The following is a 122,512-nucleotide window of genomic DNA, read 5'->3' as shown; positions in this document are numbered from 1 at the left end:
CGTTAAACCCTTTGGTTCATTGTAGCGCCATCTAAAATTGTGATAGATTTACTAGATGGCGGTATAGTATGAAGGGTTTTCCTTGCGCCGTATAAAATACAACGACAAATATTTTTACTCGTTTCAGCTTAGAATTGACACAGCAATCGTGAGCCGAATACTCAAGGCCGATGAACGATTAGCTTTTATTCTCATAAACAAGAATGAGCCGATGATATTGTGATTCAGGATAGTCTTACCACCTAAGCCATGTCCGCTCCTGAACAACCCCCCGAAACCTAGGAATAGCTCGAACGAACTTATACAAACACTAAATGCCTACTCGCAACTAGTAATCCACGTTCTGTGTGCATTAAATTCCTAGAATTAACAACATTGTTGACTATTGCTAATAGCTTGAGGTTGTTAACGTTTTTAGAAACGGAATGGTGAATTTTTCATGTATTATATACGTATATAAATAAATCTTACACTCTCTAATACCTACGATGTTCGCTAGACCCTTTTGTAAGCTGAATGCCATCTTATCGTGTTGTTACACATAGTCCTCTTTATTAACGTAGTATCAATATTATAATGATGGCTGTGAGGTAAATAATTGTAACAATTTAAATTTATACTGTGTAAAATTAATAAATAGCAACACAAAGGATCGCTCTGTCGCGAGATTGGTCTACAGTTTACTTCTTGCCTTCATTTGGCACTGTTTTGAAAAGTATCTCGAAAACTTAAATTAAATGTGGAAAATTCTTGAGTCTAAGTTCACAGTGCCAAATAGAAACGCATACGATGGCGCGGTACAGCGCTACTTTTCGCAGCGGATTGCCACAATATTAATCTCGACTTGCAAAAGACGAGGATATAAGGAGTTGTATCCAAGATAATTTTGTCGAAGGAATTTCGAGCTTGATAATTGTGGCAACCCCACACTAGAAGCTCACAGCTTTTTCAGCAGTTGCTCAAATTCTCAGCATAACATACCCCATGTTTTCACCGCTTCTAGTCGATCGTTTACAGAATACCACCGTTATTACCCTGGCAACATCACATTGCTCGCTGGCAACACAGTGACGAGTGTAATGTTGCCAGTATGTTCGAATGTATCACACCACAAGGACAAATTATTTAATATTGTTGATGTTGATTGTTAATAAAATGCAAATAATGTAAATATCAAAATAAATTCTGTATTTGTATTTGATATATTGTTTTTGTTCAACACCTACAATATAATATCCCTATCCCAAGATGTATAAATCCCTGACCTGATGCATTTATTTAGTATGACCATTTTATTTTCGACCACCAAAGACGTCAACTGACGCGAGCGACAGCGTAATATCAACCTTCGTGCATTGCGATAAGCTTCACGATAACGCGCCGCACAAGATAGGTGCATCATGGTAAAGTATGGGAAGTATATAAAATTACATCGTTTTTAAATTTAAAAATATATATTTCATTCTGATATGTTCTCCACAAGGAGTCAACAAAACTTTGAGAAACTAAGGCACTCCCTTAGTACACACAAATGAACAACATTATATCAACAGATCAAAGGCACAGTCGCAAACCTTAACAGCAGTAATTGACTAGACACATTTTAATACTAAATTAATAATACTGCTACATTCACTTCCATAGTCAACTAACTTCCAGAGTAAAACTAGACCAAGAGTACATTTCTAAATAATTTTTGTGCTATCCAACCCAAACTGTGAAATTCTACCACGCATCTCAAAATTTAATTCTGATTTTTCAATGAAAATACCTCTGATGGGCATAAAGACCTAAGCTAACATTGGTTATAAAGAATATTATCAAAAAATATGATACCTAATTGAATGATTGCATCAAATACCCCGGCAACTCAAATGTCAAATCTTGGAACATCCTCACGTCCGAATTTCTAACATCCGATATTGGCATTGACAAACCTTGCTTGAAACAGCAACCAACTTCTAGCCAGCAAAATAATAATTTCCCAGCAGTAACCACAGTAAATAAGCTATTTATTAAACACCATAAAAAATTCAATACACTTCTAATTCACTCACCAGAACAGTACACTAACTTAGTTTCACCATTTCCGTCACAGTTTTCCTTTACATTGAGATCATTTGTTACTTAACCCTGTCCAAATTATACACGTGTTTTGATGATTTCCTCGTTTTCATATGTTTTTTCCCTGCACTAACTTTCCGTTTTTCTTCCTCAAGTAATAATGGTGGAAGCGAAACCTTTCTCACATTATTATGCTGGCCAAACGCACTGGGTAACCTGTGAGTGTCATAGTACTCAGGAGTATGTAGCGGCTCCAATTTGGCCAAATCTCTACTTTTCGCCGTGATAACTCTGCCATTTATTATATTTTTGCGCTCCGAAGCGCTCATAGCCGTAACATAATTGGATGGATCCAAAGAAACAAAAGACTTTGCACTGTTCCGATCATAGTTTACCGAGGATTCGGGTCGCGAGTTTCGCATCCAGCGGGACGACGCGATTTCCGATTTTATAAAAGGATTCTGTCGTTTCCTTTGTAATGGACTCCGTATTTGTATCGGTGTAATGTGTAGCAGCGAGCAAAATGAGTCAGGAAGCTCATGCTCTTCTTCAAACATAGAAAATAGATTTACCTTTTCACGGTGCATTTTGGTCTCACTCAGGTTTTCTATGGATATTCTTGGGGAGTTTTGAGGTGTGACGTCGGTGCTGCTCTGGGACAGGCGTTCCTCGCTTTCACTGAATTCTTCATAGTCACTGTAGTGCATAGCTATTACCTCGTCATGTTCGATTCCTCTGAAAGATGGCCGCTTTTCTGGTAACGATATAGCTTTGCCGATGACCCTGAAAATTATGATAAAAAAACAAATTACAGTTTATTCAGATAAGAACAAAATCAGATGGATGCAGCATACCTATACCATGCAGAGGTACTTTGTAACATTAGAAATAACTTTCAGGTCAGTTCAAATATATTTATTACAAAAAAACAAGCAAAATTTTGGTGTCTGTTTGAATTGCGATTTAGTTACCACTAAAGGTAAAGCACAATATTTTTTATCTTGTTAAATGTTTTAGCAGATAAACAATTATCAAAAAAAATACAAATTTTAACACTACTTTAATAGCGTTTTTATGAACAATCCATCCAACCAACCAATCCAACTAACACATTGAAATTATTGGACAATAAACCGTGTTACAATTGTAATAAAGTGCATTGTTACTTTAATTTTTGATAGTACTCAGGGACTTTTGGTTGTCACCCGACGATTTACTCTCATACTAGAAAACACTTTGTACTAAAACTTGCGGCGTCATCCAAAGGATAAAATGACAGCAGGTAAAAAAAATATGATTAAAACCAAAATATTACTTTGCTGATCCGCGTATTTTTACGCGGACTAGCAAAGTAATATTTTGGTTTTAATTAATACGGATTCCCGCAAAGTAACGCCTGATTCTATTCACTATTTAAAAAAATATGAATTGATAAATGACTTTCAAGAGTCGAGAATGCAGATTTATTCACTCAAAATTATGAATGTTTTTCATTTATAATTTTGAGTGAATATTTTCATTCATAATTCTAAGGACTACACTTGTAAGATCGCCTATAACGCCTGTATGTAATTACCTATTCTTTGTAATTTTTGTTTATTAAACAAACGAAGACTGGGTAAAGTGGAGAAGACTGAAAGGAAAGTGGACCCTGGCGCTAGGCCGGGAAAACGCTAGGTTGAAGAAGGAGAAGAAATAAAAATTGTGTCCAAAAATTACTGTTTTTGATTTTTCAATATTTTTCTAATGTTTCATGTCATGCTAACCTGTTAATATACTATTGCTGTTTAAAAAAATCAGTACCTAAGCTGTGGATGCAACTGCCGCCACTGCTTGCACTCCTCAATGATTTGTGGCCGGTTGCTTTTCTCCCCTTCCTCATTGTACAGAGTCCGCTCTATCCTCTCCCACTCTGCCGCCAAGGTCCTCGTGGCTTCCGCTGTGCTTCTTAATAATGCTGAGCCCGCACTGCTGTCACTTTCTTCACTGCGAAAATCTGGGGTTCCTGCAACAAACATTGTTGTGATATTATAATAATGCAGCAGTTTGCAAGCCCAAATCAGGCGTGGCTCACTCCGCGATTTCGTCGCTTTGCTACAGGTAGCTAAAAGTACATCCATTCCACACCAATTTTGGTGGCTAGCCATAAGCCATGCGTGGCGCTGTCGCCACCTAGCGGCCATATCTGTGCTGATCGTAACAGACGCGGTTTGTTAGAGAGTGAATCTTCTGTACCTAGTACTATTATTTATTCAGTGCCCAAATTAAAAATATGTTTGTCTGCACCATTGAACTGTAGGCCAGATATAGAACAGCTGGTTTTTAATTTTTTTCTCGCAGAGCCCCTACAAAGCCTTTGCGGAGCCCTAGGGCCCCTAATGGCTGCACTAATGTCTTTACATGACTACCAGAAAAGGGATAGGTTTGTCTCTGAATTATCCCTACAAAACTTTCAATGTGGTTGATGATACTCAAGGTGGTCTTCACATTCGATGCGAATTTGCACGCTCTGGTGAAACACTATGTATACGCACATAGCACTGTCACTCTCTCATACACGGGAGACATGCACATTTGCATCAATGTGATAACCTTATAATTAATGTAACATTAGGTCTTGTTAATAGGTATCATTTTAAAGGTTTCAGCAGCTGAGCATCCCTCTTTAGATCGGATCGAGATCAGACATGAAAAGCCTCAGAGATTTTTGTCACTTGATGATAGTAACAAGGTGAAACTAGACTAGATGCAAAATTTTATTAATAAGTACAACATACCTGTCTCACTTTCCGAAAAGAAGTCTGAAAATGGAGTAGTAGGCCTCTCAGCACTGCCCAAGCGATAAGGCACTTCGAAAGAATAGTTTAGATTACGATTTACAACATTATTCTTGCTAGCCGATAGGGCAGGCAGCTCAGAACGGTAATTAAACTTCTGCGAATTTATATGCGGCAAGGAATCTATGTATCTGTTGATATTCTTTTCACGGGCCGATAAATAATTACGCGCAGACATAATCACAAATTATTGAGCGCAAACTCCTTATTAGCCATAATTGGTAGACGAATAAAGAATTTCGTAAGGTTGAGAAGCTATATTTCATAAAATAACCGTTCCAATTGTGATTTATAATTCAGTTTCTTTAAAAAATAGAGGAAAAGTTTGGAAAATAAAATCAATCAAAAGGCCCGTCAATTTTGGTTTTTCCTTAACTGACAGCCAAGTCTACCAACATCTTTGCAAGAAAAGTTCTATGTGTCTATGTCATTATGATTGATCTTTATCTGTACAGTGGTAATAATGGCTCATCTCATTTCCCTGGCGTTACTCCGTAAACAGAGGTAGGGATGTATGTAGATTGCACATTTTATGCAACGTGCAATATTAAAAACGGACTTTAAGAATCAATATAGTCTTTTCTTTGAAGTAAAACTTCATTAAAACGTTATCGTTTAAAAAGAATGTACGAACTGTTTTCGAGCAGACCTCATGTTGACATCTGTCAAAATACAGCTGCTCGCCTTGTCCATTGTCTGTCTGACAGACAGACTGTCACTTGGCAAGTTCACATTGGCTTGACTGGGCGGAGTGGGCCACACCGCAGTCCGGTAAAAAATCGATTTATTAAATCAGTCGTGTTATGGAAATAGTTTAATTACTAACAAAACTAGCGAACATGTCTCAAGCATTCACTAAGAGCGGCGACAAAGCTCATGATGAGGTACATAGCATATTTCTTAGCTTTTTATCATAGTTGGTTAATTTTCAATTTGCCGCCTTTGTTTTGTTGAAAATGTGTTATTTTTGGGAGTGTGTGTTTTATTATTTATTTATTATTTTACGACTATGTCCGCAGTGTGTTATTATTATCGTCCAGTTAGGGAAACAGTGTCAGTTTTGCCGCAAAGTGTCGCATTATGCGGTCAGGCGCCGTGAGCTCGCGCGAGCTATCGATGGGACGATAAGGGAACAAATCTGCATTTGAACAGCTTCCTATTTTATGCCGATAAACAAACAATGGTGCCTCTGACCCATATTGTTACCCATTCAATATTAAACGTTGGAATTATTCTTATTGGATTGTTACCCATTGTTGTAATCCATCACATCAGTAATTTAAATTGAAGCTGTGTAGTTTAAATTAAATGTCTGCACTTTTTTGTATGAAATTCTCAAAAGATCTTAATGTTTCCTTGCATGCTAGTTAAGTTAATTTATTACTGTATTATTAAATTTAACACTCAAATGAATAACTGATTACTATTTGAATACAAATATATATGGTGTCCTTCTGTTCATCTGCTGAGTTGTATTAGCTACTATATATTTAAATTTTGTAATAAATGTATAGTTATATACATTTTTTTTCTGGCTTGCTCCCTGCAATTTTGTACAGGGTAAATTTGCCAATGTCAGTGTAGGTATATACATCTATGGGTCTATTTAATTTTGTCACATTAGAAACAACATTTTCAATAGTTTGCTAAAGACTCAGCTCTATTATGAAAACGTTTGGTGATAGAGAGCTATAAAAAAAATCTTAATATTATTTGTAGCTCCTGTATTACACTATACAGTCACCCATTAGGTGATAAGATAATGATGATAATCCCTTAAACTGACCTATTGTTCAGTCGAAGGAATAACGAAACACTAATGACTTTAAAGATAACTATGTCAATATGCAGCTCCTGCTATTGATTTTACTACTAATTGTCACACTGATGTGCATGTATATTTTTGTTATATGAGCTACTTTGCAGTGCGGCGCGTCCATAAAAGCCGATTCCCACCCGCTTGCCTGTTTTTGGACATTTAGTCAGAGTTGTAAAGGACATATGTAAGCCAAATTAGCCCCGGCTTGCCTATGGATATGTTTGACGCGCGGCCACTGCTACTTTGTCCCACTGCTGAACAGTCTTTCATGTATCCCAGTATTGAGCAGACATCCATATACATTTTTATATATCCAATACATTGCAGAAAATCCTCATGCCTTACACATACATCTTGCAAGTGCCGGGCAAGCAGATCCGGACCAAGCTCACCTGTGCATTCAACAACTGGCTCAACATTTCTGATGAGAAGCTTAAGGCTGTCGGAGAAATAGTCCAGATGCTGCACAACTCTAGTTTACTGTAAGTTGTTATTTATTACTAAATTCGGGGGTTGTGCACAAATCACGCGAGGTGTTTTCGGCTACTTTTTGACCCCCCCTCCCCCTTGGTGATATTTGGTGAGGTTTTTATCTACCCCCCTCCCCCCACACAACCTCACGTATATTTTTTTGAAATTTTCTCATTCGACCTAATTTTAAGATAAAATAAATTAGTTTATTCAATAACAAAACTTATACAAACTATTATTAAAATTAAGTATAAACTAAATAAATTAAAACTAAAACTAATAAAATAAATAAATAAAACTTACCCACCTACCTTAAGATAAATAGTATTGTATATATAGAAAATCTTGTTTATTTTTCTATTTTCGTTAAACAGGCTCGTTATTTTGAAGTGCAGAGTGAAGATTTATGTTTAACGAAACCGAGAAAAAGTATCTACTGATGTGGTAGGTATATTTTTTCTTAGTTTTGTTCACTGTAGGAAAATACACGTGAGGTTTTCTTATAACCCCCCTCCCCCAACGTGATCTATCGTGATTTTTTCGTGACCCCCCTCCCCCATCGAACCTCGCGTGATTTGTGCACAAGCCCTTGTTTACAACTTTTTTGCATCAAATGATAATGATGCAATCATAGCAATCAATGCAAGCAGGGAAAGGCATATCGGATAGTTTTTATATTGATAACTATCCTATGTCCTTCCCTGGGCCTCAAACTGTCTCTGTACATAATTTTATCTAAATGAATTTAGCGGTGTAAGCGTGAAGAGGCAGAGGGAGACCGAGACAGAGCTTTTATAATATTTACAGTACATATGGTGTTACTTTACCGCCCTGGGGCGGGATTAAGGAACAATACGTGCCTATGTCTAAAATTTAAAGGGCTTTATGTACTCTAAATCATTGTACAATACACGTGCGAAAAGGTAATTTGCAACTGGTGTCGATTTAAAACACTCCCGTCGGTCGTGTTTCAATTTATCGCCACTCGTTGCGAATTTCCTACTTTACGCACTTGTATCGTAATTTTGCTATAGTAGGGATTATTACACAAAACATTGGTAGTCTCTTTGGGAACAGGGTTTCCCAAACCTTTTACTTATGGGCCAAGGCTATAGCTCGTTTTTTTTAGCATTAGAAATAAGGTAAACAATCTTGATCTGTATTTTAATTGCAAAACACACTTTAATAATAAGTTACGGCATATATATGTAACAATTATGAATCTAACATGAACATTTATATCCTTCTGCTTTCAAAAGTAATACTTACTGGTTTTTAAAAAGCGTTTTTCAATTAAAAGACATGTCAAGATCGCTTACCTTCTTGCAAGTTCTTTCTAATGCTAAAAAAACCGGGCAAGTGCGAGTCGGACTCGCGCACGAAGGGTTCCGTACCATAATGCAAAAAAAAATAACGGTCACCCATCCAAGTACTGACCACTCCCGACGTTGCTTAACTTTGGTCAAAAATCACGTTTGTTGTATGGGAGCCCCATTTAAATCTTTATTTTATTCTGTTTTTAGTATTTGTTTTGTCTAGCTATCACGGTTCGTGAGATACAGCCTGGTGACAGACGGACGGACGGACGAACGGATGGACGGACGGACAGCGAAGTCTTAGTAATAGGGTCCCGTTTTACCCTTTGGGTACGGAACCCTAAAAAACGAACTATACCAGGCTTCTGCTTCTTGGAAACCCCTGTTTCAGTACAGTCAGCATCAGAAAGACAGTGTCAGCAAATTTGGTCAAATAGATTGGAATTGGAACATACGCAAAAAATTATGGTAGAACAAAGGTGTGTTATTAGGTATAAAACTACCCCCCACTCTGAAATTCACCCGGGCCAAATGTGCCAAAAATACTGGCGGCATTCCCTCGCTGAATGGCCAGTGATATTTATTGGACCAGAAAAACCAGAGCGAGGGTCGCACGACACGGCACGGGACACGGTATTTTAAATAAATTTATCACAATATAGGTACCTACAGTCGCCATTAGACATATCGGAGCGGCCGAGGCGCTCACAAATATCTAAACACGCCTCTATTGTCAGGGCGTTAAAGGAGCATTCCATAAAATTGTCTACCGTTGTCCCGTACAAACGCGAAGTTTCTGAAGATTTAAAGGTATAAGAGTTTCCTTTTCTATGACAAATGGTCAAAAATATGCACAGAAAAATAATCGCCTGCTTTAAATGCCGAGAAAAAAGTCGCAAGACAGGAAATAAAATGCGTTTGTACGGGACAGCCCGTGGAATGCTCCTAAAGTGCGTGTTCAAATATTGTGAGCACCTTAGCCGCTCCGATTTATCTGATGGCGACTGTAAAATACGTATATTCGCAGAATCTTTGTTTTATCTTTATTTTTTGGAGCTTTCGTATTCGTCATACTGTTAAACCGTTAGTTCTCTCCTCAGAATCTTATTTTTGTTCATGGTTTTCCTCGTCATAGTTACGCGCACTCGCTGCGCACGCACCAATACTCGAAATTTTGGTATATGTAATCGATAAACATCTTGAATGGCCTTACTCATCAAGTAAAACAGGCAGAGTGCCGTACAACCACCCAATTATCGTCCAGTACTTGAACGAGTTCACAAGTTCAATACAATAACCAATCAAATCAATATGGTCCGCCGACGCAAGCTCCTGACAACACTCCTCGTTACGGAGTGAAACATGTCGAGCGTCCTTCGATACTTGTGTATTAAATATAGGTACCTACTTGTGTATATTTCTATTTATATCAAAAATAGGCCAAATATGATCACATGATTTCTGGACTACCCCTTACAGGTAGGTTCATTAAGTAGGCTTTAGGCTTATATGAACTATTAGTTAAATTCGTAATACCTTATAAAATAGTCGCGTAATATACACCGTGTTTTATTAACATCCATAATTTCCAGTTTGCATTTCCAAACTTAAATTAAGCCGATTTCTTAAAGACACCTAATAGTTACCTACTCGGTTTACGCGTCTTAACATTAAGGCCACTGCGAGATGGACGGATAGAGTCTGATGTCGGAGGGATAGTACCTAATAGGGTCCCGTCACCCTCACCCGTACGATATCTTAAAAGATACTTGATTTGCTTTAATTTACTAAACAACTGAATCCAGTTGCTTTGATTTATTTACCTCTAAGAACAAACGTTCTATACGGTCAGACTACATTCGCTAGTAAATTAATCGAATAGTTTCCCCTCCGTTAATAAAAGTCCTTCAATTTAACAGTATTTACGATCATTCAGATTAATCGATTCGCTCCATTACACCATGACTCACGCGGAATACCCATGCCACAATGTGTGGTACATGTCTATTCAAAAAAAGCTCTAAACAGTACGATATTCACGGGTTTTAGGATCTTTTGGTTTCAACACCTATTGGTTGACGTAACTATTCCAGAGACTAGTTAATGGTGCCATTCCAGAGTATTCACGTGATGCGACTGTTTGGAGTACAACGTAGCTTATAGTCTGTTTCTTTAGATATTTAAATAAAAGTAAACAAAACCTACCCTCAAATGGCTCCTTATGCCAGTTGAGGGCAGATCAAAACCGTTCACGATCAAATAATGTAGGTTAAAGTCTGGTCGTTCAGTGACTGATCCAGGCGGTTTTGTAATTGGTTGACCAATAAATGTTATAACTACCCTAAAATATACAAATTGTTTGTTTACTTTTATTTAAATACCTAAAGATACAGACTATAGGTACATGTAAGTCTACACGTGGGTGACCGATACTAGGTTGTTTAGTCGATTTGGTAAATTGATTGGAAAGTATTAACAGTCTAATGGTTGGTCTTATACAAAAGCTTTACGCTTTTACACAGTTTTATTTAGCTTCACTGCGCATACTTGTTTGTATCTATTTTTGCGTCAAATGTTCACTGATAATTATTACTGGAGCATTCCATGAAATTGTCTACCGTTGTCCCGTACAAACGCGAAGTTTCTGAAGATTTAAAGGTATAAGAGATTCCTTTTCTATGACAAATGGTCAAAAATATGCACAGAAAAATAATCGCCTGCTTTAAATGCCGGGAAAAAAGTCGCAACACAGGAAATAAAATGCGTTTGTACGGGACAGCCCGTGGAATGCTCCTACTGATTCACATGAAATTTAGAGGGTGACTGCCATAGTTATTCGCCACTACATATTAAGTGCCTTTCCTATCAAATCAGAAAGAAAGAAGCCATTTGAAAGCTTATTGTTCAGAGCGGTCAATTACTATGTAGTGGCCGATACGAGTAACGATAGCAGTAAGTCAATTGAGTTGCACTAATATGCTAACATGAAGCTGATCTGATGATGCAATCGGAAGGTAGCCAAAGGAACTCCTCGAAGGAAGAACAGAAACATGAGACTCATTATTAGGAAGACCCAAATAAGTCTAGTGAGAAGTACAGTCCAGTCAGCATAAAAAGTGTGTACCTACTGTCACAATTTATTTTTGACAGTAAATTTTTCATGGTAGTTTACCTGAAAACCATTATTTAAAAAACCGCAATATAAGAAAACCATATTTAGTAAAAAAATCCTTTATGAACTTTACGCCTGACTTCCAACAAAGGATAAAGTTCTCTGATAATACTTTACAAGTTGTTCTTAGATAGTAAAGAATCTTTAGTAAAGATACTTTCCTCGTATCGTCATGTCCTAAGTCCATTAGTTACGAACATAGGTATTGATGTTGTCATACCCCGTGTCCTAAAACGTATCGTGGACGTGACAAGATAGTAAATGAGCCTACGTCATTGTCATTACCTACCAAGAAACGCTGTTTACTTGTAATTTCGTTATCGGACATATGGTAATTCTCACGCTTTGTTTATGTTCTATCTTATTTGATATCTTTGTTGTTTGGGTAATAGGTATTCCTATATGAGTAATGGCGTAAAGTAGACAATTAAGGTGACCTCTCGTTGTTTGTTTGGTTGTTTTAAAACGAGAAAACGTAATCAATTCAGAAGATGGCCAGCTCTTTATCATTTGTCACCATGCCTGTCGCGTTCTAACAATTATGCAAGTGGGAAAGTGACGCATGACATGATAGGTGATAAAACGCGACCATGATTCCGCTGCAGAGCACCAACACCCTCATCAAAATATATCAACGCGATTCAATTTCGTTATTCTACAATTTAGGCAACATAAACATATTTAGGTGCATCAAAAATAATCACAAAATACATTAAATCGATGATGAATATCTATGATGATAATAGAACTTTTGTAAACGGTAAACTTTTTTATTGCCTGAGAGAAATCACTACACCTTATTAAAACAAAGTCCCCCGCCGCGTCTGTCAGTTTGTGTGTTTTTATGTTCGCGATAAACTCAAAAACTACTGAACGGATTTAATAGAGTGATTCTTAACCCGTGCGAAGCCGCCGGGGTCGCTAGTTAAGTATAACTGCTGATCAAATTTTATCGTTAGTGTACATTTGGATTGCGATTGTTAATATTTATTATAGTATTCTCTCGCATTTATGTATGTATCTATTCGCTATTGATTTTATATTTTAACTTTAAAAATATGAAGAAATAATATCGAGTTATTTATTGTATAACTAAATACCTTAACGTAGACAAAGGACGTATCACGTAAGTTGATAAGATAAATACTAATGTTCATATTTTGTTACAGGGTAGACGACATTCAAGACAACTCAATACTTCGTCGAGGTATCCCCGTAGCACATTCCATCTACGGCGTGGCTAGCACGATCAATGCGGCCAACTACGTCATGATAATAGCGCTAGAGAAGACTTTGGAATTAGGGCATCCGATGGTAAGTAGGCCTCGCTAGGCCTCGGCAACTCGATACTTCGTCGTGGGATCCTTGTAGCGCACTACGGCGTGGCTAGCACGATCAATGCGGCCAACTAGGTCATGATCATAGCGCTAGAGAAGACTTTGGAATTAGGGCATCCGATGGTAAGTAGGCCTCGCTAGGCCTCGACAACTCGATACTTCGCCGTGGAATCCTTGTAGCGCACTACTACGGCGTGGCTAGCACGATCTATGCGGCCAACTACGTCATGATCATAGCGCTAGAGGAGACTTTGGAATAAGGCCATCCGATGGTAAGTAGGCCTCGCTAGGCCTCGACAACTCGATGCTTCGTCGTGGGATCCTTGTAGCGCACTACTACGGCGTGGCTAGCACGATTAATGCGGCAAACTACGTCATGATCATAGCGCTAGAGAAGACTTTACAATTAGGGCATCCGATGGTAAGTAGGCCTCGTTAGGCCTCGACAACTCGATACTTTGTCGTGGGATCCTTGTAGCGCACTACAAGGGCTGCTACTTATGTATCCGGAATGGGCCACTTACTGGAACTATATTAAAAATATATATATAACATATAAAAATGGAACTCTTTGGAAGCAAAATACAGTTTGTTTCACATGTCTATCAATTGGTTTTACATTGTAGCATTATTTAAAAAAATTCTTTGTTGCACCTTCAACGGATTTACTTGTGAAAATTTTCGAGCAGATGTTTTTTTTTACGATGTTCGGAGTGGATAAACTCAAAAATAGTGCATGGATCGACTTTTTTCGACTTTTGGGGAGTAAGTTCCATCGAAGGTCAATGTTTTAGTGAATAAATTGTGGTCGTAGTATATTACGGTATTTACAGTAGGTAGAATTTAAAAAAAAAACGCTCTAAATCGGCTGTTATCCCACAAAATATAGATGCTGTAAACGAGCTCATAATGCAAGATGGTAATAGTATATATCGCAAGATAGAGGCATCTCATGGCAATAGTATGACGAGCATTTGTAAGATATTACATGAACATTTGATTAAAAAAAAAAAACTCGTGAAAGAGTCGTTCTTGCCTACAAAATGCACGTCTTGAATACCAACATCAGAATGGAAAAAGTGCTATGAAAAGTCGTTTCAACATTTTCAAAAGTGCATTCATCTTGGTGGACAAATACAAAGGCAATAAAACCATTTATAATTATAGATATTTGTTATTTTTTGTGTTTCCGGATACATAAGTAGCAGCCCTCGTACTACGGCGTGGCTAGCACGATCAATGCGGCCAACTACGTCATGATCATAGCGCTAGAGGAGACTTTGGAATTAGGGCATCCGATGGTAAGTAGGCCTCGCTAGGCCTCGACAACTCGATACTTCGTCGTAGGATCCTTATAGCGCACTACTACGGCGTGGCTAGTACGATCAATGCGGCAAACTACGTCATGATCATAGCGCTAGAGAAGACTTTGGAATTAGGGCATCCGATGGTAAGTAGGCCTCGCTAGGCCTCGACAACTCGATACTTCGTCGTGGGATCCTTGTAGCGCACTATCACGGCGTAGCTAGCACGATCAATGCGGCCAACTACGACTTGATTATTGTAGTTCTTAATCTGTATTTTTCATTCAGCGCCCAGAGATCATAAGGGCCGCCCCACACTAGCGTCCTTTGATCGCCGGCGCTATGGAAAATGACGTCGCTGCGTAGGCGCAAACGTTGCGTCGAGCAGAAGCCATAGAGTTGACTAGACGCCGACGCTCGGGAGACGCTAGTGTGGGGTGGCTCTGGCAGTAGTCCGAATATACTAGATGAGCATACATCGGGGTTTCCGGATCGGGAATGATTTCTTGTATTTATAACTTTGTTTATTGTAAATAATTACCAAACTATGAATTAAACGTACGTAGTAAGATCCAAATGTGCTTAGGAATGTTAAATTAGTATAGTTGTTTACAGTTTTTACCTGTTATTTGGCTAGTGTAAATCATTCCCGACCCGAAAACCCCGATGTATGTAGATAAGTAGATGGACTTCTTGTTCCATAGACATCACAAAGCCTTTTATTCTTTCAGGCTACAGCAGTGTACACAGAGCAGCTTCTGGAACTACACAGAGGGCAGGGCATGGAGATCTACTGGAGAGACAACTTCCGCTGTCCATCGGAGGAGGAATACAAGGAGATGACTGTTAAAAGTAAGTTAATTTATGTGTAGTGTTTTCATTTGGTGGCATTATTATGTGACATTTTTATCTAACACATCCACTACACAGGAATAAAATGTGTGCGCTCATGACACAAATAAATTGCTTTATCCTGAATCTAACACAGGACCAACGCTTTCGTAGGTCAAAGTCACCAACCGACCAACCAGGCCAAACAACCGTCAATTTGTGGAAAAACTTAAAGGATTTGCCAACCAAATAGTTAAGAGTACAGATACGTAAAAAAATTACAAAACAAAAAAGCACTCACTCTCTCTTTTCACTCTCTCCTCTCATCTACTCAAAGGTTAACTGGAAGAGATCCCTCAAAGGGATAAGTTCGCCTTTGTACGTCTTGCTAATTGTATGTTATTTTTAATATGTCTTTTTGTACAATAAAGAGTTTACTACTACTACTAAAAAGTTATGAATTTAAATACATGTTTGAATTGAAATGAATTTTGTCTGAAAATATTATTAAATAGCTCAAACATAAATACCAATGCTTATGGAACGTAACTTGAACTAAAGATTGGTAGAACATTTATTAATTACCAACACGAATCTTTACGTGCAAAATCCAAGAATCATTTTGGTTAGAGCTTTTTAGCAAATACGCCAAATGCCTAGCAAAACTGGTTAAGACTGAACTCCGGGTATTTCCATGTTGTGTTGTAATTTATTTCTACGGTTTCAGGATCATGACTTCATGGTAGTATTTTTGGGATTTCGCCCCACATGTGTATTACTCATCAGATGTCTAGATTGCGCGTAGTCACTGCTAAAAATAAATCGTCTCGCGTTCCCATCGCAAATTGTATCTAAAATGCATTTATCAGATCACATTGCATTCATCACGACCTTGAAGAAACCTTGAAGAATAATTAACAGACTGCAGATTGTTAACGTACTATGTATTAGATTCATCATCATCATTCATCATTTCAGCCTATACACGTCCCACTGCTGAGCACAGGCCTCCTCTCATGCGCGACAGGGTTTGGGCTATAGTCCCCACGCTAGCCCAATGCGGATTGGGGACTTGTATTATATTATATGTATTAGATTGCAAAGCATTATTATTATGCACTAGCCCCCACCCGCGAATTTGCCCGCGTAGAAGAAGACTTTGCTAAATACCAAACCTTCCTTCCGTCTTACAACTCTGGCATTGTACCTACAGCAACTTGAACGTATTATGTCACGCATAATATATATTTTTAAAATATATACCTACGTTTCGCTCTACTCTACGTTTTGCCAGTCTACCCGTAACTACGAGCGATGGCTAAGGGTTCGAATCGTCTGGTTAAATCTAAAAATCACTACAAATTGTGGCAACCGAACAGTGTATTTTGTCATTATGCCACCATAGTCTGGCAAGCCAATTATGGCAAAAGAAAAGAACGTCAAACTTTAAGAAATATAGGCACAAAGGGCATTAGGCCTTGTTCATTTTGAATTTCAAAAATAATAGTACCTATTAGTTACAGAACGTTCACTCTCAACAAAACGCATCTATTTCGACAGATATGACCGCAAGGTAACGCAAGCGCGAGCAGGAGTTCGTTCCATAGCGGTGCGCGGCAACTATTACTGCTAGACACCAAAATTGATGTGGGCCACATGTACTTGTAGCGACGCGACGAAATCGAGGAGTGGGCCACGCCTGACACTGTTTATTTTTGCACAGAAACCGGCGGGTTGTTCATGCTGGCCATCCGGCTCATGCAGCTGTTTAGTGAGAACAAGGCGGACTTCAGCAAATTGTCCGCCATCTTGGGTCTGTACTTCCAGATCAGGGACGACTACTGCAATCTGTGTCTACAGGAGGTAAGCCTTCGACAAATCGAGTTAATCTAATGAAATTCATGACTGATAGGTATTTTTATATTGTCTTCGGTCACCGCGATAATTATTCATGAAATAAAACGAATTGGACGGATTATTTCGCGGCTAATGAATTTAAAATACACCCGGAATTCCCAACGTTGCGAACCCCTTACAGTGTTCGTGGTTTCCTCAGTCACGTTGACTATAAACGCTGTAAATGGTTCGAAACATCGGCATGAACTTTCAATTGATTATACGCGATGTAATCCGTTTAAATAGTAAAATAAAAACCTTTAACCCGAGAAGATAGTTACGTAAAGCAACGAAATCTTCGACCAATAAACTACTCGACTATTTATTTTACTGCTACCTAAAGCCTACCGCAATTATATATAACTTGATCATCATCTCTTGTAATCATACGTCATTCGGCGACGATACAAAAAACAACAAAAAACGTAGAAAATAAACGCACTTATCCTTAAAATCACCTATATTTCTGACATTAACCGCATGACTAATGACATGCGAAATTAATTATCTTGTGGGTGTCACATTGGTGCCAAACGAGGTCTACTTCACAGAAGTAATCCTAATAAATAAAACATGATATGGTAATGCTGCGGTTATATTAATATACATATCTACCGCTTCTGAGTTAGTGTTGGTATCACTGGTATCAATGCATTCTGCATAAAATGATGGGTTTGTACGCTATTAATCAAGCCGTCTTGCCAATTTAAGATTTTCCTTCCTCGAAGTGATATATTGTCATTTTTTACTGTCACGGAGGTCTGTTATTATGTTGAGCCATATACTACTTTACTTAAAAGGTAATCTCGTTTCTCAGAAATGAATTAATCGATTCTAAGCTGCATCGAAATTGTATTCGTATTCGTTGAACCAGAATCGTTAAACGTCAATTTTTCACAACCAGAGATACCGCATAATGTAACATCACGCTCCGCGATTGTTGAGCTATAGTCCGTTTTTTTTAGCATTAGAAAGAACTTCGCAGAAGTTCGCTTGTGGTTCTAAATCTGGCACTTTTAGCGGTAACAATTTGAAGTAAATTATATGTATTGACCATGCTACATTAGATAATTCAATAATTATTAACAATTAACGAGCCTGATAAAAACTGCACGCTTGCTTCTGCGGACTTCTTTCTAATGCTAAAAAAAACGAACTATATTTAGGGTCCTAGGTAAACTGGTTGTTCAATGCTTGTACTATAGAAGTCCAATTTAGCTAGAACCCTAAATGACATAACAATCACGGAGCGTCACTGTATAACGACATCTTCTTCAGTTGTCCAATTCCAGGCACGATTTTTTCATATTACCAATTATCAATCACTCTTTAGGGCTAATTTAGACGGCGCGCGAACTCGCATGCGAGTTTAGTTACATTGCGGACTTGGTTGGTTAAGTCCAATTCAACCGACCGACGAAAACCCGCAATGTAATGAAACTCGCATGCGAGTTCTCGCGTCATCTAAATGAGCCCTAAAAGTCTTTAATAAGGCAAGACCGCCTACACGGTCTTTGGTTCATTTTAACTCTTGTGTTTGTACACATACTCCATTCACAGAAGGTCGGTAGAACAGAAGGACTGTAGGGCTACCGCCAATACCGAAAATCGTCAATTGCGGGGATTTTTCTCTGTCACTCTAATTACGCCTTCATTGGAGTAAAAGAGAAAGGTCCCCACAATTTGCGAATTTCGGTATTCGCGGTAGCCGCTCTGAAGCTCATGTATTGTGCAATACGAGCCTCGATGCATATGTTTTCGTCTAGTCAGACCATTTTTTGAGGTTCTCGCGTTTGTACAAAAATAATGTTTTAGTTTAAGAATCACTAATATTTAATGCTTATACTGATGTAGTTTAATTTTATTCGGCAATATTCTACAATAACTAAATCCAAATACAAGAAATACAGTTTGTACTGAAAGAATAAAAAAATATTTGAGAATAAACAAAATAGTTGTGTGAACTAGACGAACTATTTTGCATCGGGGCTTGTATAATGTGTATAATTTACTTATTATGACGTGTTCCAGTACTCAGAGAACAAGAGTTTCTGCGAGGACCTGACGGAAGGCAAGTTCAGCTTCCCAATCATCCACGCCATTCACAATCAAGACGGCGACAACCAAGTGCTTCGTATCCTTTACTAATGTCAATCCGGATCACAGACAAAACATCCTCCAGACTGAGCATAGATTTCGCTCACCTCGTCCCGCGCACCCCCGCATTTTTGGCATCATCGGTTGCATGAAATAATTGCTCAAAACTCGGTCTAGAGGATTCCTAGATCCGAATGGGACGGCAGTTAGATTAGGCTTAACCTCCTAAGGCCCAGCTATACAAATGACAAATCCAAAATTAGCTATTGAAATTTGAACCTATAGTGTAAATAGAATTGATTTTGCGTTGTTGGAAAATTGAACGAAACAAATCCAAAGCGACTCTGTTCCAATTGAATAGGATTTAAATTTCATCGAACTGAAGAGGTACTATAGGTAGGATATAGGCTTGGGCCTTTGAAGGATATATCTTGCCTGGATCTAGATCGATCCCCGCCATTTGCGATACACACAGGGTAAAAAGTAACAGTGGACCGACGCCTCTGGATGTTTGCGTAAATGCGGACACCGCACAAGAAAGTAGGGTTGTTAGACTTTTACACAACTGCCCAAGACTTACACTTGACTTACTATAAGACACGCTAGCCCGTAAGTAGTACCGAGCTACTAACAACGGTGATGTATGCAGCTCGGGTGCGCGCGACCCACCCCTCGCACCCCGCACGATTGCCGTGTCTAGGCGGCTTCGTCGAATGACTGTATTGCTTTATAGACTGTGTTGTATGATGCAATCATTCTCTTTAGATCCAGTCGATAGATCCAAAATGGATCTAGTGAGAAAAGTTTTTCTTCTTAGATCCAACTTCTCACCGATGGATCTATAGAGAAGTTTTTTAGTAATAAATCCAGTTGAAATGATAAATGGATCTAGTGGGATTTTTTTTATCGCAAGATCCAATTTTTACTTACGTTATTGTATCAATCAGAAATTCTCTATCTTGTTAATTCTAATTGAATGGAAGCAATCAATGTATGTGTCGTGTCCAAATCTTAGATATTGATCACTTCATGGTATGGTTAGGTTAGGTTTCTTTTCGGCGTTTAAAGCCGATAAGTTTATTTATTTCTTTGTACCTATATGTCACAATAAAATAAACTTTTATAGTTGCAAATATGCATAAAATTCGCGTTTCCCGGAAACGGGATAACGGTAGACATATGGAATGCTAGGAGCATAAGAGAAATGCTTAAAATTGACATAAGAATATTTAAACTATCTAGCCAATAACACACAAAATCTATTGGTTTTTAACCTTCTTCTTCTTCCTCGCGCTATCCCGGCATTTTGCCACGGCTCATGGGAGCCTGGGGTCCGCTTGACAACTAATCCCATGATTTGACGTAGGCACTAGTTTTTACGAACGCGACTGCCATCTGACCTTCCAACCCAGAGGGGAAACTAGGTCTTATTGGGATTAGTCCGGTTTCCTCACGATGTTTTCCTTCACCGAAAAGCGACTGGCAAATATCAAATGATATTTCGTACATAAGTTCCGAAAAACTCATTGGTACGAGCCGGGGTTTGAACCCGCGACCTCCGGATTGAAAGTTGCACGCTCTTACCACTAGGCCACCAGCGCTTGCGCTCGCTTGGTTTTTAACCTATCGTTTATTTTCCTTAACTAAGTGATTAGATATCCTCCGGCAACGGACCCGAGACGTCGAGGTAAAGCGATACTGCATCGCCTTGCTCGAGCGGCTCGGCAGCTTCCGATACACGCGCGACACACTAGCACGACTCGACGCCGCTGCCAGAGAAGAGGTATGATCCTTCATTGTTTAATATTTTTTTAAAACGACACACTAGACTGCGCCTTGATCGATAAAACTTGAAAAAATGCATATGAAACTTATTCAACTTTTCACTGAAAATTTCACAAGTACCCGAACCATGACTCACTGACGGTATCAAAACTGACATATACGCTAAGAAAGGTACTTATACACCATTGAGCAAGGCAATGAATCTGTACAAAATTATCTCAATACTTTCAGGTGGCCCGCCTAGGTGGTAACCAAGACTTAGAAAACCTTCTCGACGAGCTACTGAGCTGGCAGCGGCCTGAAGACGTCTAAACAAGTAGACCCACCACGATTACCGCTGAATCGGACAATAACACACCTTACGCCAGTGCCGTAAGAACTACGAAGGCAGCAGTTGTCGTGGTTGTTAAATTTGGAGATTTTGACAATCGAAATTTTAATTTATTGCCTTTGGATAAGGTAAAAAATCTAATAGCAAGAGGTCCCCCCCTATTAGAGGTACAGTCCCCGTATTTGGTTCCTAGGGCACTATATAACCTTGTCGTTTTAGCAACTAGATATGACACACATCACTCAATAAGCACTGTCTTAGAAGATATACAAATTGAATAATTATGACATGGTTCTATACTTATAGTGGCCTAGGAATCAAATTGGTTTACTGTACACATTTGAAAGCTTAGCTTTCGAATGAATTGTATAATTCGTTTTCTTTAGCATTAGAAAGAACTCCACAGAAGCAAGCGTGCAGTTTTTATCAGGCTCTTTAATTGTTAATAATTATTGAATTATCTAAAATACATATAATTGGATGGTGTTTAGCAAAAATGAGTCATCCCACAACCATTTTTCAATAAAATGTCAACTTTAAGCGTCAATATTTTGAGTTAACATCTTATTGAAAAAAATATGTGGGTTGACACATTATTGCGCATCAGCATCCAATTTACTTCAAATAATTACCGCTAAAAGTGCCGGATTTGGAACCACAAGCTTACTTCTGCGAAGTTCTTTCTAATGCTAAAAAAAACGGACTATAAAATTATTGATACTTAGGGCTTACTGAAAATTCCTGGACTGGCCACTCAGAAAAAATAAGTCGTCTCATATATCAGAATCCAGAAATTTCAGTATGGCCCACGTAATGGGGAGTTTTGATTGTCAAAATCTTCTGTATTTATGTTTGCGCGCTCACTTAACAAATTCCTGTACTTATAATTTGAATATAGTTATTATATTCTAAGTTGATGCATCAGCCGAGCCGGCTTAATGTTACGAGGTACATTATTTTTATTTTTCGCTTGTAGTTTTCAAAAGCCTAAAATCATTAAGTATTATAATAAGTTTTTAAATTTCCATAGTTAATTAGTGATTGCGTATTATTGTTAATAACTTCGTTCACAAACATGTAAGTTCGGTACTTATCTGAAGTTTTTTCGAAGAATATTTCGTCGGGTGACAAGCAAAAGTCACTAGTACCATTGAAATTATTGGACAATCAACCTTGTTTAAAGTGTCATAAAGTGCATTGTTACTTTAATTTTTTGATAGTACTTAGTGACTTTTGCTTGTCACCCGACGATTTATAAAAAGTTAGGTTGCTAGCTTGTGCATTTTAATGACATATTGGTAGCTTATAAAAAACTTATATGAAACGTATAGTACCTGCAATAATATACTACACAACAAAGGCCGCAAAAGTATCTGCCACGATCTTATTTGTAGAGCCATAAGGGCGTGTCACACATTTTTGTGCCTTAGAAGATTAACATATTATTGCAGGTGACTGTACCTATAAATCCTATAATTACATTGTTGCGAAAAATTTAACGGTAAGAATATTTCGGATCATTCAATTTACGACGAATACTAGAGTTCGAATCTAACTAGTAATTACATTTTGTTCTAGTAGATACCTATATTTCGTCGGGTGACAAGCAAAAGTCGCTTAACTAACACCATTGAAATTATTGGACAATAACCCGTGTTACAAGTGTAATAAATTGCATTGTTACTTTAATTTTTTGATAGTACTTAGTGACTTTTGCTTGTCACCCGACGATTTAGAAATATTACTTAAGTAGAATCGACCAAAAATCGTGCCAGTCATAGTTAGGTACAATCAATATATCTGTCGGCGGCCGATCGTAAGATCAGGCATATCGTGAAATTCCTAGGCATATCGTGAAACCTGAAAATCTTTGACTCGTTCCCGGTGTCGCGTAGCGGGGCTCCTATTTCTGGGTAGTTTTCCCTGCGGGCATCTGAAGCAACCTAACGAACCTATCCTACCTATATATTGGTTTAATGTGACTATCGTATCGTCAAAACATTACACAGGAACATTACGATCTGCCTGATCTTACGACCGGCCGGCCGACATGTCCAAGCGGATTGATGCTGACATACAATAGTTATTACGATACAAGTGCAGAAAGTAGGAAATTGGTATATTTCCGTGTTCTTATAACCCGGCAACCTTCAAATCAAGAGTGAACAGGCACCTTCTGGGGGAGCTCGCTCAGTAAGAGCGCGAGTAAGCCTATTCATAATTTAAAAAAAAAATTGGTAGTGTGCAATTAATTTTTATATATTTCTCAAATGTCTATGTATTGTTATCTGACTTATCTCGCTTGTATCATTAAGATACTATAGTTACGTTTAAAGTACATAATGATTCTTAACAAAAATTAACATCCATTTAACTTATGTTTAACATAATGGATGTATTTATGCGAGATCTCTGCAATCTTAGGTGTAAATATAAATAATATATGATTTTTAAGCCTCATAAAAATCTTGACTACATACTTCCAACCATAGAGTGTTTGTTTGTTTCGGAGCATTTCACGAGATTGGCTACCGTTGTTTCGTACACACGCGAATTTTCTGAAGATAGGAGTTTTTATTTTTCAATATGGATGTCAAAAATGCAAAGAGGTTAAAAGGACTGATGCGCCTAAACTTGACGAAAGGGGAGTAAAATAAAAAAATAGGCTGCCATAGACAGTAAATCGTTCAGTAGCGTTTTTTCGGTGTACTCTCATTAGACCTAACGCGTGTTAATGCACTGTTCATAGATATTATAGACTGCACATTCCACGTTGATTACCATTAGATTATAGGGAGACCTAAACACCGTGTTTTTTTTTTGTTAATTTCAAGGGTGCATTCCTGAGCTTAAATTGGGTAACTTTCTCAAAGACACCGATATTCTAATTAACTCCATTTCGGAGATATTCAATAAAAAAAATTCCTATAAGGCCTCTGCAAGCGTGTACACTTGCCTTAGGGCCGGTTTACATATTGATTAGTGTTTAGAATGAGTTCATATATTTGCTCCTAAACTAAAGTACAATCTCGGTCGATCAATGTTCGAAATGACATTGATATGTTTGGTTGAGTTAAATGTAATACCCGTGTTACAACAACGCTATATGCTACATTTAATAACTTTTTAATCTTTTTTTTATAGGCAAAAATATTTCTTTTTTGAAAATTAACTATGCCAATTCGTTCTCTTAAACGTACTTAATCATACCCCGAAGTTAACGGAATTCAATAAAAACACGGTGTATATGTCGACGCGGAATCGGAAAAAGCCGATAGAAAAAACCTTTATGTCTGCGCAATGTAAGAGCGAAAGAGGCGTCGGCCGATGCGAGCTAAGCCAAATGACGACTTCTTTTATTGCGAGATATAAAGGCTTTTTCTATCGGCTTTTTCCGATTCCGCGTCGGCATGTATAGGGAAACCTTATAGCTCTAGCTTAGAGGTAGACGCTTGTATGTAGTTGAAATTTAGTGGTTTCCTTTCGTATGCAGATAAAGGGAGAAAAACTAAGCTGCTCAACAAAACGTGGTAGTGTAAACTGACCGAGATGGCTTTCTGCGTCTCTATCGCTCTTATATGCAAGAGTGATAAAGAGGCAGATAACGAAATTTTGATATTTGATTGTTCGCGATAGGCTAATCGTCAAGCGGTGAATGATAAAATTATTGAGCATAGGTTTTTCAATTGTTTAATTTATGGAATATGATGATACATGAAAAGTGGATAAGTAATGATCGATCGTCATAAAGTCAAATAGTTATTTATTGTAGAAGATAGTGTGTAGTGAGGTTTAAACTAGCAAGAACTTGCGTGCAATTTTAATTACATTGCGGTATCTGATCAAACTTTTGCAGTTTTCCTTAGTGGTCGGCAATGTAACGTAAATTGCATGCAATTATACTTCCTAGTCTAAGCCTCGCTTAAGGCTTAATTTAAAAAAAAATTATCGGCCATCTGAACTAAATGGACACACACATGCAACACTGTACTGAATTGTCAAACTGCAGCATTTGACAAGAGTAGCCGCATAATGTACTGGGTTGTACTACAGCACCATCCATTTTAGCTGTTTTGACCTAATCAAATTTTTTCTGAGACTTTTCCACAGATAATATTAATAATACTTTGATAAAGGCAACGTTTGCCATTTTTCTTGTCAAGCCATTATATTACGCGGTATGTCGCACTCCATTGCCGGTCCGTTTAATTTTGCACCAACCAATAGGCTTTTTGTGTTTGTTAAAATATTGACCTGTCACAAATTAGATATTATCATAATTTTAGCCCGACTTAAATTAAAATAGAGCTTCTTGAAAACACACCAAAATGTATTCATATTTCATATTCTGAGACAATATATGTGTTAGAGGGAGCAAGTGATATTGCTATCTCATTCTACCGCATGGCTGCGTCCCTTAGACTGGCCGGCGCTGGCCCATTGTGTAGAGGAGCCATACCATTTAGGTCGTTTTCTCAATTTTGTGAGATATTTTTCACCTTGCAGTTGTTTGTAGTGCAAACGGCCGAAGTGATATTGTAATAAATAGGTACTAATTGGTGTGTGCTTATATTTAGAACTTAACATACTTAGTCAAGTTTTATTTTTATATTTTAATGTTTAAATAAATCGAATGTTTTGTTATTAAGTTTTTTTACAAAATATCTTTTATTTCAAAATACAGTTTTTTACGCTTATTTTGTTTTTTATTTTATTTTCACAGTACCTTAGATCGGGTGAGTAAGGAACCTGAAGCGACTGTACGCATTTTTAGCAATACACCCTGTGGCTAATATTCCACTGCATTCTCCATACTTTACTAGGTAAATTAAGCGAAGGCGTGTCTTTACCTCCAATATTTTAACATAGAAAACATTGTTGACATCGCTAACGTAAAGGTAAAACGACGAAAATCATGTAGGCATTTTGCGTTCTGGACCGTTCGCGATGTAAACTTTAATGTCTAGCGATATAGGCAAAATATTACACTAGTCATTTTACATTCTAGACTGTCGGCGAATAACCCATAATAAGATTTACATCTTGTAAGACCCACCAAAGGCCAGTTAAGAATGTTTTCGGTATAAGCATGTTTAATTTGAAATACCTACTCAATATGTATCATTCATTTACTAAAAATATATGAACACGTTAGCGCTCGTTAGGGTGGTATACCATCTGTCCAATATATTGATCCAATGTTATAAGTAAAATCATCATCTTCCTCGCGTTATCCCGGCATTTTGCCACGGCTCATGGGAGCCTGGGGTCCGCTTGGCAATTAAGCCCAAGAATTGGCACAGGCACTAGTTAAGCAAAATCTCTCTCTTATTAAGTAAAATGTGAGATAAAATACACATTGGACAAATTGGACAGGTGGAATACCACGCTTATACAATTAGGCAAGGAGGCATAACGGATGTTTTGGGCTTCTAACTGCTAATGCAACCCTGTCTTCCATAATGACAATAACAATGTAGCTGTAAGAGAAATATCAATTTTAACTTTCAAAGTGTATCTTGTCATATCCCTTAGCAATAAAAGCTTTGAGTGAAATTAATGTTTTATTGATACAAAGAAACCTCCCAGGAACGATTTAAATAGCTATAAGTAACAAATGTATTGCTTAAACAAACTCCGGTAAATCCATTCGACCCTCTCAGCAGATATCTACCCTAAGGATTTACCCGGATTTGAAGCTAAGCTAAACGACTCAAATCTAAACCGGCGAAATACTCGAACTACACGTTCTCTCATCAGTGGGTATGTTCGTGTCAATAATTTGATACCGATTTAAATTGTAAAAATAAAAACCTAATCCATCATAAAATCATAATTCTTGAAAATATTTCTAAATTCTATATGTAGTGAATTTCAGTGATTTTTAGTTTTGCTACTCAACACTAGATGGCGCTCTTAGCTATAAATTGATACGCGTGTTCGTGCAATCACTTGTCGGTTTGTTTATCATGTATCAAATCAAATTACTTATGCTCATCTATTAGGTGTTCTCTTTATATGTAGAGAATATCGAGCCTGTTAGTGTCTTAGGGTTAAAATGTTTATAATTATAATTCCTATTCAACGCTAGATGGCGGTACTGGTAGTTGGCGAATCATGAAAATTAGACGTTTTAATTCTTTTGAAGACCTCACGCCAAATGACCATCACCTGCTAAGTAAATAATACTTTCCTATTTATAGCAAATGCACTACATAGAATCACGCCTGCAAGCATCATGTGTTTCTCTGTCATGGTGGTATTCCATCTGTCCAGTGTAATTTGCGTCTCACTCTGCAAACAAAATGTGAGACGCAATACAGATTGGACAAAGATATATTGGACAGGTGAAATATCAGCTATCAGTTATATATCTATCTCATCTCAATGTGTGTGCTAATGTTGACGTTAAAACAATTCAAAATTCTTTTCTATGTTAAAATCTGGTGTAATTTGTCCCCGGAGGGCACAGGGCGCCGATTTTTTCAATTTCGACCGCCCGATTTTATGTATTTCGTTCAATAATATCTCCACTACTAGGCATTTAAATTCTACTAATAGAATTGAAAACGAGTGGACAATACAACTCGATTCCCATTTTCTATCGCTCTTCTTCTTCTTCTTGGTCCTGGCTTTTGTCCCATTTTACTTGGGGTCAGCCCTCCTAGTAGTTCTGCGCCACATCACACGGTTGTGGGTTGTCTCCGGTACTGCATTGCTAGCTTTTAGGTCGTTTTTAATAGTTTGTGTCCAGGTTGCTTGTCGTCGTCCTGGGCCTTGTTTACCCTCTTCTATGGCAAGTACTCTTTTGGTCACGTGGTCATCCTCACGCCTCATAACATGGCCATACCAACGCAGGCGGGCTTCTCTCATTTTGTCTGGAATACTAGCAACCTTGAAGGTTCCGCGTATGTATTCGTTCCTTATTTTATCTAAACGCGTGACTCCTCCAGACCAGCGAAGCATTCTCATTTCCGTAACGTGCATTTTCTGTTCGTCCACTTTTCGTGTCGGCCAGCATTCGGAGCCATAAAGAAGAGCGGGTCTCACTGCTCTCTTATACACATTTCCCTTTATTTTTACAGGTACACGTGGGTCACATAAAACACCAGTGAGTGATCTCCATTTAAGCCAACCTGTCTTGATCCTGTTTTGAATATCTTTCTCGGTGCTGGCTGTTGGTGCAATTATTATTATCCCATTTTCTATCGCTCGTATTTCAAAAATTAGCATTTCGCCGTTTTCCACCGATTTTCGAGTGACGAAATCGAGCGATCGAATTTCAAAAATCGCCCCCCTTGTCATACAGGAATAAATAAATTGGTTTAAATAATCGAATTCGCAATATCATAATTATTGCTGTATTTGAGAAATGCCCAGGAAGTATCTATTCATAGACCTATTTGGAATAGAGGTAGTTGAATGTGAGTGGGTATAAGGAAAACGCCGAGTTGCGATATTTATGTGCTTTATTGGACTTTTTACACGTCTAAAAAACTACAGAACTGCGACTCTACTAGTCAAGGTTTTCGTTGGACCAAAATGCTCCTGAACTGAATCAACAAATATCTCTAAAATTACAATAAAAATACAATTTATATTAATTATAATTTCATGACGTTTTTAATAAAAGAATATTTAAATATCTAAATTCATATACAAATAATCTCTCTTACATAACTTTAGGTAGGAACAAGAAATCAGATGTTATACATAAGGTACATTTTCATAGAAAACGCCTTGTACGAACACTTCAAGATTTTAAGTAAGTTTAGAGAGCCATTAAAATCAAGGAGAATTAGTAAAAGGGATATACAAGTCTTAATAATTGTACCTAAAGTCGTTATATAATGATTTGTTTACACATCAGCACCAAAACCGACGTACAATCAGCAACACTCATAACTGTACATCGGTGGTCCTTATTACAAAAGGCATAAGGTCCACCGATGAACAGTTAACAGTGTAAGGTGTAAGCGATTGTACTAGGAATCAATTTAATATGCTATCGAGTTGCCGTCAACCTGATGATATAAATATTATATCATAATTTTAAATCTAAGCGAACTTTGAGGCTCGATTTCTTAAAGATATATTAGATATTTACGTCGTATAGTTAAAATGTACTTGTAAATGTTGTTGTTGTTGTTTGTTGTTGTTGTTTATGTACTTGTTGTTGGTTAGGTACTTATAAATAGACATAAATTCTAACACATCTTTAAAACCGAGATACCGACATTGCAGTCAAAACTCGTAGCGAATTAAAAAGAGCGTAGAATGAATAATATCATTCGCCCATATTCCTTCCCACTGATCTTAAGTTGTTCCTACCTTAAACTAAAAGACGAAGCAGTATTTCAAAATGGAAAAACATGATGTTTATCACAATGTTATGGACACTTAGTTCCCCCAGTAGATTCACTATTCAAATATACATAAAGTTACATTTTAAATAAGCAAACTGTTTATTCAAAAAAGCAGTTGGTATGAAAGCTACTCAGTACGGCGGAGGCTTATCGTTGGTGTTTGTCTATTATATAATGAAGAGAGAAAAGTAGATCGTTCTGTTTTATGTATACTCCAAAAGTTTGCCATTGGCACCCAGTTAGACGCAGGCATATTGTTAAACCTAGTCCTTAATGGACACAATAAAAAGATTTATTTAACACATTCATTGCCACCCAGCCAAACAAGATATCCGCGCCAGGCCATAACAATTTGGTCATATAAAGCTGTAGTACCACGATCCCGACTTTCGGATCGTCCGGCCTGGGAACGACATCATAAAATACCCGATAGTCGGGTTTTCGGCACTGAATGTGTTAAGAGTTAAGAGTATTCAATACTCAAGTAAATTTTGGGCTACATGCAAAGTCTATACAAAAGTATTGTATTGGCTATGTGTAATTTTCTGGTATGTTTTATCCTCTTGGGGTTCAATGTCATAAAACTAGTACAAATTACCTCCAATGAAATTTAAATCTTAATTAAAAGGAACAGAGTTGCTTTTCCTTTATTTCGGGGACACAAAAGTTACTGAAATACTTTTCTCGTTTCATTATGCGCATACGAAAGCCTCAGCGAAGGCACTACAACAATACGAACCGCGTGCTCTTTTGTAACACCTCCACACACGCAGAACATTGTTCAAGAGAAATATTTGAAATAAAATAGATTTTTAATAATAGTACTTGGTATTCCATACCGTTATTAAAATTGCACTCGTCAGTCAATTAAAATTCTAAGATTAGAAGGTAGAACTTAGCTTAATTTTAGCACATGGTTTTTTATAAATAATTTAAAAAAGGTAATAATTTAAATGTGTAAAAACAATGTCCTGCGTGAATGGAATGTCGGTACATCTAGATATATTACATTTTATGATAAAATTAATACAATTTATTAGCACACTAGAGTAAGAATTAATATTAAAACGTACGCTACTTCACCCACACATCGACGAGTGTTACGATCTTTATTCGGAATTTAGAAAAGTTAATTATTTTATTCGGAATTTAGAAAAGTTAATTATTTTATTCGGAATTTAGAAAAGTTAATTATTTTATTCGGAATTTAGAAAAGTTAATTAAGAGTAACATTCTTCTTATTCTTCAAGGAGTTCTTTAAGGTCATTATGAGGTTTAATCGAGATACAGATGTAGTACATAATTATTTTCCATCGTATTTCCACGGAAATGTACGAACGTGTCTTGCTATTTCAGTCCGGTACAAATAGTACTGCGGTTGACTGAAGTAGCATGACAAATACGAAAGTTTCCGAGAAAATACGATGGAAAACAATTATGCACTACATTTGTACTTTAAAACTGTAATATTGTAAAAATTGTGCATTGATGAACAACAACTTTTGCATTTGCACTTCAAAGTGTCCATTATGAATTTATAAGCACGCCATTCGGTCTAAACGATGGGCCAGCCATCGTTTCCGTAATAACATCTCATCACTTTCTATTTGACCAAATAAGAATGTAACAGCAAGACTTTCCTGGCTTTAGCGCTTCTAGATATGATGATAGGTTTAGGTCTAACCGTAACGCTCGTCCGCTCACATTCGGTCGTCAATCGCACAGTTACTCAATCTGATGGATCGTTGTGATTGTGCGAAACAATTATATTATCTTCTATGAGTTAATAAAGGTATGTTCAAATTCTCATTTCATTATTCAAATTCTGCAGTATTCAAGAAAATTTAAAAGTAATTAATTTTATTTTGATAGAAATCAACGTTCAACATGAACGTAATTATCTTTCGCCATAATTTTCTCATTTCATTGGTAGATTTATTTTTTGCGAGACAGTTACTTGGAATACGATGCCTTAAAAAGCATTAGGGAAGTAACTTCTTCTGTACGCAGTGTTACCCTAGTAAGGTCAGGCCAGAGGGTCCAGCCAAGATGCCAAACGTTTGCGCCGTAGCGAATGAAACGGTAATGTCTCTCTACTCTTCCATATAAGTGACAGAGAGACATTAGCGTTTCTTTCGCTACGGCTCAATCGATTGGCATCTTGGCAAGGCCTCCAGAGCTCACGATAGTGCGTAGTGTGACGGTAATTATTCGCACAGCTTACAACAAAGCGAGCATTCAATTCAACTCTTAAAGAGTCAGTGAGAAATGTAATCCTTCAAGGATTTTAGTGAAGTGGTTTAAAATGTAATATCTCAAGATCCGTGCCAAAGCATACGAATCATACGCGTTAATACATTTTTCTCAATATTTAAGTAGATAACAGTTGTTTCGCACAAGCACCCGGTTCCTAGTAGCCAGCGAGCGCAGGTAGGCAGTGGTAGCAAGCTCAGGGGATCCAGCCCACCACGTAGCTGCGGCTCCGTGTGAACTGGGACACGCGGCGGATGCGCCCACCTGTGGGCAGATGTGGGGTTAGAATAGATGCAAGAATGTGGGCGATTGCCAGTTGTCATTTAGGTTTTAACTTTTAAAACTTTCTTTTTTAAGAAAAAAATACAAAGCCGGTAGCTGAGCCTGCATTAGAACCAGCTTTTCACATTTCGCGGAAAAAATAAATAAAGAACAATATCTGTAATCGTAATTTTATCCAGGTAAAATTTACATGGTTTACCTAATACGAAAATACTGAATGATGGCATTGGACAACTGCAAAAAATATAAAGAAAGCGAATGATACCTGTAAATGCCAATATACTTAGTAAGAACATTTAAATGCGAGTTTTAAACATTTTTTTACTCTTCGAGCCGAATGGTTACATGATCGAACTGATTCACTAAATCTATGATAAAATGCTACTTAATACTGTAGGATTCTCAAATTGACAACTGGCAGTAACCCGACAATAAGTCGCTAACTTTACTGTATTCAAAAAACACCGAAGACTCCCGTGGCAGATGTATGAGCTATTAGAATATATCAAAATCCAGAGAAACATGGAAATGAAATGTCTTACCAACCTAAAAATTAAATTCTTGCTAAAAATAATATAACTCCTGCTAATATTATTTGACTAAAATAACTGCATCATATTAGGCGAATAGAAATATAATGATGTCGTTGAAACCCGTTAAATTATGTAAGTATCGAGTTAAAATATCGTGTGAAAATACGTAAATTGACTTACAAGGCTAAAATTCAAAGAGTAAGCCACTTTTTTGGCCCTTTCATTACCCATCGGACCTGCTAGCATGAGTTGCGTTCTCGCGCGCGACTCCATACATCTAACGCGACTTCAAGTATGGACTCATGCTAGCTGTGCCCTGTTTATCAAAAGCTTGCAACTTGTAATACCCGTGGAAGTCCCTTTCTAACAAAAGCTGCCAAAAAGGGACACTTGTATTGCAAGTTACAAGCTTTTGGTAAACAGGGCACTGGTCTGATGAGGTTAGGGTCTATAATAAGGTCAATTATTAATACGTTCCTTAATATTTGTAAGGTAATCTTGGGTCATATTTACAAAGGAACAGTAACCATGCATAGATGCAAGATTTAGCAACAAAGCATAATGCGGGGACGTTTATCACGGTGCATATTCACATGGGATAATATATTTTGTCCAATATATAAAATTTACATACTTTGAGACATTTCTCCCGGTAGTTTGGCTAAAAACTTATAAAACAAATAATATTAATACAATGGTTTTTTTTACTGTAGGTACATATATGTATAAAACTATACATAAATGGTATTCATCATTTTCAAAGTATAAAACTGGCCAGGATTTTTTTAAGCAAATAGCAAATAAAGCTTGATTTGACCAATGAAAATGGTATGTTAGAAAATGATTTCGAAGGAAAGATAATCTGTGAAATATAGAAATTTGGAAGTGATTATTATTATTCCTACAAAGCTTGTCTTAATAGACATTGCCAAGTGGAAACCTAGAAAAATATAATATTTTCTTTATTAAAATGAACTCGCAAAGTTAAAAAGAAAAGTAGGTCAACTTCGCAAAGTTTTAACGTCAAATTTTTTAAGTCAGCCTATTTTCTGTTTAGCTATGCGTAGTTCTGTTTTTTTTTTGTGCCAGAGCCATCCTAACAATATAATGCACCTTATCTGCTATCCATCACAGTCACATAATGTGCAAGTGAGATGGATAGAGTAATTGCGTATTATAGTTAGGTATAACTGGTGCAATGTACTCACCAAAAAGGGTCGATCAAGGTTCTAGTTGCTGGTCTTGCTCCGTCGCTGCTGGCGTACTGAAATGCATACACACCGACAAACGTAAGGGGATTTATTTACAATAAACATACGGGTACTGACTTTCACTTCACTACAAAACAGCAGATTTTTTTTAAAATCGTTTTTCATCAAATTTTTCAACAAAAGATCTACTTTAAACTACTTAAAGTGTATTTATTTTTATTTGTATTATTAATAAAACTAAATAATTGATAAAACTGTTGACTCCAAAAACTACTGAGGAAAAAACGAACATAATCCATAAAAAAAAATACTTTTATAAAATTTAGGGGCTAATGAGATAAACCAATTCGATGTAGTGAAAGTCAGTACGAGAATTCAGGTTCAATCATAAATAAATTCAACACATATAGGATTTCGTAACAAACTCGAAGGAAATGCGGATAGTTTAATATTTTATACATGCGTCTTGTAAATAGAGTACGGCGTTTAGTATCACTGCATTCTGCATTCAGTTAGATCACACTCATGCTGAAAACGGTCGCTACCGTCCTTACCTTAGTAGAAAAAAAAGGTTTAACTACCTATAAAACTGACAGCGTCTTTGTTTCCGACTGTAAAAGCGCAAAGATACACTCAACATGTTTATACGCCAAGGTATCCTACTTTTCTTTTTCTACTATGGTTTTATGCATCTGAATTAGATTTTTTATTTAATAAATTATCTCCTTCAGATGGTAATTCGGACTTAGTAGCGAGCCTTAGTTAGTTAAATCTATCTTTTATAAAACTCGAATATCTCGTCAACGACCACAGTGACTTCACTAATGTTCGGTTAATTTAGGCATTCGGGACAACAATGATCGTCTATCCACAATGGAATCCCTCAGCTTTCCAGGCCTATTAAGCGGTACTGTAGATTAGCAGAAGCTTTGCGCTGTAAAAACCGTTATTTCCCGAAAAAACAGCCTTTACAACATTCGCGCAAAGTACACTGGGATTTTACCGATTTTTGTGGCCTTTTCTCTAAAAATTATCATTCGGTTTTACGCTCCCCTCGCGGCTAAAAATCAAATGTTAACGGTTAGATCGTTGAAAAACAAATCACGACATTAGTTGCAAATTATAATATCAGTGTTTCATTTGGAAATATAGAGTTTAAAAGATATAAATTTAATATTTAAGAAAGAGGGTTTATAGAGTAAAACGTGTTAAATAGAAAATATGCAACTCTATTGTGTAAAAGTGACATATTTCTATAAAATTTTAAGTTGATGCAGTTTTATAAGATACAAAACGTACATTTATGTTGCATGTAGTCTGACAAAAAAGAGAAGAAATTAAAAAGTGGCAACACTGTAGTGTCGTCCCGTTTTCTTTTATAGATTGGTTTGAAAGGTACGACACTACAGTATTGCCACTTTTTAATTTCTACTCTTTTTTTATCAGACTATACGTCTATGAAAATATCAATAACATTTTACTTTGTACGGCTTGCATAAACAAAGAATGATAATCTATTACATATATAATAAACAGTAGAGATATTTTTATGGGGATAATTGTATCGATTTAAATCAAAAGGAATCAATGAAATAATGGTTGGTTATCGATAAAGACTAGTAAGACAATTCTTTTGATGTTACAGATATAAAAAAAGATATACAGTGTGTGTCTGACCATGGGGCTTTAAATCCAGGGCTCGATTCTACTCGCTAATCTGAGCTACTTTTACTATGGCACCAACCCCGATATCCCGATTTTTTTTTTGGCTTTTTCATACATTTTGGCTGATCAGATGTCGACGTTTTCTATGGAAAAGCCAAAAATTTTTGCTCGATTTGAGCGTTGGTCCCATAGTAAAAGTAGCTTAGTTTAGCGAGTAAAATCAAGCCCTGGATTTAAGCCCCATGGTCAGACACACCATGTATTATTGGTCAGATGTGTTTCAAAATAGTTCAGTAATTGCAAAACTTACACATTCTATTTTATTGTTGAAATACTAGCCGTACAAAGGATTTACAGATGTAGTGCATAATTGTTTTCCGTCGTATTTTCTCGGAAACCTTCGACTGTCATGCTACTTCAATCAACCTCAATACTTTTTGTACCGAGACTGACTGAAATAGCAAGACACGTTCGAACGTTTCCGTGAAAAGACGAAGGAACATAATTATGCGCTACATCTGTAGATCACATTATTTTTAGTAGTATTTTATAAAACTGCACAGCGAGTAAGTGTCGACACTCAAATAAGCTGCTCATAAGCGAAGTATGTTATTGGCCGCCGTGCGAACATGGTACCCGGTCGGGCCTGACCTTTTAACTTCTATTGGCTACGCGCGCCCTTTTGCAGTTGGTTAAAGAACCTGAACTGGAGTCGCAGCGTTAGATCTTTCCGTACTGGAATGGAAACATATTGTGACTATGTGTGTGTGTGTAGGGCATCTAAAGTACTAGGTGAAACAGTTGGGGGGGCACGCGGGTGTGTGTGACGCGTTACTCACGAGTGGGGATTGGGGTTAAAGTCGGGTCGTTCCGCCTTCACAAATCTGTCTTCTGACTCCAAATCGACGGGTACAGTTCGCTCTGAGGTGTCGAATTCGGGCGGTTTCGCTTCGACAGTGACGGAGCCCTCTACGGTTTCGGTGATGACTTGTGGGTCTGTGGGCGTGACGGCCTCGGCGCTGGGCGGGGTCATGTTGAAGAAGCTGGAGTCGACGCCCACGCCGGGCGGCGGGCCGCGCGGCAGGCGGAGGCTTAGGGATGCGCTCGCGCGCTTTTGTAATCGGCAATCTGAACGGATAGCGGTTGTTTGATATTTGTCGATGCGAAGCGCATGCTATGGTCGCCGCTACTCACACTAGGGATGGGGTGCGTTGTGGTTTTTAGTCGATTTTTCGGAGATGTGATTACGGTGAGTAACATAAAAGTTTAGATTAATATTTATTCGAATTATGTTGAGCGTGCCTATTTTCGAATAGTCGATTTCTTACGACAGTATTATTGTGCTATATAGGAAACTGGCGTAATTACGTACTTTAACTTCGGAAACTAGAGGACCTATTGCGAACATTGCAATTCTAAATTTCTTCGTTGTATTTGTATCGTTCTTGCATATTCGAGCGATAAAGAGGCAGATAACAAAAATTCACTCGATCCTTAACAAAGAAAGCAAATTATATATTTTTCTCTTTTCCTGATTTGTATTCGTTACTCATCGTAATGTCAGCTACTTGTGGTTAATGCTATGGGGTGAACACGGTACTACCGCCGGCGCCAAGTCGCCCGCTCGCGACCGCCATCTGCACCGCAAGTTTACTATTAATGACGTATGGAGCTTATAACTTTCGAGGAAATGGGTCCAAAATTAAAATAAAAGTCGTGATAGTACAAGAAACAAGTAGCAGACTTAATCTATCCTCTAGCCGCCCATACGTCAAACCTTGCCAAGCAAAATGAAGCTTTGATTTAGTCAACACAAAGTTTAAATTAGAATGGAACAGGAGACCTTTTTATAGGTCTCTGAGCGGCTAGCGGTTATGGCATTATCTACTAGACAACCATGGTATTATACTGATACCTATCTCGCTATATTTCAATTATATATGTTTTTGGTGGAAAACGTTTCTATGATTTCCGCATTTCTCATATTTAACTCCAGCAATAAAAATACTTCTACACATTCTTTTTTTTTTTCACCTGCAATAATGATACGCCCGCCTTGGAGGCATTAGGTACATTTCATTCTCAAATAGGTACTTGTTTCTTAAAGAACAACCTACCTTAAGACTTTTTAGAATCTTTCAAGTCTTGGACCTGTATTATCTAAATTATTTTTGACAAAATGTAGCATGTAGCATGTTTTTAAATTTCAATAGAATTATATCTTATCTAATGGTTGACCATTTTTATTGAAGCTTTTACTAAACATACTTAATGTGTTTTTAGATATGCAGATATATGATGAAATGTTTATTCACAGTGTATGCTTCATGATACCAGCTTGATGTAAGCCATAATGGTGAACACAAACAAATGAGTCACTCGATCATGATACACATATGAAGAGAATTTATGAAGAGCAAAACATCATTCATATAAAATAAATAATAGAAATATAACATAATTTGATAAAACATAGGAACAGCGTGTTAAAAGAACTGACAAATAAAGATGTTGAGTTAAAATATTTTACCATCGCAAAACTTAAAACCAAATTATTCTATATGGAAAAGAAAGAAAATCATATAAAACATTGTGACTCAAAACTTCTCGTTTCCAAATAGTTTCGCGAAACGGAATAAAAAGTAGATTAGGAATGTCTTTCTTAAGAGCTCATTTAGACGATACGAGTTCGCATGCGAGTTTTATTACATTCCAATCGGACGTAACCAACAGTCCGCAATGTAATTAAATTCGCATGCGAGTTCTCCCGCCGTCTAAATCGGCCCTAACTTATCCAAAACGCCTTTTAGGGCTGTTATAAAAATAAACTCATACATGTCGTGGCATTCTTAAGGATCTTCGAAAGGCCCACTCTCTCTGACCCTACCACATTTCTAGCAAATAAATTTCTATTTCTATATTTCTATTTCTGTTCTTAGAATAATAATCCTCGTGAAGTATTTCCAACGTATATCTAAGATATTCATCAGATTTGTATTGTTATTATTTCGACATGCGCCCATTTTGGGTTGCATTGTCTATAGTTCGTTTTTTTTAGCATTAGAAAGAACTCCACAGAAGCAAGCGTGCAGTTTTTATCAGGCTCTTTAATTGTTAATAATTATTGAATTATCTAATGTAGCATGGTCAATACATATAATTTACTTCAAATTATTACCGCTAAAAGTGCCGGATTTGAAACCACAAGCTTACTTCTGCGAAGTTCTTTCTAATGCTAAAAAAAACGGACTATAGTTAGGGTGGTATTCCGTCTGTCCAATATCTTTGTACAATGTGTATTGTCTCACAATTTTGCTTAATGAGAGAGTGAGACGCAATGACATTGGACAAAGAAATTGGACAGGTAGAATACCACCCTTACTCAAATTTTAAGATTTGACTGGTTTAAAACTTATCTCTGTCGTTCATACTTAATATCGAAGCCAAACATCAAGTGTTTACGTCACGTTATTTTCATAAACTCGTGACGCGTGTTTACGATAATACGTTTTTGTTCGTCACGTCAAGGAATTCAGACGATGCGAAGGTGGTGGTGGGCGTCACAAATGTGTTGTTATCGATTTGTAAATGAACATTACTCATTTTCAAAACGGCAACCATTTTTTGGATGCCTCTTTATTGATCAGTTCTGACTTCTGACGTTAATAAGTTCATCCATGGAGTATAGAGTAAGGAGTGAAATCTCTTATGGTAGAACAGTTGTAAAAGTATAGCAGTCAGCTGTGAATTATAGTTCCGAATCTCTCCAGAGCAGCGCTAGTGTAGCTAAGAACGAAGGCGTTATTGACGGAGTGAAGTGCGCTGTCCATGATTAAATTTTTTTAAATAAAATATTCTAAGTATTGTGGCGCCACTTATTTAAGGTTTTTTGACGGAGACTTTTTGATTCATGAAGATTGATTTCCTTAACTTTCCTAAGTTCATCGCTGCACCTTGTTGTCATTATTAGTCTGTATAAAATTAGCTTAATAACAATAGTAATGACTATTCTGTCTTTGCTAATATATAATATACATTATTATATATCTATGCTATGGTTTAATGGGTCTGCCAAATACCTCAGTCGGTCGGTATAGACGTAGAAAGTAGAAGGTAGTCTAGTTGCAGAATGAAATTTAGTTGCAGTATTTGATTTCAACCACCACACTTCCAGGGGTTAAAATTTGCCAGCCAAAAAACGACCTTGAGGTTTTCAATTTAGAATTGAATTTTTATAGTCATTTCCGACACTATATTGCGACCATAAAGGCTGATTGAGACGGTTCGAAAACTGGCATGCGAGTTTCATTACATTAGGGTATTTGATTGGTCCTCAATGTAACTAAAATCGTATACGAGTTCACGCGCCATCTAAATCAGCCCTAAGACTTGAAGGTTAAGTGGTAGACCACATAACCAAAATGAGTGATTCGCATCGTCTGATCCCTCCATATTCGTCGTGTAGTATGTAAATGTATGTGTGGTGACTCACTCCGGTCGATGTTGCGCTGCAGATGCGAGGCGACGCGGTGGCGCGCGTCGCTGTACTCGAGGTGGAGGCCGAGCCGCAGCAGCGTGGGGTTCTGCTCCACCAGCGCCGTGATCTCCATCTCGATCTTGTTGCCCAGAACTTGCGACCGCTGGAAACAATATATAGAACAAGTTAGAACCTGTATTAATCGAACAGGTTTTAGGCTAACCGCAACAACGCACGACCCCAGTGGGGCTGATGACGTTGACGACTCGCAGTGCGATGTTGGCCTCTAGGCTGCGGCCAATAGCGCAGCGGAGCGGTCCGTGAGGCCGACGATCACGAGGCTTAGGGCCTCAAGGTTCATTTTGATCTTCGATACCCTAAAAGTGTACATTTAGTACTGACCTGGTTGGAAGCACGGAACTCCTCAACAGTATTATTAGTCAGCAACGCTTTGACCAGCTGCACGACCCCAGCGGGGCTGATGAAGTTGGTCTCCACGTTGACGATTCGCAGCGCGGTGTTGGCCTCTAAGGCTGCGGCCAATAGCGCAGCGGAGCGGTCCGTGAGGCCGACGTTCACGAGGTTTAGGGCCTCGAGGTTCATTTTGATCTTTGATACCCTAAAAGTGTACATTTAGAACTGACCTGGTTGGAAGCACGGAACTCCTCAACAGTATTATTAGTCAGCAACGCTTTGACCAGCTGCACGACCCCAGCGGGGCTGATGAAGTTGGTCTCCACGTTGACGACTCGCAGCGCGGTGTTGGCCTCTAAGGCTGCGGCCAATAGCGCAGCGGAGCGGTCCGTGAGGCCGACGTTCACGAGGCTTAGGACCTCGAGGTGTGTGTTGGTCTTTAGGCCTTCGAATAGCTTATCGAATTTCTCGTCGCTTATATTCTGAAAGGAAACATCAAAGTTCAATAGTTAATAATTAACTAAGTAGATACATTATGCTTAGCCCTCTAGCTAGTGCACGTCATAAAAAATATTTGTTTAAATTTGAACTTTAATAGATGCCAATAGAGTTCAATATTATAACTTCCAAAATGTCTTCGTATGAACTAGACGGTTAAAAACATGTGAGACGCAATGCACATTGGACAAAGATCTCTAAATAAAAAAGAAAAGTAAACACATACACATAACAAAATAGAACTGTAGAAAATACTTGCAACGTTATCTACCGTTGCCAAACGTCATTACATGCAATACGTAATACAACACTAGGTTTACGTTTGACTCGTCGCAAGACAAACGTCAACACAACCAATATGTATTCATTGATTGCCAAATGACGTCAGCAAAAGGCGGGTAGGCGTTTGGGCGAATAGTTCTTAAGCTACCGAACGATACCTCTTATACACATGTGTGACCGACATTAGGACAGATAATAGGGTATTTTCCTACTAGTCAAATTAGTTACTTTTTTAGAACTGTCAGAATGATTTGCTAATATGGAATTTATATGAAACATTACATCGTGACGTCACGGTCAACTTACAAACTTTTTATATTTCTATCCGATTTATGAAATAGAACTTAACTCATATCTGTGTTTTTCTAATAATTATCTGGTGCTTTATTTCTATCTATCTAATACAACCAACCGCCATCAGATATATCGGAGCGGTCAAGGCGCTCATATATATCTGAACACGCCTCTGTTGTCAAGGCGCTAGAGTGCGTGTACAGATATTGTGAACACCTTGGCCGCTCCGATATATCTGATGGCGACTGTACTATGGGAGCGAAGTTGATAAAATGTATTGTAAGTACAGCTTGGCAAAAAAGAGTAGAAATTAAAAAGTGACAACACTATAGTGTCCTCCCTTTCAAACCAATATATATAAGAAAACGGGACGACGCTACAGTGTTGCCACTTTTTAATTTCTACTCTTTTGCCAAGCTGTACTCTGTGTGGTTATGAAAATCAATACAAGTTCCCCGCCGCGTCTGTATATATGTATGTTCGCGATAAACTCCAAAACTACTAAATGGATTTTTATGCCGTTTTCACCTTGAGTTATTCTTGAGTAAGGTTTAGGTGTAAGTATGATTTGTTAAGGTTTTGTGTAAATTAGTTGAACTGCCACTGCGAAGCCGGGGCCGGTCGTTAGTACCTTAATATTTAATTACACAAACCTACCGCGATATAATTTCATTGTTTTTACCTTTAATTCCTTTAAACTTTAACGTTTAGTTGCAATTTCTTTTTCTACCCCAATCATTTTTAAAAACTAATTTCGGGTAGTTTAGTGGTGTTTTTATTAATATCTCCGTTTGATCCGTCCCAACAAATGGGACGTCAGCATGCGTGGCTCACTCCGCGATTTCGTCGCTTTGCTACAGGTAGCTAAAAGTACATCCGTTCGACCCCAATTTTGGGGTTTGCCATAAGCCGCGCGTGGCGCTCTCGCCACCTAGCGGCCATATCTGTGCTGATCGTGACAGACGCATTTTGTTAGAGAGTGAGTCTTCTGTACCTAGTACTATTATTTATTCTGTGACGTCAGTCTTTCCGTGACCACAGCTGGTGCAACTCAGCTGTAACGTCGGAATTAAAGATAGACCCGTTTGTGTAATTAAATATGTGTACAAAACGCGACAGTTTAAAGTGTTTTACCTTAATATTATTCCAATTGAGATCAGTGAGCTTCTGGTCGTTGTCCTGCACGCTCTTGATGGTCGAGTCCGGGTCCGTGTCGTTGGGGGGGTCCATGGGGTACACCTGAAACGTGACATATAAACAATTGAATAGTGAACATTATTGTCACAAAGCTTTGTTCACAACAAATACACATTAGGGTAGGTAATTCGGCAGTAACGGTCCGCCCTAAACTAAAAAAGAATTCTATTCACTTATAAATAGAATTCATTTTAGTATACGGTGGCCAGTTATTGAAAGCTGGCCAGTTACTGAAAACTTATACTAAAATGAATTCTGTTTATATGTCAATAGAATTCACATTTAGTTTAGGGCGGCCAGTTACTGGCGAATGAACATATTTAAGTCATGTAAAATTATACTAGGTTTGCAAAGGCTACTGAACTATAATCGCGCTTAGTATCGCTGCCCTTAGGATGTACAGTGAGCTGCGAAATTGCATTGAGAAATTATGAATGAATTCATTGATAAAGTCGCCATGCACTGTTGCGACTGATGGTACCTTGGGCCTGCTTAGCGAGAAGTCTGATCAAGGCATCCCGCTCTTGGCGTAGTTATTCGGATGACATACCTTTTGCTTGGTAGCTTTGGTGATGCCATCCCAGCCGAGGCCGACGGGCTGGCCCTTGTTGAGTAGTGACGCGTGGTACTGGTCCTGGTTCATCATCGAATGGAAGCCGAGGATGGCTGTAAACGAGAAAATATGTATATTAAACACACACACATAAAGGGTCAGCCATTAATTACATAACACGATTTTCTAGGTTTTTGATACGCTTTCTCTTTCAAATATATGGCACTACCCCTTTCGGCTATTTATGGTTGTAAAAATTCAAGCCATTATCTTATATGTGGTTGTGCACACAAAGGGACGTCAAGTTGTATCAATCCTAATAATTGCTCGGAGCAATGCTGTTGCTGAGCCGAACGGAGCCGAGTTTGCCCGAAGGGAGGAGTTTCGCACCCCTGCCGAAATATAAAGTGTAACAAGTTTGAACAAGATCGACTCACTTTATATTTCGACAACTTTACAATGGTGTATCTTTTTGTTACTGTTTCTCAAATAGTTTGTTGTTTTCTTGGCTGCCAACAGTGCTCTTTAAAAACAAACATAATACAGACGTGGACTTTATACTCTGTTGTTTCGTCTTATTTAAAACGACGACACTGAACGCTCCGGTATGTCAATAAAACATAAATAATTGCCATATTTAACCAAAATAAGTAATCTGTCACTGAGGCCATAAAAATAACTTGCACACTGCCAACGGAGCAATTAATGAATTTCGAATATTCTCGAAAATATATAGGAAACTGAGTAATAACTACTCAAACAAACAGCTATAAAGTTAAACTAGTCAATAAGGTCACAAGTTCAATGTTCTCATTATTGGAAAGTGAACCTTATCTTTCAACACTCTGTGTTGATAATTGGTTAACGCAGATTGGTGCTAAATGTAAAATAATGTGTAATGTATGTGTGGCTTGCGGGCAAAGACAAGACGACATTAGATTCGGTATGCCACTGGAAGTTTGCCAGAGAGTTATAAAGAGCGTTTTTGCAATTATATTAGATTGGACATTTTTGTTGAAGAGATCAAGACCGCGACATTGTCACTACTGGTATGCTGGAGATTCGTAATTGGGAGTAACAGGTCGTACTGGTATGTAAAGGGAGTTATTAAAAAAACAACTAGACCACCACCTTTTCTAGAAAATTGAAAATTATTTGCGATAGGTTTTGTAAATACAAGCACAGATGTAGTGCATAGGTAAGCGTCGGCAAGAGGCTGCCGCGACCCGGCAGCGGCTGCCCGGCAGTCGCCGCACTGCTTTATAGGGATTAGTATGACACACCGTCCGGGGGGCGTGGCCTGCGCCGAGCCGCTCCCGTAGCGGTATGGCAGCGCTGCCCAACTCGTGTCGGTCGCAAAAATGGCGGCTTGCGAAGAAAACGACGAGTATTTAGTGAAGCTGCCTTCATCAGCTCTGGACGTATACAATGAATCGATTCTACTCCTCTTTGACGAAATTAAAATCATCATTATTTCATTATCTTCTTCGTCTTGAAGCAGTTGCTCCACAAGTTTTCGCTTTCGTATATTTAATTTGTCAGACATCGTTATTTTAAATAATACGCAACTGAATCCCACAACTGTTAGCGCTGACTCCTGTGTGACTACTGCACGTGGCAGTCGGCAGTCGCCGCCCGGTCGCGCCTATCCGAATGCTTACGGCAGCGCCGCCCAGCTGTCACGTTCGGCGGCGGCGGTCGGTCGCGGCTGCCGGGCTGCGGCAGCGTCTTGCCGAATGCTATCTTAATTATTTTCCATCGTATTTTCACGGAAACGTACAAACGTGTCTTTGCTGTTTCAGTTAGTCTCGGTACTAATAAAAGTACTGAGGTTGACTGAAGTAGCATGAATTGAGAAATACCAACGTTTCTGAGAAAATACGATAGAAAACAATTATGCACTACATCTGTTTTAATTTTTTAACTATACATAGAGACTACCCAACTTGATAAACCATCCATTTTAATCTTTATTTATTGTAGGATCGATAAATTATCTTACACTGAGAGAAAAGGATAACAAAAACACACTTAGAATTACAAAAATAAACTTAATCCGGGGACAAGGAGAGTCAACTAATAGGAACAAATTGACTTTTGCAATTTCTATTATCTGTTTGTTGAAATTAGATTTAGGATTACTGAGCTGTTTGTAGAAATAAATAAACTTTACAGAAATAGTGAAACGTCTATAATTATTACTAAACTTCATTTTTTCCCCCAGTACAGAACTGTTTTTTAATTCCTGGTTTAGTTTACTAATGATTTTTTGTAGAATAAATTATCTTGGCCGCTCCGATATATATGATTGTGACTGTACCTAACCTTTTTTTCCTGTGAATATATATGACACAATATTCAAGGCTACTGACGATAAATTTTGCATAAATGTTTCAACTCTGTGTAAAACGCCACAATAAACTGTAACGCGTAATAATAATGTGACATATTCACGATCTAACCTTGAGTATGAGTATAGTGTCCCAAATCGTAAGCACACATTTTAAATGTGACACAATTTTTTGCAAAAGAACTGTAGGATAGGCCAAGATCTACAAAAATTGGGAAGCAAAAAGTATTGGCTAGCTGAAGAGATTTAGATACCGTTTAGTGTTATTATGTAGATCTACTTTATTACCTAGAAACCTACCTACCTAAGAATATAATTGTGTACAGGCCTCAATACTATAGTCTGGCAAACCCAATTAGTCAGTAAATAAGAAGAAAAAACTAGAGTGCTCCCTTTTTGGATGCTAATACTAGCGTACGGCAAAGACAGTATGATTCTCTCTATGTGTGAAATGAGACGCCTGGCCAACTATATTTGGCAAACAATGTACAAAACCTTCGAGCAACATCGGCTTCCGACACGTCGGAAGGGAGGAACCCAAGCGATATCTTACCCTACAAATCGTTGTGAGATTTTTTGCGGGGGGAAACGTGCACACAGTCGCACTTCTCACTTACTACATACAAAATTAAATCTGTAATGAACATACATAGAAAAAGACACACGTCAAAGACAAATCTTGCACACCGCGACCTCTTTTTGTGTACGGACGAGTCACAACAACCGCGCCCGCCGAAGTTTGACAGCGGTTCAGGGTCGAATCATGCTGTCCCTTTCTAATACATGGCACTATCCCTTTCGGCTATTTAGAGTTGTCAAAATTCAAACCATTATCTGTGGTCGTGCACGCAAAGGGACGTCAAGTTGTGTCAACCCATGATTGTTCGGAGCAATGCTGAGCCGAGTTTCGCCGAAGTCAGGAGTTTCGCACCCCTGCTAGTACAAAACTCACCAGCCAAGTCGATGATTTCCTCCTGCGAGGCGGTGCCCAACGCCTGCTCGTACTCGTCGCCGAGGTCGATGGAGATCTGTTCGTCCGCTTCGCGCGTCCGCTCTGGCGGCGGCGGCGGGATCCACTGGAATATACAAATTCGAACATTTATACATACAAGTAGTTTATATGAAGTTGCCATAGGGTAGGCTAGTGGCACCAGAGTAACAAACTCGGAGTAATTAACAATGGAACCGCCATTAACAGGCGTTCCCCTCTGTCGAAAATAGGCGGCCAATGGTCAACCACATGTCAACCATATGTATGGACTGACGTTTATCTGACATGACGTACCTATATATTTGATGTGCCGCTCCCCCGCAAAAAACGGCAGACTATTTTGTACCGAAAATTTTAGACATGGAGTCTCCATTGGTTATAACCTCTAAGGTAACAAAGGACCGTCAAATGGGGGGAATTGGGACAAGAATCGGGAATGACATTTATCTGATAATTTAGAAGAAAATATGTCTCACAAATTGTATCTTGCGATTGAAAATAATAGTAGATTACTCTTTTGGTAATAGAAAGACTGGGAAAGCATGAAACTCATGAACGTGTTATGGATATGTGAGAGTCGGACATGATGAATTTGTTATTCGACGATTATTTTTTAACGTGGTCAAGAAGCCATGAAATTTGTGAAGCACAACTCTAAAATTTTCAAGGTTATTGTTCGCCATTTTTCGATTATATTACCAGGGCATAGGCTTAGCATGACTTGCGTTGTCGCGCGCGACGTGCAACTCCACACTCGAGGTCTCACTTGGCATATGAAGTCGCACATGCAAGTCATGCTAATGCTAAGCGGTACGGCTAACAGGTGGTTTATGTATATGTGCGGCGGCAGATTTGTTGAGCATTATGGATAAAAATTTTGTTGGATTGCACATTATATTTCTTTGGGCAGAATCGCACACAAGGTCACCTAAAGAAGTTTGTCGGCTACTCTAGGGTTTTCCTTGTTCCCTCGGATGACGCCAGTCGATCTGCTTTTTGCAATAAAATTGCATTGGCCCTTAGTTGAAATGTAAGTCGTTTTACCGTGTATTATGGATTTATTTCAGTGTATCAAAGGGAAAACGAAAATGTGGAAGAAGACGTACCTCGTGGCTCAAAAACCTCAGGTGCTGGTTGGTTCAAGATGAGCACCAGATCGCTGTTTTGAGCTGCAGCATCGAAAGTGTGAATAGCCCTAATGATAGCCAACCGGATCCGGGTATGTCCTTAAACCACGTCCAAGACCACCGGTGGACGGGCAGCAGCGTCCCTCAAATTCGGTGTACTCGACTGCGATCGCCAACCCGCCTGCCAAGCGTGGCGATTATGGCTTTCACCCCCCAAAAAAGGGGAAGGCCTATGTTCAGCAGTGGACGTCTTATGGCTGAGATGATGATGATGATAGCCAACCTCCGGCAGGAGACGGCATTATAAGAAGAAGAAGAAGGGTTTATTTACCTTCTTCCCTCGGACAACACCAGCCACATAAGGTTTGACCTCAGGCCGGTCTGGGGTCTCGAGCGCCTGTTTGTTGATGTGCTCGATTAACTTCTTGCGATTGAGAGGTCCCGTGGGGTCCTTCTCACAGTCGTAATTGTTGCGCTGGTCGGGGGGGAGGAAGTTGTCCTGAAAACAGTTAAGATTATATTAAAAGTTGTTTAAGAATTAGATTTAGATACCACAGACTACAGTCCACACTTTTTCTGCCAGAAATCCACTTAGCGCCGCTTGCATCATTCCACTAACCCGGGGTTAACCGGTTAGACCTGGAGTTACCATGGTAACCAGTCCAATTTAACACTGGGTTATCGATTTAACCGGTTAACTCCGGGTTAGTGGGATGGTGCAAATGGGGCTTAGTGGTTTATTATCGCGTCGAAATACAATGTCATTTGCCACAGTAAGAAAAGGAATGCAACACGAATGCTTGGACAAATACAGCCATGTGCGTTACTGGCATTTGGCAGTTTGACAAAATCGCGACTACGTTATGATTGGCTGGAACAATGGTATGTTGGACCTTTCATATTGTAATGATTGATGAAATCACGTGGTGTTCTGTCTGTTATCATCAGGGGTCGGACAAAAAGTGCGGATGACGTAAAAATGACGTAATCTTGCACACAGGATGATGTTTGAGTTTGTATCACGTACCTCCAAAAACGGAAAATTGCCACAATATTCGAGTAAAGATGACATTTTAGAGCGTTTTCTTATACATTAGTAAATATAAATTTTAGCTAAATATAATCGTGAAGATACAATAGCTAAACAATAACGAAGTCAATTTATTGTTCATCTGATTGACAATGTGTCAGTCAAAAACGTACTTACTCATTTCAAGTGGCGATATCGTTTAATAAAGAGGTTGATAAATGATAAGTGATAATTGTTTATGAAAATCAAAAATACTATTTGAAATCATCCTATAAGTGGTTTGACGTCATCCGCACTTTTTGTCCGACCCCTGGTTATCATGAATTCGTTTAATTTTATTTTACACTAAAGAAAATAATCGTACAGACATAGTGCATAATTGTTATCCTTCGTATTTTCTCGGAAACGTTCGTATTTGTCATGCTACTTCAGTCAACCTCAGCACTTTTTGTACCGAGACTGACTGAACTAGTCGCTTAATCAGGTGACAAGATAGAGGAATATTATCCTTCTTTAACATCGTGATAAAATGCATGCCTTATCACGCGATAACCGTGACAATCTAACGGTCAAATGTTTATCTAAAAAAGCCATCTTGAACTTGGGTTTGATTAATTGAATTGATCACATGTTTCGTTATGGCCTTTGGCTCACATGAGAAATGCCGGGGATATGTTGCATTCTTTAATTTAGCGCCCATAAGGGCCACCCCGCAATAGCGTTTTTTAGCGTCGACGTCTAGTCAGCGGCATAGATTTGACTAGACGCCGACGCTCGGGAGACGCTGTGTGGGGTGGCCCGTAATACTTTACTATAGTTCGTTTTTTTAGCATTAGAAATAAGGTAAACAATATTGATGTGTCTTTTAATTAAAAACACATTTTAAAAATAAGTTACGGCTAATATGTAACTATTATGAATCTAATACGATCATTTATATTCTTTTGCTTTCATAAGTAATCGTTTTTGATTTTTAAAAAGCGTTTTTCAATTAAAAGACATGTCAAGATCATTTCCTTCTTGCAAGTTCTTTCTAATGCTAAAGAAACGAACTATAGACTAGTCATCCCTTTGAACAATTTGATCACTACCTGTGTTCACAGCAAAACACTTAATAATAAAGTTTAAGAATTGCCAAGTTGTTTACTTATTTACATACTTATAAAGAACAATACTTCCTGAAATATTTTGCATTTTGTGTGGTCAAATCTAAAATCGGATATTTTAAAGGTACATACTTCATACTTTAATTTTAAAATCTTTTGGGTCTCCCTTTATGACTGTGACTGTGCTCACAGTAACAAATTATGTAAACAAGTCATGTTGTCAGTGTACTCAGTATTATTACCTTAATATATATTGCATTAATTTGCAGTAGCAAAACATTATCCAGTTGCCATTGACACAAGCATCATTAATATCATTATGTTAAGTGTGTCAACGGCTTAAGACAATAAAACCTACAATATGTGATCAATATCATAATGTGAACTGGACAATTAAATGCCACTTGTTTATCGTAGGTAGACGAAGTAAGTAGGTGTGGGCTTGATAACACAAGTGATAAGCACTTGCACACTTTTTGTTCATTAGTTTGACCTTGTTTGCGTGCAATGATACTAATATGAACAAGTTGCTACTTTAGGAAAATGTATTATAAACTGATTAGCCTATATGTATTTGCATCCCATTGCTGGGCACAGACTTAACTTACTCCAAGAGGGTTTATGCCTATACTGTACGCGGCCCATGCTTAGTTTAATTCAGTACGGATATGATGGTCATATTTGTCTACGTGACAGCGTGATAAAACGGTGTGCGTCTCTTTCTATCCCGCAGAGTTAAAAAGTGACAGTTGTTTTATCACGTGGATAAATGTGGATAAAGTGATCCATAATAGGTTTGCTGATTCTGATTAGGGAGTTCACCTATGAATTATTTCTTAGATTTTATGTACAGGTGTCCCCATAACATGTATTGAGAACACGACAGAGGGTTAAACATGAATATTTATTGTACTTGTTTAGTATTAAGAATATTCTGCGACAACCAGGGTCCATGTGCCTGAATTTTACCATATAATTTAAAGTCTACTTGGATGCAAATAAAGATCTCTATCTCTCTATGAAACATCGGATTTGCTATTCCGAGTTATCTATTTTGCGGCAGCGCGTGGACAATCGGCAATCTAATCTAATACACATTAATCATTTTAGTTCAAGAGGATTAAAAAGGCAGAATCCAGATTAGTGAGATTAAGGGACAAAGCTAACAATGAAATTTATGAAATCGAAAGTACCATTTTATAAATGCTATAGGCATAACAATTTCGCCTGCGTATCATGCTGGTAACCCAGCATTCAGGACAGGGTCAAAAAGAAAACTGTGTTACGTCTTTCCTGTAGACATACACAAGAGTTAAGGGCTATAAAGGTTAATTTTCTTATTTAACCCTTATCCACGTGAAAAGGTCCTCCTTTTATTTAGAGAACTATGAGAAAAATGTACAGTTCGTGCGAACACACTAGTTTTCTCTCCTGTGGGCAATAGTTAACAGCTTGTGGGCATGTAAGTAATGATTTTATCATAGTTCTCTAAATAAAAGGAGGACCTTTTCACGTGGATAAGGGTTAAATAAGAAAATTAACCTTTATAGCCCTTAACTCTTGTGTATGTCTACAGTAAAGACGTAACACAGTTTTCTGTTTGACCCGAAATAGTAATGTAATAGTTGTGTAATGCCATTGTGGCAATCCTCCAATTATAATAACGATGAGAAATTATTTAAGCGGAGGCCCAAGGCCCATTCTAATTGCCGAAACTTGCTTGTTGAATGTGAATGCAAAATTGTAATTTTTTTTAATAATGATGTGTAGGTGTAGGTAATATCGAATTTGATATGGTTTTGACAGACTAGACAACATTGCGTGAGTGTTAGTCAATAAATTTGGTAATATAAGGGCCTGTTTACACAACATAACACTAATCAATGTGTAAATCGGGCCTTTGGCCTTAAGGTAAATACCTAAAAAGATATATCGTGTTCGCACTACTACAGATACTCCGCATTTAAATTAACATACCGTTGAATGGGGCTATTTATATCTCGTAGGATATTAGAAGTAGAAATTCCATACACAAATATATTTCGCTTAGCAATTATCGAACTGTACACTGAGAGAAAAGTACAACAAAAATACACTTAGAATTACAAAAATAAACTTAATCCGGGGACAAGGAGAGTTAACTAATAGGAACAAATTGACTAATAGGAACAAGTTCTTGCAATTTCTATTATCTGTTTGTTGAAATTATATTTGGGCTTACTGAGCTGTCTGTAGAAATAAAAAAAACTTTACAGAAATAGTGAAACGTCCATAATTATTACAAAAATTTCATTTTTTCCCCCAGTACAGAACTGTTTTTTAATTCCTGGTGATGATTTTTCTCTCAGTGTACAGTCAGTATATGCAAACTGCAAACATATCAACTAATAATAATAACAAAATTAACAAACCAAATGCCAACTTTAGTTCCTAACAAAAAACATAACGAATAAAAACTAAAACCAGTATTTGAACTCAAAAGTACATTGTACTCATTACCCGGTCGCTATCTAACATGCAAATAAATTAGTTACACTTGAAAGCATATGCAAATGGAAACAGGGAGCGAATCAAAAGTGGTTTATTTCTTATTCTTATGCAAACAATTACTGGAGCGGAGAAAAATCGCTACTTGTTGGTAATAAATACTTGTAACATGTAATTGTCAGCGGCTATTTTGAGGCTTTTCTGACGATATAATTATGTTTTATCGACCTTTCTCTTATTTGGTAAATGTGGGAGATGGAGTACCTACCCAATGTATCGTCACGGTCATTAAACTTATATAGGTATGTAGTTATTAGGCTCAACTTGTTTTTTGACCTCTTAGGCGCGCACGCATTGAGCGTTTTTTGTATATATAGGTACCTAATGTACCTATTTAAAAAAAACTGGGCTTACTTTACGAGGTTAAATCAGTACTTAATTATCACTATAAACAGGTGTCTGACCGCCGACGATAGGGAGTATTACTGCAATGTTCTGCCGCCAGAGTGCAGCACTAATTTGTTTAGTAAACCATAGAGTAACTTATACATACTATTATAGGCCTTAAACAGTTTTTTGACAAGTTTTCACTACGACATTGATGCACCAAGGCGGTTTGTGTACAGGTGGCCTACCGGGAAACGCAAAAATCAAAAATTTCTTTATCTGCCCGTCTATCGATCGAATAAACAAGAGTGATAGAGAGGCAGAAACCGAACTTTCGATTGTCGTGTTTCACGGTAGGCCTTGACCTAGTGACGCGTGATGTGTCATTGATGATGTCAATGAGGTTTGTTTACTGTATGTGCTAGTGGTGCCACCTACGCAGAGCTTTGCCTAATAATCCCTGTTGGTGGAAAGCGAATAGTGGTGAGCGAGTTTATTTTTTTTAGTTTTGACAGCTCTATGTAGGTAGGTAACTCACCTACATAAATAGAGCACTTTCTCGGTGGTGAGACAGGTGCTTTAAAGGCTCCTCTTCACGTTGGGCCAACGCCAACGAGGGACGCAGCCATGCGGTAGAATGAGATAGCAATATCACTTGCTCCCTCTAACGCATAAATGCGTCCCTCGTTGGCGTTGGCCCAACGTGAAGAGGAGCCTTAAGACCTTAAGTCTAGATACTTTTAAAAAGATTTGGTTATCAATTAATATAAGTAATATTAGTAATTGTGATACAACAATACAGAAACACGTCTCACAAAAAGACACAAGGGTTTGCCAATTTTCATGTATCCTAAATGCAGCACACAATATTTATAACAATCCAAATATATCCACATGAGAGTAAAAACAAACACTTATAAAAGTTATAAAAGATACACAATTCACATCAAGGTTACAGGAACAATAAACTGAAGACTGCCTGACGTCACTAAGACCCCCCCCCCCCCACCCCACCCACATCTGGCGTCTTTCGAGCGTCGGCGTCTACAACTCTAGGGCCCCCCCACATCTGGCGTCTTTCGAGTGTCGGCGTCTGTCGGCGTCGGTCCAGCACTATGGAAAATGACGTTCGTCGACGTCGGCCATAGAATTGTAAACGCCGACGCTCGAAAGACGCCAGATGTGGGGGGCTCTATGGCCGCTGCTCGACGCGGCGTCGACGCAACTGCGCAGCGACGTCATTTTCCTTAGCGCTGACCAGACGCCGACCGCGCCGACGCTCGAAGGACGCTAGATGTGGGGGGGGCCTAAATTACACCTATTTTACTTTAAATTCAGTCATCTCCTGTATTAGGTACTTACATACTTGTAAGATCACGATAGTTGTATTTTATATACATACTTGGAACCTTGGCTTTGTAATATACAACGCAACTGAAGCTTTTTATTTAAGGAAGTGTTCAATTCTTCATTGTGAATAAAGTGTTACATTGATTACTTATTTTGTGCTTCTGTGAAATTGAACCTTATTAGAATGTATCAAGGTTGCTTTTGTAACATGTTTGTAACTAATTATTTGTAAACATAGAACTTTGTAAGAATTACTCACAGCAGTGGAAACACAATTAGCACTGATAATTTGGCAAAGAGAAGTGACTCATTTCATTTGCTTTGAACTCTTTTTCACTACAGCTTTTAGCCTCATATATTGTGTTTATACCTGTTGTTTGTATATATAAACAGATTAATTATTTGCTGTAATAATTTCCTTGAGAATTGCATACAGACAATTATTAATAGCCATATATTTGTATTTTTTCCTCCTCTACCACCGTGACTGAGGAATTAAAATAATTAGGCACAGTAATTTGACATTCTTCAATGTCTAAGTTAAATTACCATTATTGTATTGTTTATTATATTGTATAGATGGGTCTCCAGATTTTTTACCCAAGGGTCCCAATCCCAATTTCATTGTCAGAAAAACGGGACCCCTGAAGATATTAGTTGGTGATTCCTAGTTTAGGGAATCCTTTTGTCCATAAAAGTGGCATTATGCCCAAATGTGTTGCTAGGCAAGGGCGGAGCTATTGTGGCAAGAGTGCAATAGTTGAAAGTTTGAAACACATTTACAAAATAAAACATTACAAATATGAACCTATTTGAAAAGGCAAATTTTCCCTGCATTAAAATTTAAGAAAATATGTTTTGAGTTGTCTGGACTTAAGGTTAATGGCAGTTGAAATCTAGCCAAATCAGTCAGATGGAAAATTTTTGGTTTGACTGGTCTGGCACAAAATCTATACTAGGACAGCAGATACAAACATTAAAAGTGAATTTCCATATAGCAAAATGGTAATGAAAATTAAATTAAAACAACTGTACTATAAAAATGTTTGGGAGTGTTTTCTAAGATTGATGAGCAGGGGCGTATTTGCCCTAAGGCCATCCGGGCCATGGCCCGCAGCGTATGCCGCCATAGCGGATTGCATTTTGCTTTTCTTCCTTGACTTCTGGGGTGCCAAATTTCAAAATATGGCCCTGCTCATGAGCACTTTGTATAATACAGATATACCAGGCAAACTACTGAACTTGCACTTGTTGTTATGCGATTTTGAAATGAGAATAGTATAGGTCAGCGGTTGGCAGCCTTTTAGCAGCCAAGGGCCACATAGCAGTTAACGAAGTGGACGCCGGCCGCACTATGTATGTTAATATTTATGACTTTATCAGACATTGTCACTTGTCAGCACAGCTCAGGGAGGCTCGCGGGCCGCAAGTGAGAGGTTCGCGGGCCGCTGGTTGCCGACCGCTGGTATAGGTACATGAAGGAGTGTACATGATTCAAGTATTAAATATTGTTTGGTGTACTGAGAATAAGCACCGGACTTAATAGAAGCAACAATTTGACCAATTGGGTGACCAATTGGACATAATAGTAGTCTGTTTATGTTTAATTGAGAATTATCTAACTATGTTTCATGCTAACTACTACGCTCAACTAAATTAATTGTATTTGCCTGCAAGCATTTCTCAAAAAGTTGGATATTTCCTTATTACTATTTTCTCTGCTGAAGATATTACTCAGAATAATGGACCTAGTTTTAATAACAATGGGAGGAAAAGCATCTAAGGGTGGTATTCCGTCCCTGTTCAATATGTATTGTATCTCACATTTTGCTTAATGAGAGAGCGAGACGCAATGACATTGGACCAAGATATTGGACAGAGATGGAATACCACCCTAATACATTTTCTTACCTCCCATTACCACTTAACCTTTCATAATTGTGTGGTTGTAAAAATCAGTGGGTTCAAACCTCGGTTGATTATTCTCAAAAAAGTGCAGACAACTAAAAAATTGGTCAGGATCCTATTATACAAACAAAAGGGCAAACTATATGGAAAATGGTATGAAATAGAGATGGAAACTTTAAACACTAAGTACTAGAATATTATGTACTCTTTTGGAAATGCTTATATGACGGTACTAATAGCATATGTTACTCACATCTGGATCAACCTCCTTGGCGAGCATAGTCAGCTCCTCTTGTGACAGCTTAGCCAATAGCTCATCGACGTCCACTTCGTCGTAGTTCGACAACTCTCGTCCAAACAGCTTGGCCGGCGTCGTCATCGTCGTAGTCTTCGTCGACGACGATTTCTGCACCAAAAACACCACAATTAACACCACACTGTTAATTTAACTGCTCGTAACACCTAATATTTACTTTATTACGTAAGAAAACAAATTTAAAACCCAAACAGCAAGGTAAAACATCGATTCTGACACTTTACCACACCCACGATTAATTGAGGTAAAATATACGCGCTAACCTAACTTTATAATGTTTTAACGAGCCGAAAACAAGTTTAGCGTACAATATTTGTTATGCTTACATTTAAAAATATAAATAATAGTATTTAACCACGGTAAAGTGTAAAACACTGTCGAAACAAGCACCTTCCACGAATGACAAATAATGACTAACTTGATAGAACGAGCCAAACGATAAGTTTCAATAAAGGCGTGAAAGAGATAACGCATTACTTAACTGCAAGGGGAGAGGGGCTAGAGATGTGAATATAGCGGGTTATCGGTACCGGTTTTTATCAGTCAGTTTCCGTAATGGTTATTTTGGTTGGGTAAAAACAATAGGAGTATTTAACACTGTGAAAATGTCATGTTATACCGTGTCGTAGTCATTACGAAATCGACGAAAGAAAGATAACTGTGATCTAATTTATACCTCTGATAAAACTTGCCGTCCAATCATTTAAATGCAATCACATACAATAAAACTATGTAAATTGTCATTTAGGATGTCTTTTTTTCGGAAAATTCGAAAGATTACCTAGGTATTTGTGGGTTAGTATTAGGGATGTACCAACGCTAGTCTAGAAAGCCGACTATCCAGCCATATAGTCGCCGATTAGTTGTTATAAAATATCAAAATTTAGCTGCCAGTTTTTAGGTAAACAAATATCAGAAAAAAACACTCTGGATTGCTCTTGATTTAGAAGAATAATATGTAACAAGTATGTAATAACAACTGAAATAAAACAAATACATCACTATAGGTACTCAAACAGAAAAAGGCGCGAAATTTTTTTTTTTATGGGAAGTCAAACCTTTACACCCAAGTTTTTTTTTAAATTTGTGGCCTTTTTCCGCTGACAAAGTGGGTGTGCCAGAGTACAGTTATAGTTACCACCCTACGGATTTGGTGGCAAATGCTGGGATGTTTTTGTCATTAGTTACCACCGGTATCAGATGAGATTTATTTTTCTGTTGTTAACACGGATAATAACTCGATGTTACCAACAAACTACTGGAATGACCTAATACGATGGGTATAGATCAGATCTATACCTGCTATGATGAATACGAATAAGAGCGAGGTCATGACATTTCGTCTCCAACGCCGTATTAATGGAGCGATTACGCAATACCGGTGCCGTTCCCGCAGCCACACCTAACGCCTTGCTATTGAACTCAACATTCTACCTACCACTTCAGTCACACGCAATGTACAGCACAGTGTAACAGTTCAGAGGGCCTACCGTGAACCACGTTCGAAGTGTTGCCTCCCTGTCAACCTTTCGGACAAATTTACAAGTGCGATAGAGAGGCAACACGTCGAACGTGGTTCGCGGTAAGCCCTCTGGACGTCACGCTTAGCTTTAAACCCATTACTCGCTTTTTACTAGACATGTAGAGTTAGACCAAGAAAAGTCTGCAGCGATTTTGATAGCTCACGCAGTGTGTTATTTAATACGTCATAATTTCCTATATAATTTCATAGAAGTTTGACGTTCAAAATAACACTTGCACTGCGTGGGCTATCAAAATCTGTGCAGACTTTTTTCTTGGTCTAACTCTACTTTGTTTCTTAAACTCAAAAAATTATAGAGTCGAACCAAACTCTCCATGCCATTGGCACTGACAATGTGTGGCTATGTCATCATCATTAATGTCAAATTTCTATGAAAATTTAACGTTTATGACACTCCCTCACTTTGTTCTACTCAAGACTCGTAAAGGCTAACTTTGCACCGATCAGCGCCTCCGTATTACATGGTTTATATTTTAATTATGTTTTCTAATTAGGTAGTAATATCAATTTGAGCGATTGTTGCAATATTGCGCTGCAATATAAATATCATAAAAAAAAAATTTCATAAGGTACGACGGAGCAAGATTAGATACACCGATAAAGGGTAATTAATAATTTGTTAACACATACCTACCTACGATATCACAATATGTGGTTGCAGTGGTTTATGTTTTCCATTAAAAATAAATAATTCCGCCGGTGTTACTTAGGTGCAGCAATTAATTTTAAATATGATAACGCGTAAAATATCGTCCTATTTTGCCGTATTCTATCCTAAAATTCTATTATTACAAATAAAGTTGCAGTTCAATCTGTATTATTAACGGTGCCTTGATGAAACTATGTATATGCATGATTGTCAATGGGAACTGCAACATAGCAAAATTCATGACTAGGACAAATATATAATAATATAACAATAAGGTTATATTGCTCAACAATGTATAAAATAACCTTTGGTTGCTTTTGCTGTATGACAGACTGTGTCACGAGCTCACGAGAGAAGGTGAATTTGTTGTGAGGTCGAGACAGTCACGTTTGTTTACAAGTATACTTATAATATAAGGGTAGCAAAACCAACATTAATAGATAGCATATTAAGCTCCTTACCATAGCGACACTATTAAGATCTAATATGTGTAATTGTGTAGGTACTAGTAAGTGCTGGTGGCCTAGCGGTAAGAGCGTGCGACTTTCAATTCGGAGGTCGCGGCTTCAAGCCCTGGCTCGTACCAGTTTTATATTAATTATAAAATGTGTAGGTACCTATTGTACGAACCAAGCATCGACAGTATCGACACCTTCAAAACTATTATCTAATTTACTTTAAAGGAAAAAATGAGATCATCTAATCGTCTTAAAATGAACTCGGTTTTTATTGTATCTTTGTTCGAATCGTTTCCCAACAAAACCCATTAAATAACCGTTTACGTGAGTTAGTGTCTTTTTACAATGTTACTTGTCTATAACTTTCTCTTTGTGAAAACTGGAGCGAAATGGTTTTTTTAGATTGAGCCGATTGATCATCATAAAATATACCTGTATTACATTGAAATTAACGCCAATAGATTACAAGCACGCTAAAATCGAAACCATCATTCATTCAGAAGAACCAAAAAATAGACGACCAATTTATTCATTCATGCCAGTGTGTTCCAATTTGCCAATCCAATAAACCATGAATAAACCGCACTTTCTCGCCCAAGCTTGCATAAGTTCCTAAATATAAGATTTCCACACTATCATGTTAATTTATTGGCATGGGATTTTGCCTGGTGCATGAGTAAGATGCGTCAATTAAATTAATTTTACAATTAATTGCACCTTGTACCTTATTTAGATCCAGTGATATAGTGGCTTATTTGGTGAATGACAGTTTTAGAGTAAGTAACAAAATAAGACATAAGCGTTTTCAAATGACAATAAACAGTATATAAAACGTTTTATGATTTAGTTTTAGTACCGTACACAAACGGATTTTGAAATGTTGACATTATAAGTCAATGGGTTTCAGTTGTTCACTGTCTAATGATTTTCTTAAATTAGGGTTTATTCAGGAAATTTGTTCGTCTAAAGACAAAATTAAATTTGACGCTGGCTGTCGTTCCGCTCTACATAACAATACGGAAGAAGTGATCGAATGATTGATCCGAATCGATAAACGTTTTGTTTCTGTTGACCACGCGACTACGCCGGGCGAGCTGGCGGGCCGCCAACCCACTATAATTGGTGGTCGCGGCAACAGAGACACGCGGTATTCTTAGCTGCCCACTCGGCCACTGGCCTTCCTACCAACAATGTGATTCCGGCAAATAAATAAATAAATTGTAACGGTCTTGACCTAGTCACTAGCCGCTAGGGATGTTCCGCTCAACGCATGTTGCCGATTCGCGAAATGTGTTAAAAAGGTTAACGACCTCTGTGCATGAAATATTGTTACTGGCTGGAAAGTTAATGTCTATTAGACAGATGTTCATGTGACGTTTTCCATAGGTACTAACATGGTTGCTTTTGGTTGCTTTGTTATGATGATGGAGTAGATAATGACAACAGGAAAAATGAAGCTTGATTTTGGTCCACCGCTGCAAGTCTCCCCATTTATCAGAGGCGCTAGATTTGCGCTATTGATTGCTGGTATCTTCTACGGTATTGGCAAGCAAAAGTTATACAATTCTTTGGAACGCAGTTATCAGGCAGAAGCAGCAAGGAAAAAAATAATTCGGGACAAGGAACTAGCAAGAGAAAGGGAAATTATCGCCCAGAAAGAACGTGAAGATGTTAAATGGATTGAAAGTGGGATGAAATAAAATAACAATGACTTATCACTTAACTTAATTTAACCTTCATATGTGCTGTTATGGGTAAATAAATGCCTTTAATTATCTCGCCTTATTTAAACTATTATATAGTGCCTGTTTCCGTCCACTTGACGTAGTTGCCACAAATAATTATGTACGATAATTACAAGAATTCAAGAAATGCAATATTAATTTTAATATATAGATATATATTAAAATCATACACCATTTTTTGTGGCAACTATGCCAAGTGGAAGGAAACAGGCACTGGACGGTGAATTGACGCAATGACCCTATACATTTTTAAATACCAATATATATAATTAATTAACCATATAACCATAACAACAAACTATTCATACTATTAAACTTATAAGATTTCGTTATGTATGTTAGTAATTATTACTATCATAAACAGTTTCTAAACTTTAACAGGCGTTAATTTACTTAATATTCCACCTATACTCTAGACGACGTGTGAAAGTGTGAAAAGCTGGAGCTCTTCCCCGCGGCAAACCATTGTTACACTCAACTACACGTGTTTACTTTAAACAAGCTGTTTCTGCATACAAATTGGTTCTAATATAGACGCGAGAGTCACTTTCTAGTTTCATCGGATGCAGAAATCAAGCGCATAGTTTTTTTATTTGTTTACCGGTTATTATACTCATTTTACCGGTTTTTGACGGCAGCTCTATAAAAGCAGGACCGAGTGGCGCAAATTTTAAAATGCAAATCAGTTAATGCGTTATTTATTTCCTTAATTTCCAGTACGCACGTAACAATGCTTAAAACACATATGTTATAACTTTGCGTTTTACATATCCGTAGTTTGCGTAAAGACGAATGCATCATTCATCAAGTCGGAACTATCATGGAAGACTAGTTCCTAGTAATATCTGATGCGTTTGCATTATTCATGCAATAGAAACGTCAAGAACCTAACAGCATTATCAAGGCACATTTAAAATACATCTACAGGCTATATTGCTTCCATATTAAATGTCTCATTGAACCATTAAAAAAAATCCCTACTAAGTAGAATAGAAAATAATGCTAAGAAGTTATTTAGGTAACAGGTGGTTGATTTTACTTTAATACTTAATTTTGCTATAGTTTTGATCTATTTTTGATACTATCATCTATTCATTAAAACTGGACACGTTAACATGGAACTTAACTTTTAATTTGGACATAGATAGGTCAATTAAAAAGTACCTAGTGCTAGCGTTTCAATTATAGAATACTTATTATTGGGATTTCTAAACTAGTTCAAATTTAATTTAGCGAAAAGGTCGTGCAGACCAAAATAGACCCACGAGGCAGGTCTTGTCTCGTCTTATATTTATGACTTGGATGCCGACATTAAATACTAATTTCACCTATTACCTGATCTGTAATGCTTATGCCCGTGTTTGAGAGATCAAGTTTTGAAAATTACCTACTGTATGTTTATATAGGGTATTTGAAAGGCGTGGGGAGGAGAGTATGCACATCAGAAATGCTTTAAGACACCAACAACAACAACTAATGTACGTAATTCCAGAGAACCGCCTATAATGGTGCTCAAAGACCCGAGACAAAAGATGACTTGAATTAGCCTGATGACCAACGCGCAACAACGGTTCGGTTCTGCCTCGCTGCTCAAATTGCATTGCGGTTAAAAAGGGCAAGACTGCTACGAAAGAAATGTACTTTGTAATAGAGGTAATATATAAATGAAAATATCTAGAGACATTTACACCTCTAAATATTATAGATTTTTTTTGTGTGTGTTTTTTTATCTGTATTTTGTATGTAATTCGACATTAAGAGACCATATACATCTCTTTGTAATTGTAATACCTACGTTAGATTGAATTGTTAGTTTCATTTTATAAAATTGTTGATGTTATTATTTTTGCTTTTATGTAAATTCAATGTTGACGTGTAAAAGTGCCCTTGTGGCCTATTTGCTGAATAAATGTTGATGTTTGATGTTTGATGTTTATCAAAAAATACGTATAAAAAAAAACATGAAACCTGGTTAAATAGCCGGCTAGAAAATTTAGAAGTTGCGGTCGCATTTAGCAATCAAATGTAGGTAGGGTACGAGCGATGACTGACCTGTAAGGCTATGATGGTCGACTGGATAAATGATATGGCTGTATAAATGATGATAAAACTGACATTTTATCCAGTTTTTATTGATTTGTCGTCTTTTCCACTTTTGACAGCGATAGTCGTTAAATGATTAACTGCATAACATGGTCGTTGGATAATATGTCATTTGTCTACATTTCCACCTTAAACTTAGTGGATAAGTGGATAAGTTAAATGATATAAATGCCACTTGTCTAGATTTATACAGTTTTATAACATTCATACCGTTTTGTCCACTTGGACAACAATACACGGTAAATGGCTACGATTGTTGGATAATTAGACATATAGTCGATTTTTGACGGCTAGCCTTTGATTAATTTATCGTAGTGCTCACTGGGTCACGATAAGCGCAGTTAAGAAGCTGTGATTAGTCTTAACTTAATTGATTCATTTGTGTTACGAAAATTAACTATGTAAATTGTATTGTTTGTATTTTATTGTACTTAAATCGTACACATATAAGTCTATAGCATTCGCTAACACACTTTCATGCATCTAACTTAAATAGAAATGGCTTAACTGTGGTAACACAATGGAATCAATTAACTTTGGACTAATTACAGGTGCTTAACTATGTACAAATTTTTTGCACTTCACTCATAAGTCATAAGTGCTCTTGTGGTATATAAGTGGTAAAATGCAATTTCTTGAAGTTAAAATATCAGTAGATAAGTATCTGTTTTTTTTCTTAAATATAATATATACAATTTGAACTTTGAATTAAATTTGAATTTACATATAACATTATCAATACGTACATTATTTGTAGGGATGGCAAGATAATAATATCATTTCTTCTTGGCAGCTGCTGCTATCGAAGAAAAATAGCATAGAGAACTCCAACGACGGGCCATTAAGGGCTACATGCAACCCATTTGATATGCCCAGCGAGGAGTTTCGGCACATATATAGAGTGCGCAAAGAATTGGCACTCTATTTGTGTGCCAAACTCGACGCTGACCTCAAGCCTCAACATGGCGATGGATTGCCGGCACATTTTAAAGTAAAGATACTATTCCTCAAATCATTATTGTCACCTTATTTAATAACGACATACCAACTTACAACTCTTTGTTTTAGGTTCTAACATCACTGCATCTACTGGCTGACGGTAGTTACCAAAGAGGAACTGGACCATGGAGACCTGAGAGGAACTGGACTGGAAAACCATGGAGAAGAAGTAGGAATAGTTGAAGTTGAAGAGGTTAGAGAAGTTGAAGTTGAAGAAGTTGGAGAAGTCGAAGTTGAAAAACTTGATAAAGTTGGAGAATTTGAAGTTGAAGAAGTTAAATAAGTTGGAGAAGTTTAAGTTGAAGATCAACAAGATGAAGATGTTGGAGAAGTTGAAGAAGGCTAGGAAGATAAAGAAGTTGGAGAAGTTAAAAGTTGCTTTTTATTTATTCTCCATACAAACTTTCACCCCCATGTCATCTCTTTTTCACCCTTAAAGGTAGGTATGGCTAATAAAATTGGTCACAAATACATAAACATTCTTTATCTCTTACGAACTTTTAAATGATAAAAGGTAAGTCCCATTTCAAGAAATTATTGAACCCCTATACAAATTTCCACCCCTTGTTTACACCCTTAAGGGATGATTTCGGGGATAAAAACTATTCTATATCCTTCCTCACAACTCAAACTATCACCATACCAAATTTCATTTAAATCGGTTCACCGGTTATTGATTGCCCATACAAACTTCCATCCCCCTTTTCGCCCCCTTAAGGGGTGAGTTCTGAGATAAAAAGTATCCTATGTCCTTCCCCGGAAGTCAAACTACCCCTATACCAAATTTCAACTAAATCGGTTCAGCAGTTTAAGCGTGAAGAGGTAACAGGCAGACAGACAGACAGACACACTTTCGCATTTATAATACTAGCTTTTGCCCGCGACTTCGTCGGCGTGGAATTAGTGACAGCAGCTAAAGTAGGTATAGCGCCTGGATAATGCTAATAGCAATTATTTAATTCGCGCATTGCTTACTTCAATTATTAGGTAATTCATTAACTCTTTCAATTCCACCCCCCTTTGATTTTTTCCTTCCTTCCTTTGATAATTTCCGACATAAAAACTATCCTAATCTATGACCTTCCCCGGGACTCAAACTATCTCTATACCAAATTTCAACTAAATCGATTCAGCGGCTTAAGTGTGAAGAGGTAACAGACAGACAGACACACACACTTTCGCCTTTATAATACTAGTTTTTGCCCGCGACTTCGTCAGCGTGGAATTATTAATTTAGGTAAGTAGCTATTATTTTATTCAATCTGCGTTTTGTTGATTCCCCATACAAACTTCAACCCCCTTTTCACCCTCTTAAAGGGTGATTTCTTGAATGAAAACTACCCTTTGTCCTTCTCCGGGACTCAAACTATCTCCGTACCAAATTTTGACTAAATTCTGCACCAGCGCCGGTACTACACCGCGCGGGCGGGACAATTCCTATTGACAATGTTTGCTGTGCAGTTGTTGTTAAGTCCCCATACAAAATTTCACCCCTTTAAGGCATGAAATGGTAGGCCCGTATTTTTTACATGTTTATGCAAGTAACTGACGGTCTTTCCACCGCTATACAACCGGCTGACGTTTTTTTTTTATTTATAATAGCATCTAAACTATCATCTGGCAAAGTATCAGGAGGAGATGATTGAAAAAAAAACCGGGCAAGTGCGAGTCGGACTCGCGCACGTAGGGTTCCGTACCACAATGAAAAAAAAAACGGAAAAAAAAATGCAAAAAGAAACGGTCACCTATCCAAGTACTGACCACGCCCGACGTTGCTTAACTTTGGTCAAAAATCACGTTTGTTGTATGGGAGCCCCATTTAAATCTTTATTTTATTCTGTTTTTAGTATTTGTTGTTATAGCGGCAACAGAAATACATCATCTGTGAAAATTTCAACTGTCTAGCTATTTATTTATTTATATTTATTTAAACTTTATTGCACAAATTTACAAAAAAAGAGTACAATTGGCGGACTTAACGCCTTGAGGCATTCTCTACCAGTCAACCATTGGGCTAAACAGAGACAGTAATTAATTTGGTGCAGGATTGTAAATAGTGGATATGAGAATATAGACACAAGTCGACACTACAAACTATAATACTATACTATACTATTACACAAATATACATTTTAAAATATACCTACGTCAGTGAACGCATATATTTAGTATGGAAACCGCCTTTAGGAAATTACCGTTCAAATTCTCGGGCCAAATTAGCACACATACAAAATTACGCCTACATTTAAATAAGACGACGCGTTTACAGAGCCTGTAATCAAAGCTGGTAAACAAAATAATAGTCATCTTTATTACACTAATGGTACATAGCTAAGTGTAGATGAAATGCATATAATGTCAATAACTACCAATCAGCGACATTAATCCGCTAATAACCTTTTTGCTGTACGTACTGGCCGCTGAGAGTTTGCGGTTCATATTTGATTAGAATATGACTTGGACAGGGATAGGTTTATGCCATACATTGAAGAACCAGTCAAATAATTCACGTATAATAATTTAATGCAGATTAAAAGATAACTAGTTCAAATGTTGTTATGAAATGACAGACTAACTCAACATAAGTAAATATATCATTGTTGTATAAATGTATTCCGCTATAATAAGTATTTTGTATATTTTATTATCAATTTGTATGGCAGTGCGAAGTCACGTTCAGGTATAGTCTGTCCGTTTTTCTAACATCAAGTACGCCATTGTAAATGTATGGTAAGCTTGATCTTAGAATTCGGACTGGCTATACAGCCTGCAAAATTTACATGGGTACACGAATCGGGTCAAAAATATTTGAATAGGCGGAGTCACAATAAATCCCCACTTTCAGTTCCAATGGAAATATTTTATATAGCTGGTCAAGCAAGTTTGTCAGTAGAAAAAGGTGCAAAATTAAAATTTTGTATGGGACCACGCCCGTTCGCGCGCTTACATTTTCTAAATTTGCCGCTCTTTTCTACTGACGGAAATGGCTTGAGAGAGAACCTACATATATGTGACGGTAGAGGGTGGATTCGAATGATCAACATTTTCAGATAATGTGTGTATTTGTTAAATTAATTCAGTGGAAGTGTATCTACATATAGGAGACCGGGTATTATTATCTCACGAGTTATATCTCATGAATAGAACATATTCTAGATATCTTTCCAGGCCTCCACTTAATTTCATGTCTCTCTAATTGGACAGCTTTTTTCCATAGTTCTCTGCGAATGGCATCTTGTGGAAATCTGAATGGAAAGTAATGTAAAATGATAATATCAAATTTGATTATTAATTTGAAATAATTAGGTAGTTTTTTTACAGCTCCATCTCATGAAATAAAAAAGGAAAATACAAATCTGTAAGAAAGAATTCATTACTACATGTATAATTATATAGAAAATACCTAAACCAAGCACAAGTTAATAAAATGGTCTACTTCATTTGGCATAACACCATCCCTATTATCCTCGCAATTTAAAAAGTCGTATGTTGTTATGAAAGTCGTATGCAGTTGTTACGTTTTAGCTTAGCACGGTAGTATTGAAAACAAATCGTCATGTTTATTCCAAATTTTACTGAAGTTATCTGTTTACTACAAGTGAAAAGTGATTCCACTATCCTTGGTATAAACTAAAATAACTTCTTCACCACTTCACGACACATGAAGACATTTTTAATAACAAAAAAACGTTGTTTTTATAAATCAATTTAGCCATCCGTCACCGACTGTCATCTCGGACGAACTGAAGTTGCGAATCGAATAGTTTGTAAGCACCGCCTACAATCGAATAGTTTACGTTGGGTCATAAATGAGCGGACAGAATACTTCCATGTATATCAGTTCGCTGACCTACGTATATACAAATTAAATATATATAAATAAACATACATATATATAATAATTAGCTATCACGGTTCGTGAGATACAGCCTGGTAACAGACAGACGGACGGACGGACAGACGGACAGACGGACGGACGGACGGACGGACGGACGGACGGACGGACGGACGGACGGACGGACGGACGGACGGACGGACGGACGGACAGCGAAGTCTTAGTAATAGGGTCCCGTTTTACCTTTTCGTTACGGAACCCTAAAAAAATTACATGTTCATGTGATCAACTGACGGTCTTTCCACAGCGATACAACCGGCTGACAATTTTTTAATTCACGATAGCATCTAAGAAACTATCATCTCAGACAAAGTATTAAGCGGGAGGCGATGACTGACGATATTTGCTCCTGCCGCAACATATAGGACTAGTATAAGGTGACGCTTACGGGAAAGGGGCTGTGACCCTCGCTCTGGTTCTTTCCTTGTCCAACAAATATCACTGGCCATTTAGCGAGGTTAGCCGCCAGTATTTTTGGCACACTTCGTCCGGGGCATAATCAGAGTGGGGGATAATATTGTATTTGTTAAGTCATTTAGTTTTACTTATTACTAGAAGATGTACATATTATTCGCTGGGTCGGAGAACCACGAATCGATCGCAACGCGCACCGTGGCCCAAAAAGAAACTTTCGGCAGACCAACTGTCACTTTTTGTGTAGGTATTTAAAGTAATAATAATAAATAAAGCACCAGCTTCCATTATTAACTTTAATGCTGACTCTCCCTTCAATCCCAACATGTAACGGCAAAGGATTACACCTAATTTTCTTTGCAGGTGCATACATTTCTTCAAAGTAGGTATTTCCCTTTAGAGTTATTTTCTTTGGCGAACTGTCTGGCACTAGGTCTGCCCAATTGCTGCTCTTCACTGGTTTTTGGGAAGTTTTCTTAGTAGTTGATGTAGTACATCAGAGCCGCGATATGTTTACTCCTAACGTACACACAATCACATTTTCCACTCGTAACATAACGACTAGAATCAATCTGTAAAAAATAAATTATTTCTTTACTTTCTATTACATTAATGGATCATAATATTATGTAATGTACTACGTCAAAGATTGCAAAAACAGAAAAAAACAGTTTACATTCAAGGACGTTTGTCACTGAAGCTTGACGAATTAGGTACACGAGCTTCAATGGTGTGGCTCTTATGATCTTCATATTTGATTTCTTTTAGGTACATCTTGCACATGTTAAGCCAAAACTTATTACTTATTATCCTTTTGGAAAAACACGAAAAGTCTGCATTATTAACGACACTACAGTCATATCTATCTAATACCTTTAAACGAGCAAAATTTGGGTATTTATTTATTTATATTTAAGTATATATATTTCGGGGATCTCGGAAACTGCTCTAACGATTTCGATGAAATTTGCTATATGGGGGTTTTCGGGGGCGAAAAATTGATCTAGCTAGGTTTTTATATGTTTTCCGAGCATAGCTCGGTCTTCCAGATATTTAGTTACCTATATGAAATGCGTTACTCGGTTTTTATTTCTTTACTTCTCGTAAAGTCAGCCATGAGAAAGTCCGTGTATGTGTACTACCTGAAATTTATTGATTGTGCCATTTATGCCATTTTAGAGGGGAAATGAAGATTTACATGTTCGAATAGAATATATGTAACAAATATGTAAATTACAATTTTTCATTGAAATTATTTGTTCTCTTCGTAATGACAGCCAGCCATGTGGCATTTCAAAGTCCGCTGTCATATCGCACCCAGCGAATAGGTTATGTTTTATTTTCAAATAAACGATTTCTTTTTCTAAACTGCAACATTCCTAACTGTAGGTACATCGGTGGACCTTATTTCAAAAGGCATAGTCCACCGATGTGCAGTTAACAGTGTGTGTGATTGTACAATTCGGCCGTGCTTATAATAAGAGCAATAGAGTCAGACGAAGAAAAGTCTGCAGCGGATTTGATAGCCCACGCAGTGCAAGTGTTATTTTAAACGTCAAACTTCTATGAAATTATGACGTATAAATAACACTTGCACTGCGTGGGCTATCAAATCCGCTGCACACTTTTCTTGGTCCGACTCTAACTCATTTTGAAGTGTCATTCAATTGGATACTTTTTACTTGTACAATACTTATGTTCTACAATTGAAAGAGATTTCAAAATGAGTTACTGCTCTTAATAAGCACGGCAGAATTATTTATTTGATTTTGACAGATTACCGTATTTTAGGTTAATAAGGTCGACTACTGTCCTTAAAATTTTGTATGACATTACAAGCAAATATCAGCAATCGTGAATTAAGTATTGTAGCCGAGTCTACTTTAGTCCGATAATGTATTAGCTTATTTCAAAGACTGTGAATTCTAAGTACTAGAAATAAAGTAGATTTTGCGACATGATAAAGACGGTTAAATTTGAGGCGATGGAATAAGAGATTCACTTAAAAAAAAACCTTATATAAACTCAATTAGAATCTATATTTCAAAATCTTAAACCATCCAATAACTTTTAACTATCAATGCCACATGTGCATAAGGGTGTGTGCGGCATATCATTTAGCCAACTATTCATTAAAATACGCTTTAAGTAAACTTGTTTAGAATTGATTTTTCAAAAGCTCATATGGATAAATTTAACTCTCAATGACATATAGATATGTGGTAGAATGTGGTTTAACCATATTTTCTTTAAAATACACCTTAAGTCATCGAGTATAAATATGATTTTTCAAAACCTCACAACATGTCACGCTATCATTAGTCACATATACGTTATCCTCGCGAACTATTAATTAAAATACGCTTTAATTAAACTTGTTTAGAATTGATTTTTCAAAAGCTCATATCATCGATAAGTTTTAACTCTCAATGACATATGTGGATAAGTGGTAGAATGTGATTTAACCATCTTTTCTTTAATATACACCTTAAGTCATCGAGTTTAAAATTGATTTTTATAAACCTCAAAACATATCACGCTATCATTAGCCACTTATACGTTATCCTCGCGACTTTTTACCGAATTATATCATTTATCAGATAGTCGTCATATCATGCATTAAATGATTAATGATATGGTGACATAACCATCATAGCCCTCCTGACAATGACTGAAATGTACCTATAGGTAGGTCAATTATTGTTTTTTTTTTTAGGAGCAATTTCGATCTCGAGTTAATTTAAGTACATATCGAAAATATAATAATAAAACGGAACAAAACATGTAACATTTTAATATTCAGTCCAGAGTGATAGAGCTAACGCATGAACGATTGAAGAATCAAAAGTGTAGGTACAAAAATGTAAAAATCGCCTACTTAGATTTCTTTACGAGAAAAAAGAACCTCGTCAATCAGCGGGCGTAGCACGGTTCCATTTTTATCGACTATCACTAAGCGCGTCCCTTTCGCACTTACATACTTGTTAGAACGTGACAGGCATGGTGACAAGCGATAAAAAGGCTACCGTGCTAAGCCGCCAGGATACCTGACTAGGTAGTTGTGACTAGCTTGTATATCTTGCTAAGCTAGTATATAAGAAACTTTATAATGTGTACCTACAACAGGGATCATTGTGTCTTTATATTTATACATACATATCAGTGAAAAGGCGCCGGGGTCGTTCTACCGTTTCGTGCCGATTTGGTGTCCGAGCCCACATCAAGCCTTAAAATAATATTTTTTTATATGTGGTTATTTTTAAAAGGTATGTTTATGTGGTACGGAAAATGCGCCAGTTTTGGAATTTAGCTAAATCTAATGATCTATTAAATAAAAATTAAAAACATGCGAAAAATTCATTTCCCTCGACATAAAATGGCGTACCATTGGGTTCAAAAATTTAAAAACACTTTTATTTGCAGATAAACCCTACTTTCCATTATTGTTTATAAAATAAGCAAATAATCAGTATTATAATGGTACATGGTACATATTTTTAAAGTTAAATTATCATAGAGAGAACGCACTTTTTAATTTTGTCACGTGAAAGACTTCATTTTCACTCTAAAAACTTGCCACTCATGCCAAATTTAAACGCGCCTTTATTCACGAATACCTGTGATTGCTACGTGTTTTTACTACCTTAGTCTACCGCAATACGTCAACGAAGGAGGTTTCGCGCTCTTGATTTACGAGTAATTTTGGTTCTCCTCACCGGAAAGGCACTTTGTCACGGTTACTACTCATTTCCATCCATTAAGTAATTTGGTGCTATATATTGTAAAAAAAATCACCTTGTTAATAATCTGTTCGCATTTTGGCATATCTTCATTACTTTTACTTGATGACATTCTAGCCTTAAAGACGATAAAGAAATTTAAAAAAACCGTCGAAAGTTCATTCCACTCCAATTCATTCCTCTCCATTTCTTCCAATATTTTCGGGTGAAGGAAATGAACCTGTTTGGAAGGAAATGAACAATAATTTTGTATGACAGATGTGATACCTTTTTATGTTTTTAGCCCACAGCCCAAGAGTTATATGCACACATACGCTCTCAAATCATAACTCTCATGTTTTGAAACGTATGTATGTCCCATTCTTTCGACTTCGTTAGACCGTTTGACAGAGTTTCAGGGTATAGGTTCTTTCTTACCTATACCCGACACTATGTCATGGGAATCCTGTTGGTTGTGGATATTGCATATAAATAAGCAGATAGGCGCGTAAGCGTAAGTAGTCTCTTTTTTCATGGCAAATATTGTAAATATATCGGATAGATAAATAAATAAATAAATAAATATTATAGGACATTCTTACACAGATTGACTAAGTCCCACAGTAAGTAAGTATAGATACATCATATTTCCAACATTTTATTAATGCGGAACATTTTGGACAGGTGAACCTATTAGAACTTATCTAATGCCTAACTTATCTGCTAATTAACATACTGAAAACTTTTTATAGTCCTGGAATAAAGCTCAAGAGCGAGCCCTTCGAGGGCAGATATTTATGAGGAGGGTCTCACAAAGATCTGCTCCCGGGAGCCTCTTCTTATGCTAAGTTAAAAATACGGGTTGGCCGTATCAGGGAATTTTCTTGTAACTTTGTAACCGTTTAAAGGCCAAGCTTTAGAAAAATCCAGAAAGTTCATGAAACAATGGTTCAACAGCATCTAGAGAGAGCGTGATACTGGAGAGGAGCGTCCCATTCCCACCCCTTTCTGCGAGTTCCACAAAGAAAGAGCAGGCAGCTCGGAGCGTCCGATTGTGGCGCGCCTTCCTGCAAGGCTGAAAGCCGAGCTTTCGCAGGAGAGTAGACCTTAAATTGTTTCAATGCCGAAATGCAAGCGATGCCGAAAGGCGAGCTCCGCATGAGGTGTTCAAAATTTCTTTTAACTATTGGCAGCGGGCACAATCGTGCGAGGTCAAAGACTGAGCTTCAGTGGAGCTGACCTCAAACAAGAACCAATAGCCGAATGTATTAAAAAGCAAGGCCGACGGCCCGGGGGAGCTTCAGATAGCGGCACATTTCCGTACAAGGCCAAACATCAATCTGTAAGAGTGCAGAACTTTGCTAAGTGAGGCCAAAGGCCGAGATCCGCATAAACGCTGAAAGCCCAGTCCGTCTGATCACGTTGCGCTTCCATAGAAGACCTAACTTGAGAACTAAGAGAGCTTGAAATTTAACCAATGTGATCTCGGACCCTCCTGCGGCTTGACCTTTGCATTTTTCCTCGAAAGTGCGACTTGTTGAGTCTACAACCCTATGGAGTTTGTTATTTATAATAAGTATTTTGATTATTCGGGCGTATTCGGCCCTTGGCCTCTATCCACACAGGGTTTTGATGTTTCGTAGAGTACGCTCTTCGACCTCCAACGGCTTTAGAGCTCAACATCGTGTTTGCGGTCCGCTAGTTTGCTTTTTAATACACAACTATTTCTTCGTCTCCAAGCTCTGCTGTCCTGCAGCTTTACTTTGGCCCGCCGTTCCCTTTGAAACGGCTTATCATGGTAGTGTCCTAAATTTAATATCTGGCCCACTTCATTATTTAATTAAACAACATCTGCTCTTTACAAAGACGGCTAAGTCACTTTACCTACTAGAAAGTTAAAATTATGCCGCAGTTCTCTACCGAATAATGTCAAAACTAACGATTGTTTTTTATAGCAATTTCTAGATAATTTAAGCTTTTTTAATTTCATTTATGTAAGCAGTTTTTTACATTACAAATCTCATTATTATATGTTTCTAGTTCTGACAAATAATGAGACCTAAGAGAAATACTGAAACATCGTAAAAAGTATTGTTAAAAAGTAGGTTATTATATTAAACAGGTCAACACTCAACAGGGTAGATATACTTTTTAAAAGCCAAGCTATTTTTGGTTCCATCGTTTAAAATATTATCACTTTGATTTTGACCAATAAAGTTAATTTATATTTAATATAATTTCATTTACTTCTATTCGTGTTTCATTACCTTCCCTTAGTTTTTCATTTCCATCTGTGCCTTCATTACTTTCCTTATTTGTTTTCCAAAAGTATAACTAGTATATAGGTGCCTTTCTTAAAATAATATACACAATACGTATACACATCCACAATATCAAAATCTACACTGTAACTTCAAAATAAAAAAAATCTCCAAAAAGTGGCAAATCGGCACGAAACGGTAGAACGACCCGCGTACAAGTCTCGCGCAGCGCTGGTGAAATAGTGTAAGTATTAAGTTCTAAATATATAACATTTGTACCATTTTTCACCTGGGCTGCCTATATACAAATAGCAACACCTCTTATTGATCGTCGATGAGCCTTATATCTTTGGAATAAGGTTTAGAAATGGTCAGTTAAACAGTGTGAACGATGGTACAACTGCCCCAACAGGGACATTATTGATACGATCTGGCCGCGTAGCCAAGATGACCATCGCTTACGCTCCGTAGCGATCGAAACGCAACTGTCACTGTCGCACTAATATGGAAGAGTGACAGAGAGACATAAAGCTTTTCGTTGTCGAAGCGATAGCGATTGTACCCTTGGCTAGGCCGGCTGTTTGGAACGACCGGTTTGACAAAGATTAAATTTCTCTCCGATTTTAGCGAGTCGCAAAAGACGTTGACTGACCAATCAAGCTTTATTACGATGGAATAAAATCTAATTTAATCAGATGAATATAAGTAAATAGGGTTCCGTCTATTTGGCATAACTTCCGTGACCCGAAACGCATCTGGCATAACCTATTTCGCAGAAATGTATTTCGACGAATGTTAAATTTGTAGAAAGCTTCAGTTTGTATAATATGCAATAGGCCGAATGTTTGCAAGTCCGAATCTTAAATAGACTACTATTATTTTGGCCGACTTTTGATACGAATAATTTTATTTTGCGTTTGTTTAAATGTCCGAAATGTGATTTGCATAATCTGTTTAGCGTAATAGGATTTAGGCGAATATTTACATCGCAGAAAACGTATTTCGATTCTTTCTATTTTAGTACAGTCATTATAGATTTTGACCCGTGAATAATTAGTTCTTGGATTTTTTTTTCGTAGGTCCCTCGGGGGGGTCACGGGGAGTGTAAATTCAAAAAGTAGGCTGAATCAGGCTCCTGCGTATATTCGAAAAATTGATTTTTTCCAAAAAAATGGGTTTTCTTCAATAACTCGGCCATTTTTGATTTTACAGTAAAACCGTAAGGACAAAAATTGTAGGAAATTTGATTCTCTACAAGTTAGTCCAGTCATTATATCCAAAAAACCGACCCCTCCCGTGAATAATCAGTTCTTGGAATTTTTTTTCGTACGTCCCTCAAGGGAATCACTGGGAGTGTAAATTCAAAAAGTAGACTGAATCAGGGTCCTGTGTATATTTGAAAAACGGTTTTTCTTGAATAACTCGGTCATTTTTGATTTTACAGTAAAACCGTGAGGACAAAAATTTTAGAAAATTTGATTCTCTACAAGTTTGATCCTCACAATTTTTCTTCTAGGATCGATAGTTTGGAAAAAAAAAATGAAAAAAGCGACAAATTCAAAATATTTTCAACATCTCGTTTATTTTCAACTTTACGACATAAATGAAGAGGACTAAACTTGTAGAGAATCAAATTCTGAACAATTTTGGTTCCCACCTTCTTTCCCCCAAAATCGATATTTTAGAAATTAAACCTGAAAAACGCAACAAATTCAAAATATTATCATTATCTCCTATGTTCCACGCTTTACGGCATAAATGAAGGGAAACAAAGTTGTAGAGAATCAAATTCTGAACAATTTTTGTCTTCACGGTTTTACTGTAAAATCAAAAATGACCGAGTTATTCAAGAAAAACCGTGTTCCGAATATACACTGGACCCTGATTCAGTCTACTTTTTGAATTTACACTCCCAGTGACTCCCTTGAGGGACGTACAAAAAAAAATCCAAGAACTGATTATTCAAGGGAAGGGAAGGTTTTTTGGATATAATGACTGGACTAACTTGTAGAGAATCAAATTTCCTAAAATTTTTGTCCTTACGGTTTTACTGTAAAATCAAAAATGGCCGAGTTATTGAAGAAAAACCGTTTTTTTGGAAAAAAAACCATTTTTCGAATAAACGCAGGAGCCTGATTCAGCCTACTTTTTGAATTTACACTTGCAGTGACCCCCCCGAGGGACCTACGAAAAAAAATCCAAGAACTAATTATTCACGGGTAGGGTCGGTTTTTTGGATATAATGACTGTACTATTTGGTATAACTTGTATGATCTAAAACGCATCTGTCATAAGCTACATTTAGCAGAATGGCACATAGCATTAGCGCCTGCGCTTTGCTACGCAAGGGCGAAGGGGCTGCTATGCCCGTAGCGCCGGAGCAGATGTGGAGCCCAACAAAAAAACTGTTGCTAGAAAAGTGGGTTAGGTTAGGTTAGAACTGCGACCCCACGGAAACAATCTATTGCCAGAAAAGTGGGTTAGGTTAAGTTAGATCTGCGACCCCACGAAAACAAACTGTTGCCAGAAAAGTGGGTTAGGTTAGGTTAGAACTGCAACCCCACGAAAACAAACTGTTGCCAGGAAAGTGGGTTAGGTTAGAACTGCGACCCCACGAAAATAAACTGTTGCCAGAAAAGTGGGTTAGGTTAGGTTAGAACTGCGACCCCACGAAAACCAACTGTTGCCAGAAAAGTGGGTTAGGTTAGGTTAGAACTGCGACCCCACGAAAACAAACTGTTGCTAGAAAAGTGGGTTAGGTTAGGTTAGAACTGCGCCCAGCGGCTCGAACGGCCGAGGGCTGGCACCCGCACTGTAGAGGCGGTGCGCCCTGTCCTTCGGGACTGGGTTGAAAGACGCTCCGGTGTCCTTACTTTCAGACTAACGCAGGTACTGTCGGGGCATGGCTGCTTCGGCAGCTACCTGCACAAGGTTGCCCAGAGGGAACCGACACCGGAGTGTCACCAATGCGGAGCCGACGTAGACTCGGCCCAACACACACTGGCTGAGTGCCCAGTTTTTGGCGAGGAACGGGAGGCGTTGGTCGCCCAGGTAGGTCAAGACCTTTCGCTGCCAGCCGTAGTTCAGGCCATGCTGGGCAGCGAAAGTGCGTGGGAGACTGTGCTCACGTTCTGCGAGCACGTCATGGGAGACAAGGAGGCGGCCGAGCGCGAACGGGAAGTCCGGGCCGAGGCTGACCCAATGCGCCGCCGCCGCATAGGCCGCAGACGTGCCGCTCACGAGCGGAACCTGCCGCCCTGATGAGAGCCAGCGGGCGGCGGACATGGGGGCGTCCCCGCCCATGACGCTGGCTCCCGAGATGGTATGCGCAACCTCGTGTTCCGGAAGCGCTTCCACAGGGAAGATCACTAAAAAAAATAGGGGTATGGATCCTAGTCAGGATAGCCGCTGCGGGGTCGCGGACGCATTGCGCGAGCTTCCCCGTAACCCCGCAACCATAGCGGCGAGAGGACACCATGGGGTTTAGTGGGTAGTGGGGCCTCTTTACAGCCCTGAGTCCCACATAATCGTCCGGGTTTCTCCCAGGCCCGGCGGTATGCGTAGACGCATTCCCCATGTAAAAAAAAAAAAAAAAAGGTTAGAACTGCGACCCCACGAAAATAAACTGTTGCCAAAAAAGTGGGTTAGGTTAGGTTAGAACTGCGACCTTACGAAAACAAACTGTTGCCAGAAAAGTGGGTTAGGTTAGGTTAGAACTGCAACCCCCAAGAAAACGAACTGTTGCCAGAAAAGTGGGTTAGGTTAAGTTAGAACTGCGACCCCATGAAAACAAACTGTTGTTATGCGGCGAAATGAAATTATGAGAAATAATAGTTGCGAGTTGCGAAATATTCGGCGAATTAATTTCAGCCAAAAAATATTGGGCCTACAACATATATGATTCTCGCAAGTATGCAAAACATTTCTATGCCATAAGATTTTATGCTTGTAGTACATTATGCTTAATGGCGAATTATGCTAAAATAAATTATTACAAATAAAATTATGCGAAATGAAACAGATACCAGGTCTCGATTCGGACATTAAAATTATGCCAAAAGACACTTCGATCAATAAAAATTATGCGTAAAGCACGTATGCGCAACAATCCAGTACCAAGTGAGTTTATGCTAACAGTATATTATGCCTAAAGTTATTATGCACAATAGAATTATTACAAAAAAAATTATGCCAAAGATAGGGGAACCAAGTAAATAATCACATATTAATATCTAATTTTCACTTTTATCAAGAGAATTGACCCTTTCGGTAGTTTCGTGCTTAACTTTAAATAAAACTAAAACTATAATAACAAATTAATAAATCTCGTCAAATGTGAGTGTGAGCCAAGTTAAAAGGGCTCATTTAGACGATGCTAGAACTCGCATGCGAGTTCATTACATAGCGGGTATTGATCGGTCGGTTGAATTGGACGTAACCAATAGTCCGCAATGTAACTAAAATCGCGTGCGATATCGCGCCCCGTCTAAATCAGCTCTAATAATTAATACGAACATAGTTCTGTATCTTAAAGACCTTAATTTTCTCGTAATTCTCTCCTGCCCGAACTAAACCGTGAGCAAAGCTGAGCAAATGTGTTAAACTGATACAGTTATTACCTCTGCCTGATTCACAAAACATATCATGACTCGACTGAAGTTCCTCCGATATATCATGACTTCAACTATAGATTTCATCAACTTATAGCTATACTTATAGGTACACTTGGGTTAAGATTTAGGCTCTAGTTTTTGTCATATCTGTATCCAAAACTTTACGGCTACCATCAGTTTGGCATTGACATAAACGCTATCGTGAACCTAATTTACTTTCTATATATCTCTTTCGCACTAATATGTCAGTATACGAGCGAGATGCATAGAAAGTAAATTACTTTCACGATAGCGTTTATGTCAATGCCAAACTGATGGTAGCCGTACTTAAGACTTTTAGGTTTTAACATACGTAGTTATCTTCATAGATAACGAATTTTCCTATGAACTTTATGGTTGTTTTTAACTGTTATCTAACTCTAGTCGAGTTAGACTATGACAAGTATGCAACGAATTTGCACACCCAGTGCAAGACTTGGTCTGACGTTATGCTTATGGAGGTAGGCCACATTAGTGCACCAACGAAAGTAATAACGCCCATCTTGGTAGGTACACCCACTGCTCTGCAACCGCACATTGAATAGGTACTCGGCCTAAAGAGATGCTGACTAATTCAGATATTGACTTTAAATTAATATATGTACGTACTGCAAAATAAAATCAATAACCGCAACAATTCTACTCAAACGCTTGCCGTCGTTGCGCGTATTATGTACATCTACACTGCCGCCGCCGGGCACTTTTTAGGGTTCCGTACCCAAAGGGTAAAACGGGACCCTATTACTAAGACTTCGCTGTCCGTCCGTCCGTCCGTCCGTCCGTCTGTCTGTCACCAGGCTGTATCTCACGAACCGTGATAGCTAGACAATTGAATTTTTTACAGATGATGTATTTCTGTTGCCGCTATAACAACAAATACTAAAAACAGAATAAAATAAAGATTTAAATGGGGATCCCATACAACAAACGTGATTTTTGACCAAAGTTAAGCAACGTCGGGAGTGGTCAGTACCTACTTGGATGGGTGACCGTTTTTTTTTTTGCTTTTTTTTGTTTTTTTTTTGCATTATGGTACGGAACCCTTCGTGCGCGAGTCCGACTCGCACTTGCCCGGTTTTTGTAGGAAAGCCGGTCGGCCTACCTATTGGTAATTCCCAGTTTATTGGGGACTGGGGTAAACTGTCGTCTGCTCGCTACTCAAAGGCCGTAACGCAACTAGTCATTACAATTATGGACTACGATGTGGTCAAGTCTATGATAATGACATGCCCTATTCTATTATAGATCACAATATAGTGGTTCGCACGAAAAGACACCATATATGAATAGCAGGCGTGCGTGGGTGTGCGTTAATAACACCATGCTCTAATTACAGGTGAAATAAGCGGCATTGCGTGCTTTGTTTTAATAAAAAGAGGTCTACTGTGTTATCATTTCATACGATGTGATTTATTTACAACAGCATAACCACAGCTAAAATAGACATAGGTATGTTTTTGTTGATAATATATCCCATATGTCCAGTGGGTTACTTTCGATGTAGTAACTAAAAAATCTAAAAATTTAATTAACCTAAAATTTGTTGTGGTCATATACCTATATGTGTTACTCGTAAGAGACAAATAGAGCAAGTTTGCTGAGAGGTCCACCCAATTCTGTAAATACGAGGAGGTACAATGAGCAAAGCTACAGTCTATGTACACCAAAAATGGCAAAAATATAGAAAACACCACTCCTCTATTCTAAAGTAGAGCTATCTAACTTTTTCGAGATAGTTCTGAATGTTTCAATGGCATGCGGTAAGATGAACATTTTGGACATTTTGAATTGATTAATATTTATAAATTGATTTTGAAAACATTATTTTGATAATGTATATCACTCTGGCTAAAGATTACTATAACTACATACTCGTATTATCATTTTCAACGTATAAAATGTTTTGGGAATAATTTTAAGTCGTTTGAGAGTAGCGGCTATAAAGTACCCTAAGTGGGTGTGACAGAAATAATGGCGTTGACAGCAAACCGGTCCCACGCAACGGGAATCCCGTACGCCGTCCCCATCGACCACTTACATATAAACCTCATTCGCTTAACCCAGCGGTTGGCAACAGGCGGCCCGCGGGCCGCATGCGGCCCTCGAACCTCTCGCTTGCGGTCCGCGAGCCTCCCTGGCTATTTTGTATGTAATATTGACAAACGACAATGTCTGCTAAAGTCACAAATACATATTACCAAAGTGCGGCCCGCGTCAACTTCGTTAACTATGTGGCCCTTGGCTGTTATAAGGTTGCCGACCGCTGGCCTAACCCAACTGTGAGTGCCAGAAAGCTTGTTGATAAATTTTAACAATGTGCCCACAGTGGTTGTATTAAAATTTGCGGTTCAATTATAACAATGTGGGCCCACAGTGGTTGTATTAAAATTTGCGGTTCAAACTTAAATGTGGTCAGGCCAAAAACTTTTTTTAGTATGGGTGAAGGTTATGCGCCTTTTCTGTTGACAACTAATTTTCTTGTTTCTTGGACCCTTATGAGTACATGCTAAGCTCCATGAAACCCTTAGTGAAATGTACCGTGCCAAAGTCGTTAACTTTCACAATGTTCACCGGAAAGACACCTGTTTTTAAAAAGTTTAAAAATAAGAAATATGTACATAGGTATAATAGGTATCTAATCTAGGTATACTATTTATCACTATTTATACTCCGTAAAAGGAAAGAAAGAAAATGTTTTAATACAAGTATCGTTTTATATATTGCAGTGTAACGAATAGTCGTATCAAATCGTTAATCGATTACAGCTCTGTTCCACATTGTTACGTCACATGCATTAATCGATTTTGTTATAGATCGGACTCGTTTAGAGATTCCGGAAATATTAATTACATGTTTTTATAGCTTTTCAATGTTGTAGTTTGGTAGGTTAATGTTTTTAAATTTAATGACACTTCTGACATAAAAGCCGTCCGTGTGGCATTTGCCAATCGCATATACGAGTAACATACTATTCGGCATAAATTTTAGGGTTACTTTGTTAATATTTATAGTAAACTTATTGTTATAGTGATAGGTTATAAGTAGCTAAGTACCTATATTAATTTTTTATTAGAAGTAAAAGAGACTAATGTTTATCTTGTTTTTATTTTTACTAAGCGTTTCTCAAACCATTGAACTTATTTAGATGAACTTTGTTATGAACTCCTGAACATAATTTGAGTACCGGGGAATTTTGTTATACCTAAAGGCAGATAGGACACATAGACATTGTCCTAGACAGAAGCTTCAAGCTAGTAGGTATGTACATACTCTAATTTTATTTTTACATTTTATTTTTTATCTTTATCTTTATTAACTGTCATTACTGTGGTACAAGTACTACGATATCCATATGTAGCGTATTATTTAGTATGGAGACGGCCGCTATATGACGGCACCGCTATCCTAGGAAAACCGATCTTTACCCAGGGGGGGTTAACCGGTTAAACCGTTAACCCAGTGTCCAATTGTACTGATAACTATGGTGACTTCAGGGTTAACCGGTTAACCTCGGGTTAGTGGGCTGGTGCAAGTGGCCCTTTAGTGTATTTAATTTCATTTTTGTTCAAAGGCACTCTACGTGTTAGCTTCAGGTGACAGAGAGATTTATAAATATGACTTACATTAATAATATTTGTTTACAGCTCATAAAGTAGCTATGATTTATAAGTAGGTAATAAGACGAATAAGAGCCAAAACGCAATACATATTTCGCCAGAGGTTATCAGAGCTATACATTATCTGTAATTATGAATAATTGTCACCGTTAATTCGAAGTTATTCGTTATGACTACGTAACTATAATAAAATTATTGACTTGTTTTGTCAATATTATAACTCTGGTAAATACATAACGCCACGTTCTCTTAAAATTTTAATATGGGACTATTAAAATTCTGCAATGAGCGCCATACTTTATACTATTGCCGCCATATACATATAGGGTAATTGCGTCAGTTTACCATCCAGTGTCAGTTTCCCTTCACTTGACGGATTAGCAAATAATACATTTCATCTTTCATTTGCTACTTGTAAATATATATTTTTATGTATAGGTAGATAATTGTTTAGATATTAAGGATTGCAATAAATCCAAATTTGTGCAGCAATGAAGGTTTATATTCAAATCTCGTCAAGTGGACAAAAACTAGCGCAATAACTCTAACATACTCTTTGATAAACGCCCTATTAATCGCATGCAATTTGCAATACTTTGCGGCATTTGGTCGATCGACTGAATTCGTTGCTCCGGACTACTTAGCCAGCAATTATTCAAAATCGCATGCCATTTGATGCAACGTCTGTATAGATGTCTTAAGGCTTGGCCACATACAGAGCGCGACGCAGCGCCGCGTCCGCGCCGCGTCCACGCCGCGCGACCGCGGCACATGCTAACAGGTTACCGACGTCAAACAGACTGCGTCCCGCCGGTATCACGCCCCGCTTCTGTCGCGCCCCGCGCCGCGCGGCCCCTTGCGTCCGCGCGGCGCGTGCGCAGCGCTGCGCCGGGCGAACGCGGCGGCCCGCCGCGTCGCGCAAGGTCACATCAGTAGGATCGGACGTTAGGCAGCGAGCGGTGCGCCGCGTTCCCGCGCGGCCGCGCCGCGTTCACGCGCGCCTTGAGGGCGTGTTGAGAGCGTGAGGCCGGCGCGATCGGCGCGCGCCCTGTTTGACCAGGCTTCGCGTCGGCATCACGCGGCGCGGACGCGGCGCTGCGTCGCGCTCTGTGTGTGGCCAAGCCTTTAATGAAAATTCGAAGAAGGCGTAACATTTGTTAAAAAAACATATCGTCAGATATACCTATAGTGCCATATCTAAGGAATAATAATCTATAGACTAATAAATAACTGCATTCCCTCCCTGGGTTTTGGGTTGGGATTATACTGAGCAACTTTTACTATGGGACTAACCCCAGAATCGCGAAAAAAACATTTACCCTCCCATAGAAAATGGACCAGTTAGCAGCTAAATGTATGAAACAGTCACATTTTTTTTCGCGATTTCGGGGTTGGTCTCATAGTAAAAGTTGCTCAGTATAATCCCAAAACATCCCTGGCAACGGGAATACAGTTATTTTTTAGCCACCCTGTATGAACAGACTTGTACAGACTTTTGTTTGGTTCCAAGACAGTTAACCATTTTAATAACGAACTTATCCAAATATTCATCCTTTCAATACTTAGTCCAGATTTATGATATTTCATTGTTTACACATATTGAGTCACATCAGCGCAAACTCCAATGTACATATTTAAATTGTTATTTAGGCTCAACCTTGTGTACTATTTTTAAACGCATACTTCTTTTTCACTTCCCAAAATGTAGCTATCTCGTGCTTAGCATTAAAATCTATTTTAAGCCTAGATGCTTTGAAGAAAAATGTTGCATGTATACTAACAGCTTTTTTCTACATTCGACTTTATGTTTTATATAGTAAGGTTCGAATTTGATTATGAATATTATCGAATATTTTAAGACATTTGTTTGGCTTCCAGGTTCTTATGTCCTTATAAGGTTTCGTTTTCGATGCCGTTTTAGTTGTTAATCCAATTTTATTTACGGATTTTTTTCGTTCATCCCTACTTCCTAATATGTATAATTATGTGATCTTTTGATATCGTTATAGGTAGCTGGTAGGTATTTTAATTTTGACGAAGCCTTTGAGAAGCAGGCCTACTTTGTATGTTAATTTAAATACAGTGAACGTTTTACTGAAATAACAGATTTTGTAAAATGAACGCTGGCTATTCTATTCTGGGCACCGACTCCTAGCGTAGGAACGTTGTTGTCTACGGGCCGATTCGAACTTTAAGATACGTCAATTACTAGATCTAGGAACGATATGGAGCTGACGTTTCTTCAAACAAAAACGTCACTTTTGACACTGACATATCTAATTCATATCGTTTCTAGATGTATTAATTGACGTAAGTTCGAATTCCTCTTCTTGTTTGCATTTTGTTAAAGTAAAGAAAAAAGAGTAGTAGGTACAGCCAAGTTCAGCCAAGAAAGTGGTATACCACTTTTCGACTCTATCATCTGATTGAAAGAGACGAAAAGTGGTAGATCACTTTCTTGGCTGACTATACCTATTACCCAAAATGTAAAACTACATGTGTCATGCTAGGCCCCCTGTATTTTAACCGCCTGTGTACGATAAGGAATCTTTTTGCTTTTTATTTAAGAACGGGTTTTTCTGCTCTATACGGCACGACCGAGATTCGAACCTAAGATTTTTGACCGCCGCACACATAAAATGATAATAATAAAAAGCCATTTATTCACACTAAGTTTTGTTAAATTTGTATGTTTAAATTTAATTGTCCTTTACTTAGTCTGTATCTTTAGGTATTTAAATAAAAGTACTTAAGCAAAATCTACCCTCAATAGGCTCCTCAAAGCCAGTTGAGAGTAGATGAAAACATTACACGATCAAATAATGTATGTTAAACTCAGGTTGTTCAGTGACTGATCCAGGCGGTTTTGTAATTGGACGGTTAACCAATAAATGTTATAACTACCCGAAAATGTACAAATTGTTTGCTTTTATTTAAATAAATAAAGATACAGAGTATAGTGGTGAATCCCTCTTTGGGTGAAGGCCCTCTCAAACCGAATTTGTTTGCTTCTGTCTATTGGCATCCATTGCATTCCCACAGCCTGGGTTAGGTCGTCAGCCCAACGTTGCTGCCACCGCACACATACTCGTACGAAAGGTTAAAAACAGAGATTACATATAGTGCCATCTATTCTCGGCAGTGGTTCGTAGCGTAGGCACGTTTGTATTGTATTTGTTCGCAATTAGCACTTTTGTTGGCTGTCATCGGCCCGTCTGGCTTCGGACGAGGTGCCGACAGCTTAGGAAAAGATTTAGCTTACGATAAGGCTATTGAGAGATTGAATGCTGCTATAGGTAAAACACTTTATAAATACCCACAGCCCCCTTAAAGTGCATGTAGTTTAACTCTTATTTGTGGAATTGACGTCAAAAATGTCTAAATTTAATAATAATTAAATGTGTAGTCTGAATGGTAGTCCGGCGACCCCAAGCCACATTTTAGATTTGAAATATACCTAAGTATATATTAAATGGGTATAAGTTTATTTGAAATGAACACTCAAAAACACCTGAAGAAGTGTTCTGATTTTTAAATTTGTTAAGGTTTTGATATTGATATCATGATATGATACGATTAGACGCGCCGATTCGTATGCGCGGTTGCGCAGGATGCACTGCAAATGTAGTTAAGGTCGTATCATACAAAAATCATAAACAAATTGTAAAATAATTATGCTCGACTAGGACTCGCCTGTGCTCGGTAAGCTATTGAAAACGAAACGCCCCCAACAGTTTGAGGGCGCGCGACCATCGACCCCTTTCCATTCCGAGCATACGAATCAGATACATATGACTAATGGCTGCTCTACACGATGGGCCAACGCCGGCCACTCCAAGGGACGCAGCCATGCGGTAGAATGAGATAGCAATATTACTTGCTCCCTCTAACGCATAAATGCGTTCCTTGGAGTGGCCGGCGCTGGCCCATCGAGTAGATGAGCCATAAACTAAGTATACGAAGCCGTGGAAAGTCGTGAATTCTGTACAAAGCAACACGCGTTTGGCTCGATCGGTATCGGCGTCGGTACGCATTCGTTTTGTTTACAAACAATGACTTTCAACGAGAGTTTTATAGCTTTTACCTATCGTAGGTAAGTTGGAGCGCAAAATTAGAGTAAATAAACAAAGACAGAACAATTCCTTAGTATCGAATGTTGTCGTTATCAATCATTGAGATAAAACCAAAAACACATCTGTTCATTGTTACAACTTACAATGTTTTACTCGTATCGTTACCTGTTTTTTTGACCCAAGAACTGAGGTACCTACTCCTTAACCTGTACTATTTTTGGTCTAGGTTTACGTGGTCTAGAACCATTACTTTGCAGAAAATACAAAGCATAGTTAAGTAGGTATATGTTCATTGTAATATCTATCGTTCGATTACGCTTTTTAAGAGTTAAAGGTACCTACATATTCTTATTTTCTTGGATCTATTTTTTCTTATCTTATAAAAATACCTAAATCGCATATACCTACTCTGTCAGGTTCATCATCATCATTTCAGCCTATATACGTCCCACTGCTGAGCACAGGCCTCCTCTCATGCGCGAGAGGGCTTGGGCTATAGTCCCCACGCTAGCCCAATGCGGATTGGGGACTTCACATACACTTTTGAATTTCTTCGCAGATGTATGCAGGTTTCCTCATGATGTTTTCCTTCACCGAAAAGCAAGTGGTAAATATCAAATGATATTTCGTACATAAATTCCGAAAAACTCATTGGTACGAGCCGGGATTTGAACCCGCGACCTCCGAATTGAAAGTCGGGCGTCATATCCACTCGGCCACCACTGCTCTGTCAGGTTACTCTTTCAATTTATGAATATTATCGTCAATTCGTCATGCTCAATTTAACGAAACCTCGACTATCAAATGCCACAATGCAATAAAGAAGATTCGTAAATGATCGTAAATAGGCATTATAAATTCTATTATGCAAGTTTTGGGTGAGGCGCTTCGTCAATTTCTATTCATTGTCGCCGTGTCACGTACGGCTCTTTCGTAATTCTTTACTGACGTAAAATGAGTTTCTGGAGCATAGCTAAGTCTTTCGTCAAAGTCAAAGATCCATTCATTGTGTAAGCGCCACTTGCATCTTACACCATCCCACTAACCCGGGTTAACCGGTTAAACGGTTAACCTAGTATCAAATTGTTCTGGTAACCATGGTAATTCCATGTTTAACCGGTTAACCCCGGGTCAGTGAATGGTGGTTACTACCCAACTGTCGATGTTGCACTAATAATTATGGAAGTTTGATAGATAAGATAAGAATAAGAGAGACACAATCACACAAAGCGTTTCGTTGTCGAAGCGCAAGCGATTGACCGATTGTCACCTTGGTTAGGCCGGCTGTGTAGCACCATCTGTATCGGGTACGTTTTTTTCTTAGACTTTACCTCTCAAATACAATCAATATTTCTTTGATAGATAGAGATACGTATAAATCCAAAACCTGTTGAAATTTCGTCACTAACACTCGAATTTTCGAGCAACAGATAGGCAGATAACATATTTTCGATTATCGTTGGTATTATGGCTGCTAAAATTGCTAAATCCATTTTTGAAATTAATTTATTTTTAACTTTAATATCTATTAATGTACACGTACAGTCCGTTTTTTTAGCATTAGAAAGAATTTCGCAGAAGTAAGCTTGTGGTTCCAAATCCGGCACTTTTAGCGGTAACAATTTGAAGTAAATTATATGTATTGACCATGCTACATTAGATAATCCAATGATTATTAACAATCGAAGAGCCTGATAAAAACTGCACGCTTGCTTCTGTGGAGTTCTTTCTAATGCTAAAAAAAACGAACTATAGGTACAAAATTCTCTATTTAAAAAAAAATAGCAGGTTTACACTCAGCCGACGTTATCGTTTTTCGCGATAGGCCCTCTGAATTGAAAGTCACACGGCTTTAAACAACTACCTACCGCCTCTTGTGTGATTTTCCAAATCCCAACTTTCTCTGGTGAATTTCCACCGCAAGAATGACACAATAACCTGCGCGTCGTTATGTGTGGAATGACCAATGATTGCTGATCAGCTGGGAAAGTGTGAAACGTGGGAACTAAGTGAAAACTTCAGAGTTTTAGCTTCATATAGTGGTTAATCGCTTTAGTGCTTCGTATTATTTTTTTATTTAATATATTTATTTCGGATAACAAGATCCAAACATTTTAATAGTTACATTACATATATAAATACCTAATACAATAAATTAAATTAAATTAAATAAAACTACTTCTTAAAGTACTTAACTAAATTTGCCCAACAGCACCTCTATGGTCCATGTGCATAGAGTTCCATTTGCGCATTATTGGACACTGTAAATTGTCTATAACAGTGTTCAGAAGGCTGCTGGGGCTTTCCCTAACACGGCGCATCAAGGAGGCCACTCTCTTGCGCATTATGGCTTGGAAGCCATCCACGCGCGCTTGGGCAAACATCCCCGACGCACTGCAAAATCGAGGCAACCCCAACAACATTCTGAACCCGTTATTATACTGAATGCGTAAGGCATTGAGAGATCTCTGCGTACACTTGATTATATAGTAGCTTAACGCTTCTAATTTTTTCAACTAATCAGCTTGTAAAAACTCTCTTTATTTTTTAAAAACAGTGGTTATTTTATTTGAGTAAGTATATTATGTTGTGCTTACTCGGATTGCGGCGCATTTGAATCATTTGATCGATCGATTAAGAGTCGGAAGAGTCCATCAACTTGCACACTAGCGCCACTGCTAAATAATCGTGATTATTTAAATTTAACGAAATATGTATAGTTTAAAAAAAAGGGGGCCGCTACGGACTGTATTTTTTATTTAAGTGCCTTTTGAATACATCAAACTAGTTTCTATGTTGCTGGATTCGTCGATCTATGAACTCAAAACAAAAACGGCCGTTTTAACTTTGGACGCATAGATTGACGAATCCAGCAACATAAAAACTAGTTTGATGTATTCAAAAGGTACTTAACCCATTATGACCTGAATTATTTTAGGATCCCAGAAAGTGCTGATTTTTAGATATATTGTTGTTATATATCCCCTTAGTCATTTTTGATCATTAAAAGTTGAATTGATTTACTACTGCTGGAAAAAACAATGGGTGCCATATGGCACCGCTAGGCTAATAAGTAGTCTGAACCGGTTAGCGCCTGAATTATTTTATATTCTCAGAATTGGATATTTTTTAAATATATTATTAATAATGAGTCTAGAATACATTTTAATTAAGTTTTAGTGAAATTTATACTTTTGGAAAAAAACTGGTGATGCATAACGGCACTATTAGGTGTTAACATTGTATTTTCAAATTATGTATGTTGCGTGTAATATTTTTTAGTTTCTCGTGTTTACTGATGTTATTCCTTGATTTTGGAACTATATTATGTTATTTAATAACAACCACCAATGTTACTAATGAAGAGATACCCAACAAAGTGGGTTGATAAACCGCGATCAATTGTATGGACTAGAGGTTTATCATTACAACTAAACTCAAAATTCTTACTTGTTTAACAGTAATTGTACTTGAGATATTTAAATAACCCTATAAAATTCCATTTATCATGATAAAAACGCTAAGAAATACGGGAATATCAGACATAGTATATGTAACACATGTCATCTCATAAGACTACATAAGCGCCTAGGGGTGCCGTACGGCACCCACAACTTTTCTCGTGCCATGTACAAAACCTGAATTCATAATTTAATAGTCCATTTGAATCATTGGATTAACCATATGTACCAAATCCTAATAAAATATATTTCATGAATATTTTACTACAATAAAAACGATTTCTGAATGTTTCCGTTTACTTAGAATGCAAGCTAAAAATTTGCATTTATTTTCAAGCCTCAGTTTTGGGAACGTGTGCCAGTAGCAACAATCCAAGCAACTTAAAAATATGTGATTGTAGTGATAACTGGTACCCTTGACCATCTAATTAAACACAAATCTCTTTAATTTTCCGCTTATTGTAACCTTAGAGAGCGAAAACCCAAGCACAGATAAAGCGGTGCCGTACGGCACCGCTAGGTCATAATGGGTTAAATACGAAATACAGTCCTTAGCGGTCCCCATTTTTTTAAAATATTTTGTTAAATTTAAATAATCACGGTTATTTAGCAGTGGCGCTAGAGTGTACCTACGTTGATGGGATGTTAAGTTTGTTGTAATAATAGGTACAGTAAAACCACCGAACTATGTTACTTCATACGATTTATAATAAAATAAATAAATATTACGGTTCATAATAAATTTTATTTTAAGCCCATTGTTCATAATAAACCTACATAGCTCGGATAATTTATACAAGTTGCTAAGTAGCAATTTTATTAAAGTCGAATTATTAATGGTCATAATGGATGCTCTTTTGTTCTTTGTTGTGTTGGTCCGCAATGTCTTGTGGACATTTAGGTACTTAAACAAAGAGTACAAAGCCAGCTAATAAAACTCTCTTCTCATGCCAGCTAATAAAACGTTCCATTTTTGGTAACAGTGGTGCATCGTGCAACATTCAAAGAACACAAAGGGCTATACTGTCCACCACGTAAGACAACCGTTTGTCCTATATTTAATATTTTGAATTTATTTAATATACCAAACGACTTAAAATGGGCTAGAACAACCACCAATTGGGCCCCACAAAATTACCCGGGTTCGCGGCAAACCTTGACTGGGTTGGCAAGATGATCTTGACGCCTTTGACGTCTTTGATAGGAACTGATGGGAGGCGGGTCAAGAACAGGGTACGTGGAATGGAAAGGGAGGGCTTTGCCAAGCAGTGGGACACTAGGCTCATAATAAAGAAACCTATAATATTTAGAGTTAAGAGTAGGTAGGTACGGTAAACGATTATTCAAATGTCACTTCCGGTCATTATTTATGCGTTGTGGCTCAGTATAATCACTCGTTAATAAAACGTCTAGAGTGTATTTGGCATTCGTTTCGGAGAACGGGATTTATGCAGTTGTTTGTTAACAAGGCGGAAATTGCAAGTGCCGGGCTGCATACAAAATCTAATGCGTACCTACGCATGCGTACCAAGGCCCTACATTCGGCCGAGTCATTGTGAGGTTTCCGTATGGCGATTTTATTGCTGACTAGCGTCTAGATTCAGACTTGTGCTCATGCGCAAGAAAAGATTTGAAATAGGGTTTACTTTGCATAGTTTTACCTCTAGGCCTAACTCCTGGTACCTACTCCGAACGCTGGGATACCTAACTTATATGGCCGCACTTACGTCTGCAATGAAATATGATGGATGTATCTATTGTACCTGCAGTCATCAAAACCCAGTAGCTTAGCAAACCTGCTACTAGACCTGCTAGCATAAGGTGCGTTGTCGCGCGTGATTTCAACTTAGACTCGCGCGAGAACGCAACTCATGCTAGACGGTCAGAGGCTATTATCTTTGCTGACTGAACGTAGCATGAAGTTTAGCAATTTAGCAAGCATGGAAACGCAATATTCGCTACATGTACCTACGAGGTGCGTAGTAGAGGAAACAAAAGCGACATCAACCACGCATGGTGTGGGAAATATGAAAACTTTCACGGGACGACAAATCATAATATTTGACAGCTGTCAACTCTCAAAGCTTGACAGTTGACAGGCAGAGCGAAGTATCCTTTCTTTCCATCCTTAAGTCGCCTTTTAGCGGGCCGTGTTACAAATAGCAACAAATAAAGTACAAAATATAAGCTTGTCGAGCGCGTCGTGACTCAACGTTATAGTGGTTTCAGACGCTTTTAGATCCAACACTGCGAATTTACATCTTAAAGCGGTTTCTTCCTGTCTTTTTACTTCCTTTTTAAGGAGATTCCGGATTTAGCTTCTCATTAGGAACAAAGAAGACTTGTACTTTAGAGAATAAGCGCCATTTTTATTGTAAGAAAAATTTTAGTTTGACTTACGGACGCTCTAAATGCTACTTATAGCTCGTAAATTTCAAAGCCGTACATCATGATACAGCATCCTTCTAGTTTCTGATTCAAAGTGTTTTATTTAATAGGAGGGGAAGACTGAAGTGGTCGTGGAATGAATTCAATCAAAAAAGATCTTGAGTGCTGCAATGTTTTTGAAACCGACACGTCAAACAACTATTTTTAATTTTTATTAATGATCTTCCTGCCTCGATCAAACCCAAATCCATACTTTTCGCTGATGACACAACTATCATGATTAGTGGTCATGATCAAAGTACATATGAATCTGATATTAATAATGCTTTAACAGACATAAACAGATGGATAACAAATAATAATCTCTTGATTAATCTCACACACTATATGCAATTCCACTCTCACGGATCAATACCTCCTCAACTTAATATTCATATTAATGACTACACATTACATAAAACAGGTAACATAAAATTCTTAGGTTTAAATATTGACTCAAATTTAAATTGGAAGGAACATATTAACTCTGTATGTTCAAAACTGGACCGTTTCATTTTTGCACTGCGAAAATTACGACTTTCTGTTTCATGCAAAGCAGCCCTCACTGCTTATCATGGCTACGTCTCATCCATACTTAATTACGGGCTTATTCTATGGGGCAACTCTGTTGATGTAGAAAGAGTATTCAAACTCCAAAAGAAATGCATGCGTGCTATAGCAAATGCTCATATAGGTACTAGTTGTAAACCACTATTTAAACAGATGAACATATTACCTCTAGCTTGTATGTATATACTGAAAATCTGTATTTTTTCCAAGAAATACCCAAAATATTTCCAAAAGCGTACATATATGTGCTCACTCAACCCAAGAACACAATACAAAGATAACTTACACCAGCCACGATGTATGACAGACATATACAGAAAAAATGCTTATAACATGAGTATAAAAATTTACAATAACTTGCCTGTTCAAATAAAATCACTCGAAGGCCATACATTTAATAAAACTCTAAGGAAATGGCTTCTTGATCACTGCTTTTACACCATTAATGATTATATTGCTCATAAAGAGTAAAAACAATGATTTTATTAATATTAAGTACATAATGTTTAATTTACTGTTATAGCCTTGAAATTACATTAAAATTAAATAATGTATGCTTGCAATTTGACTACTGTATGTACATTATAGTTATTAATTGTATTGTAATTTCATTATTAACAATGTATTAAAATTTGCATGCTGTTTATCAACAGCTGAAGAAGGTGAAACGATTGTATGTAATGTACATATTTTAACCTAAGATACTTTTTGTACCCTTTTTCTGCAAATAAATTATTTCTATTTCTATTTCTACAAGGCAAAGAGGAAGGAGATAAATTATTGGCAAGAGAGGAAGTAACGTGTTTTGTTTTCCCATGTTGAGTGCCGGTCTATAGGCCCATCCTTCTCGAAACACCTTACAGCCCGATTCGAACTGTAAGATACGTCAGTTAATAGATCTAGAAACGATATGGATTAGATATGCCAGTGTCACTGTGAAATGTGACGAAACAAAAACGTTACTTTTGACACTGACACATCTAATCAATATCGTTTCTAGATCTATTAATTGACGTATCTTAAAGTTCGAATCGAGCAGCTACTAACTTAGAGTCGGACCAAGCTGTATCTGCATGGCATTTGCAATGACAAACTGTGTCAATGTCATAAGTAAAGTCAAATTTCTATGAAAATATGACGTTTATAATGATGACATTCCCTCAGTTCGTTTAATTCAAGTCGCTGCAAAATTAGCTTAGACGGACTCTGTAAGAGGAAACCCTAGGGCCAGCAGTGAGACGTTCATAGTCTGGAGATGATAATGATGATGCCATTCAAATACGTTGTGTAAACTCGTTTACGATATACTGAACTAATAACGATTTCGCAAGAAAAGGCATCGTGCTTTATCTAAACAGCACTCGGCTATAACTCCATTGTCTGAGAAACAAAGGGCCATTCTCCGCTGAGGTAGCATTTACGGAGTACTTACTCTCATATGGCAGACACGTACTAAGTACAGTCAGCAGCAGAAGTTGCTAAGCGGGCGTTCAAAATGATCTTGATGCGACTTTGTTGTTAAGAGAATATGAGCGTGTCAAGGTAATTTTGAACACCTCGCCCGCTTAGCAACTTCTGCTGCTGACTGTACACGTTGTGATACAAGTGGTAGGTATTTAATGAGCCTCACTTACACTCGCAACAACCTTGCTGCACCCGCTATTAGAGTAATTGGACCCTGGATGTAAGATGGAAAGCTTTACTATTTTGACCTATGCCTATGGAATTTCAGATAGTTCCAATTTCTTAATTCCGTTGAACTACCGTCACTAGAGGTAAATAGTTGTTACAGACAGACTCGGCAGACAGAGATCACCGATAATTTGTATGCGACTTTTGATACATTGTGGACTATACACTGAGATGTACATGAACACCAATAAAATAAAAAATAAATAAAATGTAACGACATCGATCGATCGACCAAAAGCCGCACTCTATCAAAATCGCATGCGATGGGTCAATTTCACCAAACGAGCATTTTTGTCTAATTCCCATGGAATTTTGAAATACCAACATTACACAAAAAAAAATATGCTGAGAATTTGATAAAAAATATAATAAATATTAATTTTCTTATGGGATAAAAATATTCATAAAACTATAAAAGTTATTTAAATTTAAAATTTTGGTCAGGGCACGGGAATTAGTGTGTCCATGGAAATTAGATTTTACTAGGACGGAAATTAGAACACGGCACGGTAATTGTTTTCTTAACTTATTTTGGTACTTAAAACTATTATTTATGTATATTTTAATCTACAATAATATACTGCAACCACACTGAAGTGGCATCGGACATATTTACCTTCTTTAATTTTAGTTTCGAACGACAAATCTACGAAAGTATGTTACACTAAAAACTACGTATTTGAATAATCCTTTCCTTTATTTTAATGGCAACTAATCTCTCTTTCTTAGTAAAATGTACATATTTCAAAACAATACTTTGAGTAGTTTCGTAAACATGTCCGCCTTTACATACAAAACTATTAATTAAAAAGTGTCATTATGTATCTGCATGTAGATAGGTACAAGGAGTATGATCTGGTATATGGTCTTATAGGAAATGATACTAAGAAATAAATAGGGGCACATTGAGAAGAAGTGTAAGTTAATCTGAAGAAATCGAATATGCTGCCTTCATAAATTAATAACCCAAAAAATTGTTTGAACACATATGAGGTAAGGTGGGGTAAGACTATCACCGGGGTAAGACTATCACTTGTATGGAATCCTCATACTGTTAGTCTTGCCCTGATCAAAATAAACTAAGTTAGTCTTCCCCCGCCTTACTTTACACATAGGTATACGGGGTGTCCCTGCCCTGCGGGAAAATCTTCAAAGTGTAGGTTGGTCAAGTAATTTCTCAAAAATATCATAATCTTCCTAAACAATACTTGCTAAAACAATACCCCCTGGCACTGACTAAAATAACCGACTTGGTTTCTCATTACATCCCAAAACTTTTTTGTAGTAGGTAGAGTAGAAGAACTGCGTTGCGAGATTTGCATCTTTTTACATGAATTCTTTTTGATAGGATCCCATCTCTTTTGTAGGCTGTCCTTCTTTTCGGGTAATCATATCCATACCATAATACATCTTTATTCATACTCACATCGTCCATCGTAGTGTACCTTTACTTTCCCTACTAATTATAAGAACTAAAAGGTAACGTTGTTATCGCATATATTTCTATAGGATTACAAACTTAATTATGCAGTTATCTTTAGAACGTGACTAATATTGCAGTATTATTAGATTTTTATTGGCTTAAAAAGCTAAAACCTAATTACGTTTCTAATTTGGAACTTGTGGGTATGCTAGAAGTACCTTAAAATAATATTGATTGAGAGTGATTGTACCAGTTACAAAACTAAGGGATTTTAAAGTGTATTAATTCTTAGACTACATGCTCAAATTAAATGTTATTTAGATAGAATGTTATTGAGATTTGATGGTACGGCCGTGCCACTTTGTTTTGCTCGACTTGGCCGCGGCACTGTCGTGCCCCGAGATCCTTTGTCCTTCTTCAGGCCTCAAATTCAGGCCTCAAAATATCTCCATGCCAAATATGTATTATCAAAATGATATTGTTTCAGCGGCTTAAGCGTGACAAGATAACAGACAGACAGACAGAGATACTTTCGCATTTATAATATAGTAAGAATAGGATATATTTAATTTTTCTTGTACCTATTAGAAAAGCTAATTTATAACAACTAATCTATTAAACGAGCAATTCTTGTATATATTTCGGGGATCTAACGATTTCGATGAAATTTGATCATATATGGGCGTTTTCTGGGATGAAAAATCGCTCTAGCTAGGTGTCTCTGGGAAAACGCGCATTTTTGAGTTTTTAGGTAGGTATATGTTTTCCGAGCAAAGCTCGGTCTCCCAGATATTTAAACTTTATACGGTTTTCGCTGTCAGCTGTCAAATTTACAAAAAAAACCAGTGTAAATTTGATTCATTTTGTTTCATGTAACCTTAGGTACGGGTATTATAATATGTATGTAATAATTCCAAAAATAGTTTTATGTTTATATAATATTTTAATGTTATAATATGATCAATGAATAAGGTAAGGTGGCGCAAGACTAACATTACGAGGATTCCATACAAGTGATAGTCTTACCCCAGTCCAGTGTCGTCTTACCCCACCTTACCTTACGTATTAAAATTGCCCGGGTTATTCGGGTCCACCCTGTAAGTATGTACTATAGTACTTATACTAAATATACGTCATATTATTATTACATATAATATATATTCAATGCCAATATATATATATATATGTATATATATGTAATAATAATATGACGTAAACATTGCCAATTAACTTACAGTGCCCCCAATTAAAAATTTGTTGACAATAAATGTAATACTTTCTAATTCCCGTGCCACTTAATCAGCTGTTTTAGGTAAATATTCTATGGGAATTAGGGCACGGAAATTAGAATTCGTAATAAAAAAATTCGCCAAAAATTTAAATCGTGTTTAACCAAACTGTTATGTTATCACTTACATAAAGATACATAAAGGGTTCCTAAATATGACAATTGTTATTGAAAAGCTATGTGGGAAATAAAATTTATAAGGGGCATCGAAATTAGAAAAAAATTGTCGCCCACCCGGATTCCGAAATACTTATGCGATTTGCTCGAACACGCCGCGGCTTGACTTACATCCGCTTGCTTTGAGAAAGAGCCGAATACTGCCAGTACAGGTGAGGCGGGACACGAGGCGGTTCAGATACATACGTCGGCTGTCAGAGGCCTTTGAGTTTTGCCGACGAAATTTTACTCGCGCGCTCGGACAAAATTTAAACTTCGATCACGAGTTATTTACCACAATGAAGTTAATAGTGTATGTGCTCAGTGATAGTAAATATCATCTATTTTAAGTATTTGACACTAAATTAGTGATACTAATGTAGAATTTTTCATAGGATTTTTCATTATGCTCAAAAGTAGATTCCGGACAGGGCACGGGAGTAGTAATTTGAGCCTTTAGGTATTTTTAAGTGTACTCTAAAAACCAATTAATCAGTGAATTCATGTGGAACCCGGTGTGAAAGTGTGGCTTCTTTATGTAAAAAAAAAATGGTAAGTATTATCTGATGCTAACCCGCGATTTTCATCATGGACAGAAAAAAAATCGTGTTCAGAAATTGACCCATATCGGTGAGGTTTTTACTGACATTTCATCAAAGAGTATAGTAAGTATATTTCATTTAGGTATTGAAATTTTACTGTAACATCAGTATATTATGTAGACTCGTTGGGTACGAACGAAACACCTCAACACCAAGCATTGTCCTGTAGCACCACCGCACCGGAGCGTTAATTGCTCTTGAAGTGGCAGGACCCGGTTCCCGGACAATTTACGTCATTTAAATTTGAAACTTGATTAATTAGAATAGAATCGAAATTCCAACAACTGCCACTTGAAAGGTGATACTACTAATTTAGTTAAAAACCACATACCCACGATGTTCTCAGTCTTTGTTCTCACGGGCATCAGACACGACTATCAACACCTCACGATTCACGACCCAAGATTTGCCTAATGTATACGTTCGTGCATTGTGCTGGATAATTTTCTTTGCCACGATTTCTATCGTAGTTAATTGATTTGCTAAATTGTTAACAATGTTCATTTGCACATTTTGTTAAGAGGCATACAGATTACATACCAGTTTACCGGACGATATCAGCCTGTCATGTTGTTCGGAACTGTAAAATTTTGCGTTTAACTGACATACTGATATCGTTCGGCGGACTGGAAATCAGTGGGCCCCTTCAGTGGATCATATTAAATTTCTTAATTTATAAGTTAGTGGCTAAATATAAGGAACATAAATACCTATCCCCGATAAACAAGTTGGAGTATAGCCATGAACTATATGCTACAAAACTAAGACTAATATGGTCAATCCACTGATTTAAGGTTCGAAATTTAATAATGACGCGCCGCGTATAGGCCTTGACAAGTTTTTTTAACGATATCAACAGTAAAAAAAATTATAATTGTATTGTAAGAAATTGAGGTCAATAACCCGAGATAAAAATTGCCTACTCCGGAGCACACAATCGCTGTGGCCGAAATCGGTCAGGAACATCATCATCATGTTTATTTTAAAAAACCCACTACAACATTTTAATGATTTCTTATTTACCTGCGTATTTTAGTTGTGTAAGTAATTTTTTTTTTTAGATTTTTTGAAAAGCCTGTCTTTTTTAATTAGTAATTACGTGCCAATAAACCTAACCTGCTCAAGAATTTCCTGAAGCAATACCCATCCATACTTAGCTAGGGATTATGGAAATGTGAGGCAAGCTGGTTGTCAAGTTACCTTACAAGGCATCTAGACTGATTGGATGATCTCACTCCTTGAGGTTGATGACCCGTAGTAAAAAACCTCACACTATTACTGTGCACAATAAAATGCATGAACATCAGGTACCAAAATAGAAAACAATTACGTCCATGGGAACCAATAACAGAATAACGGTATTACGTTGATTCAGTGGCAGTGGCGTTCATAATTCGCGTTTTATCGCACCTAATCCTAACTCGTTACTAAGATAATAAAATTCGCAAAAATTCCTCCGTGAATATTGCATCAATGTTTTATTGATACAAAAGCTTTAACATCTTGGGGATTCCTGGAACAGGGTAGTAATATTTTCCGGATTTTAGGATTTTACAGCATTTGTTTAGCTTACAAGGCGAGTTTACAAATTAGAAAATCTTTATGGTCTGGATATGCTTAGATTAATTAGAAAGCTTCGAAATGTGGTGTTGGCGGAGAATGGAAGAGATTAGTTGGACGGAAAAAATATCAAATGATAGGGTTCTGGAATGGATTAAATTAACGAGAAAAGAAATATAATAAAAACAATAGAAAATAGAAGAGGAGTACTAATTGGACATCTGCTACGATACGACATGTTCCTAAAGAACATCATAGAAGGAAAAATAGAGGGAAAGAGAGGAAGAGGAAGACCGAGAATCAATTATTTTAACCAAATAAAAGAAAAGGTTCAGGTCGTGTCATACCAGAAGGTTAAGGAGTTGGCAGAGGACCGGACGAGTTGGAGATTGCTCCACCGACAAGAGCACAGCTCTTAAATATAAAGAAGAAGAATTAACTCTACAGGAACAGAACTGGTGTAATCTGTGGAATAAAAATATGTTTAGCACCATATGATGCTATTCTAGTATTTTTTTAGGGATTCTATATGTAGTGCGTGTTATTTTTATAATACAAAGCGGACCCTGGTAAAGGCCGGGAGAATGCTAGGTAGAAAACTACAACGTCCCGTTCTACACGTCATTGGAGGATGTTGGAAGCTCATAATTATACATTTCCGAAGCATTTCACCTACGTGAAGCATGAAGCAACAAAGCAAACAAACAAATTTGACACCCTGCGTGTGCCAAGAGGAGACGCAAAGCAAATTAACATCTCACGCGTGATAAAAATCGACCTAGTGATGTGACATTGACGTTTTTTGATCGTTATCGGCAATACGTTGGCGTTAGAATGTAGGAAGTGTTAGAGATGCATTAAAATTATGATTTTGTTTGCTGTTAAGAGGTTTTTAATGATCGTGGTCATGTAAGTGTCTGTAGTTAACGACATTTTGTAATAGGATATTTGGGACATTGTCAATAAAATAAAAGCTTAGGAAACTAAAATGAAATGTTTGTGTAACGTTAATATTAGACCCAATTAACGCTTTTAACAGAAAACTCCCAGCCGAACCCGAATTTTTGCCTCAAACATTTGGCAACAGAGGTAAATTTATATCAAAACACGATTCGCCAAGTTTTTTTTTAAAGATATTTTTAAACATCAGAGAGTTTATTCATCAGTTGACATGCTATGTTCGCCTTCACCTTGGGAGCTGCTTCATATCAGCATTGCATAATGACGCCCGTGACACGCTCGACGCTGGAACTGTCCAAAATAAACACCTCAACAATGATACAGGGATATTTCTAACGCCACGACATGTATTACGCAGAATGTGGCTAAAGTCTAGACAGTTTTCGCTGAGGTTTGAGTTAAACGAGGTGAGGAATGCATGAAATAGGAGCGACGAGACGGAATGTTTGTTTCTGGAACTCTTAAATATTACGTTTCCCTAATACTTTGGCAAATACAAGAGGTATTTAGAACCCACGTATACCTAGGTTTAATTTTATTGCGCTTGTAACCGAGTAAAAAAGATAAGTCAGCTATTAATCTCAGTCGAATTGAATTATTTCGTTTTATTTACGAAACCCGAATGCGACTGCCGGTCGGCGGACGTGGAAGCGAAAATACGCCATCGGTACCGTCCCTAGAGAAAATACAGGGGTAAATTAGGGAGCTTCTTCTAAATCCATTTAGTTACTAGCTGTGGTTCTATATTTTTTGTGAATAATACTCTCTCTTTACAAGAAGTAAATACCTATAGGTATAGCTCGACCGTTTGAACTTACTTGTGGAACTATCCTCTTTGTTTTGGTGCTCTTGGTAGTGGTGGTGATCGTCTCGGTCTCCTCCTCTACGGTCTCCTCCTCCTCCTCTACATCGCCCTCGGGCTTGTTCCACGATCCGAAGAATTCCGTCATTTTTATGTATTAATTCACCCACACCACTAAGCTCACAACCTTTTTGATACATCAATCGCACTAATCACTTTTCACACACATAGCACATTTCTATTTAAACCGAAAGAAAAAAACGACCTCTGTGTTTGTTAATATAAGGTATAAGCACTTAGTACACCGGTGATATTTCGTTACAATTATATCTGATCATAAGCCGCCGCACGGCGGATACGGCCAGAGCTGTTCCTTTACAAAATCCTACTGGAAAACTGAAATAACCGCCGCGAACAAAAAGCACCAGCCAAAACATTTCACGTGCACGATTATTATTAGTTGGACGGTCTAGCCGAGAGCGCTAAGTGCGACCTTTAACATAAATCCTGTTGGATATTTCCTTATTATTCACATTTTGAATTCATTATAATTATATCAATTATTTGCTTTGTAATCCTGTAAGTGCTTAAAAGAGCTTTCCGTGACACAAATGGTCTTTGTAATGGTTGGTCTGTCACGTCTGAATGGTTTGTTAAATCCATTGAACCCTCGTTACCTTAATAAAATACTAATCAATTCGTGCAATGTTTCGTCTCTTTTTGTACATTTTGCCCGATGTAAATGCGAATTGGCTCAATTTCAGATCTCACAATTTTATGATTGCTACATTAGCAACACACATTTAGCTGCAGTAAAATGTTGTTTTTTTATTTGTTTAATTTTAGTTTTTATGTGTTCCGTTAATATGTGGAGACCTTTTTATTTATCTAGATATGAAATATCTTTAAATATTAGTGTTGTTTTTGCAAATTAATTACTTGTGGGTCGCTAAAAATTGGATTGAATGCATATATATAAGAATTTGTATATAAATAACAGAATTTTTTATTCATCGTATGTTACGGAATTAATTTTTAAACTCAATTGGGTTTAATGTATTGACTGAAAGGTAACTAAAGGAAGACAGAAACGACATTTATGTAATCTTTTACGTCATCTGACTTAAGTCGGTGGTGCTGTTTATAGATAATATGGACTTTTTGGTATCTACAAATCGGAAATATGGATACCCTGGCTACGGATACGATAAAATATTTATTGTATGCCGCCATCCAAGAGCAGCGTCGGCGTTAGTTGTTGACAGCTCCCCCACTTAATATAAATACCCGCTCTTACACACCGCGATAAATCCGACGCTGGATTATGAACCGATTTGCTATTTTACCCGCTTATCGATAAGGTGCACTATCAAACTGGCACATCACTAAAGAGTTCCTGGTAGCGAGCGAGAAGAAAATATCGTCGTGTAAACATGAGGTTTAATAAAATGTATTCGCATATTTTTAGGTTATCCCGCCATATTTTTAGGATATTGGTGAGTAATTTTTATGTATAATGTAATTTTTAGAGCGGAATGTTTCCGAGTTTGAATTTGTTTTGTAAATAAACAAGACGGACAGATGGCGGTTAAAATATGGGTCGTGTTTCTGAAAGGTGAAGGGGTCAACCAACTTTGAGTGGAATCGCATGGATGAGTGAACTCGACGGTATGTTTCCTAGCCTGCTCTTTGAAGAAACGGGTGTAACCACCTGCACGCTTGGTTGATGCAATTAACATTTACGCATTAATGCCATTAGTCTATTACTATACTTAGAATATCCCGATCTTCTGCTTCAGAGCTCTATCAATTTGATAATTCAATCTTTAAGCTCTCACTACAAGCTTATTAGGTAATCTTTGAGTCAATTATCACATAATAAGTTAATGTTTAAATACCGTCAAAAACTCTAGGGAGTAGTAGGGGACGGTAGTAGATTTGACATTTGACCATACTAGAGTAGGCTCTAGTAGACAGTCTAGTATGGTCAATCCAGAATTCGGCAAACTCTTTTTTAAATCGGTAATAACTGACACTTTCCGGAATCGCAAAGAGCCAAATATTTGATTTGGTCGGATTCGCAATTTTCGCATGCGGCTCACGAAATGATTTTCCGAGTTTTCCGACCCTTGGTCAAATATAAGCCAGTTTTAGACTGCGCTATTAAGTAAATTTCTAGGGTTCCATTTCCTGTGAAAGTATCCTGCGATTCTATTCTGGTCTCCCTATTCTCTAAGTGCCCTAACTCCTATTACACCGCCCAATCCTAGAAATAGGAACCTAGAAATAGTGAAGTCTATAACGGATTTTATTTAAATGCCGACCTAGGTACATATATATTTAGACTACATTTCCAGCTGCAACTTAGTTGCACACCGACTGCACAGCTCCATACAAGATGCAGTTAAAATGCAATACATCACATCGACCCTAAGTCATGTAAATCGGTCACTTTTTACTAGACTATACTGATTTTTTAGAGATTAAACTAACGGATTTTCAAATGAAGTCTCCTACTGTGCTCAGCGATCTGATATCCGCTATAAAGATTGCGTCGAGAAAAACTAACAATAGATCTTTTCACACTGACACTTTCACATCTAACAAGCTTTACTGATTTCGTTTTCTTTTATTGTTTCGGATTGGTTACCTACTCTCTGGAAAACTATTAGATTGGCCTTCGGTTACCTAGCTAGAGTGATTGAGGTGATTACAGTCATAATCACAATTGAAGACTACCCAAGCGTCACGAAGCGTCTTTCAAAAACTTATAAAATTTCGCTAGGGACAGAGAGACAAAGGCTCGAATAACAACAAAACATTTGGTTTTTTTCTGTTTATTTGTTGAATTTATGATAGTTTTTCTATGCGATAATTTCATTAAAAATTGTTCGAATCTTAACATTTGCTGAAAGCATGTTTTTATATAGGTACATAATTATTTCGAGGTGTAGATAGCTAGGTACCTCTATTGTACTCGTAGTTCCATTCTAAATTGACGTAAATGGGTGGACCAACTTTTTATTGTGTTGTTTTTCTGTTCCGTTGTCCAAAGTCCAAAGCACAGTGTGTCAGAAGAAATTTTGTATCACGCTCAACTGACATACTTAATAGATGAAGATGACCCATTATGAAAATGGCTTATACTAACTACTAACCCAAACATCCGCTAAATTTTGTAAATTGATACGTCATAAAATCAAGAGCCTTTTCCCCTAGACTAGACAAACTAATTATAACCATAGGAACCAGAACGAGTGATATTAAAAAGGTAATTTAATTAAATAACAAACAAAAGGCAGGCTAATTATAATATTAACGACATGCGTCGAACACGTTGATCTTATTAATCCGATGTACAAGTGTTTTCGAAGAAGGTGCTCATTACGCGTATTTACGACTTATATACGACTTGTTTATGTTTATCTCACCGTATCCTTCGACGTGTTTTCTTGTTTTTCCCCGATGCAGGCTCACAAATCCCATTTTCGTGATCGTGGAAGTCGAGATGACTTACCTGTAAATTTAATTAAATTTATAAGTAAATATGCTTGTAACAAGCTTTATGAACGTGTAATACCACGTGTAGGGTCCACAGATTACCAGTTCGGCGGACGATATCAGCCTGTCAGTTAAATCGCAAAATGTGACAGTTCCGAACAACTGACAGGCTGATATCGTCCGGCGAACTGGTAATCTGTGAGCCCCTTAACGTGTGTAGGTAGCGCAGGGAAATCTACCAATAGACAGCGATATTGAACCTTTAATATTTATATTTATAGATGGTCAAGCAAAATTGTCAGTAGAAAAAGGCGCGAAATTCAAATTTTCTATGAGACGATATGCCTTTGCGCCTACATTTTTCAAATTTGCCGCCTTTTTCTACTGACAAGATCTGCTTGACCAAGTATAACTTCCTATTTAACAATTATGTAGGTTGTAAGTAAACAAATGAATCGTTCCTTATAAAATTGGTACACAGGGAAAAGCGAAGGAATTTAGAATCAGAGACCAATTAACAATTTGAAATTGCTAGAATTACACCAAGAAAAGTTTGCAACTATTTTGATAGCACATGCAGTGCAAGTGTTATTTAAACTAAACGTCTAACGTCTATGAAAATGACGTACCTACATATAAAATAACACTTACACTACGTGTGCTATCCAAATCGTTGCAGACTTTTCTTGGTCTAACTCTACGTTCTAGCAAATTTCTAAGATGCTATATAAAGTCACTTTTATTTCAATTGACGGACGGACACAATGACATTATGTATTTAACGTTTTTTTTTATTATTAGATTCGTCCACTTGTCCGTTATGTCATATTAACGAACATAAATTTAGACATAATTGCTGGTGTAAATCTTTCGACGTCTGATGCTACTGGGTTTTGAATTTTTAGAATTATAGAGCGGGTTCCGTGCGAATATTCTATGATTTAGTAATAAAAGTCTCATTAAACTGTTCCAGTAATATAAATAAATGTAAGTCGACACGCTCGCTATTACAATTACTAATAGCATAACGAAGTAAAGAAGCATGAACACCAATTTGTTATAATAAATGTTTAATAGAACGTTTTGAAAGTTCCAAATGATCTTTTGAGATTATACCTAAATATAAACATTGTAGTTGTGTAAATCCTGTGTTTTTATTGGCTGCGTGTAGCCGGTGTAGTGTGCAACGACGTAGTACTGTAAATTCTTATTAAGAAAATCAGTAGGATGGTATATTTTGTAGGATCTGAACCGCTACAAAATTTAAACAGTGCGTGTTTTTTTTTTGTTTACCAAGGTAGCTAGGTACCGCAAAGAAGGTTAAGTACCCCTGGGTACCATAATAGAAACAGGGAAAGGGACACTTGGATCATCCCACTAACCCGGGGTTAACCGGTTGAACCTGGAGTTACCGGGCTACCGGGGTTGCCAGTACAATTTGATACTGTGTTAACGGTTTAACCAGTTAAACCCGGGTGGAATGGTGGAAGTGGCGCTAAGTTAAGTCTCCAACTGGGGCCTATTTCACGAACGGTGCCTATTTAAGGCCCGTGCACACCGGCTGCGTGTGCGTGACGTGCACGTGCGCGTGCGGCGTTGTAGTATACAGATCCTTATGAGAGATGGATGGCACACCGCTTGCGTGACGTGTGCGTGTGCGGCTCCAACATTTTAGCGCACGCACACGCGCACGTCATGCACACGCAAGCCGGTGTGGCTCGGCCTTTAGTCCACGAAATGTCAAATCGAATAGGTTACCACGGCAACTAATTTGTTTTTTTTATTTGATTATTAATACTGTGAATAAAGAGGTACCTCCGTGGACCTTCATTAAGAGGTGCCTCTTTTAGTTTTTATCTTTTTATTGACTGGTAGGTAGAGTTAGACCAAGAAAAGTCTGCAGCGATTTTGATAGCCCACGCAGTGCAAGTGTTATTTATACGTCATAATTTCATAGAAGTTTGACGTTTAAAATGAGACTTGCTCTGCGTGAGCTATCAAAATCACTGCAGACTTTTCTCGGTGACTTCTGACTCTATTGGTGTATTCTCTACGTGACTGTGGCGCTGCCCTGGCTGGGTATGGGACACTTTAGCTATCTGTCAGTTGACAATTGTCAAACAGTAAGTATGTATATTTTGTCCCACAAAATTTCTCTTTTTACCAACCTGTGCGTTGTCGTCGCTATTTCATACAGCCAATTAGCCTAACCTACTAAAGAACGGAACCCTAATCATAATCCATAACCATAATGGAAATGTAAACAATTCCGTTCTAAATGCAGTTGATTAAGTGACGAAACGAAACGGTGCCGTGCGTGACGTGAAACGCGATCGGCCCGTTCAATATTCATATAGAACGTTATAGATTACGTAATAGTGACCAGATACACCGTCGACACTTACGGAAAATAATAGCCATATCGTTCGTTGATCATTGATATTTGGTCCTAATAAATTTCTATAGTTATACGGTATTATTGAATTAATCGATTGATAAGCTAAGCTCATGCAGTTTGTTTATAATAATGCATGGCTTAATCCTAGTGACAAGGACCTAGTAAGTAAGTGTACCTAACTGAGCGATAAACGCGGTACTCAATGCATTATCTAAATTAAAATAAAGCACCATAAAACACCTAGATATCAAAATAACATTTATGGAAAGGTATATATACCCTGCGTCGCGATTGCCTAATTGTAACAATAACGCGCGGTAACAATGATAACGAGAAGATTATTGACAGCCACTTGGTAAAAAAGTCATCCTTCCGCAAAACTGGCGTATCTACTCTAATGTTATGTAATCCGTAGCCCTGTTCAGTAACGTTGTGTTGCATAACGTTATGCAAAAACTATTCGTTATTAATAGCAAGGGGTGGGGTCACGGCCTACGGTCTCGCGGCGGATGTATGAGACCACCGCCTATGACAGGTGTGATGCATGTTTATTTTCTATTTACCAAGTCAATGTGAATGCGAGGACGTCTTGACGAAAGGAGCCTATCGGGCTAGCAAATAATAAATATCAATAATTGGCGTAGAAACTGGTTTTTGCCACCTGGGGGGCTAAAGAGTGAATTGTTTAAAGCAACTGTCAATCGAAATTTTAATTTGTTTTTATTTTATGTGTTTTTTTGCTTGTATGTATTTTCTACGTTGACGCGTGATAGTGCCCTTGAGGATTATTTGCTGAATAAATGTTGATGTTTGTTGTAGTAATATCATTATATCAAAATTGCATTATTTTAGAGGCGCATGACACAATAACATTACGAGTTGACAACGACGTGCGTAGTATAACAAGGTTTCCTAGATGCCTACGGAAGCCTAAAAAAGTCAACGTTTCCGGAAAACTGACATATCTACACCAGTATTATGTAATCCGTAGCCCCGTTCAGTAACGCTGCATTGCATAACGTTATGCAAAAACTATTCGTTATTATTAGCAAGGGGTGGGGTCACGGCCCCGTCACGGCCTACGGCCTCGCGGCAGGTCTGTAGAATGAGGCCGCCGATGACAGGTGAGATGCATTTCCTATGTTTACGTCTATTTATACAGTAAATAGTACGCTGGTTTAATAGTAGTAGGTAGTAAGCACGTGAGTTGTACATTCAGCAGCAGAAGTTGTTAAGCGGCGAGGTGTTCAATATGATCTTGACGCGACTTTATTGTTAATTATAAGAGCGTGTCGAGGTAATTGTGAACACCTCGCCCGCTTAGCAACTTCTGCTGCTGACTGTATGTAACTACTTAGTCCATTCTATACGGGGTCTCTAAAAATATGGGATTTCTGGGTTGGTATACCTATGGCTTTACTATGTTTTAGTTTATAGCGTATGGTGTGCGTATGTTAAAATGTTCAAGGCCTCAACAACTATGAAATTTAACATTTAATTTAAGACTGCTTTATGAATGATTTTGTCCTTGTTAGTTGTTGTCATTACATGCGGTGGGCGGGTGAGTCACGGGACCCAGCCCGAGGAAAGATCACATGTAATTTATATCTTTAGTACTTACTGTTTCATGCGCCGCATGCGCGTGTTTGAATTTGAATTGAATTAGATAGTAAAATCTATGTGAACGGATTATATACCGCGTAACATAATGTTTTTTTTAAATGTCGGCTAATTCCAAAAATAACCTACCTAATAATTATAGAATTATCTACCCGACATATGAACTTTTCGGAACTACCCGAATACACAATAATTGTTTACTGATTTTCTATTATCAATTTATCACTTATGGTTATAACTATATCAAATCAAAATTAAAATGATTAAAGTTTGATTCGAATGTGAAAAAAATTGGTGCCATTTCGGTATCTACAGAGCCATCTAGTAGAAACTTTCATAAACTTTCTATTGAGCTGCAATAAACTGCCGAAAGATGTCTCTGTGTATGCTATGATCAAAACTATAAATAAAAATTCGCTGATATCACAACAGGAGCGATGAAATATGAAATATAGCCTCTTGTTTATCGACGCGAAAAATTAAAAGTTTAAGTTTTTATAAGCAGAAGGGGTTGAAAATAGACTTCTAGTTAATCTGGTTATAATATTAGCTGAAAATCGTTGAGCATTAGAGTTGTCGTTCGCCGAGACATCTATTGTCAACTAGCAGTACTGATAAATTCCGCTACATGACGCTATGGTTCTGCCTGAACCAGGCGTGTCTCACTCCGCGATTTCGTCGCTTTGCTACAGGTAGCTAAAAGTACATCCGTTCGACCCAAATTTTGGGGTTTGCCATAAGCCGCGCGTGGCGCTGTCGCCACCTAGCGGCCATATCTGTGCTGATCGTAACAGACGCGTTAGAGAGTGAGTCTTCTGTACCTAGTACTATTGTTTATTCTGTGCCTGAACGATGAAACTCTGTGTTTTTAGGTTGATTTGTGTAAGACAGAGATAATGTTTATGAATGATCTGTCCAGCGACATGGCGAACAAACACTACGCAAGTGCCGTAAATTATATTCCGTCAGTTGCGTACGAGTATGACGCGTGTTTATATGCAACTGATAGGGCTGCCCATTTCGAACATCAACTTTTCTTACAAGGTTTTTTTAGGTATTAGTATAGTTTTCAGATGGCAGTAGGCGCATATTGTTCAAAAATTGATATACGTTGCACCTGAAAGATTCCTGAGTTTTGACCATATGTGGTCAAGATCGAAGGAAGGATTAAATTGAGACCAGTGCAAGAGTTTATGCTGGGAGAGCCTTGGAACTTTGTTCAGCAGCTTTTGGCTGACTTGGGTGAATATAAAGATGGAATTATGCTATTCGTTGTGTCATTGTATCTATGCACTCACACTTATAAAGCTATAAAAACATGGCCGACACACAGGTCTTAAACGTTTTCATAAGTGTAAAGGGGCCCACAGATTACCAGTTCGATACGATATCAGCCTGTCAGTTGTTCGGAGCTGTCAAATTTTGCGTTTGACTGACAGGCCGATGTCGTTCGGCTGACTGGTAATCAGGGGGTCCCTTATTAAGTACCTAAATGTGGTACCCTTATTATCCCGTACAATCACTGCAAATTCATTATGAGTACTTACCTAGCCAGTCTAAAAAAAATGTACTTTTAAATAAAAACTGAAAAAACTTGTCCCAATTAATTTTGGCTTCATTGACACTACACAGTCATGTCATTCAAATAATATTAATTTATTTATAATGTTTGTTTTGACAGACATAGCCCTACATTTATATAGGTTAATGCAGACAGCGACATCTATTCCGCGGATTACGAACCCGTTTCCGTCGGGTTACATCGACTAATACGCCTCCATGTTTTAATACCAACAAAGTTTCATTCACAACTCTGTTACAATGATATTAAGGTCCAAAGTCAATTGTGGGTAGCTCAAGCGGTTTATTAAATGCGCGTACGCTATGATAGGTATTTTTAGAGGGGATGTTACTCAAACTAACCGAGTAGGGGCGTCTCGACCATTTGGGCAGACCAGTATAAAACTATCTCTGACTTTACTGATTTTTAGGTCACATAAGACTGGTTTGTGAGAACAGGACTCGCTTGCACTCGCGTGAATACCTAATAGGAATAATATTCGGTCAGCTTTTGACGTGTTGCAACTTTTAAACGTTCAAATTAGCACCAATACGCGGGCGATTGAGTTCGCAACCGGCAGGATGTTGAGTTACTCGGGTTATTTAACATGATGTATTTACTATAACTAGGTACAGTTTAAATGAAATGTAAATAGCTGTTGCACATAAAATGTGTTTGTGAACTGTAAACCGTAGCATTTGTAAATAAGTACCTCGTTTAGGGTCTTCCGATCTGACGTAAGTAGTCGAATAGTTTATTGTACGAGCAGCTTTCAAACCTGATGGGACGGAGCCACAGGTAGTTAAATTAGCAAATATCAGATATTTTGGCTTAATGAGTAAGGTGTATTCGGGTAATACCGAATGTCGGATAATTCCGAAATTCAGATGAAAATCACCCTTAATTCCATCATAATAAAAGTTTCATTTCGGAATTATCCGACAGTTTTCGACATTCGGTATTACCCGAGTAAACCTTAGTTATTTCTATAAGAATACGCTATGAAGTAACTGCAGCAAAATCTTGTCTTAATTTTACCCGACCCGACCCCCAAGGGTAGTTTTAAGTAAATCACCTGAACTGCGACTAGACTAGATAAATGAAATTCGTTAAACATTTGTAAATTTGTAAACATAAATGGGTCAAAAAGATCACTGTGCTACGTTCTTTCCTGTAGACATACACAAGAGTTATTAAGGGCTATAAAGGTTAATTTTCTTATTTAACCCTTACCCACGTAAAAAGGTCCTCCTTTTATTTACGGAACTATGATAAAATCATTACTTACATGCCCACAAGCTGTTAACTATTGCCCACAGGAGAGAAAAATGTACAGTTCGCGCGAACACGCTAGTTTTCTCTCCTGTGGGCAATAGTTAACAGCTTGTGGGCATGTAAGAAATGATTTTATCATAGTTCTGTAAATTAAAGGAGGACCTTTTTACGTGGATAAGGGTTAAATAAGAAAATTAATCTTTATAGCCCTTAACTCTTAAATTGTGTATGTCTACAGGAAAGAACGTAACACAGTGATCTTTTTGACCCAATTATATTCAATTTCGTATCATCATATTGAAATTCCAACGCTTATTGTCTCTGACAACTTGTCAGTGACGTGTAACACAAATAAATAGTGACTCCGACCCCATCTTGCAATAAATCAGCAGTGCAATATAAATGCAGCTTGTCCGTGCGCCTTTATTGGCATCTAAGGTGTCTGGGGGTGTGTCAATGCAGTAACTGACGGATGGTAACTGACGAGAAAACAATAAAGACTGTAAACGTGGCATAGTTTAAGATATCATCATCATCATCATCTCAGCCATAAGACGTCCACTGCTGGACATAGGCCTCCCCCTTGGACCTCTATACGTGCCGGTTGGAAGCGACCCGCATCCAGCGTCTTCCGGCGACCTTAACAAGGTCGTCTGTCCATCTTGTGGGTGAACGTCCTACGCTGCGCTTGCTAGTCCGTGGTCTCCACTCGAGCACTGATATACTGTCATGCAATGTAATATGTATAAATAATTATGCACTGATACCTCCTTTATAGGTAGTAGAACTTAGAAATTGCTGCAAATCTCCCGAGTATATTTGTTCATGGGGCCGATTCTAAGAATAAAATTTGAACTTGTTTTGTTGTTATGATACAACGCCGCACGCGCTAGTAAGTACTAGTAAGAATATGATGACACAACTCAAAATGCATATTACAAACTATCTGAATAATAACAAATTTTAAAAACTGAATGACTCTCTCTAGCTAGCATATCATCATCATTTATTTATCATTTTCATTGACTATCTTTGTCATGAGTTCATTAAAATAACGATTTCATTTCTTCAACAAATTTATCATGTTATATAAATTTATCATATTCGGGTAGGTACCTAATTTTAGTCCTCAACTTACGATTAATGTTCGAGTAAAAAATACAATATAATAAAGTATCGAAGCTCAAAATAAACGAATGTAATTTAAACAACTTTATAAATAGGATCATACTGTAGTTACCTGAGTTTACTGCATGTATTACGGTCGCATCATCACCGCAGGCGCAGAGGTAGTAAGTAGGTACCAAATGTACCAATGTCTATGTTTATTGCTAGAGGACGTTTCGCTGAACTATGTTTATTAATAACTTCCTCTCTATTAATACCTCTGCAGCAGGTGTGTAATGCAGTAGTAGGTAAATTGTTATTATTGTATAAATGTAGAGTGTGCAGAGATTCTCACAGTTATTGTGGCGGATTTTGTTAAAAAATGGAAAATGATTAGATTTTTTTTTGATATTTAGGAAACAGTTTAGTATATGTACGTCACTCTTGTTCCTGAAATTACGTAAAATATTGATATGTAGCTTTTGAAAAGAAGTACAACACGGCTACCACGAGATGACATTTACGTTAACGACTGCGTGAACTCTATAGCCCCAATACGCGGACTTCGTTAGTGGGTCTAGTACAACAGGCTACGTGACTTTTCCACACATGATTTTCTTGTTAAACACCGGTTAATAAGTGATGTACCTATTCGAAAAGAGGCCTAAATATAAATGTACGAAGCGCCGCCATAGTGTAGTTGGCTTATTCATATTATGGTCTAACCAACGGTGTTAGAATGTCACGTAGCTAAAATAAATGTGGGCAGTTTCATGTAAGTAGGTAAGCCCTAAAAATCGCGATAGTAATAAAACTATTAGAACCACTTGGAATGACAAAAATTGCCGACAGAGTGAAAGGGGCAGCTGATGATGTTGATTTAAGCGGAGACCCTAAAATAATTCCTTTGTTTGTATCTAAAACTGTATTTTAATAAAACGCGCGACATGCCAAGGTCCGTCCGTACACACGGAAGCGAGCGCGCCAACACGATGTCATCTATTCTATTTTATAAGGGCTTCGGGTGTAATAGGCGGAGCGCCGGGGTGGGAAGGGGCGATTCAGGAAACACAGTATACCGGTTGACAGATGTAATACCTTCCAGCTTCTACACTCTAATCCCCTCTAAACCCGTAATACTTGTTATACTAACATTATATATACTTATTCTACGTGATCGAAGAGGAAATCCCTTATCGAGTGGAGGCGCAAGATCTACATTAAATGTGCTGATCACTCAATATGCACAGACGTGCCAATATGAGTGTCTGCCTATCGCACCTCCCCTGAAAAGGTAGGGGGTTCCCTCCCCTGAAAAGAACACTATCGGTGATACAACTTCACTCTATTCTTATGTACTAAAGAATACTGTATTATTTTTAATTACCTTTAAATTTGACCCTATCATTTATTTTATTTAATATGGTCCTAAATATAGGTCATTTACTTTATTGTAACATTCATTCTTAACTAATACTAAATCACCTATCTTAAAATTAACAATGTTTGACTTATAATGTAGTATTTTATATGTTACCTACATACTTTGATTTAAAAACCTATTTCTAACACAAACATTGCATTTCATAATTAATATTTCACATTTCAAAGTTATAATATACTTGTCTTACATCCTGCAGAATACAGAATACAGATTTTTATTGGTAAAAATACAAGTACATTTTACAAGTCAGAATAAAATACAAATTATACAAGTGATAAAACAATTATAGTTCAATATAAAATAACAATAACAAACAATCATAATTTTCGTTTCACAGTGTTGGGTCTGCTTTATCCAAGTCCAAGTAATCTAAAAAAATGCTTCGCAAAAGATGTTGTAGCTGTGATAGGTAGCTATAATTATAGAAATATTATCTCTCGACAAACGTCTACTGCTAAAATCCTGCTTATGAGAATCTATACATCGTTTTATATAATGTAGTTTTTTCCAATAATACTCGTACTCCTAGATACCGTCAATCCGTTTAGTACTACCAGCATGTCCACTAGTTAGTAACAATAATAAATCCTTTAGTATAACTTCAATCATTTCCCGATCGGTAATTTTCGTTAACAACGAAATAATTCATACATAACATAGGTAATTCATCTTGTCCCGCGCGAAAAACCTTACTTAGTTCACCTCGTAACATACTTTTTATTTGAGCTCATTTTTAATATATAACAACTCTACTACATTAACCTTTTCCACAATGAGCCATAACCCTAATGTCTGCATTGGGACCTTCCCATAACATAATCAAGTCTCGTAACGATACGTCTAAGCGTGCCTTCGTTCATGGAGAATCTTGATTTATATAAATTATAGAGTTCACACCAACACCATTATCAGTATCATTTTTACCGGTTCGCTATTACGCATCTTCCATCAATCTCGTCATTATTTACTCGCGCAAATTATTAACTCTGTATCTCCCTGTGTCCTATTTATGATATCTACTACTCTAGGCTGGCCAAGCTTTAAAGACGTAGTACCAGAGTGTCGTGTCCAGTTTATTTGTTTAAGTATAATCCGTTAGAATCCTAAACTAGCAACTCTTAACTCATATCTGATAAATTCCTTATTTGAACAAGTTACCACTACGTGATTACTAGTATTATAAGATCACATATTTACATAATCTTCGTTAGACACGAAAAAAACAAATTAATTAATCTAAGTCACGTGCTGAATAACATTGACATTACACTATCCATCTGACCTACAACAACTCTTTGATTTCTGCCTACTCGCACAAATACACCCGTCCTCGACCTTGCTGATTCGCACTAATCGTACCGCGATTATAGTTTGGGTGTGCAAAAATAAATTCGTTACAATCATTTTCAGAATGCAAAGAAAGAGACGTCTTTAAATAAAAATCGGTAATTATCCGACCATACTATTACCCTGAATCTCCAAGAGTAAATACTCAAATCTTTCTACCGTTTTAAACACGATTTTTTAAAATCCACAGCTGCAACTTCTTTACAACAATCTTTAACTAATAAATTCACTTATCTCCTTTAAAACACGTTAACTAAATAGAAAAATAATTCACACATAAAAAAACACAAAACACGCAAAATACCCTTAAAAATGTCCACCTCGCTCGACGCGACGCTCCCAGCAGCCCAGCACCCGGCAGCAATGCGTACCCAGACGCGTAGCCGCCGACATACATCTCGAACCTCCGTCAAATCCAAACCCGCCGAAGCCAATGGAGCGATGTTGATACCGGCCACGGTCACTATTACGACCACGTTCTTCGGTTTCTGACCACCCATTTTGGTACTGTTGATTACCAATTACAAATCACTGGATAAGTTCGACGCCGCTAGCTCGTCCTCAAAGTCCTCTTCACCGTCGTCGTCCATGATGATCTTATCTTACACTCGCAGTATCCTCACGCAGAGTCCTCACGTGTCACGGTCGCCATGTAATAGGCGGAGCGCCGGGGTGGGAAGGGGCGATTCAGGAAACACAGTATACCGGTTGACATATGTAATACCTTCCAGCTTCTACACTCTAATCCCCTCTAAACCCGTAATACTTGTTATACTAACATTATATATACTTATTCTACGTGATCGAAGAGGAAATCCCTTATCGAGTGGAGGCGCAAGATCTACATTAAATGTGCTGATCACTCAATATGCACAGACGTGCCAATATGAGTGTCTGCCTATCGCACGGGCGTATAATGGACAGAGTTATCGACGTGATAAAGAAAACGTCACTTTTAAACATCGCACGATTGAAAAGGACGGATACTGTTATTATCACACTATTTCGTCTATAAGCACGACCATCATAAGCCCGCTGGACTGCAACCATGCAGACACAGGCAAGTCGAGCACTCGGGCACAGAATAAATAATAGTACTAGGTACAGAAGACTCACTCTCTAACAAAACGTGTCTGTTACAGATATGGCCGCTAGGTGGCGACAGCGCCACGTGCGGCTTATGGCTAGCCACCAAAATTGGTGTGGAACGGATGTACTTGTAGCAGTGCAGCTACTTGTAACAAAGCGACCAAATCGAGCAGTGAGCCACGCCTGACTCGGGCTAGTGCGCTTGCTGACCAGAGTGTGTGATCTGCTATCATGGTTAGTTGATATGGAACTCTGGGTTTATAGTGGTAGCGAGACAAAATGTTTCTTGAATTAGATGACGGTTCACAAACATGTCTTTGTCGCACATTATTTATTGATGCTTTTAGGTCATTGTGCAGCGGTAAGCGGTACTGAAGATATAGTACGCACAATTTGTGATTTGTTGGTGGTGAAGTCCCTTGAATAGATCAATAGAATTTGTGGCCAAGGTACTGAAGTAAACAATAATATAAAATTAATTATAATAATTCACTGCTTCTCAATACAAACATAGTCCCGATATTCCTCTCTGGATATTAACATTGAAAATATTTCGCTATGATCGTACCTATTTCCTATATACGTGGTGCTGGCTGCTGGTCACAGGCCTCCTCACACTCGCGAGAGGGCTTGGGCTATAGTCCCCACGTTGACCCAATGTGGATTGGGGACTATTTCGTTTTTTTTTTTACAAAAAACTATAAAGTTTGGGCGGCTGAAACATTATATATGTGTTTCTAATGTAAATCCACAGCATCCAAAAAGTAACAAGCCCAAACTCACTGAGCAAAAATGGTACGGCCTTTAAAAGTAGGTACGACGGTTCAAACAGTTGAACTTCTCGAATTGTCTCTTGAAATGGTACGTCGCCCTAAGACAGTGACTCTGTTCTCTTTTATCGCACAGCCATCTATTCTTGGCTATCAGTTGCATAATACAAAGCGGTATTAATGATTATAGTTATAGCCCACTGCCATATTCCCATTGGTCATGCCAGCGAAGCGAGCCAAATTTACAGACACCACTGTAACGTCAGGTCAACGGAAAAGTATGCGTAATCGTACAGAGCTCTTATAGTGGTTAGTTCGAGCCAACGATTCTCTTCTGGTTGACAAGCATTTGGAATGATACGAAAGCCCACCCACAACAGTCTGTCTGTCGTTTTCGTTTATGACCGTTGCAACACTCGAGTGCGGATTAATTGTGCTAAATTTTAATTAAAATCAGAATAATATTCTATCTAGATTGTAAAGTCTATTGATGTTTTGAGGCTTCGTCGTAAAACGCCTATTTTCCCCATCGTATAATCTAGTGCGACATTCGAGCTTTTGTAATCCTAATTAGATTTGAAAGAAAATTATTTCAGACGATTTCTAAGAAATGCGAATTCCACAAAATTATGACGGTTTCATTTTTATCTTCTTGTGAAATGAACGATACAAATAATTCTAGAGCGGGCTGGGATTTAAATCCCAGCGCAAAAAAGTGTACCTACTCTACCAAAGTTGTTTTTTGCAACTGCTAACTACACATATGTAGCTAGTATACTTGTATTGTATACTTACGTAGATACTGCCTAGATGAAGGATCTATATTAGTCTTTCATTTATAGGAAGAGAAATGACGGTAAAATAAACAGGGGGCCGATTTTTGAATTTCGATCACTCGATTTCGTCACTCGAATATCGGTGGAAAACGGCGATATGCTAATTTTTGAAATACGAGTGATCAAAATTTGGAATCTAGTGGTATTGACCACTCGATTTCAATTCTATTAGTAGAATTTAAACGTCTAGTAGTGGAGATATCATTTAACGAAATTCACGAAATCGAGTGGTCGAATTTCAAAAATCGGCCCCCTGGTCGGCGTCGGCGCTTCGATAGCTGGGTCATTCTCAAAAAATAATGTCTCCGGTCGTGCGGTCTAATCGCCGCGATCCATACAACGTGTATGATAAGAGCCGTGGTAATTACTTAGACACGACCGCAGACATACTCGTATTCTCAGAGAATGACCCGGCTGTTCTAATTTTCCCCAAAGTTTTTAAATTTTCGCAACGGCAATGACCGCGCATTTTCAGATTCTCGTAAATTGCATGTAGGCCGCACCCGGCACCACACGACGCGCGTAAAATGATTCCGTTCACTGACTCTCGTTAAATTATTATTATACGGAAGATGGCCATTATGAATATAAGAATAGGTAAGCCATAAAGTTTATGAGTTCAATTATGCAAAATAAGCAAAATTTCCTGTTTTCGCTTCAACTTTTGTATATACTTTCTAGAATGTTATAACATCTAGGTTTCCAAGGTTTAAAAATAATAGAGTAGTAAGTAATTTAAGTTTTAGGATTATTAATTGGTCTCACGGGTAATAATTTGATAACAAACATTATTTTACTTTGCTTCTTCTTCTTTTTTCACGTTTCAATCACAAAATTGTACCCCGTTCATAGTAAAAAATGTCAAAATATGAAAATAACAAGTTAAGAAATTTCAGGTGTTATGAAATTATTCGTTACTCCTAAAATAATGGCTCCTAAAAACTAAACGAATAAGTCAAAGTATACATAAGTGGGTAGTTAAATTTTAAGTTATAACTAATGAATGACCTGTTGAAATTTGTCTAGTGGTACCTAAATTTACCGAAAATTTCCAAGAAGTTTGCCTAGTTTCTGAGAATTGCCAGTTCACCCTGCTATTAGAGTCAAACAAAAATTCAATCTGCGGGTTACTTCCCTGATTATTTTCGCTCTCTTCACATGACTTTCCCCTTTTTTTCTTGACACCAATGGCTGAGCAAAGTACAGACACTTCAGACTTGCTTTGTCGCGCGCGACACCATATACTTATCGAGCGCGACTTCAAGTTTGGAGTCGCGTGCGATAACGCAAGTCATGCTAAGCCTTGGAGCCGCCATTAACAGGCATTCCCCTCTGTCGAAAATAGGCGGCCAATGGTCAACCATATGTATGGACTGACGTTTATCTGACATGACGTACCTATACATTTGATGTGCCCCTCCCCCGCAAAAAACGGCAGACTATTTTGTACCGAAAATTTTAGACATGGCGTCTCCGTTGTTAATTACTCCGAGTGCTAAGCGGTCAGGTTTTTGACGCAAACTCGATATCAAATTAGCGTGATGTTCCGTTCCTATTACCTCAAATTAAATTCGCATCGATCACATTCGACTGGCGATCATCGATACGGAAGCGAAACGTATCGTCGCGAAAATGGAACACAGCGGATATAATTAACACTAGACGGACATATCGCGGGCGTGAATAAACGCGAATTCGGTCACTCGGGATCTCGAGATCGTGCTAGACTATTTAGATAGACTGGATGAACTGTAGTTGAGGTTCAGAGATTTGATTTATAGCGCTATATCTGCTATTTTGTTTGTTTCATGCTCGTCTAGTCTAACACAATAGTTCGGATGTATAGTTAATGTTGCCGAATATCCCGATATTTGCTCCTCCCCCAGGGAGGATAATATGAATTACTGTAGGTACTAGTTTATAATATACAAAAGCATTTAAATCTGAAATCATTACAAAAGTATGTAAAATAATTATACACCGTGTTTTTATTTAATTCCGTTAACTTCGGGGTATAATTAAAAACGTTTAAGTGAAGTAATTGGCATAGTTAATTTTCAAAAAAAAAATATTTTTTTGATTTTTTTAAAAGAAAATATTAAGTTTAAAAAGTAATTAAATGTAGCATATAGCGTTGTTGTAATACGGGCATTACATTTAACTCAACGAAACAATTGAAATCTGTGACATATCAATGTCATTTCGAACATCGATCGACCGAGATTGTACTTAAGTTTAGTAGCAAATGTATGAACTCATTCCAAACACTAACCAATATGTAAACCGGCCCTAAGGCAAGTGTACACGCTTGTAGAGGCTTTATAAGAAAAAAATAAATTATTGATTATCTCCGAAATGGAGTTAATTAGAATATCGGTGTCTTTGAGAAAGTTACTTAATTTAAGCTCAGGAATGCACCCTTGAAATTAACGGAAATCAAAAAAAACACGGTGTATAATAAACCCATTATTTTAAATAATTATTTATGGAATTGTACCATGATAACCTAGGTACGTACAGTCAGCCTACCTTTAAGTACGGTCAATCAGATGATGACTCTATAGAGTCGAAAAGTGGTAGACCACTTTCTTAGCTGACTGTACGAATACTAAGGTACATATATATATATATATGTCATTTATTTATTGAAGATTTGTTTCAAGCGAGCTCTAAAATGTTTATGTATTGTCAAATATTGCACTTTTGCATTATATTAGGTACATTTATTGGCGGTATAAAAACCAAAATAAAATGGATTAAATTAAAAATAAAGGGACTTTTAAACTGTCATTCTTTTGGTATTGTATGAAGGTATATCCTCCTCGAAAATAACTTGTGTTATGTTGTTAGAACAGTGTACCCAGGTCTTCTGAATGATTCGTTCCTAATTAAAACACTGCGCAATTCAATAAATTAGGCACCTAATAAAAATCGTTTTTTCAAACTTTTTCGCATTTCTATAGAGCAATATCGTGACCTTCGGCGAAATATTTGTTTATAACGAATTAGCCCGTCCGTCGCGACACGTGGATGAAAAATGGCGCGCGCGTGTCTCCAGCGCAGCGCGAAATAATGGCGGGCCAAAGTCACACGACATATTTCTTGGAGCACAAGATATAAAATAAAGTCGGTACCCCAAGCCGGGTCCCTTGGTTTGGCATAATTATTGAATGTCGTAATGTAATGATTGTCAGTCGTAATAGGGGATTACCTATAGAGATGGTGCCTGCATAGGTTTTACACGTCTCTAGTCTTTGGCTTATTTATAGGGCGATCCATTCAGACCATAGGTGCAATCCCAAAAACAAAACCAATAATTTTTGACACTATACATTACATAGGATTGAAAGGTAAAGCCTATGGTTGGTGGCGTCATTTGTAAAATATTTCGACCGGGCTAACCCATTCTTGGGTGCTTAGCCAACATGCCAATCGTTAACGCGTTCACACCTTAGCGAAGCGTAGTTATCTCTCTTTATCACTATATATTAGTGCGACAGTGATAGTTACGTTTCACTCGCTACGAAGCGTCAACGATTGGCATGTTGGCTATGCACCCTGCTCAGAGCAATCACGAGCCGAGCGCGCACGGAAATTTGAGTTTGTAGGTAGTGAATCACAGACATCGTAAATGTTATAGCATTTTTGGTGCAGCGGAGTGGTGTTAACGGAATTGGTATCGAAAATTCAAACTGAAATGGTAAATTAAGATTAATATTAACGTAATTAACGCTAATTAATCATTTACCAATTCCGTTAACACCACTACGCTGCACTGAAAATGCTATGAAATTTACTATGCCTGTAGAGTGTAGGCCAAGCACATGATTGGCGCAACAGTATCTCGCCGCGAGATAGACTACCCGTTTTTAGGGTTCCGTACCCAAAGGGTAAAACGGGACCCTATTACTAAGACTTCGCTGTCCGTCCGTCCGGCCGTTCGTCCGTCCGTCCGTCCGTCCGTCCGTCCGTCCGTCCGTCCGTCTGTCACCAGGCTGTATCTCACGAACCGTGATAGCTAGACGGTTGAAATTTTCACAGATGATGTATATCTGTTGCCGCTATAACAACAAATACTAAAAACAGAATAAAATAAAGATTTAAATGGGGCTCCCATACAACAAACGTGATTATTGACCAAAGTTAAGCAACGTCGGG

The 122,512-nt window shown here is 37.7% G+C and overlaps 4 protein-coding genes across 5 annotated transcripts; 2 read left to right on the top strand and 2 right to left on the bottom strand.

The window, feature by feature from the left end:
- Positions 1–1,435: 1,435 nt before the first annotated feature.
- LOC134664353 (uncharacterized) lies at positions 1,436–5,272 on the bottom strand. Its single transcript, XM_063520928.1, has 3 exons — positions 4,842–5,272; positions 3,868–4,069; positions 1,436–2,847 (listed from the first exon to the last, which is right to left on the bottom strand). The coding sequence occupies exons 1-3, from the start codon at positions 5,077–5,079 to the stop codon at positions 2,124–2,126; spliced, it is 1,164 nt and encodes a 387-aa protein (XP_063376998.1). The 5' UTR covers positions 5,080–5,272; the 3' UTR covers positions 1,436–2,123.
- Positions 5,273–5,620: 348 nt separating this feature from the next.
- On the top strand, positions 5,621–26,816 carry LOC134664352 (terpene synthase). Of its 2 annotated transcripts, none has more exons than XM_063520927.1 (8): positions 5,621–5,672; positions 7,048–7,202; positions 12,849–12,993; positions 15,052–15,172; positions 16,875–17,014; positions 19,079–19,181; positions 20,800–20,927; positions 21,161–26,816. In XM_063520927.1, the coding sequence occupies exons 2-8, from the start codon at positions 7,057–7,059 to the stop codon at positions 21,239–21,241; spliced, it is 864 nt and encodes a 287-aa protein (XP_063376997.1). In that variant the 5' UTR covers positions 5,621–5,672; positions 7,048–7,056; the 3' UTR covers positions 21,242–26,816. The 2 variants fall into 2 exon arrangements, with proteins under 2 accessions (XP_063376997.1, XP_063376996.1); XM_063520926.1 differs by having other exon boundaries at positions 5,635–5,785.
- A 1,895-nt stretch (positions 26,817–28,711) lies between these two features.
- On the bottom strand, positions 28,712–101,802 carry LOC134664360 (tropomodulin-1). Its single transcript, XM_063520941.1, has 11 exons — positions 101,423–101,802; positions 56,275–56,427; positions 48,085–48,252; positions 46,588–46,711; positions 43,283–43,398; positions 42,670–42,774; positions 40,692–40,943; positions 40,063–40,210; positions 36,410–36,698; positions 33,903–33,958; positions 28,712–32,143 (listed from the first exon to the last, which is right to left on the bottom strand). Exons 1-10 carry the CDS (start codon positions 101,552–101,554, stop codon positions 33,916–33,918), a joined length of 1,530 nt encoding a protein of 509 aa, XP_063377011.1. The 5' UTR covers positions 101,555–101,802; the 3' UTR covers positions 28,712–32,143; positions 33,903–33,915.
- On the top strand, positions 76,433–77,821 carry LOC134664676 (uncharacterized). Its single transcript, XM_063521422.1, has 2 exons — positions 76,433–76,492; positions 76,905–77,821. The coding sequence occupies exons 1-2, from the start codon at positions 76,433–76,435 to the stop codon at positions 77,382–77,384; spliced, it is 540 nt and encodes a 179-aa protein (XP_063377492.1). The 3' UTR covers positions 77,385–77,821.
- Positions 101,803–122,512: the final 20,710 nt, after the last annotated feature.

Source organism: Cydia fagiglandana, chromosome 5 (assembly GCF_963556715.1).
Source record: "Cydia fagiglandana chromosome 5, ilCydFagi1.1, whole genome shotgun sequence".
Classification (NCBI taxonomy): Eukaryota; Metazoa; Arthropoda; class Insecta; order Lepidoptera; family Tortricidae; genus Cydia; species Cydia fagiglandana.
Note: the sequence above shows the minus strand (reverse complement) of the source record. Positions and strands in the feature narration are given on the sequence as shown.

What these genes read in the sequence shown, in the direction of transcription:
- LOC134664353 (XM_063520928.1), bottom strand. Translation starts at nt 5,079, where the DNA reads ATGTCTGCGCGTAATTATTTATCGGCCCGTGAAAAGAATATCAACAGA. An exon ending in CTTTTCGGAAAGTGAGACAG is followed by an intron (nt 4,070 to 4,841) that starts GTATGTTGTACT and finishes TGTTTGTTGCAG; the next exon opens with GAACCCCAGATTTTCGCAGT. An exon ending in CAGTTGCATCCACAGCTTAG is followed by an intron (nt 2,848 to 3,867) that starts GTACTGATTTTT and finishes CATAATTTTCAG; the next exon opens with GGTCATCGGCAAAGCTATAT.
- LOC134664352 (XM_063520926.1), top strand. Translation starts at nt 5,741, where the DNA reads ATGTCTCAAGCATTCACTAAGAGCGGCGACAAAGCTCATGATGAG. An exon ending in TGGAATTAGGGCATCCGATG is followed by an intron (nt 12,994 to 15,051) that starts GTAAGTAGGCCT and finishes TTATTCTTTCAG; the next exon opens with GCTACAGCAGTGTACACAGA. An exon ending in CAAGGAGATGACTGTTAAAA is followed by an intron (nt 15,173 to 16,874) that starts GTAAGTTAATTT and finishes ATTTTTGCACAG; the next exon opens with AAACCGGCGGGTTGTTCATG.
- LOC134664676 (XM_063521422.1), top strand. Translation starts at nt 76,433, where the DNA reads ATGGCACATAGCATTAGCGCCTGCGCTTTGCTACGCAAGGGCGAAGGG. An exon ending in GCGAAGGGGCTGCTATGCCC is followed by an intron (nt 76,493 to 76,904) that starts GTAGCGCCGGAG and finishes AACTGCGCCCAG; the next exon opens with CGGCTCGAACGGCCGAGGGC.
- LOC134664360 (XM_063520941.1), bottom strand. Translation starts at nt 101,554, where the DNA reads ATGACGGAATTCTTCGGATCGTGGAACAAGCCCGAGGGCGATGTAGAG. An exon ending in GTGTTGTCCGAGGGAAGAAG is followed by an intron (nt 46,712 to 48,084) that starts GTAAATAAACCC and finishes TGTATATTCCAG; the next exon opens with TGGATCCCGCCGCCGCCGCC. An exon ending in AGTTCCGTGCTTCCAACCAG is followed by an intron (nt 40,211 to 40,691) that starts GTCAGTTCTAAA and finishes TATTGTTTCCAG; the next exon opens with CGGTCGCAAGTTCTGGGCAA.